The following is a 144,179-nucleotide window of genomic DNA, read 5'->3' as shown; positions in this document are numbered from 1 at the left end:
TAGCCCCTATACTTGATATTTTTAAATTTGGTGTATGGTTTGAAATTTTTTGGTTTTGCAGATGATTTATGATCTTGAAAACTACATTTTAAATCATATAAATTGTCAAATGTATAAATCAGATCTCCTGGATGGTTTCTGTAGCTCTTTCATTTTGTTACTTTCCTAGATTCTGTAGAGTGTTTATACTTTGTCCTCTGAGGCTACCATGAATGTCTGCTTACATACAATAACTTAGAAGAGTGGGTAGAACTAATAGATTGGATCGAATCAGTAGCTATAATAAATAACTTAGTAGATTGGATAGAATTTTCCTTAAATTTCTACTACTAATTTAACTGCTAAAACAGTCATAAATTAATTAAATCAGAAGAAATTAAATAATAAATAGGTGAGATGTAGATAGCAAATGACAACATAAATTTAAAACAACGCAAAAATCCTCTTCTTTTTTTGAAAATGATTTTTTCACACAGCGCATTAATCAGTTTTCCTTCTCTGATCTCCTCCTAGGTCCTCCTCTCCTCCCTCCCCATCTTTCCAGCTCTATGTCTTCTTTCTCACAATCAGGCAGATAAAACATGAATAAAATAAAACAAACAACAAAGAAAAAGCAAGATAAATACATATATATTCAAGCTCTCTCTCTGTCTCTCTGTCTCTGTCTCTGTCTCTGTCTCTGTCTCTCTCTCTCTCTCTCTCTCTCTCTCTCTCTCTCTCTCTCTCTCTCTCTCTCTCTCTCTCTCTCTCTCTCTCTCTCTCTCTCACACACACACACACACACACACACACACACACACACACACCATAAAGGCACAAAACTGGGAGACATCATATACGAACAAAAGACCAGTGAGGAAAAAAATACCCAAACAAAGCAATACGACACAAAAAAATTCAAATTACCATTTAGTTCATTTTATTTCAGGCATCTAGTGCTGGGCCTGGGGCCTCCTGTGAGTATCCTTTGTACACCCAGTAAGACTCCACTGGAGAAACTAATTTTTCCTTGGTGAGCAGATTTCAGTTGGAGATAGATTCTTGGTTAAGGATGGGAGACAGTGTCCACTTCCCCATCTCAGCACTGGGTGGGCCCCAGTCTGGCTTGAACTTGTGTAGACCCTGTACATGCTGCCACAGTCTCTGTGGGTGCATATGTGTGTCAGACCAGTAGTGTCTAGAAGATACTGCTTTCTTGGAGTCATTCAATCCATCTGGCTTTTACAATATTTATGCCTGCCCTAAGAGGAGGAGGAGTTGATGAAGACATTTAAGACTGAAAGTTCATTGATGTCTAGTTTCTATAGTTCGTTTTATATTTTGGAGATCAGCCCTCTGTCAGATATGGGGTTGGTGAAGATCTTTTTCCATTCTGGAGGCTGCTGTTTTGTCTTATTGACAGTGTCTTTTGACTTACAGAAACTTCGGTTTCATGAGGTCCCATTTATTAATTTTTTATCTCAGTGTCTGTGCTACTGGTGTTCTATTCAAAAAGTTGTCTCCTGTGCCTGTACATTCAAGGCTACTCCGATTTTCCATTCCATCAGGTTTTCTGTAGAGGTCTTTGATCCATTTGTGAAGAATGATAAATATGGATCTAGTCCCATTTTTCTGCATGTTGCAATCCAGTTAGAAAAATAACATTTGTTGAAGATGCTTTCATTTTCTATTGTATAATATTGGATTCATTGTCAAAAATCAAGTGTCCATGTGTATGTAGTTTTACAAAATATTCAAATTTAAAATGACTTACACAAAGAATTCTCAACAAAAGAATCTCAAATGACAGAGAAACACTTAAAATTGTTCAACATGTCCTACGCTGGTCTGACCCCTACCATTGTGAGTGTACCCTCTGCTCCTGTCCTATTCCTACCCAACTTCCCATTCACCCCGGATCTCTCTGGGCCTGTGCCTGCTTAGAGTGAACCCCCCAGACAGGGAGGAGCTCCCTGCGTCTGGAAACACCTCACTCTTCCTTCCCCTTTCTGCCAGCCCCACCCTTACTGAGTGAGGAAACTACCAGGAGAGGCAAGACCATCCAGAGTTGCAGACATTGAAGTCTTGGCCCACACACACCACTGGGTAACAAGAGGAGATAGAGAGACCCCCCACCTGCACCCACTGGAAGAAGACATGGGAAGAAGACTGAATAAGATCTCCCATGCTCTTATATAGTTAGAATCAACATAGTAAAATTGGCAATCTTGCCAAAAGTAATCTACAGATTCAACGCAATCCCCATCAAAATCCCAACACAGTTCTTCACAGACCTTGAAAGAACAATACTCAACTTTTTATGGAAAAACAAAAAACCGAGGATAGCCAAACAACTCTGTACAATAAAGGGTCTTCTGGAAGCATCACCATCCCTGACTTCATGCTCTATTGTAGAGTCATAGTTCTGAAAACAGCTTGGTATTGGCACAAAGATAGACAGATAGACCAATGGAATCGAATTGTAAACCCTGATATTAACCCACACACCTACAAACACCTTATTTTTGACAAAGATGCTAAATCTATACAATGGAAAAAAGATAGCATCTTCAACAAATGGTGTTGGCACAACTGGATTTGGACATGCAGAAGATTGTAGATAGATCCATATCTGCAAAGATCGCAACATAAATCCAGCCACAATGAATCTTCTAGAAGAGAAAGTGGGAGATACCCTTGAACGAATTGGCACAGGGGACCGCTTCCTGATCATTACACCAGTAGCACAGGCATTGAGATCTGCAATTAATAAATGGGACCTCCTGAAACTGAGAAGCTTCTGTAAGGCAAAGGACACAGTCAGTAAGACAAATCAACAGCCCACAGAATGGGAAAAGATCTTCACCAACCCTACATCTGACAGAGGGCTGATTTCCAAGATATACAATGAACTCAAGAAGCTACCCACCAAAACACGGAACAGTGAAATTAAAAAGTGGGGTGCAGAATGAAATAGAGAATTCTCAACAGAGGAATTTGAAATGGCTGAAAGACACTTAAGTCCTTAAATCGTTGTCCATCAGAGAAATGCAACTCAAAACAACTCTGAAATACCATCTTACACCGGCCAGAATGGCTAAAATCAACACCAATGACAATCTATGCTGGAGAGGATGTGGAGAAAAAGGAACACTCTTCCATTGCTGGTGGTAGTGCAAACTTGTAAGACCGCTTTGGAAATCAATATGATGGTTGCTCAGTAAAATGGGAGTCAGTCTACCTCAAGATCCAGCAATTCCTCTCTTGGGCATATACCCAAATAATGCACGTTCATACAACAAGGACATATGTACATAAGTCAACCATGTACATAGCAGCATTGTAATAGCCAGAATCTGGAAGCAACCTAGATGCCCCTCAACTGAAGAATGGATAGAGAAAATGTGGTACATTTATATAATGGAGTACTACTCAGCAGAAAAAAGCAATGGAATCTTGAAGTTTGCAGGCAAGTGGATGGAACTAGAAGAAACCATCCTGAGTGAGGTAACCCAGTCACAAAAAGACAAACATGGTATGTACTCACTCATATGTGAACTTTAGACATAGAGCAAAGGATTACCAGCCTACAGTCCTCTTCACCAAAGAAACTAGGAAACAAAAAGGACCCTAAGGGAAAAATGCATGTACCCCTGAGAATGGGAAGGGACAGGATCTCCTGAGCTATTTGGGAGCATGAGTGTAGGGGAGATGGAGCTGCCAGAATGAGAGGTGGAGAAGAGGAGGGGAGAGGAGGAAATGGAGGAGCAGAAATGTTGAGTTGGGGGAAGAATAGAGGAGAGCAGGATGAGAGATACCATATCAGAGGGAGCCATTATAGGTCTGAGGAGAGATCTGGCACTAGGGAGATTTCCAGAGATCTACAAGGATGACTGACACAAACTGACAATCCAGGCAATGGTGGAGAGGATAGCCTAAATGCCCTTCCCTTATGATGAGACTGATGAGACTTTTTATGCCATGCTAGAGCCGTCATCCAGTGGTTGATGGAAGCAGAGGCAGACACCACAAATACACACTGAACTGAATTCTGGAACCTTGTTGCAGAGAGGGAGAAATGAAGATCAAAGGGGTCGGTACCAGGCTGGCCTGAACAAGGAGGAACACATCAACCCCAAACTGCTGCCTGGGAGGCCAGCACGGGACTGATGCAGTCCCCTGAACATGGAAGTCAATGAGGAGGCCTCTGCACTCTAGGAGGCCCCTGCTAGTGGATTAGTATTTTTCCCTGGTGTAAGAAAGGACTTCGAGAGCCCTTCCCATGTGAAGGGATGCACGTGAAGGCCTGGACACTTTGGGGAACCCCCGTTGAGGGCCCCACCCAGCCTGGGGAGTGGAAGTGGATGGGTTGGGGAGCAGGTGGGAGGTCGAGTGGGAGAGCTGTGGGGGAGAGGAGGGAGAGGGAGGAGGGATTGACATGTGAAGCAAGTTTGTTCCTAATTTGAACTAATAAAAAATTGTAAAAAAAAATTTCAACATCCTTAGCCATCAGGGAAATGCAATCAAAACAACTCCAAGAAACCATCTTACATAAGTTAGGATGACTAAGAAAAAAACATACATGACAGCTCATGCAGGGCAGGATGTGGAGCAAGGGGAACACTCCTCCACTGCTGGTGGGAGTACAGACATGTACAGCCACTTTGGAAATCAATATGTGTTGCTTCATCTATTTGCAGGGCTCATAACAATGGGAGCAGCGGCTTTCCCTAATGCTTTGGAGTGCTTTGGGGAACTTATTCCTCATACTGGATTGCCTTGCCCAGCCTAAATACAAGATTCCATTGGTTTTTTTTCCCGCTGAGTAGTACTCAATTGTGTAAATGCACCACATTTTTTCCTGTCCATTCTTCAGTTGAGGGGTGTCTAGGTTGTTTCCAGGTTCTGGCTGCTACAAATAATGCTGCTATGAACATAATTGAACAGACGTCCTTGTTGGAAGAATGTATTTCTTTTGGGTATATACCTAAGGGTAGAATTGCTGGATCTTGTGGTAGACTGATTCCCATTTTCCTGAGGAATCACCATACAGATTCCCAAAGTTGCTGTACAAGTTGGCACTCCCACCAGCAGTGAAGGAGTGTTCCCCTCCTGAAACTGAGAAGCTTCTGTAAGGCAAAGGACACAGTCAGCAAGACAAAACGACAGCCCACAGATTGGGAAAAGATCTTCATCAACCCCACATCTGACAGAGGGATGATTTCCAAATATATACAAAGAACTCAAGAAGCTAGTCTCCAAAACACCAAACAATCCAAGTAAAAGTGGGTACAGAACTAAATAGACAATTCTCAATAGAGGAATCTAAAATGGCTGAAAGACACATAAAGAAGTGCTCAACATCCTTAGCCATCAGGGAAATGCAAATCAAAACAACTCTGAGATACCCTCATACACCTGTCAGAATGGTTAAAATCAAAAACATCAATGACAGTTTATGCTGGAGAGGTTGTAGAGAAACGAGCCATTTTCTAGTTTCTTACTTTTGACTCACATTTACTTCCACCAGCTACATATATTTGCCAATTACAATCTAGGATCTGCATATGAGAGGGAACAATGCCATTTGTCTGTATGAGGATAAGTTATAGCATTCTCCATTTGCAATCATTTTCTTTAATATTTTTCCTTATGGTTAAAAGAAGTCCCATGTACAACATATTCTTTCATTTTTAATTTAAAATAGATTTTCCCATTCAATATCTCTTTAATTGCAGATTGGCATCTTGTAGGATTCTATTCCCTTGCTGCTGGGAAGCCATTCGTAAACAGCATGAATGTGCAAGCATCTCCATATTAGGATGCAGAGGACTATGGAGCTTTATTTTTAAAAGCCTGAAATCCAAAAGTCCATCATTTGATGCAATACAAAAATAAGTTTGAAATTAATGATAAAATGGTATCTAAAACAGGAGTTCCCCAGACATATGGAATTTAAATAAGAAACTTTGATTCTGAAGATTTCAAGTTCATTTTAAACAAATCATAGAATTTTTTAGATAACATAATCCAAGTATAACAGTTCTGCAAACACATGTACGGTATAGCCCAAGGTTAAAGTACTTGCAAATTGTATTCAGATGTGTGTAATCTAAGAGAGGTATAATCCAGAAACATCTCAGTGTCTGAGGAATGAAGGGATGCTGAATCCCACATGTTGTGTATCTAACATGAGTTTTGGGTGGATTGCTATATGTTCTTTTCATGTTTCCACAAAACTTGAATACTTTGAAAAATTAAGGCATGTTTGGTACCCCTGAGCTGATAAAAATCAGAAATGATAGTGAACTAAACAGTTTTTAGGTACATACCTAAAACAGTACTATCATTTATGGCCTGGGAAACAGATGAAAACAAAGTTATAATATTTATGTCTCAGAGCTACTAGGTAATATGGCACATACCATTCTGCTTACTCAGCCATCTTATCTTGCTTTCCTAGTGAAACATGCCAGGCCTGGACTGCATAGATGAAGTCCATGTTTATCTACATGTGGAAAAGATAAAAATTTATTCACAGTCCACCAGTCAAAGGAAATAGGATAAAGCCTCTCAAATAGTTTCAAGCCCAATTGTTCATTTAAACCTGGATCTGAATAAGTCATAATTCAGAGTCTTTATAAAGAACAACTGTCGGTACAGTAAGATTTTAACAGGCCACAAAAAACAGTTCCTCTAACCATACTTTCCATATCATATGTAATGTTCACTCTAGTTCACTGCTGACCAGGGAAAGGACAAGCAGTGTGACATTTCTTTTTTCTTTTCTTTCTTTTCCTTTTTTTTTGGGGGGGGGATTAAAAGCAGGTTTTCTCCTCAACACAATTCCTCTAAAATCAGGAAGAAGACAAGGCTGTCCACTCTCTCAATACTTCTTCAATATTGCACTTGAAGTTCTAGCTGGAGCAATAAGACAGCAAAAGGAGATCAGGGGATACAAATTGGAAAGTAAGAAGTCAAACTTTCACTATTTGCAGATCATATGGCAGTTTACATAAGTGACCCAAAAAACTCTATCAGGGAACTCCTACAGCTGATAAACACCTTCAGTAAAGTAGCAGGATACAAGATTAACTCAAAAAAATCAGTAGCCCTAATATATGATAAACGATGATAAACGATCTGAAAAGAAACCGGAGAAACATCACCCTTTACAATAGCCACAAACAACATAAAATACCTTGAGGTAATGCTAACCAAACAAGTGAAAGACCTGTATTACAAGAATTGTGAGTCTTTAAAGAAAGAAATTAAAGAAGATACGAGAAAATGGAAAGATCTCCCAAGCTCTTGTGTAGGTAGGATCAACATAGTAAAAATGGCAATCTTGCCAAAAGTAATCTACAGATTCAGTGCAATCCCCATCAAAATCCCAGAAAAATTCTTCACAGATTTGAAAGAACAATACTCAACTTTATGGGAAAACAAAAGTCACAGGATAGCCAAAACAACCCTGTACAAAAAAGGAACTTCTGAAGGCATCACCATCCCTGACTTCAAGCTCTATTATAGAGCTATAGTCTTGAAAACAGCTTGGTATTGGCACAAAAATAGGCAGGTAGACCAATGGAATCGAATTGAAAACCCTGATATTGACCCACACATCTATGAACATGTGGGTTTTTTTTTTTTACAAAGAAGCTAAAATTATACAATGGAAAAAAAGCATCTTCAACAAATGGTGCTGGCATAACTGGATGGTGGCATGTATAAGACTACAGATAAATCCATATCTATCACCATGCACAAAACTAAGTCCAAATGGATCAAAGACCTCAACATAAATCCAGCCACACTGAACATCTTAGAAGACAAAGAAGGAAATTCTGTTGAACAAATTGGTACAGGAGACCGCTTCCTGAACATTACACCAGTAGCACAGACACTGAGATCAACAAATGATAAATGGGACCTCCTCAAACTGAGAAGCTTCTGTAGGGCAAAAGGCACAGTTAACAAGACAAAACGGCAGCCCACAGAATGGCAAAAGGTATTCACCAACCCCACATCTGACAGAGAGCTGATTACCAAAATATACAAAGAACTCAAGAAGTTAGTCTGCAAAACACCAAACAATCCAATTAAAAATGGTATACAGAATTAAATAGACAATTCTCAATAGAGGAATCTAAAATGGATGAAAGACACATAAAAAAGTGTTCAAAATCCTTAGCCATCAGGAAAATGCAACTCAAAACAACTCTGAGATACCATCTTACTCCTGTCAGAATGGTTAAAATCAAAAACACCAATGACAATTAATGCTGGAAAGGGTGTAGAGAAAGGAGATCACTCCTCCTCCCACTGCTGGTGGGAGTGCCACCTCATACAACAACTTTAGAAATCAGTATGGCGGTTCCTCAGGAAAATGGTAATCAATCTAGCACAAGATCCAGCAATTCCACTCTTAGGCATATACCCAAAAGATGCACATTCATACAATAAGGACATCTGTTCATCCATGTTCATAGGAGCATTATTTGTAGTAGCCAGAACCTTGAAGCAACCTAGATGCCCTCAACTGAAGAATGGATGGAGAAAATGTGGTACATTTACATACTTAGTGGAAAAAAATGGAATCTTGAAATCTGAAGGCAAATAGATGCAACTAGAAGAAACCATCCTGAGTGAGGTAACCCAGTCACAAAAAGACAAAAAATGATATGTACTCACTCATATATGTATTTTATATCTAGAGCAAAGATGTAGCAGCCTACAATCCACAATACCAGAGAAGCTAGAAAACAAGGAGGACACTAAAAGAGAAGGGGAAAGGGAAAAGATCTCCCAAGCTAATTGTGAGCATGGGATGAAGGGAGATGGAGTTAGAAGAAAGAGAAGGGTAGTAGAGGAGGGGAGAGGACATGAGGGAGCAGGAATATTGAGTTGGGGGAAGAACAGTGGCGAGCAAGATAAGAGATACCATAATAGAGGGAGCTATTATAGGTTTACAGAGAATTTTCACACTAGAGACATGACCAGAGATCTACAAGATTGACCCCAACTGACAATCTAAGCAATCGTCCTGGAACTCACTCTGTAGACCAGGCTGGCCTCGCTCTCACAGAGATCCACCTACCTCTGCCTCCCAAAAACTGGGAGTAAAGTGGTGTGCCACCACTGCCCATAATCTTCACATACTCTCTTCCACTGCAAATCCCTCCTTCCCCCAAGTCTTCTGCTCTATACTGTTGAGAAAACAAAAGGCCTCTTATGAATAAGTACAGCATGACGAAGAGAAAATCCTCTTCAGTGAAGCCTGGTTTCCAGAGGACAAATGGCTCCTCCAACTATAGCCCTAAGAGCAAGTGTACCAGGAAATCTTCTGACAAACATTCTCTCTTGGAATGGACTTCATAACATGAACAATAGCAAGTGGCATACTAACGTGGATGGGAATAATTTCACGGCATCTCACCCCTCAATAAAGAACTATAGGCAACTGATGACGATGGGAATGTGGAAAATTAGCCTTTCTCAGATATGATTCCCACTATTGGTTATCCAGTACAAAGTGGTCAGCCCTTAAACCATATACGCGTGTAAACAACAAAGAAATAGGTTCAGTAGGTTTTATTTATATGTTTGTGTATGTATATATAAATATATATGTTTTTGTGTGTGTGCGTGCGTGCATGCAACAAAATAAGCAAAGAAAAAGAGACTATGAATTTGAGATTGGGTGGCACGGGAAGGATTGGTGAAGTGTACCTGGGATGGGATAAAGGAAGGAAATGGAAGGAGCAAAGTGATGTGTCCAGACCTGCAGGACATCAGCCTGGGGCAAGAGAGTCAGGGATAGGGAATGGGGACAAGAGACGCAGAAAGAACGACCACAAGACAGGATTCTGATCAAGTGGCAAACTTTACCTTTTTCTCAGGTTAGCTTATATACTCAGGATATGGGGAGGGACAAAATGGGTTGTTCATGAGTAAGAGGTCCAGGGAGGGTTGCCTAGGTGACCAAGCCTGTGGGGGAAGGACTGGGTCAGGTTGTTTCTTTTCTTGAGCTGAGGTTCTAAGGAGCTGCTATGTAAAGGTTAACTATGTGGCCTGCCAAGCATGGCCTAGGATCTCATGCCAAGCACTGAGATTTGGCTCCCAACATATTCCCCCTTCCTTGTATAAAAAGAAGTGGCCAAATTTTTCAGCAGAGTGGGATAGATGCCTGGCCCCCAGTTGGAGAATCTATGTAGATTTTATAAAGGCATTTTTCTCTGACCTCTGGGATGGCTTCTCAGAGCCATCTGAAAGGCAGGACCGTCCGGATGCTTTTTATGGGGGTGGGGAAGCTTTAGGACATCGACCCCATTATGCACAGGCATATTCCTCAGAAGACAAGGTCTCCTTGCAGTACCGTCCAGGTCTGCATCTCTGAAGCTGGCCATGGGGAAGTGGCTTAGTATTGGACCAGGGCAGGCTGAGTGGCAGAGTCCACTTGTTGCTTGACAAAGGCCACAAGTTGATTAAAAACTCAAGGGCCGAAGGAAAATAATAATTGGAGCCCTATCAGGGGTCCAAGGAGGGGAGAAGGGTGGCTAACCATGGGGAAGTCGTGGGAATGGGTAGAAGGAAGCAAAAGGAGTAACAAGAGGTTATTTTCCCATAGGAGGGAAGCCAGCCAAGCCAGTTGTTGAGTTGGTGTCATCGAGGTCATTTTCAGGGGATGTGCAGAATGGGTTGATCGGGACATTGGACAGCAGTGTCGGAGACACAGGACTGTCAGCATGTGTTCAGACATACAGCCATCTTCTCCTGACATTGAAGTTATATCACAATATAACGATATTGAAAACACTGTACTTGCTGTAGAGCCAGAAACTGCAACTTCAGCAGCAGAAATAATTACTGAAGCGGAAATTCCAGCACTTAATAAATGTCCCACAAAGTACCCCCAAACAAAGAAGCACTTGGTCAACGAATGGTTAAAGTGAGAAGAATGAGAAGACAGGACAGCTTTCAGACAGCTTTCAGAAAGGCCTCTGCGCATAACTACAGATCCAGAGGTGTTAACTACACTGCTCAGTTCTTTGTCAGGTCTCACTTACAGCCCCCATGTATATACTCTATTCCTAAGCATTATATTAGATTTACATCACCATTCCTTTTGGGAAAAAAGAGAAGAAAAGATATTACTGAAAACATTTCTGGCTTGTGCAAAAGCGAAAGTGGAAACGCCAAGAGCTGCAATTTGGACAGGGATTTTTTCAGGACCCAAAGTCTCATAATAGGAATCCCTCTGAGATCCACATCTCCTTCCCCTCCTGCATTGCAGAGCCAGCTTCGTGTCACTGTCAATCTTAACCTCTCTAACTCCATGACCTCACTTGCAACTTCCCAGAATTCCCCAGGAATTCACAAGAATGTTGAACTCTCCCCCACCATTGGCCATTGTAATAGTGGACAAACTCACAAGCCAGGTGCAGAAGCAAAGAAGCGCTGGCATCTTCAAACATAATAGCATTAAAAAGATTGTGTGAAGCTTTCTTTTACTTTTTAAACCAACCTGCCATGGGCTTCTCACTAGGGACCCTTCCCTAACCTGGCTCCATCCCACACTGTACTGCTGCACTTCATGTCTTACAAACCCATCTGCTCTGCCATGTTGTCAGACGATCAACTCTTGGAGGCAGCTGCCAACTCTAGCCCATTTCTTTTCTTTAATGGTTCCTTCCTGGGGGAACCATGGACAAAGATCCCCGATAAAGAGGAAGAACTTTTTTGTTTGTTTCTTTTTTTGTAACCTGAGTTTTTCGAGCCTTGAGGGATTCTTTGATCCCAGAAAGATGTAAATCTTCCTTGTTAATTTTATCAATTGTTTTTCTTAACCCAACTTCCCTGCATCTTGAGGGATTCTGTGATCCCAGAAAGAAATAAATCTTCCTTGCTAAATGCTTGTCCCATTACTCACCTTTTCCACGTAGGTGGTGCTCATGAACCGAAAGTCCCAAGTGCTGGGCAGGCTGCTGGGTTTTCCTCCAACCGAGGCTCACAATCGACCTTGTCGTGGATGCCTCCCTGCATGGACAGGCCCGTCCCTCTAATGAGCATTGAAGTTCCCAGATCCCCAACTCTATCCAGCCCCATATTAGGCGCCAGTTGTCCCAACCTACAGGACGTCAACCTGGGGCAAGAGAGTCAGGGATAGGGAATGGGGACAAGAGACGCAGAAAGAACGACCACAAGACAGGATTCTGATCAAGTGGCAAACTTTACCTTTTTCTCAGGCTAGCTTATATACTCAGGATATGGGGAGGGGCAAAATGGATTGTTTGTGCACCAGGTGTTGGTATAGGCAGGATATTAGGAAGCCACAAAGAGGATGTTTGGCAGGGTAAAGAGTTCATGAGTAAGAGGTCCAGGGAGGGTTGCCTAGGTGACTGAGCCTGTGGGTGGAGGACTGGGTCAGGTTGTTTCTTTTCTTGAGCTGAGGTTCTAAGGAGCTGCTATGTAAAGGTTAACTATGTGGCCTGCCAAGCATGGCCTAGGATCTCATGCCAAGCCCTGAGATTCGGCTCCCAACAGTGATGTAACACTGGTTTAATTATAAATGTATTGAAATATAAATAAATTTTCTAAACAACAAAAAGCGCTCTTTTTGTCACATTAGTGTGTAATTACTTATCACCATATTTTGCATAAAGTTTGCAGGTGGTTGCATACATACTTATCCTCCGTTCTTCATTTTTCAAGTCATAACACAGTATTAGAGACCATGCTTCCCACATCAAAAGCTCACGAGTCTAAGTCCTACTGTCTTTTTGTTCAGCCTCAGACACCTCCACACTGTTAATACAGTTTCCGTAGTATTTAATCAACTGGTTCTGGAGCTGAAATACTAAATGCTTCCCTTTCCATGACTCGGGTTCATGAATTCAGCCTTCATTTATATGTTTGTAAACCCAAAATCGTGAGCCAAAATATTTGCACCATGTGGCAAGCATGTATCCCACCTACTATTGGATATGTTCAGCTGGAAGAACTTCAAAATTCTCTTATAAATCCTTAGAAGTAACTATTGATTGTCAGTCCAACACACTAAATAATTTCACTGTTTCAGACTGCATGCTTACATTTGCAAATGCTGTCAATCTGGAAGGAAGCTCCAACTCGATGGCTATCTACTCCTCATCAAGTTCTGTTTTTATTATCCCTTACAGCAAACATGAATTAAATGAGAACAATATTTAGTGTATCGTCAGTATTTTGTGCCCAATGCTTCAAAATAACATGCTTCATTTGTAAAACAGCCCTGTAAGATAGATACTATTTTTATCATTATTGTCTAGATGGAGAAATTATGACTAAGTAAGGATAAGTATTTTTTATCGCATAGCAAGTAAAAACAGGGACAAGAATCCAAAGTAGCAAAGCAGAGTGCAGGATTCCAAAGCAAGAGCACTTAATCTCAATACTACACTGTCTCTCCTTTACAGAATCTATTTTATATGCTGGATACAGTCTCATGGGCCTATACTGTAGTCCAGCTACCCAGGACAGAAAGGCTGAAGAACATGCATTCAGGGTGTGGATAGCAACCAGTACCACAAAATTACACACACACACACACACACACACACACACACACACACACACACACACACGCAACCACATAATTCATTTTCTGTAGATGCTGCCATACTTGTTGCCAGATAATCTCTGAGCAGTTTGAAAGAAAACACGATGCTCATCTTTATCCTCTATAAATGAACAATTCCTACAATACAGGAAACATTCTATAAATATGCTTTGAGTGTGTGAACATGAGGTTAGATCAGTGTGTTTCTGAGCAATCCTGCCCAACCCAGCATATAATTATTTAGAGGTATAAGAAACAAATTGCAGCAACAATTAAGAGAACAGTTTGATTATACTTTTGAAACACCTTCTTCGGATTGTTGCCAGTTTACATAACAAACTATATATATTTGATTATATATTTCACAATATTTTGATGATTATGGTGCATTCTTACCTAGAGAATAAAATGGTTAGTTAGAGATAGCTAAAGATTGGATTACTAATAAAAAATTTCCCCAAATATCTGGTTAAATATTAGCAAAATGCAGGTCAGGGAACTGCCATTCAACTGTGCATGGTGACCAGGGGTTAAAAGGCATACATTGCTGACACCCAGTGGAAAACAGGTATAAAACATGTCATTCCAAACCTCAGAGAGCTTTTTACTATCTTTAGTTTCATTTGGTGTCTTCCTATATTTTCTAATTTTATATCTTATATCCAATAGTCATCTAAAGAAATTTATGAAAGTCTAGAAATTTCTAAGAAAATATTGCTCACTAGCTTTTTATCAAAAAAAGAACAGGGTTTGACTCCAAACACTGGAGGTGGTGGTGGTGGGAGGCTAACAAATTTTAGTGCAATTTAAAGCATAACTGAGATCATAATAATAGTGCTTTGGAAGTAATATCACACATATGGCAGGGTCGTTTTTCTCCCACATGTAAAGTTATATCCATGTAATTATTGAAAGAATGAAAGAAGCCAAAAACAGTGGGGGTGAGTAATTTTCCCATGGAACCCAGTATTTTGTGTTTTTGTGGCACATTAATCTTCACAGGCATTTTAATACCTTAGGAAACTTGAATGCAGAACAAGTTCTTGCCGAGAACTTTTTTTACTGCTAAGATTAGCTTCCAAGAGTGTAAGACGAGATCAATATCCTTTTGCCTTAATTGTCTAACAACTAAAAAGCGCAGTAAGTCGTAAAAACTCCCAAGGTGACAACTGGAGGTCACTGACACCATCACCATGAATCTTCTTGTCAAAGTGGCAGCTGCTCTGGGAAATTTGTCAACTGAAAACCAAAACCATGCCACAGGACAGCTGGAGGAGATATGTATTTTTGCTGGTAGTGAGCCAGCAGAAACAAGAAGTGTGGCTTTGATGTTTCAGTTTTAAGGGACTGGCAGAGTGATCACAGCCCTTAGCATGGTAGTTCTTTAAATCTTTGATTTTCACAAGGCAGTAAGATTTTTAAGAACAGCCAGGCTTCTTGAATAGGTGTGGCACAGTATTTTTTCAAGTACAAATTGGTCCAGAATCTTATGACTTGTTATGATGCTTCAATCAAAATGTAATATTCAAGTAATTAATGGAGATAATCAACATTTTATTAGGAAATAGGATTCTTGCAGCTAACTGTAGCCTATGAAGTTATTCTGAGAACATTAAGGTAGGGTAGGTGATGCTATAGTACTTACTAAGATAAGCGTACTGGCATGAAATGTTTCTTTTAGGGTTTATTAGGTGTACCCTCTATCCCTTTTTGTAAATAGAGGAGCACCTGCATGAAAAAGTCCAAAGTCACACAACAAAGCATTATGCAATATCCTTCCATTCTGTTTTGGTTTTATATTTTGTTGTTCTTCACAGGTCTCTAACATGTGTTCCTCTTGCCTATATACTTGTCTAGTGCTGGGATTACAGGCGTGTGCCACTGTCTCATTAGTTATTCCTGAAAAGAGTAATTTTAATCCAAAAATGTAGAAAGGAACTGGGTAAAGTGAATTCTGTTATAAAAAATGAGAATCATCACATCTTATTTTTTTTCCACTTGACACAGCCTAGGGAAAAACACAATCAAGTACCGGTAACTAGAGACTTACCTTCTAGAACATATTGTTAAATCTTGCCATCTCTAACTATGTGGGGAATGTGGTTTCTATTTGAGAGGTTGATTAATTTACCAACTGTATATTTCAATGAATAGGAACAGAAGTCTATGGAAATTGGGATATATTTATATAGAAAATTCTTTGTTAATTATAATGACATGTGTAATTGAACAGTACATCTTGTTTGTCAAAAGCCAAGAATATCATATTCATCAGTTCTTAAAACTGTATGAAATAGAAACTAATGTTAATACCCCTATTATATTTGGAAAAAAATGAGACACACAATGGTTGAGCAAATTCTCTAAAGTTAGATAGTCAGCAAGGAGCCGTGAAAATATATGAATATAATGAACATGAGCTCATAACACACAATGTTAAGCAAAATACAATAACCTTGATTTTGAGTAGTTCTTTTTCCCTTTCTTTAACAGATAAAAGGTACAAAAAAAGAGGAAACAGATAAGCAGCTGTGGGACTGTATTACTAATCCATGTGGGTTACTCTGGGATTCTGTCATTATCAAAGAGCATACACTGTATATTTATAGCATAGGGCACTGGGCAGTCTCCAACTCCCCAGGAAAACTATTGGAATTGATTCTCAATGGAGGATCACCTGCCTACCATGCAAGATACCCTGGACTCAGGCTACAGCACAGCAAATCAAACAGCATATACATCTAATAACTTCACAAGCTTTTCCAAAGGATTCGGGAACAGAATATCCTATTGCCTTGCTTCTTGTTAGTATGATATAAGAACACATCATACTAACATTATAGGAGAGGGTGAGGGAGAGAGAGAGAGGAAGAAGAAAGAAAGAAAGAAAGAAAGAAAGAAAGAAAGAAAGAAAGGAAAAGGAAACTTTTACATTTTTTTTGTGCCACAGCTCAGATTTTCTCTAATAAAAAACACCAAGGATATTTGTATTTAGCAACTTCCTGGTGTTTTAGGGTATCCAGGGCTGTAGAGCACTGACCTTCTTGGTAGCACCAAACAGAGTTTTGTCTGTCACTTACAACTCTCCTCATTTCCAGATACTGTGAACTCCTACTAACCTTTTTTTCAAACATAATCTCCCCTATCACAGAAAAATTGGGAAATATAAAGGCAAGATGGAATGAACCATGTAAAACCTTGCTTAGGTACAGGAATATTTGTTTTCTAAGTGAGCCATTATGTCTGAGGCCATAGCTCAATCATAAAGGACTTAATAGTATGTGCAAGACCATACTAGTTTGATCCCTACAACCACAGAAGCAAAATAAGTGCTTCCCAATTTTAACTATGGATTGCTTTTACTAAAAAGGAATTTTCAAAACCAAGTTCTAAAGTGTGCTGAATCGGTATCTCTAGGAACAGAGCATGTATCCATCTATCTATCTATCTATCTATCTATCTATCTATCTATGATACTGGGTCTTGTTATATTCACCAGGCTTGCCTGAAACTCTATATATCTGCCACAGCGTCTCGAAAAATAGAATTGTGAGTAGTAAAATAAAATAAAATAAAATAAAAATTGTCAGCAATTTTATTTATCTGATTTTTATAATATCTACATAGGTTCTGAAAAAATCATCCACAGAACACAACTAGGGACCCACTGCATCCTAAGATTTGGTGGATATGCTCCACCAATAAATTGCAGACTTGGTCACAATTCAACCTTAATGGCTCTGCCCTGGGTTATAACAAGACAATGATGATAATTTAATAATAACAAGGGCAGGCTCAAATTGAGCACTATGAGTAAAGTACCATACAAAGTAATTTACATTCACATTTGCAACAAATCAGTGAAATGGATACTATATTTAGGTTCATGACATTGAGATGGAGAGAGGTTAACTAATTTTATCATGTTAGTAGAATTCAGAAGGGGAAGACTTAGAATTTAACTCCAAGCTTAATATAGTAAAAAGAAAATCAATCCTTTGTTTCTACTAGTTTGCCATCTATTAGAAATTCATGGGGACTTCGGGAAATAGTGCGTTTTGCCTTCTTACCATGGATTACACAATCAAAAGGGAAATTTGCTGAAGATATAGGAACAAGTAGAATAGTCCTGTTAGCAAGAGGAAGCAGATTGTTTGTGCCTGGAAGTTTCAGAGATTGGCTGAACGAAATGAAGTAAGGATGAGGGAAAGATAAACATTCGACATCAATCAGCTATCCAGGTAACCATGGTTAGCAGTGAGAGAATAAGGAAGACGAGGACTAAAACACCTCTTACAGTTCACACTGAGAAAGAGAACACCCTACAGTAGACAAATTCACTTGAAATTTGAACACCTTTTAAATCCTTAAATGAGAATTTACTTTCTCTCATTACTCAGTCTATTTTTTGTTGTGCTGTATAATAGCATAAGCGGGGCAATTGGCTATCAACAAAAATCTGGCATCTGGCAACAGTCTTTTTTAGGTGCCGTCATGTGACAGAAGGTGAATAAAGAAAAGGCTGAGACTACCACTTTATACAGACCCAGTCCCACATGCAAGTATGGAGTTCTTGTTTCTTAATCAGCTCTTAAGGGTCCTAGTTTTCACATGGTTACACAGGTGTTAAAAATTCAACATGACTTTTTTGAGAATACAAACATTCAAACCTAAGCACCCTTCAAAGAATGCTATTCTCCCCTAAATAGCACATATGAGAAAATTTCAGTTTGTGCGCCATAGTAGTAGAGAAAGGCAGAAGTCTGATAACAGAATTCTTGGGTTCTCATTTACATAATAACCATATGACATTGTTTTAGTCTTTGTGTTCCTTGGTATTCTTATTTTTAAATATATATAATATAAAATATATATATTATATATATATATATATATATATAGAGAGAGAGAGAGAGAGAGAGAGTTAGGCTGGGGAAATGGCTCAAAGGGTAAAGTGCTTGCACACCAGTGTAAGGGTCTGAGTTTGAATCCTCCAAGCCCGCATAAAAGCACAATGCAGTCAGACGTGTCTGTAGGCGAAGTGAGGTTGTGGTAAGATGGAAGGTGGAGACAGGATTGAAGGAATCTGTGGAGCACATACCCTAGCACGTAACAGGGAACATTAAAGAAATCTTCATCAAACACGAGCAAAGTCTTAGGCTGACAACTGCAGCTGCCCTTTCACATCCGCATGTGTCCAGTGGTTCCCATGTGCCAATAATCACACATGAGCATACATGGGGCAAAAGCAGAAGAAGAAAGAAAATGAAATAAAAAGAGTTAATACTTACTTCTCTTTTAATAACAAGGATTAAATAAAGTATTGCAAATAAACTTATTAGAAAACTTGCTGACGAACAGTAGATGCTGTATGTGAAACACTACCAATTTTGTCTATCTTTTTAACTTCTACATCACTATTATTTATATTTGGGAAGAAAGCTTCACAGTCATAGTAAAGGACAATAAACTTATAACTAATACCTTGTAGTCACCATATAAAAATGATTTAATTAAGACCATCAATGAAATAATTCCCTAGTGAAGTCTTTATACATTGATGCACTATAATTGATATTAATTTCAGGTATGGTGTTATTGTTACTGTATTTTCATCCAGTTTGAATTTGCATGGCCTTAAATGGTACTTCATGTCATTTATACATTTGTTATATCTTTTTTATGAATTTTATTTAAATTAGAAACAATCTTATTTTACATATCAATCCCAGTTCCCTCTCCCTCTCATCCTCCCATGCTCCCCACGGATTCCCTTATCCCATCCCCCATCCACTCCCCAGGGAGGATGAGGCCTTTCATGAGGGATCATCAAAATCTGTCAAGTCATTTGGGGCAGGGCCTCGGTCCTTCCCTGTGTATCTAGGCTAAGAGAGTATCCCTCTATGGGAAGTGGGCTCCCTAGGTCTGTCCGTACACTAGAGATGCATCCTGGTTCCACTGCCAAAGGCCCCACAAACTGCCCTGTGCTCCTAGCTGACACCCACATTCAGGGGGCCTGGTTTGGTCTTAAGTTGGTTCCTCAGCTATCGGACTGGGGTCCATGAGTTCCCACTTGCTCAGGTCAGCTGTTTCTGTGGTTTTTCCCAGCATGGTCTTGACCCCTTTGTACGTCACTCCTCCCTCCCTTCTTCTCCCTCCCTCCCTCCCTTCCTCTTTATCCCTCCCTTACCGCCCCCTTTCTTTCTGAAACTGGATTCCAGGAGTTGGGCTCAGTGCTTGGCTGTGGATCTTTGCTTCTGCTTTCATCAGCTGCTGGATGAAGGCTCTAGGATACCATATAAGGTAGTCATCAATCTGATTATAGGGAAAGGGCATTTAAGGTAGCCTCTCCACTATTGCTTAGATTCCTAGTTGGGGTCATACTTGTGGATCTCTGTACAATTCCCTAGTGGCAGATTTCTCTTTAAACCTATAGTGGCTCCCTCTATTATGGTTTCTCTTTTCTTGCTCTCCTCCATTCCTCTCCCCACTCAATCTTCCTGATCCCTCATGTTCTCCTCCCCCTCCTCTTCTCCCCTCCATTTTCTCCTGCCTCCTCCCTCTACCCCCATGCTCCCAATTTTTTCAGGGGCTCTTGTCCCTTTCCCCTTCACTGGGGGACCATGTATGTCTCTCTTAGTGTCCTTATTGTTTCCTAGCTTCTCTGGTGGTGTGTATTGTAGGCTGGTAATCCTTTGTTCTATGTCTAATATCCATATATGCATGAGTACATACCATGTTTGTCTTTCTGTGACTGGATTATCTCACTTAGGATGGTTTCTTCTAGTTCTATCCATTTGCCTGAGAATTTCAAGATTCCATTGTTGTTGTTTTTTTCCACTGAGTAATACTCCATTGTGTAAATGTACCATATTTTCTCTATCTACTCTTCAGTTGAGGGACATCTAGGTTTCTTCCAGGTTCTGGCTATTACAAATGATACTGCTGTAAACATAGTTCAACAGATGTCCTTCTTTATGAATGTGCATCTTTTGGGGATATGTCTAAGAGTGGAATTGTTGGATCTTGTGGTAGAGTGAGTCCCATTTTCCTGAGGAACCGCCATACTGATTTCCAAAGTAGCTGTATGAGTTTGCACTCCCACCAACAGTGGAGAAGTGTTCCTCTTTATCCACATCCTCTCCAGCATAAAATGTCATTGGTGATTTTGATTTTAGCCATTCTGACAGGAGCAAGATCTCAGAGTTTTTTTGATTATAGGTATGCAACATCACATCAAACATTCCATAAGATGTTCAACACGAGAAACATTAAGAATAAGATGATTTTCCATGAAGAAGGTCCACTTAAATTTGTCTCCTCAGAGTTTCTTTTTCTTTTTTCATTTTATTTAAATTATTTAATTACTACTCATATTTACATATCCATCCCCCCATTCCCTCACCCTCCCATCCTCCCATGTTCCCCACCAACCCCCAAACCCATCCCCCAACTCCTCCCCAGGGATAGTGAGGCCCTCCACAGGGGAATTTCAAAGTCCATCATATCATTTGGGGGAGGGACTAGGTCCTCCTTGATGTAATTGGGCTGCATTAGTATCCCTTCATAGGGAATGGGCTCCCAAAGTCCATTTGTGCTCTAAGGATAAACACTGGCTCCACTGTTAGACTTTCTTGGTCTCCTAGTTGGCACCCACATTCAGAGGGCTTGGTTCAGTCCAATGCTATTTCCCCCACCTTTACGACTAGGGTCTCCATGCTCTCACTAGGGCAGGTCAACTGTTTCTTCGGGTTTCTCCAGCACCATCTTGGCTCCTTTGCTCATCCCTCCTCCTTCTCCACAACCGGATTCTAAGAGTATGGTTCAGTGCTTAGCTGTGGGTGCCTGTTTCTGCTTCAAACAGCTACTGGATGAAGGCTCTAGGAATGGTAACCAAGGTAGACATCAATCTCATTATAGGGGAAGGGCATCAATGGCATTCTCTCCACCACTGCATAGATAGAGACATAGTTAGAGACATCCCTGTGGATCCCCTAACCATTTACTATGTGCCAGAACTCTCTTCAAACCTGTACTGTCTCCCCCTTATCAAGGCATCTCCATTATTGCCCTCCTCTTTTTCTCCTGTCTCAGTTCTCTTCTTCTCCTCCCCCTTCTTCCCTTTCCACTCTTTCCCCTTGCCCCCACTTTTCTCAGGGGTTCTTGTCCTCCTCCCCTTCTTCAAGGGACTATGCAATCTTATCTTGGTATCCTCCTTGTTTCCTAGCTCCTCTTGTAGTGTGAATTGTAGACTGGTAATCCTTTGTTCTATGTCTAAAAATCATATATGAGTGAGAGTACATACCATGTTTGTCTTTTTGTGACTGGGTTACCTCACTGAGGATGGTTTCTTCTATTTCCATCCATTTGCCTGCGAATTTCAAGATTCCATTTTTTTCCACTGAGTAGTACTCCATTGTGTAAATGTACCTTATTTTCTCTATCTATTCTTAAGTTGAGGGGCATCTAGGTTGCTTTCAGGTTCTGGGTATTACAAATAATGCTGCGATGAACATAGTTGAATATGTCCTTATTGTATGAATGTGCATTCTTTGGGTATATGCCCAAGAGAGGAATTGCTGGATCTTGAGGTAGACTGATTCCCATGTTCCTGAGAAACTGCCATACTGATTTCCAAAGGGGTTGTACAAGTTTGCACTCCCTCCAGCAATGGAGGAGTGTTCCTCTTTCTCCATGTTCTCTCCAGCATAGACTGTCATTGGTGTTTTTGATTTTAGTCATTCTGACAGGAGTAAGACAGTATCTCGGAGTTGTTTTGAGTTGCATTTCTCTGATGGCTAAGGATGTTGAGCACGTTCCTAAGTGTCTTTCAGCCATTTTAGATTCCTCTGTTGAAAATTCTCTATTTAGTTCTGCATTCCACTTTGTAATTGCATTGTTTGGTGTTTGAGTAGCTAGTTTAAGTTCGTTGTATGTTTTGTTGATCAGCCCTCTGTCAGATGTGGGGTTGGTGAATATGTTTTCCCTTTCTGTGGGCTGGCGCTTTGTCTTGTTGACTATGTCCTTTGCCTTACAGAAGATTCTCAGTTTCAGGAGGTCCCATTTATTAATTGTCAATCTCAATGTTTGTTCTACTGGTGTTTTATTCAGGAAGCATTCTCCTGTACCAATTTGTTCGAGGGTACCACCTACCTTCTCTTCTAGGAGGTTCAGTGTGGTTGAATTTATGTTGAGATCTTTGATCCATTTGGAGTTAAGTTTTGTGCATGGTGATAGATATTGATCTATCTGCCATCTTCTTCATGTCCAAATCCAGGTATGCCAGCACCATTTGTTGAAGATGCTTTCTTTTTTCCATTGTATAACTTTAGCTTCTTTGTCAAAAATCAGGTGTTCATAGGTGTGTGGGTTAATATCAGGGCTTTCAATTCAATTCCATTGGTCAACCTGTCTATTTTTGTGCCAATACCAAGCTGTTTTCAGGACTATGGCTCTATAATAGAGCTTGAAGTCAGGGATGGTGGTGCCTCCGGAAGTTCCTATATTATACAGGATTGCTTTGGCTATCCTGGGTTTTTTGTTTTTCCATATGAAGTTGAGTACTGTTTTTCAAGATCTGTGAAGCATTGTGTTGGGATTTTTATGGGAATTGCATTGAATCTCTACATTGCTTTTGGCAAGATTGCCACTTTTACTATGTTGATCCTACATATCCAAGCACATTAGATATATTCTTTAATTTCTTTCTTTAGACTCAAAGTTCTTACTATACAGGTCTTTCATGTTTTTGGTTAGCATTACACCAAGATATTTTATGTTTTAGCTGCAATTGTAAAGGGTGATGTTTCTCTGACATCTTGGGATAAAGCCTCTTAATCATAGTGGATTATTTTCCTGATGTGTTCTTGGATTCGATTTGCCAGTATTTTGTTGAATATTTTTTATCGATGTTCATGAGGGATATTGGTGTGTAATTCTCTTTTTCAGTTGTGTCTTTGTGTGGATTGGGTACTAAGGTAATTGTAGCCTCATAAAAAGAGCTTGGCAATGTCCCTTCTGCTGCTATTGTGTGGATCAATTTGAGGAGTCCTGGTATTATCTCTTCTTTGAATTTCTGGTAGAATTCTGCAATGAAACCATCTGGCCATGGGCTTTTTTGTTTGGTAGACTTTTGATGACTGCTTCGATTTCATTAGAGGTTATAGATCTGTTTAAATTGCTTATGTGTTCTTGATTTAATTTTGGTAAGTGATATCTATCCAGAATATTGTACATTTACTATAGATTTTCGAATTTTGTGGAGTACAGGGTTTCAAAGTATGACCTGATGATTCTCTAGATTTCCTCACTGTCTATTGTTATGTCCCCCTTTTCATTTCTGATTTTTTAAGTAGCATGCTCTCTCTCTGCCTTTTGGTTAGTTTGGATAAAGGTTTGTCTCTCTTGTTTACTTTCTCAAAGAACTAAATCTTTTTGTCATTGATTCTTTGTAATGTTTTCCTAGTTTCTAATTTATTGATTTCAGCACTCAGTTTTATTATTTCCTGGCATCTACTCCTCCAGGGCAAGTTTGTTTCCTTTTGTTTTAGAGCTTTCAGTTGTGCTGTTAATTCTCTAGTGTGACTCTTGTCCAGTTTCTTCATGTGGGCACTTAGTGCTATGAACTTTCCTCTTAGTACTGCTTTCAATGTGTCCCATAAATTTGGATATATTGTGTCTTCATTCTCATTAAACTGTAGGAAGTCTTTAATTTCTTTTTTTCTTTCTTCCTTGACCCAGGAGTAGTGCAATTACACATTATTCAATTCCCATGAGTCTATAGGGTTTCTGTAATTTGTGTTGTTGTTGAATTCTAACTTTAAAGCATGGTGGTCTGATAAGATACAGGGGGTTATTCCATTTTTTTGTATCTGTGTACATTTTCTACGTTGCCATGTGTTTGGTCAATTTTAGAGAAGGTTCCATGTGGTGTGAAAAGAAGGTATATTCTCTTGTGTTTGGATGGAATGTTCTATAGATGTCTGTTAATCCCAATTGGGTAATAACTTCTGTTAATTCCTTTGTTTCTTTGTTAAGTTTCTGTCTGATGGTCCTATCTAGTGGTGAGAGCAGGGTGTTGAAGTCTACTACTATAAGTATGTGAAGTTTTATGTGTGATTTGAGCTTTAGTAATGTTTTGTTTATGAATATGGGTGCCTTTGTATTTGGGGCATAGATGTTCAGGATTGAGACTTTATCTTGATGGACTTTTCCTGTGATGAGTATAAAATGCCCTTCTTCATCTCTTTTGATTGATTTTAGTTTGAAGTCTATTTTTTTTTTTAGAAATTAGGATTCCTACACCAGATTGTTTCTTGGGTCCATTTGATTAGAAAGTCTTTTCCCAACCCTTTATTCTGAGGGGACGTCTGTCTTTGAAGTTGAGATGTGTTTCTTGTATGCAGCAGAAGGATGGATTCTGTCTTCGTATCTATTCTGTTAGCTTGTATCTTCTTATAGGCAAGTTAAGACCATTGATATTGAGGGATATTAATGACCATTGATTGTTGATTCTTGTTTGTTTTGGATTTATTGTTCGTGTTATTATGTGTGGATTCCTCCTCCCCCCCCTTTTTTGGTGTTTGGTAAAGTGGGATTATCTATTGCCTATGGTTTTTTTTAGCATATTTATCTTCGTTGCTTTGGAATTTTTCTTCCAGTAATTTCTGTAGGGCTGGATTTGTGGATATTTATTGCTTAAATCTGGTTTTGTCATGGAATATCTTGTTTTCTCCATCTATAGTGATTGAAAGCTTTGCTGGATACACTAGTCTGGGCTGGCAATCCATGTTCCCTTAGAGTTTATAAAACATCTATCCAGGATCTTCTGGCTGTCAAAGTTTCCATTGAGAAGTTGGGTGTAATTCGGGTAGGTCTGCCTTTATATGTTACTTGGCCTATTTATTTTGCTACTCTTAATATTTTTCTTTATTCTGTAAGTTTGGTGTTCTGATTATTATGTGGCGAGGGGAACTTCTTATTGTGTTCCAATCTATTTCGTTTTCGGCAAGCTTCTTGTACTTTCATAGGCATATCCTTCTGTAGGTTGGGGAATTTTCTTCTATGATTTTGTTGAATATGTTTTCTGTACCTTTGAGCTGTATTTCTTCACCTTCTTCAATACCTATTATTCTTAGGTTTGGTTTTTTCACGGTATCCTATATATCCTGGATATTTTGTGTTAGAGATTTGTTGGACTTGAGATTTTCTTTGTTCGATGACTGTGTATCCTCTAACGAGTCTTCAACAACTGAGATTCTCTTCCATCTCCTGTATTCTATTGATTATACTTACATCGGTGGTTAATGATCATCTACCCAGCTTTTCTATTTCCAGCATCCCATTATTCTGTGTTTTCTTTATTGTTTCTAATTTGGCTTTCAAACCATGAACTGTTTGAATTGTTTCCTTCACCTGTTTTGGTTGTTTTTTCTTGGCTTTCTTTAGATTCTTTAAGAGATTTGTTTATTTCTTGAATTTTTTGGTTCGTCCTTTCCTCTATTTAATGTAATTTTTTACTTTTTTTCTTCTATTTCATTAAGGGATTTTCTTCTTTCCTCTTTAATGGTCTCTATCATCTTCATGAGATAATTTTTAAGGTCCATCTCTTCTTTATCCTCTGCGTTCAGCTTTTCAGTTCTTGCTGGTGTGGAGTCCCTAGATTCTGGTGGTGTCATATTGGTCTTTCTGTTATTAAATGTGTTCTTATTCTGTTGTCTTCTCATCCCTTCTTCCAGTGGGTGCAGGTTGGGTCTCTCCCTCTCTTCTAATCTCCTCAACCAAAGGGTGGAGGGCAGAGGGGGAACCAAGAGTGAGGTGTGTTGGGATTCAGGGTGGGTCTTCCGGTCTGGGCAGGCCCACTTTCCTCGAGGGGTAGTTTCGGGAAAAGGAGAGTGTAATGGGGGGAGTTGGGGACAGAGCAGAGCCCAGACTCACCTCAGGCAGTAGGTGGAGGGCAGAGAGTGGAGGAGGGACAAGGGTGAGGTGTGGCCAAACTCAGGGTGGGCCTTCTTGTCTGGGCTGATCAACTCTTGTTGAGGGGCAGGCTCAAGAAGAGGCTAGACGGGGGTGATGGAGGAAGTTGGGGGCAGAGTAGCACCCAGACTCACCCCAGGTGGCAGGTGGAGGGCAGAGGGGAGACCAGGGTCCTTGGAGGTTCTTTTAAAATAATTTTTTCACAAAAGTGGTGTAACAAGCCCCCCACCCCCACCATCAAAATGAGCCTATCCATGAGAAATCTAAAATCATCATGGGGGTTAGAAAAAAGTTTTAGAATGAGTTGCTTAAATAAATTATATTTTAGATTTTCAGGAGAAGCACTTGTGTTTAACAGGAACATATTCCTTGGGGTTATTTTTGACATCTTTAAAATTCAAGAATTTACAGTCTAAAATGAAACACTATCACCTAATAATTTGTGTGAAGTTTTCCAATATTTGGGCTGCTTATACATAAAAGTCTAAAAATAAAAGTACATTTATTACTAGGGTGTGGTAAACATTAAATAATTTAGCTACTTTGTACATATCAGTCATTTGTGAAATGCTAAATATAGCATAGCTACAGTTCGCCTTAATAGAAACAGTAAGATCTCAAGGGCCATAATCAGGGAATCATGGTAGGAGAAAAGAGCAGGCTCAACATGGTTTCAAAGCAAAGAAACACTATATTTTACAGTACACACCTTTAGAACACATGCTGCAGTTTCAGATATGCTATTGTTCAATATGTGATTGAAACTGAGCTTTTTAGATTTTCTCTTAGAGCCTATAAACTAAAAACACAATAAAGTAATTTTGTTGAGAACTACAAAATCTTTTGTTATTAAGCAGCCTGAACACTCAGTCATAGTCCAATCTTGGCCACACATTCTTTCTGGAAGTTTCCCCAACTTGGAGGGCAATATTTTCTCACCTGGAGATTATTAAAATTTTGCATGACTCTAAGCAAACTGCCACTCCTCTTTACTTCATTTCTCTGCCAAATTTCAAGGCCTTGTTAGGTGACTTTCTTTTCAAAGAAGAGGCACAATTCAGTCTGACGTGATTTTAAGGATAAATAATTTGGTGGATGAAAACAAAAGATTACATGATGTGATCTGCCTTGGAGCCAGAATATCTTGCACATCCCTAAGGATAGTTGTTATTGTGCTAATGCAAAAGATACAGTTTAATATCTGATGCTTTTGTGACCGAGAATGGAAATTCCCAAAACAAAATACCAAGAAGGAAATAAGGCATGTATAGAGAATGGTGGTTGATTAACTTTGAAGCAAATATCTTTTCTGGACATGGCAGGGAATAAATAGGGAGACAAGCCAATCTCTTATTGTGGAAGGCTTTAATGGAAGATCAAGAAATATGGTACCCACTAAGCATTTTAAGTAGATAAATAATGTTATTTAATGCAGCTTTGGGAAATTGAGCCTAGGAATGTGCTTTGGCGGGAAAGGATACAGAGGACAGAAGCTATGGCTCCATGCATGCTATGCATACACTTTACCACTGAAACATGTCCCTAGACCCAGAATCATATCATTTGGTACACAAGAAAGGAAAAAAGACCATTTGGAGGAAGTCTAGTTCAAAGTCTGCTAAAATTCTTCAGGAGAAGAATGTCAATATTTTGTCTTGATAATAGAAAGGAGAAATAAAGATAGAATCTAGAGGGAACACAAGAGGTCTTATAATTTATTAGGGATTTGGCTCAAGAAAGAGGAAAGTGTTAAAGTTAAGATCTGTAGGCACTAGGGAATTGTACAGAGATCCACAAGTATGACCCCCAACTAGGAACCTAAGCAATAGTGGAGAGGCTACCTTAAATGCCTTTCCCCTATAATGAGAATAATGACTACCTTAATTGCCATCCAAGAGCCTTCATCCAGTAGCTGATGGAAGCAGAAGCAGAAATCCACAGCTAAACACTGAGCCCAACTCCTGGAATCCAGTTTCATAGAGGGAGGAGTGACCAACAAAGGGGTCAAGACCATGCTGGGAAAACCTGCAGAAACAGCTGTCCTGAGAAAGTGGGAACTCATAGACCCCAGTCTGACAGGTAGGGAACTAACATAGGACCAAACCAGGCCCCCTGAACAGCCTTCATCCAGTAGCTGACGGCAGTAGAAGCAGGCACCCACAGCTAAGCACTGAACCATACTCCTGGAACCCAGTTGTAGAGAGGGAGGAGGGATGAGCAAAGCATCAAGACCATGCTAGAGAAACCTACAAAACCAGCTGACCTGACCTAGTGAGAGCACACAGACCCAAGTCATATAGCTTGGGAATCAGCATGAGACTGAACCAAGCCCTCTGAATGTGGGTGCCAGTTAGGAGGCCTGGGCAGGCTATGGGACCTCTAACAGTGGAACCAGTATTTATCCCTAGTGCACAAATGGACTTTGAGAGCTCATTCCCTATGGAGGGATACTATTTCAGCCCAGATACATGGAGGAGGGTCAAGGCCCTCCCCCAAATGATGTGACAGACTTTGATGATCCTCCATGGAGGGCCTCACCATCCTTGGAAGTAGGTCGGAGGTGGGTTGGGGAGGGTAGGGGGCATGGGAGGATGGAATGGAGAGAGAACAGGGGGATTGATATATAAAATGGTTGTTTCTAAATAAAAAAGGGGGGAAAAGTTAAGAACTGTAGATATGAGTATGTATGATGGTACCATGTCAAGTGAAACTGAAATCAGAGGACAGACCTACAAAATGCCAGAAAAAAAAAGACTTGTTTTACGGCAGATAGTGGTGTTTGTAGCTATTACTGTTTGAACCTGAAATGACCTTCCTTTGGGGCTTTTATTTTGAATGCTCAGTCTATACATTTTTTGTGCTATTTTCAAGACTGTGAAGCTTTTTGAAGGTGGGTGCTGGCTGCCAAATGTAGATCACAGTAGGGCAGACATTAAAGGTTATATCTGTCCTTGATGCCAGGCTCAAGTTACATCTCCTGGTCCATGGTAGCTGAAAAATATCTTTTCATGTGACCTGGTGCTGTGGATGTGGCTACTACTGCTTCTATGCATTCCCTGCCACAGTGAATTTAAGTTCTTTTTTCTGGGGCAAGAGAGATGTCTCAGTGGTTAAGAGTACTGAGTGCTCTTACAGAGGACCAGAGTTCAATTCCCAGTACCTATGTTGGGTGGCTCACAAGTACCTGTCACTCCAGCTCCAAGGAATTTGATACCTCTGGTACTCACATGCACATATTCATACACATATTCATAACTAAGAATAATAAAAATAAACTACTAAATAGCTTTTGCTACTATGGGCTCAAATATACCTTAGATTGTCTCTGTAAACTGTTTTGGTTACAGCAACACAAAATTAATAGATTTAGAAAGTCAAGACCCGGGGACATTGCTGTGACTAGCATGATCATGTGTGCTTGGAACTGATCAGCAGAAGGAGTTAGGAAGTGTTTGAACCTGTGGGCTAGGGGAGATCTAGAAAGTTGTAATCTCTATTGAATGGGCATTGTGGTGACAGTTCAAACCAAAATGTTGGTAGATGTGCAGATGAAAAGGACTGTGCTTGTGAGGTTTAAGATAGGAATAAAGACTATATTGGGTATTGGGTATTGGATATTGGGTCAAAGGCCGTACTTATTACTTCTAGCAAAGACCACATTGACATTTTATCTGTGGCCTGAAAATCTGAGTAAAGCAGAATACAAAGTAAGGGTGGATTTATTTTGTGAAGGGAAATTTGTGACAGCATAACAAATAGACTATGACGTGGTTATTGCTCACTCCTTTTACCCAAGTATACACAGAAAATTGGGAGGAAAAGGTGACATGCAAAGATGTGGGGAAATAAAATTTGGCAAGGGAATAACTATGACTGTAACTGTAGATAAATCAAGTATAGGTAAAGAATTGTTAAAGAAATTGACTTCATCTCCTGAGCTAATTGAGAGCATGAGGGTAGGGGAGTGGGTGCTGCCACAATAAGAGCATAAGAGGAAGAGGAGAGGAGAAGAAATGGAGGAGCAGATATATTGAGTTGGGGGAAGAATAGAGGAGAGAGAGCAGGATGAGAGATACCATATCAGAGGGAGCCACTATAGGTCCGAGAAGAGATCTGGAACTAGGAAGATCTCCAGAGACCTACAAGGATGACACGATCTGACAGTCCGGGCAGTGGAGGAGAGGATGGCCTAGAAGCCCTTCCCCTAGAATGAGATTGATGACTACTCTCTATGCTATCCTAGAGTCCTCATCCAGTGGCTGATGGAAGCAGAGACAGACATCCACAGAAATACACTGAGCTGAAATCTGGAACCTAGTTGAAGAGAGGGAGGAATGAAGAACGAAGGGGTCTGTACCAGGTTGGAGAAACCCACAGAAACAGTTGGCCTGAAAAAGGGAAAGCATATCGACCCCAGACGCTCTTTAGGGGAATTACATGTGAAACAAGCCTGTTCCCTACCTTGAATTAATAATAATAATAATAATAATAATAATAATAATAATAATAATAATGGAAAAAAAGAAAAAAAAGAAATTGACTTCATTTAAAAAAAACAATACATATCCTATTGGTACAATAAAAAGGTACCTTGATGGAAAGACTCCACTACCCAAAGTTTCAAAGACAAACTCATTGCAATTTTTTTTTCATCTAAAAGGATAGCGCCTGAAAACATAGAGCAACAAGTATGACATGACAAAAAATGTTCATGTATGGAAGTATATTTCTGGGTCCAAATATTCAGGCACTTGAAGGCCACTGTACATATGTTCCAAGAGGACCTGGTTATTTCTTAGATGACGACAGAATGCAGCATCAACAATATGGTGCTAGTTTTGCACACATACAAAATGAAAAACTCATGGTTTGTGATAGATTTCACCAAAAAATCTGAAAAGAATTCTCTGAGACTAAACAATGTATAGCAGGGTTAGATTCCATGCAGACAGCCTTGGAGTGGGTTACACATAAAACTTTGAGGATGAAGCCTAAGTTGCAATGGATATGAGATTCTACGAGCATGGCATGCCTGTCAGGACAAGTTGTTGATGCTAAGTGGAATTGGCCAAAGAGAAAGCACATATGTTTTACAGGAGACAGAACCATTAGGGCAGGGCTACACAAGTCCCTTGAATCTGTGTTGTTGTATCTTGAAACTTTGTAATTTTATTCTTTAAAAACACAAGAGCTAGAAGCTAAGAGTTTGCCATAAATTCCAGAAAAAACTTTAGATTTGTAAAAGGTGCTGGAACTGTTAAGGTTATTGTGATCCTTGAGGATAGACTAAAAGAGCCTATGAGGCCCAGAGACAGAAAGTTACTGTTTGAATCTAATTTGCCTCCATAGCCTCAAATTCTAAATGCATATTCCCCAGATTGTGATGATATTTTAAATATTATGTAGTCTTCAAGGGGTAGAATCCAATGGGCAAAAGATGGTTTCTAAGGAGAAGCCTTTAAAGAGTGATCTTCCCTTCCTCCAAAAGGGAGAGTATCATTCTCATCACCACACCTTCTTAACTACAATTAGCTGAAATCTCTATGAAAATCTGAGTCCAGGTAAAATAGCCTCATTTCAGATATTTCCTTTAGAGATAATATAATAGAGGGAGACATTATAGGTTTAAAGAGTAATCAGGCACTAGAGAAATGTTCAGAGATCTACAAAGATGACACCAACTAACAATCTAAGCAACAGAGGAGAGGCTACCTTTAATGCCCTACCCTGATAATGAGATTGATGACTGACTTATATGTCACCCGATAGCCCTCATCCACCAGCTAATCACTGAACTGAACTGGAATCCAGTTGCAGAGAAGGACGAGTGATGAACAAAAGGGTCCAGACCAGGCTGGTGAAACCCACAGAAACAGCTTACTTGAACAACAGGGAGCTCTTGGTTCCCAGACTGATAGCTGGGAAACCAGCACAGGACTGATCCAGACCCCAGGAACGTGAGTGTCAGTGAGGAGACCTCGGAAATCTATGGGGCCTCCTGTAGTAGATCAGTACTTATCCTTAGCATAGGTGTGGACTTTGGGAGCCCATTCCACATAGAGGGATACTCCCTGAGCCAAAACACACGGGGGTGGGCCTAGGCCCTATCCCAAAGGATATGACAGACTCAAAAGACCCCCCTATGGAAGGCCTCACCCTCCCTGAGGAGCAGAAAGGGTATGTGATAGGGAGGGTTTTAGTTGGGGGGGGTGGTAGTGGAGGAGAGGAGGGAGAGGGAACCGGAATTGACATGTAAAACAATCTTGTTTCTAATTCAAAGAAAAAAAGGTATTTCCCTTACTTATTTTGGTCATAAGAACACAAAAATAACTTACGCAGTAGCCATGGGCTCCATACAATAGGAACCTGCTCCATCAAATTGATTCATCCAGAGTGTTTTTTTCTAGGCTGTTAACAGTTGATAAGGTCTCTGGGTCGACCTCAAGCAAGAGACAGAGCTGTAAGATCCATACGCTTTAGGTACTCACTTCATGGATGCAAAACAGCATATTAGCAGAGGATTTGTGACAAATATTTGGTTTAGATTGTTCTCCGGTGCTGAGATAATGACACGGGAGCAGGAATAGACTCCTGGTAAACTTGGACTTAGGTCCTCATCTAATACTGAAACAGTAGAAGTGATGACAGACTGCTATCATTAAGATCAATGGTAACCTTCTTTCACTTCCAAATAGTTTGTCAACAGTCAACATATTTTTTTCCCAGGGCCAGTAAGTTGGTTCAGGAGGAAGAGGCACTTGCATGCAGATGTGATGGCTTGAGGTCAATCCCTAGATCCCACAAGGTCCAAGGAGAGAACTGACTCCCCAAAAATGGTGTCTGATTTCTATATTGAACCATGCAATATGCACCTGCACTCATACCCATCTGTGCAAACACACATACGCTCCCTCCAACAAAACAAAACCAACATTTTCAATTGATGGTTTTTTCTAAATCATATAAGAAACACAAAGCAAAAGTCAACAAATGCAGCAAAAATGATGCAGCAGAACACACAACACAGAGGAAGTCTATTGTAAGAGTGGCAAAAAACTGAGCTCTAGTAAAGCTAGAAAATAAGGCCATCAAAGTCACAACACAGGGATGAGGAGATGGCTCAGTTGGTAAAGTACTTGCAATGCAAGTCTGAGGACCTGTTTTCCATCACCAGCCCCCCACACAAAATAGTTGGACATAGCAGTATGGGCCCACAATCTTAGAGCCAGGTAGATAGACGTAGGAGGATCTCTGGGGCTGGCTAGCTGAGCCATCTAGCTTCATCAGCAAGTTTCAATTTCAGGAGCAGAGCCTGTCTTTCAAAATAAGGTGGAAAGGAAATTAGGAAGGCACTCAACACTGACCTCTGGTCCCTACATACACTGGAACCCCATGCATGCTTGTGTTTGTGTGCATTTGTGTACATGTACACACAGACATATACACACTGAGAGAAACAGAAACATGCAAGTCAAGGGGGAAACAATTGGCTTTACTAGAGACACAAGGCAATTCTAGGTATACTGTAGGTCTAAATATAAAAGCATAAAAAGTATAGCGGAAGTAACATTCAATAAATCTGCATGACATGGAATGAGAAAAGCTATCTTGTTACTCATTTTTGCATCGTATTACAAATAAAACAAAATACCCAAGAAAATCAACTTAAAGGATGATTAGAATTATTTTAGCACAAGGCTTGCAGGTTTATTGCCATGGTTATTTTGTTTCATTGTTTCTGGTCCTGAGGTGAGGCAGAAGTCCATAGTGAAGAACATTTGTGGACGGAAGTTTCTAACCTCATAGTAACCAGAAGGCAGAGAAAGAGGGGAACAGAGGAGCCCCTAATCACATCCCTCAAGCCAGGAGTCCAACCTACCAAGATTTCCACCATCATCCAATAGTACATTAAGCTGTGATTTCATCAATGGATTAGTCCATTGACGAGGTCAACACCTTCATGAACTCCCAATGTCTTCAACTCTGAATATTACTAGAATGGTGTCTTAGTTACTACTTCTATTGATGAAGAAACACCATGACCAAGACCACTCTTATAAAAGAAAGCTTTCAGTTAGGGGTTTGTTTACAGTTTTAGAGAGTTAGTCCATGATCATAATATAGAGAAACAGACAGAGATGGTGCTGAAGCATGGCTGAGGGCCTTCCATTCTGATCTGAAGCTAGCAGGCAGGGAATGTAAGAGACACCATGCTTGGCCCACGCTTTTGAAACCTCAAAGCCCACCCCCATGGGCACCTCCTCCAACAAGAATGTACCTCCTCCAACAAGGCCACACCTCCTAATCCTTCTCAAAAAGTCAAAATTATAAAAAATTATTAGAAAGAGAAAAGCTGAAAAGAGTAATAATACCAAATGCAAGTATCCAAATAGAGTAACTAGAACTCTTACAATGCGCTGGTAGAAATGTCAAACATTACAAATTCTTTGGAAAAATCCTGAGATGTTTACACAAAGTTAAATATACATTTACATTGTGTCTCTAAAATCTGCTCCAAGGTATTTACTTGAAAAACAAAAAGATGGTTGCATTAAAATATTTGCATATGAATGCTTATTGCTGTTCTGTTTTTAACAGCCAAACGCATTATTAACCAAAAAAAAAAAAAAGGCCTCTAGGCAATGCATGAATGAACAATTTATTGTGTGTCTGCTATAGTTTCAATCTGGAATGTTTCTCAGTTTAAAAACTTGCTTCCCAGCTTGGCACTATTAAAAGTGGTAGAAACTTTAGGAGGTGAAGTTTAGGAGAGATGTTTGCTTGTGGGAGAGGAGACATGCTGTTAAAAAGAGTTATGGGACTCAGTTTCTTAATTCTTTGCCTTTATTTTATACCCTGCCATTAGGAGAATGAATTTTTTTCTCCCATATGTTACTGTCATGGGATGCCACCACAGGTCTAAAGCAAGGTGCTAGTCCTGGATAGAAACTCTCAAAATAATGAGCCCAAATCAACCTTTGTAAGTAGAACATCTCTGGTATTTTCTTACAACAAAGAAAAACTGACTAACACAGCTTACGAATAATGGAAGACTAATCAAAAGGAAAACTAAATCTCTCAGTCACTAAGAAAACTTATGGTAACCAAATCTAAAAGGCTGTGTAGTCAAACAGTCAACTGTAACAACATTTTGGAAAAGGAAGAAATAAAAGGACTGGAATATAGATTCAAGAATGTCATTGGTTAGTGAGGGTGTAAGAGTTGGAGTGCAAACAAGCATAAGGAAACCTTGGAGGACAATGAAAATAAATGTATACTAATTGTGATGGTATTTATACCACTTTAAAAAAATTAAAGAGAGGGATTTAAGAATATGGATCCAAGGTTGCCGGCCACATACTCATGGCCTATCCTTCTGCCTCAGTCTCCCAAGTGCCAAGATTACAAGAATGTTCTACTTTGCCTGGCAATATTTTAAGCCTTATCTGAATGTATTCTGTTTGCAAAGGGATGAGAATTAAACTTTATGAAGCTGATTTTTAAAGGCAAATGACAAAGTGTTAAAGAAGATTAAAATCACTATTGAAAAGTTGATATTAAATGTTCTTTAATTAACAGTAAAATATTCAGTGCATGAGAACAAAATATATTTCAGTAATAAAAATATAATTATGACTGTTCCTCAAATATATTGCTAAGTATAAAATGGTACGCACCCACCCCACAGCTGCTCAGAAGCCAAGTGCCCAGCCTCTGAAATATTGCAAACCTCAGTCCTTTAAATAGTCATAATTAAGGAACTAAAAAGGTCAAAGACACGTTGTAGAAAAAAATAATTATAAAACATAACTAGATGGGAACAGCATGAAAAATTATCTTCTCTGTAAAGCAATAAGGAAACTGTCAAACATAAGAATCAGCATTGTCCGAACTCTTGCAAAATAACAGACTTGCAGCCATCCGGGGGAGATTTTTTAAGTTGGTTCTTTTGAAAAGTACTTTAGAAAGATTTTAGTTTGCTGAGAGAAAAAATTTTGAAAGATTTTAGTTCACAGAGAGAAAAAGTTTCCCACAGGCCTTGGCCTAGGACAAGGAAATTGGCCCCAACTCGAGGGCAGACAAACAATCCTTTTGGGGTCATACCTGGCCAACAGACAATCGAGGACTTTTCAGGGTACATTCTGTGGCTTTTCCTTTGTAGAAAAGCAGGTCACAACTGGGTGACCACTTTAACATGAGATCATACTTTGTAATCAATCACTTTGTGCCCCTTGCCTGTATGCTGATCTGCGTTTTTTTCCTATATAAGGAGCTTGCACCTCATGCTGGGGTGTGCAGCTTCCCCGATATTGCTGACACCCGAATGCACATTCGTTTAATAAGCCCTCTTGCTTTTGCAGCTCTTGGTCTGGTTTCTGAGTCTCGGGGACTCCTTGGGACCCTGTGCCCCTTAGAGGACTGGGGGTCTTTCACTTTCACTTACACTGTTCCTATCCCTGTCTTTCTAGTTCTAACACACGTGAAGATGAATAGTCAGCTGTCATGTGGACAAGCAGCAAATGGGCAAGCACTAGAAAGACAACACAGGACTCACAGTCCTTCACAGCCTTGTTCCCAGAGAAATGCCATGGCTCTACAGGACTGCTAGTTCTCCAGAACACTCAATTGACAACTAGATTGATTGGACAAGATTCAGGGCTTGCTCAAAGCTAAAAAAGATGTTCGCCCAAGGAAGTCTGATGAAAGAAAGCATCAGGAGCAGTTTGAATTTTAGGGTGTCTGAAGAGGCCGAGAAGTGTTGACACAAACATTAAGCTGAAAAATCCAAAACTAAAAAGGATAATCTGAGGAATGAGTTACCCATAAGGGATTTGAGAAGCTCTAGCAAATATTTGGATGTTGAGAAAGCCACAAGCAAAACGTGAAGAATCAAGCAATGTTGTCAGTTGTCTGAGTATTGTAACTATTCCACCAAAATGCACACAGAGGTTCTCAGTAACCACTGGCAGAATAATTGATTCCAGGAACTTAAGGAAATGTCTGTCAGTCTGTCAGTTTATGGCTAAGTGAGAGGAGACGTCAGAGCACATAGCAAATAATACACACTCTGGAGAAATAATCATCAACAACAGTAAAAATAACAAATTGGTGCATTGGTGGCACATGCCTTTAATCCTAGCACTCAGGAGGCAAAGACAGGTGGATCTCTGTGAGTTCGAGGCCAGCCTGGTCTCCAGAGCGAGTGCCAGGATAGGCTCCAAAGCTACACAGAGAAACCCTGTCTCGAAAAAACAAAAACAAAAAATAACAACAAATGCTAGGGCTGGACAACCATCTAATTTCTGGTGCTGACATATTAATTAATAATATTTAAAATGTCCAGTTTGGGATGAAAAATATATGAGATACACAAAGAAACAACAATAAAATGTACGCAGCTCATATAAAAATTATGGAAACCATTCCGAGAGACATACTGGATAAAAGTTTTGCAATAAGCCATTTCAAATATGGTCAAAAAATTCAAGGATGTTGTGGCCTAAAAAATTAGATATAAATTATCTTAAAGAAATTAAACAACAGGAAAATCTAATACTCCAAATGAAAAAGCTACAAAAGTTAGCAACACCACAGATATGAGCTACCAAGGACTAAACAAAAATATAAAATAACATGGGAAGACACATATTTCTGGTTTCAAAACTTGCTACAAATCTACACAGACTAACACAACGTGGTACTAGTATAGCCTGTTGTGCCATTGAGATATGGTTGACAAAAAAGTCTTACTTTTCAGATCCACTGATTTTCCACAAAAATTTCAAGATAATTCATTGGGGGAAAGAATAGTCTTATCAATAAATGATGCTGTGAAGGAAAAGAATAAAGTACTACCTTCATACACAAAAAACTAAGTCAAATTCAGTTAATGATCTCACACCAGAGCTAAAACTAAAGTCTCCTAAATGAAAGTATTAAATTCAAACTCAGTGACCTTAAATATGACAGTAAATTCTCAAGTAATACTTGACTCATGATGAATTGATTTTTATCAGCATTGAAGATGGTTCTGCTCCAAAAGACATGACTGAGGAAGTGAAATGAAAACCCATGGAGAAAAGTTTTTATCAGTATTATGTATTTAGTTTGAACATCTCTTTTCAGTTCCCATGGGTATATAATTAGGTGTATATATTGGCACATGTAAACAATGCTTACTGCTCTATAGCAAAATGAAAATTCTCTTAATTTAAAAATGGGTTAAGAACTAAAGTAGATATTTTACAAAGAAGACACATCATAGTCTAACAAGAACCTGAGGAAATGTGCAACATTATTAGGCATTGGAAAATGTAAAGTAAAACACAAATAATTCCATACTCACTAAGACTATCTCCATTCAAAAGGCAACATGTAGCAATTGCTAGTAAGGGTTGGATACAGTAAAAACTTTGGGGAGATTTCATAGATGAGCACAATTTTTACATCATTTTCACTCAACTCTCTCTTGTCCTGTCCCCAACTCTATACACATCATCAGTGAGAATATAAAAGAATTCAGTGGTTTCTCAGAAAAAATAGTTATCACATGACTTAAAATTGTACCTATGCAAAAATATAGATATTTTATATATGTACCTATGCAAAAAATTCAAGTGAAAACTTGTTTATAGAAAGCATAGATATTTCTAATAAACAATGACTGGAAATGACTCAAATGTCCATCAATTGATGAGTAGATAAACAGGATGTAGTAAAGACATACAATAGAATATTAATCCCTTATAAAACGAATGAAGTACTGATAAATGCCACAACTCAGGTCAATCTTAATTTTTTTTTTTTTTTGGTTTTTCGAGACAGGTTTGGTTTCTCTGTGTAGCTTTTGGAACCTATCCTGGCACTCGCTCTGGAAACCAGGCTGGCCTTGAACTCACAGACATCTGCCTGCCTCTGCCACTGCATCCCGAGTGATGGGATTAAAGGTGTGTGCCACCAACGCCTGGCAAATCTTAAAATTTTTATTGTAAATGAAAGATGTCAGGCCCGAAAGGCCACATGCTAAATGATAGCATTTACATGAAATCTCTGTAATAGAGAAATCACAGGGATACAGTGTAGATTAATAGGTGTGTTGGATGGAAAAATAGGAATGCCTACTAATTTACAATGCTTGTCTGTTCATCATGTACATGCAGTACCCATCAAATCCAGAAGAAAGCACCAGAACTCAGGGCACTGAAGTTAAAGATGGTTGTGAACTACCATGTAGGTTCTTGGAAATGAACCCAAGTCCTCTGTAAAAGCAGCCAGTACTCTTAACATCTGAACCATCTCTCCAGACCTCTATGAAAACTTTATTAGTACAATGTCAGTGCTTAATGATACTTAGTTTGCTTTAAAATAAAGAAACTTTAAAAATAGTAGGCTATTATCTAAATGTACTACATTTTTTATCCATTCTTCACTTGAGGGGCATCTAGGCTGCTTCCAGTTTCTGGCTATTACAAATAATACTGCTATGAACATAGTTGAATAGATGTCCTTGTTGTATGAATGTGCATCTTTTGGGTATATGCCTCAGAGTGGAATTGCTGGATCTTGAGGTAGACTCATTCCTATTTTCCTGAGGAATCGCCATACTGATTTCCAAAGCAGCTGTATGAGTTTGCACTCCCACCAGCAGTTGAGGAGTGTTCCCCTTTCTCCAAATCCTCTCCAGCATAAACTGTCATTAATGTTTTTGATTTTAGCCATTCTGACAGGAGCAAGATGGTATATCAGAGTTGTTTTGCTTTGCATTCCCCTGATGGCTAAGGATGTTGAGCACTTTCTTACGTGTCTATCAGTCATTTTAGATCCTCTATTGAGAATTCTCTATTTAGTTCTATAACACACTTTTTAATTGGATTATTTGGTGTTTTGGTGACTAGCTTCTTGAGTTCTTTGTATATTTTGGAAATCAACCCTCTGTCACATGTGGGGTTGATGAATATCTTTCCCCATTCTGTGGGTGGCTGTTTTATCATGTTGACTGTGTCCTTTGGCTTACAGAAGCTTCTCAGTTTCAGGGGGTCCCATTTATTAATTGCAGATCTCAATGTCTGTACTACTGGTGATATGTTCAGGAAGCAGTCTCCTGTACCTCCTACTTTGTCTTCTAAGAGGTTTGGTGTGGCTGGATTTATGTTGAATTCTTTCATCATTTTGGACTTAGTTTTGTGCATAGCAATAGATATGGATCTATCTGCTGTCTTCTACATGCCAGCATCCAGTTATGCCAGCAACGTTTCTTGAAGATACTTTCTGTTTCCCATTGTATAATTTTAGCTTCTTTGTCAAAAGTCAGGTGTTCGTAAGTGTGTGGGTCCATATCTGGACTTTCAATTTAATTCCGTTGGTCAACCTGTCTATTTTTGTGCCAATACCAAGTTGTTTTCAGAACTATAGCTCTATAATAGAGCTGGAAGTCAGGGATTGTGATGCTTCACAAGTTCCTTTATTATACAGGGTTGTTTTAGCTATCCTGGATCTTCTGTTTTTCCATATGAAGTTGAGAATTGTTCTTTTTATGTTTTCTTTTTATTTTAATTAGAAAGAAAATTATTTTATATGTCAACACAGGTCCCTTTGCTGCCCTCCTCACCTGCCCGCCCCACGACCTAACACCCTAATTATCCCATACCATTTCTGCTCCCAAGGGAGGGTGAGCCCTTTCATGAGGGGGTCTTCAAAGTCTGTCTTATTCTTTGGGATAGGGCCTAGGCCAACCCCCTTATGTCTAGGATCAGGGAGTATCTCTACATGTGGGATGGGCTCCCAAAGTCCATTCCAATGCTAGGGATAAGTACTGATCCACTACAAGAGGTCCCATAGATTTCCAAGGCCTTCTCACTGACACCCACATTCAGGGGGTCTGGATTACTCCAATACTGGTTTCCCAGCTATCAGTCTGGGGACCAAGAACTCTTCTTTGTTCAGGTCAGCTGTTTCTATGGGTTTCACCAGCCTGGTCTGGACCCTTTTGCTCATCAGTCCTCCTTTTCTGCAACTGAATTTCAGTTCAGTTCAAGGTTTAGCTGTGGGTGTCTGGTTCTGCTTCCACCAGCTGTTGGATGAAGGCTAAACAATGTCATATGAATTAGTCATCAATCTCATTATCAGGAGAGGGCATTTAAGGTAGCTTCTCCTCTGTTGCTTAGATTGTTAGTTGGTGTCATCTTTGTAGCTCTCCAGACATTTCCCTAGTGCCTGCTTTCTCTTTAAACCTATAATGTCTCCCTCTATTATGTTATCTCTTATCTTACTCTCTTCAGTTCTTCCCCCAACTCAACCTCCCTGTCCCATCATGTCTTCCTCACCCCTCCTCTTCTCCCCTTCTCATTCTCTTAGTTCCCTGTCCCCTCCCCCATGCTCCCAATTTGCTCAGCAGATCTTGTCCCTTTCCCCTTCTCCAGGGGGCCAGGTATGTCACTCTTAGGGTCCTCCTTGTTTACTAGCTTCTCTGGCAGAGTGGACTGTAGGCTGACAATCCTATACTCTATGTCTAAAATCCACATGTGAGTGAGTACATACCATGTTTGTCTTTTTGTGACTTGGTTACCTCACTCAGAATGGTTTCTTCTAGTTCTATCCATTGGCCTCTGAATTTCAAGATTCCATTTTTTTCCTGCTGAGTAGTACTCCATTGTATAAATGTACAGAATTTTCTCTATCCATTCTTCAGATGAGGGACATCTAGGTTGTTTCCAGGTTCTGGCTATTACAAATAATGCTGCGATGAACATCATTGAACAGATGTCTTTGTTGTATGAATGTGCTTCTTTTGGGTTTATGCCTAAGAGTGGAATTGCTGGATCTTGTTGCAGACTGATTCCAATCTTCCTGCGAAACTGCCATACTGATTTCCAAAGTGGTTGTACAAGTTTGCACTCCCTCCAGCAATGGAGGAGTGTTCCTCTTTCTCCACGTTCTCCCCAGCATAGACTATCATTGGTGTTTCTGATTTTAGTCATTCTGGCAGGAGTAAGATGATATCTCAGAGTTGTTTTGATTTGCATTTCCCTGATGGCTAAGGATGTTGAACACTTTCTTATGTGTCTTTCAGCCATTTGAGATTCCTCTGTTGAGAATTCTGTACCCCACGTTTTAATTGGATTATTTAGTGTTTGCAGACTACCTTCTTGAGTTCTGTGTAAATTTTGGAAATCTGCCCTCTGACAGATTTAGGGTTGGTGAAGATCTTTTCCCATTCTGTGGGCTGTTGATTTGTCTTACTGACTGTGTCCTTTGCCTTACAGAAGCTTCTCAGTTTCAGGAGGTCCCATTTATTAATTGCAGATCTCAATGCCTGTGCTACTGGTGTAATGATCAGGAAGCAGTCTCCTGTGCCTATTTGTTCAAGGGTATCTCCCACTTTCTCTTCTAGAAGATTCATTGTGGCTGGATTTATGTTGAGATCTTTGTAGATATGGATCTATCAGCAATCTTCTGCATGTCCGAATCCAGTTGTGCCAGCACCATTTGTTGAAGATGCTATCTTTTTTCCATTGTATAGATTTAGCATCTTTGTCAAAAATAAGGTGTTCATAGGTGTGTGGGTTAATATTAGGGTTTTCAACTCAATTCCATTGGTCTTCCTGTCTATTTTTCTGCCAATACCAAGCTGTTTCAAGAACTATAGTTCTATAATAGAGCTTGATGTCAGGCATGGTGATGCCTCCGGAAGTTCCTTTATTGTACAGGGTGTTTTGGCTATCCTGGATCTTTTGTTTTCCCATACAAAGTTGAGAATTGTTCTTTCAAGGTCTGTGAATAATTGTGCAGGGATTTTGATGGGAATTGCATTGAATCTGTAGATTGCTTTTTGGCGAGATTGCCATTTTTACTATGTTAATCCTACCTATACAAGAGCATGGGAGATCTTTCCATTTTCTGGTATCTTCTTAATTTCTTTCTTTAAAGACTCAAAGTTGTTGTTATACAGGTTTTTCACCTGTTTGGTTAGTGTTACCCCAAGATATTTTATGTTGTTTGTAGCAATTGTAAAGGGTGATGTTTCTCTGATTTCTTTTTCAGCACATTTATCATCTGTATATAGTAAGGCTACTGTTTTTTTTTTTTTTTAGTTAATTTTGTAGGTTATCAGCTGTAGGAGTTCCCTGGTAGAGTTTTTTTGGGTCACTTATGTAACTATTATATCATCTGCAAATAGTGAAAGTTTGACTTCTTCTTTTCCAATTTCTATCCGCTTGATCTCCTTTTGTTGTCTTATTGCTCTAGCAAGAATTTCAAGGACAATATAGAAGAGATATGGAGAGAGTGAGCAGCCTCATCTCGTTCCTGGTTTTAGAGGAATAGCATAGATTTTCTCTTCATTTAGTTTGACGTTGACTGTTGGTTTGCTGTATATTGCTTTTATAATGCTTAGGTATATTCCTGTTATTCCTGGTCTCTCCAAGACCTTTATCATGAAGGGGTGTTGGATTTCGTCAAAGGCTTTTTCAGCATCAAGTGAGATGATCATGTGTTTTTTCTTTTTCAGTTTGTTTATATGGTGGATTACATTGATGGATTTTTGTATGTTGAACCATCACTGGTATGAAGCCTACTTGATCATGGTGGATGATTTTTCTGATGTGTTTTTTTGTATTCTATTTGCCAGTATTTTATTGAGTATTTTTGCATCAATATTCATGAGGGATATTGGTCTGCAGTTCTCTTCCTTAGTTGTATCTTTGAGTGGCTTAGGTACCAAGGCAATTGTAGTCTCGTAAAAAGAGTTTGGCATTGACCCTTCTGTTTCTATTGTGTGGAATACTTTGAGGAGAATTGGAATCTTGAAATTGGCAGGCAAATGGATGGAACTAGAAGAAACCATCCTGAGTGAGGTAACCCAGTCACAAAAAGACAAACATGGTTTGTACTCACTCATATATGGATTTTAGACATAGAGCAAAGGATTATCAGCCAACAATCGACACTGCCAGAGAAGCTAGTAAACAAGGAGGACCCTAAGAGAGACATACATGGCACCCTGGAGAAGGGGAAAGGGACAAGATCTCCTGAGCTAATTGGGAGCATAGGGAAGGGGAGAGGGAGTTACTTGAAAGAGAAGAGGAGGAGAGGAGGGGAGAGAAGGACATCAAGGAGCAGGATGATCTAGTCAGGGGAAGAATAGAGGAGAGCAAGAAAAGAGATGATATAATAGAGGAAGCCATTATAGGTTTAAAGAGAAATCTGGCACTTGGGAAATGTCCAGAGATCTACAAGGATAACACCAATTAACAATCTAAGCAATAGTTGAGAGGCTATCTTAAATGCTCTTCTCTGATAATGAGATTGATGACTACCTTATATGCCATCCTAGAGCCTTCATCCAGTAGCTGATGGAAGCAGAAGCAGACATCCACAGCTAAACAGTGAGTCAAACTCCTGGAATCCCACTGCAGAGAGGGAGGAGTGATGAGCAAAGTGGTCAATACCAGGCTGGAGAAGCCCATAGAAACAGCTGACCTGAATGAGAGGGAGCTCATGGACCCCAGACTAATAGCTGGGAAACCAGTATAGAACTGTTCCAGACCCCCTGAACTTGGGTGTCAGTTAGAAGGCCTGACAACCTATAGGCCCTCTGGTAGTAGATCGGTATTTATCCTTAGTGTATGAATGAACTTTGGGAGCCCATTTCACATAAAGGGATACTCTCTCAGCCTAGACAAACGGGGATGGCCTAGGCCCTGCTCCAAATGATATGACAGACTTTGAAGATCCCCCATGGAATGCCTCACCTGCCCTGGGGAGCAGTAAGGGGATGGGGATAGTAGGTTGCTGAGGGTCAGGGGAGGAGGGGAGGGAGAGGGAACTGGGACTGACATGTGAAACTAGCTTTTTTTCTAGTTTAAATAAAAAATAATCATATAAAAAATAAAAACATAATGGCTCTTGAAAAGAGTCTTGGAAAATAAATAAATAAATAAATACATAAATAATAAATAAATAATAGACTAAATCATCTTATGCCAGTAATGTTCAGGACTGAGTTGCTAATTACATTACATCAAAACTATGACTTACCAAACCAATTAAATATGATACTGAAAGTCTGAATAGTCTTATAATTTTCCAAAATATGGACACTATTTTAAATTCCTCATAGAAAGTAAATACTGGATTTAGAGTAATTTTGATGTCTAATGTCCTGCTAACCAGCAAAAGATTACTAAAATATTATTTGATATTTCCAGAGACCAGAGAGAACAAATGATTAATTTATTTATCATCTTAAAATAAGACAACTTGACTGAGACACTTTCCAGACAAGTGTCACGAATGAATGTAGATAAAGTAGCAAACAGCAGGTTTGAGAGATAACTCAGGACTTAGAAGCTCTCGCTGCTCTTCTAGAGGACCAGGCTTTGACTCACAGCATCAACATGGAGGTTCATAGTCATCAATATCTCCAATCCCAGGGATCTAACACTGTCTTCTGCCCTCCAACGACACAAGAAACCCACTTTGTGCATATATACATATGCAGACAAAATACCTCTCCACATGATACAAATAAATACATAAAATTTGAAAAAAAAGCAAACAGAAACTAGTGACATATAAAAATACATTAGTAGAGGCATATTTATCTTAGCAAAGAAAGGCTGACTTAATATGAGCCAATCCATAAATATAATTCACTCTTTTGATACATTAAAGAAAAAATACATATCACAATCATTTAATCAGATATGTCTTCTTTAAAATCTTATGGAAGAGATGCCTCTTCTCACACTCAGGATGCCTCCACCCTGCACAAATTCTACCAGCAACAAAGCAATGGTGAAAGTAGAAGAAATAGTCTCCCCCATGGAAAATCACACCAATTGTCTACCAATACCAAATGGCCAGCCCTGAAAACATACACACTAGTAACATTATACAGACTGAGTTGGTTGTATTTAGAAATATATATGTATAGGCATGTATGAATACAGATATGTATGTAACAACAATTATTGTAAAAGAGGCCATGAACTTGAAAGAGAGCGAGGAAGGGCATATGGGGATTTGAAAGAATGATGGGAAGAAGAAACTATGGAATTATATTTAAATATCTAAAAATAAGAAATAATTTTTAAAATCTTACCAAATGAGAGAATTTTCCTAACATGATAAAATTATATAGCAAACCCTATAAGAAATGCCATTCTAAATATTTTAAACTTTGAAATGTTTCTTGAGAAATTAGGAAGAATACAATGATCCTGTTTCTGCTGCTTTCATTCAAACATACAGTGAGCAAGTCACAGAAATAAAACAAAAACAGAAGTCATCATGTTAAAAAGGAAAAACAAAGAAAGAAAAGAAAAATGATACTGCTAGTACTCACAGTAACATACAGTTGGCTGCTTTGCTGTTGAGAAAGACCTATGCAGTTTCACAGTAACTTCACAATTGGGTAAAATCATGAAACTATGTCTCTGTAAGAAAATGTGAGTGTTAGTGATATCTATTAATTTTAGTCACAATAATTTAGGTGAGTGTGCTTACACACTCATTTAGCTGAAAGCCTAGCCCCGGGACATGGTTGGACTTTAAGGAGAAAAGTTCCCTGTGTCCTCAGCTCACCACGTCAAAGGCTAGTCCCTCTCAATATGTACATTGCTCTTTCCATTTAATGACAAACTACTATTGAGTTAAGACACTCAAATGTACTTGGTATTTCTATCAGAAAACCAACTCTTGATTAATATATTTTAAAAGATATAATTACCAATAAAGAAAATGCAAAGAAGAGGCCAGAGAAACGGCTCAGTGGTTAAGAGCACTTATTTACTCTTGCAAAGAACCACAGTTCTATTCTCAGAACTTACATGAAGGCTCACAATGTTCTGCAATTTAAATTGCAAAAGATCTGACACCTCTTCTGATCTCTGTGGGCATGAAATGCATGTGGTGTGCACTCACATGCAGGAAAACAAATACCTTATGACCAGCCTATACAGCTATCCAGAAATGGACAGTTTTCTGGATAGGTACCACATACCAAAATTAAATCAAGACCAGATTGTTACAATAAATCTTTCCACCAAAAGCCGACTGAGCCCCACTGCCACATGTGAGCTTTAAGCCAGCCACCCGCCTGAGTTAGGCCCAAATGAATACACAGAAACTTGTATTAGGTTTAAAGTTGCTTAGCCAATGACTAGGACTTCTCATCTGTTAGTGCAGTCTTAATTATCATAAATCTATATATTTTATAAGACTTATCTTATCGGACGCCTTATTGGCGTCCCTCCTTGCTGGTGGCTCACATCCTGCCACTGGAGGAGGAAGATGAAAAGAGGGCCCTTCCTGTTTCTCCTTCGCTTAAATATGAGTCTCCTTGCTATGTCACTTCCTGCCTGGATCAGCACTTCTCTACTACATTTCCCAGTATCCTCTTTGACTCCTAGTCCTGCCTAACTTGCCGTTTCATTGGCCAAACAGTATTTTATTTATCAATAAGATAAACATACACAGTACATTCCCCATCATCAGATAAACAATTTTAATAGGCCTATAACCCCCAAGGAAATAGAAGCAGTCATCAAAAGTCTCCCAACCAAAATAAAGCCAGGGCCAGATGATTGCAATGCAGAAGTCTACCAGAATTTCAAAGAAGAGCTAATCCAATTAAAAAATGGGGTACAGATCTAAACAGAGAATTCTCAACAGAAGAAACTGAAGTGACCAAAAGATATTTAAGGAATTGTTCAGCATCCTTACCCATTAGGGAAATGCAAATCAAAATGCCTCTGAGAGACCATCTTACATCTGTCAGAATGGTTAAGAACAAAAACACTGATAACAGCTTATGCTGGAAAGGATATGGAGAAAGGGAAATGCTCTTCCATTGCTGGTGGGAGTGCAAACTTGTAGAGACACTTAGGATAACTGTATGGCAGTTTCTCAGAATATTGGGAATAGATCTACCTCAAGACTCAGTAACACCACTCTTGGGCATATACCCAAAGTATGCACAATCATACCACAAGGACATTTGCTCAACTATGTTCATAGCACCATTATTTGTAATAGCCAGAATCTGGAAACAACCTAGATGTCCATCAACCGAAGAATGGACAAGGAAAATGTGGTACCTTTACACAATGGAGTATTATTCAGCAGTAAAAAATAAACAATGACATCTTGAAATTTGCACGCAAATGGATGGAACTAGAAAAAATCATCCTGAGTGAGGTAACCCAGACCCAGAAAAACAAACACCCATATATATTCATTCAGAAGTATAATAGTGGATGTCCTTCTGTATGCTGTGAATATATGTTTCTCTTATTGGTTAATGGATAAAGCTGTTTCGGCTGATGGATAGGTAGGATGTATCCAGGCAGGAAGTATAGGTGGGGCTACCCAACTAGGAGAATTCTGGAAAGAGGAACTCAGAGAGTGACTTGCCAGGGAGATGTCATGTAGCTGCCGAGATAGCAAGAAGCTATCACCAGTAGGCCAAGACCATTTAGAGATAGAGTAATAGAAATGGGTTAATAATTAAGAGAGAGTTAGCCAATAAGAATCCCAAGCCATCAGCCAAACAGTTTATAATTAATATAAGTCTCTGTGTGTTTATTTGGGACTAAATGGCTGCAGAACCAGGTGGGACAGAAATATCAGTTAGGAAAGGCTAACCAGACTATAATCCATAACCTCAGAGAAGCTAGGTAACAAAGAAAACCCTAAGTGGGACACACATGGAAGGCCCCAGGAAGGGAAAATAGTTAAGATCTCCTGGGTGAACTGGAAAGGGTGGGGGATGGGAACATGAGGGATCAAGAAGACCAAGTTGGGGAAGGGAAAGGAGGAGAGTGATGAAAGACATTATGTTTTTTTTTTTATTTAAGAAGCACTCTTATTTACATATCAATTCCCCATTCTCTCGTCCTCCCATCCTCCCATGCCTCCCCACCGACCCCCCAACCCACCTCCCACCCACTCCCCAGGAATAGTGAAGCCCTCCATGGGAGACCATCAAAGTCTGTCTTGATGGGGGAGCCATTATGAGGTTAGGGAGAAACCTGGTGCTAGAGAAATTCTCAGGAATCCTTAAGGATGACCCCAGCTAAGACTCCTAGCAATAGTGAATAGGGTGTCTGAACAGGCCTTCCCCTGTAATCAGATTAGTGACTACCCTAGTAGTCATCATAGAACCTACATCCAGTAACTGATGGAAGCAGATGCAGTGACCCAAATCCAAGCACTGGGCTGAGCTCCTGGAGTTCAGTTGAAGAGAGGGAGGAGGGAATCATATGAACAAGTGGTGTCAAGAGCATGATGGGGAAAACCACAGAGACAGCCCATACTGTCAACTGACAGCTGGGGAACCTGCATAGGACTGAAATATACCCCCTGAATGTGGGTGACAGTTACATGGCTTGATCTGTTGGGGGGTGGCTGGCAGTGGGACTAGGACCTATGCCAGGTGCATGAACTAGGTTTTTGGAGCCCATTCCCTATGGAGGGATACCTTGTTCAGCCTTGATATAGCGGGGAGGGCCTTGGTCCTGCCTCAAGTTGATATGCCAGATTTTGTTGACTTACTCCCTCTGAGGAGGTGATGGGAGGGTGGGAAGGCAGAAGGGAAAAGAGGCCGGGTGGGGAAACTGGGGTTGACATGTAAAATGAAAAATAAATTTTTAAAGAAAAAACTAGTAGATAAACAAAGGAAAATTGATGAGGCACTTTCCCCGGTGTTGTTAGATTATTTTTTTTTTCAACTAGACCTGTAGGTAATTACAGTTCAGACCAAACTTCATCACTACAGGCTTTTCTTAGATCTCCACTCCCTCCACCCCCACCCAGGTAATCCAGTCTGTTATCACACTCTTTTGAAGTTTACTAGGCCTCCTCAGCTGTTAGCCTTTAAGCCCAGCACTTCTGGTGATAAGGTACTTGGTGTTTCAGAAGAAAGCCTGCTGTTTGTTTTTCTGTGCCTAATCTTTCTAAATCTAGGAGAGGGAACATAAGCCTTCAGGCATCGGAGTTCATGTGCATTGTCAAAATTTCCATATTTCTGTAGGTGATTTCCCAGAGTATTTTCTCCAGAAAGGTTTTCAACATGACCTCCTAGATTGCATAACCAATTACAAACACAGAAACAACTAGTCAAAGCTAGTCACTCTCCTCCAAATGCTGCATTCCAAAACTATCCAGTCACTTGGAAAGATACAAAGAGTTTAATTGTGAAGATCATATACCAACAGCTTTATAGGGTGTGTCGATAACATAATCATCTATGAATCTGGGATAAATGCTCAGGGCTGCTTTAGAAAAGTGTCAAAACAATGCATAGGGACAGAATATCACCAATTTCATGAAAATGTGTTAGAACTGGAAAGCGATCCCACATTTAACTGAGTTCAGCTATATTAAAAGGACAAATAAAACTCAGGGTGGAGCTCAGTGTCAGACCATGTGCCGAGCATAAAAAGGGCCTTGGGCTTAATCCCCAAAACCAAAACAACCAGACAAACAAACAAAAGACTACAAGAAACTTTAACCAGAGGGTTGTCCAGACTATTACAAGTTAAAGAAAAACATACTAAATTCCCTGCTAGAGCACACTTCATGCCATTTGAATATTGCCTGATGAGTGAAAGAATCCTGTTGAATAATGCATCCCGAGTACATCTAGCCAAGGTCCATACTTTCATAGAAACATGTGGCCAATATTAGTGTACTTCAAACATACTTCAAGAAATAGGAGACTAGTTGAATTTTTGCATGTTAATAATGAGTAGGAAAAACTAATAATCATGTATGAAATGCCCCATATTAACAGAAGTAGGACTTTGGCATTTCAAATGTGACACCAGTTTGTTAGTTTCTCTGAATCCCTGGGGAGAAAAGTCGTTACAAACATAACAACAAAACAGTTTCCTAGCATTCTTGCTCACTCCTTCTTTAATGAAAATTTACCTTCCTAGAACAGTGACAAGTGTGATGGCAAGGAACATCTTTGGGAATGGATGACGATGGGATCTGAAGGGTGAGCAGGGAATGGTTTTTGAAACACATAATATGTTACACTACAATTGGAAAGCCAAGGGTTTTAAATTGCAGAGAAAATGGCACTGTTCACCTAAAAGACATATTGACTTTAAAAGTTTAGACACACCACTAACAATAAAAACATGTACAAAGGGAAAATAACTTAGCCTTCCATAAGGCTGTCTGAAATAAATTACATTTTATTCTACAAAGAACAGATGATAGCCAGCCAAGGCACAAGAGTAGTTGAAAGATGTTCCAGGAATAGGTAATAGTGAAATTTAAGGACCATAAGCATGAGAGGCCATATCATCACTAAGGAACTACAGCTAGTTCTGTGTGATAGAAGGATGGGGGAAGGATAAAGAAGAGAGATAGGGAGGAAGAAAGTGAAATCAAACAGACAAGAAGAGGGAGTGGAGTAGAAGCATAGGCATGCAGCATAGTGAAAACTTACAGAGAGACCAAATCAACATTCTATACAACAAAATTGAACATTGCTATAATAACAGTAATAATGCACTAAAAATTAAATCTTTGGATTTATAAAATATCATTGCAGAAAACATTTCCAGGGCAAGAAATCCACACTTCTTTGCAGACCAAAGTTTTTCTTATGCCCAAAGTTTTCTATTACTTGATTTCTGCTGTCCTAACGATCGTGATCTATTTTGATTGCGGAATAATTAATCTACAGGGTCTTAGGAGAGCTGCTGGCAATCTAAATCACTCAGGAATTAAGATACAAGAGTCAATAAGCCAGACTGAGACAATGATTCATAAGAGTCACATAAATTCCTGTTGTCAGCTGTGTCAATTGAGAGCACAGTTCACAAAGAAACTTCAAGTTGTTATTTCTGTAAGGAAATCACGTCCTTGGGAGTACTTTATTTTTAAACCATCTTGAAGTTAGTAATTCTTCAATTAAAGTAGAGTTGGGTTTTCGTTATTCAACTTTATTCAATTTGTCTTAATTCATTGCTGTTCTGGAATTATTTATCAAGAAATTGAAGAAGTCCCCCTCTTACTGTAAGGTACATATGAAAGAAATTCATAGTTAACAACATTTTAGAAGATCTGCAAACAACTACAATGTAGCAACTTCAGTGACTCTCATGCCTAATCCACCAGGATATTATTTACTATATAAGAAATTATTTAAAAAAAACAAAGAAATTATTTTAGTGAAAGCACCATATAATATTAGAGCCCTGCTCCAATTAATTACCCTGGGACCTACATTAATTCAATACCCTATAGCAATTTTTGGTGCCACAAATTATTATAAAGTCTATATAAAAATATAACTAGTAATCATAATAAGGAAAATGCAAATAGTTCAATACCCTCTATGTGGTAGACCCAATATGCATTACATCATAAGTGTATAAAATTCTTCAAAATTCTATTAGCAGACTGGAAATTTCCTCCAGGCTATCTAGCTTTCATATTGCTAGAAGGTGGCATGCAGGCTGCTGGAGGAGAAAAGGCATTCTGAATTACAATACCTACATGCTAGTCGAGATGAAAGTTATGGGGGTAAACAGGTCTTCTTTACAGGAAGGAATTCATTTATAGTACTCTAAAGCCAGGGGAAAAAATACATTCAAAGAAGTCTTAGGCGTAAAACAACTGTTTTGTAGCTAAATTTGACATGACACTAAACTGCTTTCTAAATATCTGTTTATATTCATACACTAGTGCTACTCTCAGCCTTGACCAAGAAGCTTTGGTTTGCACTGGAAACCATTAAGCTAGAGATTTATAGCCCATATTACTGATAGCTGAATTCTTAGCTCTAAACAGAACATTCATGTTACCCATCTAAGGCTCAGAGAACATCACAAAAAGAGGGGATGTAAAGAATGGAAGAGATGTAAAAATGGGTGCAAAAGCTTAAAATACACTCTTCTGGGCATGATATAGACATTGCAACCATGAACTCACTGCAGTTAGGACTTCTTATACTGGTTTTATACAAGACTAGAGATTCCAGTAGTAAATCCTGGATATGGAAGGGATTCATAGGGTACTACTCTGTCCTACTAAACTCGGAGCTAATGATGGGCTCTGGAGGAGGGGCAATCATTGTTTTTAGTTGTATACCCACTGATAAGGTCGCTGGCCTCCAATGTGTTTTACCAAGTCCATGGTCACACAGACAGCCTTGGTGAAAGTCAGTGAGTCAGAAAAAAAAAAAACAACATGAATGTGGAAAAGGGACTTGAAGTGAGGGAGTAAGATGGAATGATGAGGTAGAAGTAAGAAAAGAAGTCAAGGGTTGACAGTAATCAGAACTCATAATATACAAATAGGAAATTGTCAAAGAATAAGTTTGATAAAAGTTATTTTATGTGGGAGGGAAAGGGAAGAGGAGAATGAGAGAGGGAATACAGGAAGGTACAGCTAAAATTAAGGAGCTATTTGGAAGACCATATGGAACTCTGATATAGTAGAAGCTTCCTCAAATAGATACATATCTAAAGGAGAGCAAAATAAAATCCCCCAAACGATGGGGGAGGTAGAGCCTCAACTGGGTATTTCACATCATCCAAATGAAGCCTTCAGCTCTCGAACGCATTATATCTAATGGGGCTGTTGGCTAAAGAGGCCATATGGGAACCACCAAACAATCCAGGCTATTGCCAAGACTGTTGATTGCTCTCTACAAACTGGTGGTGAGGCCCTATTGTGAAAACAACACCCACAGAACTCACAGAACATGGCGAAATTGAACTGGTGCCTACCTAGAACCTTCACCACTACGGAGTAGTGCTAATGGTACTGGAAAGTACATTGCACACTACAGGTAAACACTAACCCAGCTACAAAACCTTCAATACACCATGTTGATACGCCTGCAAGATGTGCCAATGCAATAGTGGCACAAAACTTGTGAGAGTAACCGACCAATAACTGACTGGATTTAAGGCCCACTCCATGAGATGGGACCCATCCCAGACACTGGTTGGCCCAGTAAGATCCTGAGACTAGAAAAGCTGGGAAGTTCCGGGCATTGGTGGCACATGCCTTTAATCCCAGCAGGATTTAATCGGGAGGCAGAGGCAGGCGGATCTCTGAGAGTTCGAGGCCAGCCTGGTCTCCAGAGTGAGTGCCAGGATAGGCTCCAAAGCTACACAGAGAAATCTTGTCTTGAAAAACCAAAAAGAAAGAAAGAAAGAAAGAAAGAAAGAAAGAAAGAAAGAAAGAAAGAAAGAAAGAAAGAAAGAAAGAAAGAGAAAGAAAGGCTGGGAACTTATCAGAAGACCAAATACTACTGATCTGCTAAAGGAATGTAGCAAAAATAACTGTGGTGACATATTTATGATTTAATAAAACTTGCCTGAGGTTTCAGAAAGAAAAGCCAGCCACAGGCTATAGAAGTTAGCCAGTGGTGATACACACCTTTAATCCCAGCAGCCATGTTAGCTATCTAGGCAGTGGTGGCACACACCTTTAATCCCAGGACTCAGGGGACAGGCAGATGGATTGCTCTAAGTTCAAGGCCACACAAGAGTGGAGAGTAACAGAGCCCACACCTTTGGGTCAGCACTTGGATTACACACCTTTAATCCCAGCACTAGGGAGATGGAAACAGGAGTGATATGGTTTGTAGAGAGAAGAATATAAGGAGGAGACAGGAACTCAGAGCTTTTTGTCTCTGAGGATTCATGGAGACAGGATTGCCATTTCAGTTTTGATAGAGGTGAGATCTATTGGCTTGGCCGCTTTGCTTCTCTGATCTTCAGCTTGAGGTTTGAACTCCAATATCTGTCTCTGGGTTTTTTATTGATTGTGTTACATAACTCCTAATGACATTTTCTTATATCCATAGATCATTGTCTCGGTCAGCCAACCTCTGAGAAGCTGCCTCTGCAGTATATGAAAATAAATACCAAAAGTCACAGCTGCACAACATGCAGAAAGTGAAAACGTCTTGGGACACTCAGTCCTAAATGGGATGTCACTGTCAAATCACTCCTCCCCCCAGGTCAGGGTGCAAGAGGAATTGGAAAGATTGTAAGAGCCAGAGGAAATGGAGGACACAAAGGAAACAAGGCTTCTAAACTCAGCAGAAATGACTCACATGTGAACTCAGATAGTGAGGCAGCATGCACATGGCCTGCACAAGTTTGTGCCTGATGGAGTCCAGATGCTGAGAGGGGACATGGACATGAGCTCCCATCCCTAACTCACCAGTTATCTTCAATTGGTAGAAGCTTGGAAAGGAAAAATTGTTTTTCTCTATCAGAGTCTCACTGAGTATAAAAGCCAGTCTTAAGGGCAGGGCCATAGCAAGCAGTAGATGGCAACACAAAACAAACTGAATGGCATTTTTGAAGGTTCATTGTCCCATTGTCAGGAAATTTTTTAAAGCTTGCAAGTACTTTGTGTATATGTTATGGTTTCTGGTTTTGTATTTTCATGGGATTTCTGTGTATGCAAACACGTGTGTCTCTGTATCTTTTTTCGTGTGCTTTTACTTTGGTTCTTTTTCTTTTGTTTGTTCATTTTCTCCTAATCTGGTCTGTTGGTTTTATATCTTATTTTATTTTCAATTTTCAGATGTCTCTTTGTTTTCCTTCCTTCCTTCATTCATTCATTCTTTCTTTTTTTCCTATCTTCCTTTCCTTCCTTTTCTTTTGTTTTTTTGAGACAGAGTTTCTCGGTCTAACAGCTCTACCTGTCCTGGAACTCACTTCACAGAACAAGCTGACCTTGAACTCACAGAGATCAGCCTGCCTCTGTCTCCTGAGTGATGGGATTAAAGGCATGTGGCACTACTGCTCAGATGTCTGTTTACTAAGAAGAGTCAGAAGGGGTGTTGATATGGATGGGAGCAGAGTTGGGAGGAGCTGTGGAAGAGGAAGCCACAATGAGAATATATTGTATAAAAAATCATTTTCGATAAAAGAAAAATTCCTTAAGTCCCATACTGATAATTTCTCATCTTGATAGCAGAGAAGACTTAGCCTTTTAGACATTAAGTGAATTGTTTAAAGTCATACAGCCATCACAACCACTGACTATGTGGTGTGAAGTGAGCCCTATGCCATTTGAATATCAAACCTGCTCAACAAAAGACATTATTGTGAATGTTTTGCAGATGATAAAAATGAAGCTCAAAAAATTTACAGTTTCCCAATAGCTAGACACTAGAGAGAAGCAGAAGTGATCTGGGCATATCTCTATAGGCACAATGCTTGTCTGGCATTCCTAAAAACCTGGGGTCTATCTTCTCCAGCATTACATAAAACAAACCTTCACAGTACAAGCCTGAAATTGCAAACTTTGGGAGGAAGATGGAAGAGGAACAGAAGTTTCTGAGGACACAAATTAAAAAGAAGCATCCTAAAGCTCACAGCTAAAATATAACTTTCCTGCCTCCTAATGATACCAAGCAAAAGTCAAAACGAGTCCTCCAGCTTACTATCCTAACATGTTTGGTAAGTATACCATCAGTCTACTGGCTGCTTTTGTGTAGACAAAGTCTCTGATGTAAACAACCTAGGAAGTTCAAAATTATTCTCTAGCAACATTTTCTCCCTCAATCCTCTGAGGTGAAGTTGCATTTCTCTATCTTCCATGTTCCTTGGGGAAACCAGAATTTTGCAAATTTTCCCCTGTTCTCTAAGAAAAATGCCTTCTGTTTTCTAGCAACTATCTGTAGATGTAGCCATCCCTTGAAAAAGAGAACTAAAAAGACATGGATAGTAAAACGGTCTAATCAGTAACTTGTCTTTAGATTTACAGAAACTACAACATTCCTTGACCTAAAGATATCGGGAGTCTATACATCAGCAAAGCAAGCTACCTAATATCTGTAGCTATCTTGGAATTTATGACTACCGTGGTGCCTGCTATCTGATTTGCCTTCCTATGACTCCCTTTATGATCCTTTTGGCTACAACCCCAAACCAAGATTGTCTCTTGTCAGTAATAAACACAATATCTTTCATTTTCTGGTTTCCCAAGTAAATCTTTCTGTAACAATATCTCTTTCTGCCAGCCGCCTGAGTTCTGCCTTCGAGTTAAGGTCCCCAAATAACACACAGAGATTATATTAGTTACAATGTTGCTGGCCAATGACTAGGATTTCTTATTTGGTAGCTTTGTCTTAAGTACCAACCATAATCATTAATCTATATATTTTATAAATCCTTATCTTATCAAGGATGCAAGCAGCATGCATCCTCTCTTCATGGGATCACATGGTGACTGTCTCTCTTTCCTACATTTCCCAGAATCCTCTTTCTCTCCTAGTCCTGCCTAACTTGCTTCCCTATTGGCCAATAACACTTTATTTATCAACCAATAAGACAAACATATACACAGAAGGACTTCCCCCATCATCTCCTCTTTTCTGTCTAAATAAAAAGATTTCACTTACCAAAATTAAATCAAGTAACCTCTAATGAATTAATGTCTTCTCAAAATGTAGCCATAAAATTTAAACAAAGTATTACTACATGCTTTCAAAGAATTGGTTTCTGTTTGCTTGTTAGCTGGTTTTGAGAAAAAAACTTAAAGTTGGGTAGGTAGAGAATGGTAGAAGACCTGTATGTAAATGTGGGTTGGGAAAAATATGGTCAAAACATAATTAAGTTTGAATGATGTCTTAATAAAAATATAAAAGAAAAAGAATTGCCAAATGCAGAGCCTGGAGATTAGTGGTAAAATTGTTCCCTAGTGTGGTAGGTTGTTTCTCTAGTGCTGTGAGAAAACACAGACCAAAACAATTCTGGGAAAGATTTTATTTGGCTTACAGGTTACAGTTCATGGTGGAGGGAAGCCAAGGCAGCAATTTCAAGCCATAAATCTGGAGGCAGGATCAGAAGCAGAGATCATGAATGAACAGTGCTTTCTGCTCTGCCTTAATCTGCTACATTTATCGTATCTTCTATGCCCACCTACATAGGGATGGTACCACACACAGTGGGCTAGATCTTTCCTACATCAATCAGCGGTCAAGAAAATGTTTCACACACCCGCTCAAAGGTCATCGAACAGAGGCAGTTCTTGAACTAATGTTCTTTCTTCCCAGGTCTCTAGTTTGTGTCAGCTTGACAAAAACGACAAAAATTAGGCAGTATTTCTAGCATATACAACAGTGTGGTGTTGAATTCTAGTACTAGAAGTCAAACATGAAAAGAAATGATCAACTTTTTAAAATTAGTATCAGTTGCTTGTGAAGATGCATAGCAATGGGGACACGCATCTATTTCTAATAGAAAGGCAAAATAAGAAAGCCACTTTAGGAATGGTTTGATACTTCCTTACAATGCCAAACATTGACATACCATTCTCCTAAATACTGGCACACACACACACACACACACACACACACCACTACAAGGATGGAGGTATGACAACAAAAAGAAAAGTCTCTAATTATCAAATTGCAGCATATGAACAATGAAATAAATGTAGAAGTATTGGATTATAACACAAAGTATATCATAAATATGCATTCATCCACAGTGATTAAAAATGAATGTAAATGTCATAACTTGGATGTGAAATTGCTCCCCACAGGCTCATATGTTTGGGAACCTGGTTGTCAGATGGTATAGCTGTTTTGAAAGGTTGTGGAACCTTTGGGAGATAAGGTCTCCTAGCTGGTGGATATAGGTCACTAGGGGTGGATATAGCCTAGCCAGTTTCAGGTCCCCTTTATGCTTTCACGTATTGCTAAGACATGAACACATCTCAGTCACATCTTCTCCCACCATAACATTCTACCTAGTCTTTTCAGTCATGACCTGACTGCTGTCTCTGAAACTAGAAGCCACAAATTAAAATTCAATCAAATGTTTTCAATGACAGGGATGATCTTTGAGGTTTTCTCCCACCATCAATCGGGGTTTTCTTAGCTGCTTGATGTTCTTGTTTGTAAAGAGGAACTGCCCGTCTGTTCTCATGTGTCACCAGCACTATCGTGGCTGTTCTCTTGGTTGCTTGCCACCAAGATCTGCATTTTAATAGGATCCTGATATTTGCATTTTCCTATTCTTCCTTCAAAGAAAAGTAAGTCCCTTTAGGAAGCATTATAGAACTCTCTGTTCTAATAGCCAACTCTTACCATTGGCAGGCTATTGCTCTATGGATGGAGGCACAAGTCTGTATTATTCTTGCACCCGTAGCTTTTAATGGCAGGAAAACTTCATCCACAGACTCCCTGGCTCCTCTCAGTATAAAGTCTCTTCCTTATAAGCCAGGTGAGGTAAGGTGTAGTGGGACCAGCATTCTTGGCCAGCAATGTGTGGAGTCAAGTTTCCATCCTCCCTATTGTACCTATGTAGATAAGCAAGTGTCAGATGTCACTTCTTATAATACATCATCTGTTATATAGAGTGAGTGAATATGAGAAATATAGATCACCATGCCTCAAAGGAGAGAAACCTTAGTCTTCTACTGGTAGCTGGGATAAAGTGAAGCCCTGTGTTATAGGCTACACTTGCCCAGAAAGAGTTTCTATTTTCCTGTGCTAAAGCTGGATAAAGAAGGCTCAAGTGCTACAAACTCTCCATGTTCTGAGATACAGTTGGAATTTTGGGAGTAAATATATGTCGGCTTCTTGTAAGCTTTTAGTAAAGTTACATTGGATCTAAATTCATTTTTTTAAAATATGCCGCAACTGTTTTTGTTGTTGTTGTTGTTGTTGTTGCTTTCTTTTTGGCAGAGTAGGTCAACAGAGATAATCCTGCCACGAATCTGGAAGTGTTTTTCAAATGATAGGGAACCTCCTCGCCACAGATTAAGATTTTAAATTAATCTATCTTATTTCCCCTTCTCAGGGAGATAGAAGCAGCTGGGGATAGGAACAAGGGGGACCAGGAGAGATGGAGGGAGAGAATACTGGGAGAGACAACTGGAATGGGGGCGCATTTAGGGGACAATGTGAAAAGCTAGTATAGTGGAAAATTCTTGGAACCTATGATGATGACCCTAGCAAAGACTCCTAGGAAAGGAGGATACAGAGCCTGAACTGGCCACCTTCTGTAAACAGACAAGGTTTACAGTGGTATGACGGGGACACCAACCCAGCCACAAAACCTTTGACTTGTCCTGCCTGCAAGATATGCTGGGAAAATGGTGACTCGGAGCTTGTGGAAGTGAGCAACCAATGACTGGTCTAACTTGAGGCCCACAAGAGGAGAGGAATTCATGTCTGACACTGCCTGGATGGCCAGCATCCAGAAGTTGCGGGGCCCAGAGATGTAAGAGTAGAAAGAAACATGACTGGCAAAAAAAAAAGAAAGAAAAAAATGTCAACAAAATGTTTCCTAATGATACTCTGCTATAGTTATAGATAGATCAGTGACTAGCCCAATCATCATCAAAGAGACTTCCTCTGGCACCTGATGTGAGCAGAGGCAGTGATGCAAATCTACACATTGGGTGGAGCTTAGAGAATCCCGTGGAAGATGAGGAGAAAGGGTTGTATGAATCGGAGACCTTAAGGACTCCAGAAGAACACGGCCCACAGAATCAACTAAGCAAGACACATAGAGGCTCACAGAGACAGAAGCAGCAATCACAGAGCCTACATGGTCCTGCACAAAGTCCTCTGCAAGTATGCTTTGGTTGTTTAGCTTGGGCTTCCTGTGGAATTCCTAACAGTGGGAGTCTAGGTATCTCTGACTCTTTTGCCTGCTTTTTGGACCCTTTTCCTCCTTCTGGGTTGCCTCGTCCAGTCCTAATATGAGAGGATAGGCTTTTTTTTTTTTTTTTTTTTTTTTTTTTTTTTTTTTTTTTTTTTTACATTTCTGGAGATTTTTTTCTCCATTTTTTAAAATTTGAATTAGAAATAACAGGATTGTTTTACATGTTAATCCCAGTTCCCTCTCCCTCCCATCCTCCCCTGCCCCGCCCCAACTAGCATCCTTTCTACTCCCCAGGGAGGGTGTGGCCTTCCATAGGGGGTCTTCAGAGTCTGTCATATCCTTTGGAATAGGACCTAGGCCCACCCCTGTGTGTCTTGGCTCAAGGAGTATCCCTCTATGTGGAATGAGCTCCCAAAGTCTACATCTATACTAGGGATAAGTACTGATCCACTACAGAAGGCCCCACAGATTTCTGTGGTCCCCTCACTGTCACCCACATTCATCGTTCACTCTGTCTGGATCAGTCCCATGCTGGTTTCCCAGCTATCAGTCTGGGGACCAAGAGCTCCCCGTTGTTCAGGTCAGCTGTTTCTGTGGGTTTCACCAGCCTGGTCTGGACCCCTTTGCTCATCACTCCTCCTTCTCTGCAACTAGATTCCAGTTCAGTTCCGTGTTTAGCTATGGGTGTCTGCTTCTACTTCCACCAGCTGCTGGAGGAAGACGTGTTTGTCTTTTTGTGACTGGGTTACCTCACTCAGGATTGTTTCTTCTAGTTTCATCCATTTGCCTTCGGATTTCAAGATTTCACTGTTTTTTTTTTCCACTGAGTAGTACTGTATTGTGTAAATGTACCACATTTTCTCTATCCATTCTTCAGTTGAGGGCCTTCTAGGTTGCTTCCAGGTTCTGGCTATTACAAATAATGCTGCGATGAGCATCATTGAACAAATGGCCTATTTTTATTGGAACTTGAGGTGCCATGTTTGGTTGATTTCCCTGAGAGGCCTGAACTTTTATGAATGGAAAATGAGGAGCACTGAACTGGAGGAAAGGGGAGTTGGATTTAGGGAAGGCACTGGATGCATGGAAGTAGAGGGAGGGAGAACTGTGGTAGGGATGTATGAGAGAAGAAGGAATAAAAAGAGAAATGAATCTAAATTAACAGACTGGAGCTTGGAGCCTTGTATCAACAGCAAACATTGTCAGGCGTTTCCCTAGTGCAGAGTAGCCTCCATTAATTAGTGACTATTCGAATGAAGAAAAATTAACATTTACTTTGGAAGTTTTGAAAGTCAATAAGTGTTTCAGATAAATGAACTGTTTATTAACTAATTGCCTGAACTCACTGAAGCAAAATATCTAGTCTGTAGGCTCATTACGCCCTTAACTTCACAAAACTAACTCTCATTCTGTAATCCAATTTGGATATCTGAGTTTGCGTTTTTAGTTTCTATACCATAACATTAACTTTAATAATCTCTGATTATATAAATGTGCCTCCAATTTGGCACAAGGAAGCCATCAACTACCTGCACCTACAAAGCCCAGTAAGTTTGTCTCTGGATTATAGAACTATATAGAAGAGTTATTCAACTGAAAACTTTCTCACAAAAGTACCTTTTCTCTCTCTTTGGGAATCAGTACAACTAGTTTTACCTGAAATTTTTATCACATAGTTTTAATGAAGAAAATTTATATAATCCTCATGATACCAATTTTCAACGAGGGCGTACACTTTATGGAGAAAGTTGTCCAGTTGCAATAGGCCAAGCGTCCCAACCACAAGCTCCCTTTGGCACCACATTCATTTTCTTCCTGCTCTCTGCAGTTCCTAGAGTGCACCCCACCACACACAAACTCATACCCACTCAAGTGCCGCCACCAGCCCTAGGCACTGTCTGATGTTCTTTACAGAGGGATTCTTCCACACACTTCCCATCACCCCCACAGGGATCCTAAGAAGAGCTAATGATCAATTTACACTTAAAATGTGAACTTTTTATGGTTAACGATCTTGATCTTTGTATAAATATTTTTTATAAAAACAAAAACGAAAAAAACTTATATGACATTTTGGTGCCTTCTATCACTCATGACCATTATTATTAATGATGGTATTTGGAATTACAACTCTGGTTTAGCAGTTTTTCTCCTCTAAGAGATGATCAGCAGCAATGAAAGTTAGTTATGGTAAATCTCCTCTCCATTAAATGATCTCAGAAACTCTCATTCTATAACACTTAGACATCAGTACCTTTAATATTGAGTGTGTAAATGAATCCCTAAAGAATGCTGTTCAAATGGAAACTGAAGGATAGGTATTGAGTAGAGAACTCTAATATGCTCAAAGGGAATCCTTCACTTAGAATAATATTGCATGAGCTGTTTATTGTCGCTGCTCAGAGTCATCTGACACAAGCGACCTGCGTGCCGGACCAAGTTCGGTGCCGGGATCCGACACACCAAAGCCCGGGGAAAGCTCTGCCTCCAACTGCTGGCCCAGCGGGACCCAGCATGCCCGAACACTGCCAACACCAGGGTAACAGTGACACCTCCATCCATGAGAAGAGCACAGACATCAGAGTATTGGATCCGTTTGCATCTACCAGAAGAGAACTTTGATCCCACACCCGCCAGGAGAGCAAGAAACTCTTGCTACACCCACCAGAAGAAAGGATGAGAAGAGAACAAGGTAAAAGCACATCCAACAACAGAAAACCCAATATGACACCACTGGAGATTAGGAACCATACACCAGCAAGACCTGAACATCACGATGCAGATGAACCAGAAGAGAATGACCTTAAAAGCATCTTCATGAAAATGATAGAGGACCTCAAAGAGGACATGAGAAAATCCTTTAATGAAATGGAAGAAAAGAAACAAAAAAAAAAACACAAGATATCAACAAATCTCTCAAAGAAACAGTTCAAGCCTAAAAACTGAAATAGAGACAATAAAGAAAGCACAATCTGAGGCAATGCTGGAAATAGAAAAGCTGGTTAAATGATCAGGAACTACAGATGTAAGCATAACCAACAGAATACAAGAGATGGAAGAGAGAATCTCAGGAGTTGAAGACACACTAGCAGAAATAGATTAATCAACCAAAGAAAATCTTAAGTCCAACAAATCCCTATCACAAAATATCCAGGAAATATTGGATATTGTGAAAAGACCAAACCTAAGAATAATAGGTATAGAAGAATGTGAAGAAATCCAACTCAAAGGCGCAGAAAACATATTCAACAAAATCATAGAAGAAAACTTTCCCAACCTAAAGAAAGACATGCCAATGAAAATACAAGAAGCCTACAGAACACCAAATAGACTGAACCAAAAATAAGGTCTCCTCGACACATAATAATCAAAACAACAAACATACACAACAAAGAGAAAATATTAAGAGCAGCAAAGGAAAAAGGCCAAGTAACCTATAAAGGCAAACCTATCAGAATCACACGTGACTTTTCCATGGAAACTCTGAAAGCCAGGAGATCCTGGATAGATATTCTACCTACACTAAGAGACCATGGATGCCAGCCCAGAGTACTATACCCAGCAAAGCTTTCAATCATTATAGATGGAGAAAAGAAGATATTCCATGACAAAACCAGATTTAAACAATACATATCCACCAATCCAACCCTACAGAAAGTACTGGAAGGAAAACTGCAACCCAAGGAAGTTAACTACAACCAGAAAAACTTAGGCAATAGATAATCCCAACTTACCAACAGCTAAAAGGAAAAAGGGGCAGAATCCCACACATAATCTCACCACCATCACCAAATCAAAAACAAACAAGAATGAACAATAATCAATGGTCATTAATATCCATCTACATTAATGGTCTTAACTCCCCTATAAAAAGACACAGATTAGCAGAATGGATAAGAAGACAGAATCCTTCCTTCTGCTGCATACAAGCAACTCACCTCAACTTCAAAGAAAGACGGTACCTAAGAATTGAAGGTTGGGGAAAGATCTTCCAACCAAATGGACCCAAGAAACAAGCAGGAGTAGCAATCCTAATATCCAACAAATTGGACTTTAAACTAAAATCAGTCAAAAGAGATGAAGAAGGTCACTTACTACTCATCACAGGAGAAATCCATTAGGATGAAGTCTCAATTCTGAACATTTATGCTCCAAATACAAAGGCATCCACGTTTGTAAAAGAAACATTACTAAAACTCAAATCACACACAAAACTGCACACACTTATAGTGGGAGATTTCAACACCCCACTCTCACCACTGGACAGGAACACCAGACAGAAACTTAACAAAGGAACAAAAGAACTAATAGAAGTTATGGCGCAATTGGACTTAACAGATACCTATAGAACATTCCACCCAAATACAAAACAATTTACCTTCTTCTCAGCACCACATGGAACCTTCTCTAAAATCAACAACATATTTGGCAACATAGCAAACCTCAACAGGTACAAAAAATTAAAATAACCCCCTGTGTCTTATCAGAACACTATGCTTTAAAATTATAATTCAACAACAACACGAACTACAGAAAACCTACAAACTCATAGAAATTAAGTAACACCCAATTGCACAATTCATGGATCCAGGAAGAAATAAAAAAAGGAATTAAAAATTTCCTAGAATTCAATGAGAATGCAGACACAACATATCCAAACCTGTGGGATACTCTGAAAGCAGTGCTAATAAGAAAGCTCATAGCACAAAATGCCCACATGAAGAAACAGGAGAATAATCACACTAGAGAATTAACAGCACAACTGAAATCTTTAGAAAACAAAGAAGCCAATACACCATGGAGGAGCAGATGCCAGGAAATAATCAAATTGAGGGCTGAAATCAATAAAATGGAAACTAGGAGAACAATACAAAGAATCAATATAACAAAAAGTTGGTTCTTCGAGAAAATCAACAAGACAGACAAACCTTTATCTAAACTTACCAAACAACAAAGAGTGAACAAGCAAATTAATAAAATCAGGAATGAAAAGGGGGACATAACAACAGATAAAGAGGAAATCCAGAGAATCATCAGGTCATGCTTTGAAAACCTATATTCCTCAAAATTTGAAAATCTAAAGGAAATGGACAATTTTCAGGACAGATTTCACTTATCAAAATTAAATCAAGAACAGATAAGCAACTTAAATAGACCTATAACCCCTAATGAAATTGAAGCAGTCATTAGAAGTCTCCCAACCAAAAAAAGCCCAGGACCAAATGGCTTCAGTGCAGAATTCTACCAGAAATTCAAAGTACAGCTAATACCAATTCTCCTCAAAGTATTCCACACAATAGAAGCAGAAGGGTCATTAGCAAACTCTTTTTATGAGGCTTCAATAACCTTGATACCAAAGCCACACAAAGACACAAATAAGAAAGAGAACTACAACCAATATCACTCAAGAACATTGATGCAAATATTCTCAATAAAATATTGGCAAATCAAATCCAAGAACACATGAGAGAAATCATCCATCCTGATCAAGTAGGCTTCATCCCAGGGATGCAAGGATGGTTTAACATATGAAAATCCATTAATGTAATTCACCATATAAACAGACTGAGGAAAAAATCACATGATCATCTCACTAGATGCCAAAAAAGCCTTTGACAAAATCCAACACCCCTTCATGATAAAGGAGAAATCAAGGATAATAGGAACATACCTCAACATAATAAAAGCAATATACAGCAAGCAGACAGCCAACATCAAATTAAATGGAGAGAAACTCCATCCAATTCCTCTAAAATCAGGGACAAGACAAGGCTGTTCACTTTTTCCATACCTCTTCAATATTGTCCTTGAAGTCCTAGCTAGAGCAATAAGACAACAAAAGGAGATCAAGGGAATACAAATCAGAAAGGAAGAAGTCAAACTCTCACTATTTGCAGATGATATGATAGTCTACATAAGTGACGGGAAAAACTCTACCAGGGAACTCCTACAGCTTATAAACACCTTCAGCAAAGTAGGAGCATAAAAGATTAACTCAAAAAAAATCTGTAGCCCTACTATATACGGATGACACATTGGTGGAGAAAGAAATAAGAGGAGCATCACCCTTTACAATTGCCACAAACAACATAACATACCTTGGAGTAACACTAACCAAAAAAGTGAAAGACCTGTACTGTAAGAATTTTGAGTCTCTAAAGAAAGAAATTAAAGAAGATACCAGAAAATGGAAAGATCTCCCATGCTCTTGGATAGGCAGGATCAACATAGTAAAAATGGCAATCTTGCCAAAAGCAATCTACAGATTCAATGCAATCCCCATCAAAATCCCAACACAATTCTTCACAGACCTTGAAAGAACAATTCTCAACTTTATATGGAGAAACAAAAGACTCAGGATAGCCAAAACAACCCTGTACAAAAAAAAAAAAAAAACTGTACAATAGAGGAACTTCTGGAGGCATCACCATCCCTGACTTCAAGCTCTATTACAGAGCTTTAGTCCTGAAAACAGCTTGGTATTGGCACAAAAAAATAGACAGGTAGACCAATGGAATAGAGTTGAAAACCATGATATTAACCCACACACCTACAAACACCTGATTTTTGACAAACAATCCAAATATATACGCTGGAACAAAGAGAACATCTTCAACAAATGGTGCTGGCATAACTGGATGCAAACATGTAGAAGACAAAGATTGACCCAAGCCTTTCGCCCTGCACAAATCTTAAGTCAAAATGGATCAAAGATCTCAACATAAATCCAGCCACACTGAACCTATTAGAACACAAAGTGGGAAATACCCTTGAATTAATTGGAACAGGAGACCAATTCCTGAACATTACACAAGTAGCACAGACACTGAGGTCAACAATTGATAAATGGGACCTCCTGAAACTGAGAAGCTTCTGTAAGGCAAAGGAAACAGTCAGCAAGACAAAACTGCAGCCCACAGATGGGGAAAAGACATTCATATCTGACACATCTGACAGAGGGCTGATCTCCAAAATATACAAAGAACTCAAGAAGCTAGTCTCCAAAACACCAAACAACCCAATTAAAAAGTGGGGTACAGAACTAAATAGACAATTCTCAATAGAGGAATCTAAAATGGCTGAAAGACATATAAGAAAGTGTTCAACATCCTTAGCCATCAGGGAAATGCAAATCAAAACAACTCTGAGATACCATCTTACTCCTGTCAGAATGGCCCAAATCAAAAACACCAATGACAGTTCATGTTGGAGAGGATGTGGAGAAAGAGGAACACTCCTCCACTGCTGGTGGGAGTGCCAACTTGTACAGCCACTTTGGAAATCAGTATGGTGACTCCTCAAGAAAATGGGAATGAGTCTACCACAAGATCCAGCAATTCCACTCCTAGGCATATACCCAAAAGAAGCACATTCATACAACAAGGACATATGTTCAACGATGTTCTTAGCAGCATTGTTTGTAATAGCCAGAAACTGGAAGCATCCTAGATGCCCCTCAACCAAAAAATGGATAGAGAAAATGTGGTACATTTACACAATGGAATACTACTCAGCAGAAAAGAAAACAATGGAATCTTGAAATTTGCAGGAAAATGGATGGAACTTGAAGAAACCATTCTGAGCAAGGTAACCCAATCACAAAAAGACAAACATGATATGTATTCACTCATATGTGGATTTTAGACATAGAGTAAGGGATTACCAGCCTACAATCCACACTGCAGAGAAACTAGTAAACAAGGAAGACCCTAAAAGAGACAAACTTTGTCCCTGGAGAAGGGGAAAGAGTCACCATTCCCTGACCAAATTGAGAACATGGCGGGGAGGAAGCTACGAGAGTGAGAAGGGAAGAAAAGGAAGGATGCAGAGATCACAAGGAAGCAGAAATTTTGAGTCAGGTGTAGATTAGAAGAAAAGACATATGATAGGTAGGATTTTAGTTGGGGGGATGGTAGAGGAGGAAGGGAGGGAGAAGGGAACTGGGACGTCATGTAATTCAATCTTGTTTGTAATTCAAATATATAAAAAATAAAAAACAAACAAAAAGAATAATATTGCATGAAAATTAATCTAAACTAGACTTGGTTCTTGATTGAGATTTGTTGTCTGTTATTCCATCCATGTTTTACAAATTGTCTATTACACCCAGGCAGCTAAATTACTTAACTCTGGGATGTTCTTTTAAAGTCTTCTTACTAATTAAAGATGTGTTCTTTGACCTGTCTGTCCCTTCTTGCCCTCTGCCCCCCACAAGCCATCACACTGACAAAAATTAAGAAAGGCAAGGCAGCAAAAAGCTTAGCAGGTAAAGGAGTTTGCTATGCAAGCCCCACGACCTGAGTGTGAGTTCAAAGTCCCAGGGTGGAATGAGAGAACTAACATTTGAAAGATGTCCTTGGACTTCCACATGAGGTCCTTGACACATGTGTACACACACACACACACACACACACACACACACACACACACACACACACACACACATTTTTAAAAGAAAGTTTACCTATAAATTGACATAGAATTCCCACATTTTTATTGTGGTGTGTATGAGTTCTGAACTTTTCAAGTATAGTCCCTGGTCAGTTCATAATTTTCAACGTGATAGCATCTTTTTCTTTTGTGAAATGGGATACTCACAGAACTGGGGATGTATTTAAAGCTTCCTTCATTCTTATATGTGGTGAATATTTTCACCGAGAATTCAATTTAAAACAACAATCCACATAATCATTAAGTCTCATTTTCCGAGATTGTGAGGTATCTCCATAGTTTTAAGATCCTGTTATTTTATCAATGCAACATTGAATAAAATCTGACCCATCTCTTGATTTCTCTACATATTGGACTTTCACCATATGTTTATATGAAAACAAAACGATTACTAGAATATAATAAGTTTACTATTTGCTAACAGTTTGTGTACCATAAAGTGTACCTAAATGTAATAATGAAGGTGAGCATTGCGTCACACATGTGTAATGCCAATACTTGAAAGGACTATCACATGCTAAGCCAAATTGAGATACAGCAGCCCTTGAGTCAAAAACCCAACAATATCAGGCCAAACACTGTGTTGCAATAAATTTCAATATATTTGGAATTTGAAGAGAAAATGAGTTTAATATGATTCATGCTGTTTGGCTCTACACCTGGAAAAGGGTAGCTTAACAGAGGGTCTCTTCATAAGAATAAACTTCCTTGTTCAGATCCATATGAAAGTTCTGAAATACAAAAAGAGCTCTGTCACTAACAAATCATTGATAACCCGATTTCACCAGTATTAACAACTCAGACTATAACGGGCAGAGAAGTAAAACATTTCCTGCATATCCCCAATCTTACCAGTATAAAACACAGAGTTAGGAATCTTTTTTTTCCTCACGCACACTTGTCCTTAAAGTCTACTTCATAGTTAGTTTTAAGTTCAACTGGATATGATTTTGAATCATCTAGGAAGGGGATCTCAATGAGCTAGTTTTCCAGGTCAGGTTGACTTGTGGTCATATTTGTGAGCAATTATCTTAATTACATGAAGTGACATGGGAAGACCTATCCCATTGTGAGTAGCAGGGTTACTTTGGCTTGTGTCATGAACTGTGTAGAAATGGAGAAGGAAAGCTGACTGGCAAGCACACAAGCATTTACTTCTCTCCGATTCACTGTAAGTGTGTGTGACCAGCTGTTTGAACTTCCTGCCACCTATGTCTCCTACTCCCCTCCCAATCCTGTTTTTCTCCTGGAGTTCAAGTCCTGTAATGTTTTCTAATCTAAAGATCTCTGAAATTTCATATCTAACATATTTTTCTTCCATTTTTGACAAAATTAACTGCCACCCCCAAAAATGTGGCTTTTCAATATCAATTTTGAATGACTATTTTCTGATAATATCATCATAATGAATATAGTCTCAGTCATACCTCATAGTGAGCAGGCAAAGGTACAAAATGCAGTCTATGAGCCATGAATGCATTACTTTTTCTATGTCTACTGTTTAAGACAAAATATAACCTTAAACAACTTACCAATGTTGGTTTGGGTTTGTTCTCCACAATCAGGCAAAGAATTAACAAAAGGAATACAAAGAAAATATAAACTGGTACTATGAAAATAATGCATGTCTATGAATTCTAAATGCATTACTTTTGTGGGTCTATTGTTTAAGCCATAATATAACCTCGAACAACTTACCAGTCTTGGTTCAGGTTCTTCTTTCTCCACAATGAGGCAGAGAAGTAATAAAAGGAATACAAAGAAAAGACAAATTGGTACTAAGAAAATGACCTTTGAGTCTGGCCCCGTGTAACCTAGGATTTAAAAAAATAATAATAATAAAAGGGAAATGTTAAAGTTTTATAAAGACCTTTAAAATTGAGTTATTTACTAAATAAACGGTCAGTATTGCAGAAATGGAGTTACGCTGATATACTTCAATGCACAAACACCACAGATGGGTCTGAGTTGGGGAACATTTCCTACAGAACTACTTTGCTGAGCTGTGACATCTATCCCATTTCAATTAGAAAACTAAGTCCCAAAGCATGTACCATTTTGCTTCCAATTTGATATTATGACATTTTTCATTAAAAGCACAGTATACAAGAGTCAAGTAATTAAACAAATAAGTCCCATGTATCTCCTAATTCTCACGAACAAAGTCTGGTCTTGAATAAAGACACACATGAGGGTAATGATGCTAACATTGCAAGGTCACCCTTTAAAATGTGTCTCATACTTTAGAGACTGAACTAAAGAACAAGAGATGACTTTGATGTTTGGCATTTAGATGTGACACTTTTTCTTTCTCTCTCTCTCTCTGTCTCTCTCTTTCTCTGTCTCTCTCTCTCTCTGTCTCTCTCTCTCTCTCTCTCTCTCTCTCTCTCTCTCTCTCTCTCTCCCTCTCTCTCTCCCTCCGTCCCTCTCTCGTAGTTTTTCTTTTGTTTCAGCAGAGGTAGTTGCTCTAACCACAGGCCTTAAGCATGCTAGGCAAGCACCCTAGCACCAAGAGTTCAGCAGATCCAGGAGTGAAGAGTTAATGCTGCCTCTGCGTAGCAAGAACTGTCAGTGGCAGTACTTAAACTCTAAACAAATCTGTCCTTCCAAGCCTAGTATCTCTGAAATGTTATTGGAATAACATACAGCATGTCAACTTTTAGAACCAGACCTATAAATCTACCCCCCACCTCAAGTTGTATTCATCTTATTCCCTTCAGATCTTAATCACTTCTAGAAAACTTTAGCCAAATTGTAATGCTTAGCATAGTAAAGATTTACAGGGGTAATTTCCAGAGAAGTAACCGACATGGAAAATTAACATGTCTCCTGACATGGAAAATTAACAAGGTCAGGGCAGAAAGTTCCTTTCATGAGGCTGTTTGTGTTCTCTAGTCAAGACAATTCCTAAGAAGTTATTTTATTGCCAAAATATTGTTGTACCACTCCCCCCCACCATAAAGTCCAGTGTGTGTTGCCAAAGTGCTGGTGGGAATGGGCCCTGACCTAGAGTGTAGTCAAATGATCAGGGCTCCTATTATTAAAGAAAGCTGACTCTCACTCTCCCAGCAGTTATGAAATGCCAACTCAAAGTTGGGAGGGTAGAAACGTGAGGGTGGATATGGAGGAGCTGTGGGGTTTAATATGATCAAAATGTATCACATAACATTCTCAAAAATAACAAAAATAGTATTAAAAATTTAATTGTCCTAAAAAGACACTTTGGAGAGCAGAGCCTGAGTGTGGTCAGTAACCTGAGCTCAGGTTTTCACTTTCCAGAACTGTAGGAGAATAAATATATGCTTGTAAACTAAATATATGTATTATGTATAATATATACAAATATGCATACTTGAAACTGGCCTGTTTTGCTATAATGTGAAGTGGTCAACAAAAAAAAAATGTAGCCTAAAACCTAAAACTACAAGCAACTCAAAAAATTGTTTGTTCCTAACTTGTAAGTCTATATTAGGACCCTCCCAAGAGATACCTGTCAGGACAAAATAAATCTAAGGGATTCCAGAGGTAAGCTGATTCGGCCCCTAACTTGGGCCCAACTTTCGCCTGTGCACCCTGGCAAATACCACCCCAGGATCTGCAGGCAGACTGAATCGGTCCCTGAGGACCCTGGGATCCTGTCTCTGCAGAGATCAATGGGCCATTCCAGGCCCCCACAGAGTGCAGAGAGTGCAGAGGTGAGCTGATTCGGCCCCTAACTTGGGCCCAACTTCCATCTGCCCACCCTGACAAACCCTGCCCAGGAATATTCGACAGGATGACTCGAGCCCTGAGGACCAAGTAACCCAGAGTCAGCTGACATCTCTGAGCCAGTGCTGCTCTCACCCACCTGGAAAGCAAGTGCCTCAGACCTACCTGCACCCAACTTGAAACCCATCAGAGTATCAAAGTCAATTGCACACACTTGAAGAGAACACCGGACCCATACACACCAGGAAAGGAAGTGGCACCAACTGTACCCACTGGAACAAGAGATGGGAAGACGACAATATATGAACACATCCAACAACAGGAAAACCAATATGACACCACCAGAGCCTAGGGACTCTACACCAGCAAGACATGAACATCCCAACACAGAAGAAGCAGAAGAGAGCAACCTTAAAAACAACTTCATGGAAATGATAGAGAATCTAAGAAAGGAAATCAGAAAATCCTTCAGAGAAATGGAAGAAAAGACAAACCAAAAGATGCAAGAAATCAAGGAAAGCCAAAAAAGCCAAGAAAATACAATTAAACAGCTGAAAGAAACAGTTCAGGACCTGAAACCTGAATTAGAGACAATAAAGAAAACACAAACTGAGGGAATGCTGGAAGTAGAAAAGCTTAGTAAACAATCAGGAACCACAGATGCAAGCATAACCAAAAGAATACAAGAGTTGGAAGACAGAATCTCAGACGCTGAAGACAAACTAGAGGAAATAAACTCTTCAAGCAAAGAAAATCTGAAGTCTAACAAATCCATAACACAAAATATTCAGGAAATTTGGGACACCATGAAAAGACCAAACCTAAGGATAATAGGTATAGAAGAAGGTGAAGGAACCCAACTCAAAGATGCAGAAAACATATTCAACAAAATCATAGAAGAAAACTTTCCCAACCTAAAGAAAGACATGCCAATGAAAGTACAAGAAGCCTACAGAACACCAAATAGAGTGCATCACAAAAGAAAGTCCCCTTGTCACATAATAATTAAAACACCAAATGTACAGAATAAAGAAAAATATTAAGAGCAGCAAGGGAAAGATATATATAACATATAAAGTAACATATAAAGGCAAACCTATCAGAATTACACCAGACTTCTCCATGATAACTCTGAAAGCTAGAAGGACCTGGATAGATATTCTACCAACTTTGAGAGAACATGGATGCCAGCCCAGGCTACTATACCCAACAAAGCTTTCAATCACTATAAATGGAGAAAACAAGATATTCCACGACAAAATCAGATTTAAATAATATGCAACCACTAATCCAGACCTACAGAAAGTACTGGAAGGAAAACTTCAACCTAAGGAAATTAACTACACTCGAATAAACATAAGCAATAGATAATCCCACTCTACAAAAACACAAAATAAAAGGCAGGGTAAATCCACATACAATACTAGTACCAACAACAAACCAAAAACAAACAAGAGTAAACACTCAATGGTCCTTAATTTCCCTCAATATTAATGGTCTTAACTCGCCTATAAAAAGACACAGGCTAACAGATTGGATATGAAGACAGAATCCATCCTTCTGCTGCATACAAGAAACACACCTCAAATTCAAAGACAGACAATACCTCAGAGTAAACGGTTGGGATAAGATACTCCAATCAAATGGACCCAAGAAATGAGCTGGGGTAGCTATCCTAGTATCTAACAAAATAAACTTCAAACTAAAATCAATCAAAAGAGATGAAGAAGGTCATTTCATATTCATCACAGGAAAAATCCATCAGGAAGAAGTCTCAATTCTAAACATCTATGCCCCAAATACAAAGGCACCAACATTCGTAAAAGAAACATTATTAAAACTCAAATCACAAATAAGGCCTCACACAGTTATAGTGGGAGACTTCAACACCCCACTCTCACCACTGGACAGGACCACAAGACAGAAACTTAACAAAGAGACAAAGGAACTAACAGAAGTTATGACCCAATTGGGATTAACAGACATTTATAGAACTTTCTATCCAAACACAAAAGAATATACCTTCTTTTCAGCATCACATGGAACCTTCTCAAAAATGGACCACATTCTCGGCAACATAGCAAATCTCAACAGGTACAAAAAATTGGAATAATCCCCTGTGTCTTATCAGACCACCATACTTTAAAGATAGAAATCAAAAACAAATCAAAGTGCAAAAATCCTACCAACTCATGGAAATTGAACAACATGCATTTGCAACATTCCTGGGTCAAGGAAGAAATAAAGAAAGAAATTAAAGACTTCCTAGAATTCAATGAAAACGTTGACACAACATACCCAAACTTATGGGACACTTTGAAAGCAGTACTAAGAGGAAAGTTCATAGCTCTAAGTACTCACATGATGAAACTAGAGAATAGCCACACAAGAGATCTGACATCACAGCTGAAAGCCTAGAAAAAATGGAAGCAAATTCACCCAGGAGGAGCAGACCCCAAGAAATAATCAAACTGAGGGCAGCAATCAATAGAGTCGAAACAAAGAAAACAATTCAAAGGATCAATATAACAAAGAGTTGGTTCTTTGAGAAAATCAACAAAATAGACAAACTGTTATCCAAATTAACCAAAAGGCAGAGAGAGATCATGCAAATTAACAAAATCAGAAATGAAAAGGAAGACATAACAACAGACACTGAAGAAATCCAGAGAATCTTCAGGTCATACTTTGAAAACCTGTACTCCACAAAATTGGAAAATTTAAAGGAAATGGACAATTTTCTGGATAGTTATCACTTACCAAAATTGAATCAAGAACAGATAAGCAACTTAAACAGACCTATAACCTCTAAGGAAATAGAAGCAGTCATCAAAAGTCTCCCAACCAAAAAAAGCCCGGGGCCAGATGGATTCACTGCAGAATTCTACCAGAAATTCAAGAAAGTGCTGATACCAATACTCCTCAAATTGTTCCACAAAATAGAAGCAGAAGGGACATTGCCAAACTCTTTTTAGGAGGCTACAATAACCTTGATACACAAGCCACACAAAGGCAAAATTAAGAAAGAGAACTACAGACCAATATCCCTCATGAACATTGATGCAAAAATTCTCAATAAAATCCTAGCAAATCGAATACAAGATCATATCAGAGAAATCATCCACCATGATCAAGTAGGCTTCATCCCAGGGATGCAAGGATGGTTTAACATGAAAATACATCAATATAATCCACCATATAAACAGACTGAGAAAAAAACCCCACATGATCATCTCACTAGATTCGGAAAAAGCCTTTGACAAAATCCAACATGCCTTCATGCATGATAAAGGTCTTGGAGAAATCAGGGATAACAGGAACATACCTCAACATAATAAATGCAATATACAGCAAGCAGACAGCCAACATCAAATTAAATGGAGAGAAACTCCATCCAATTCCTCTAAAATCAGGGACAAGACAAGGCTGTTCACTTTTTCCATACCTCTTCAATATTGTCCTTGAAGTCCTAGCTAGAGCAATAAGACAACAAAAGGAGATCAAGGGAATACAAATCAGAAAGGAAGAAGTCAAACTCTCACTATTTGCAGATGATATGATAGTCTACATAAGTGACGGGAAAAACTCTACCAGGGAACTCCTACAGCTTATAAACACCTTCAGCAAAGTGGCAGCATACAAGATTAATTCAAAAAAATCCATAGCCCTACTATACACCAATGACACATTGGTGGAGAAAGAAATCAGAGAAAAATAACCCTTTACAATTGCCACAAACAACATAACATACCTTGGGGTAACACTAACCAAAAAGTGAAAGACCTGTATCATAAGAATTTTGAGTCTCTAAAGAAAGAAATTGAAGAAGATGCCAGAAAATGGAAAGATCGCCCATGCTCTTGGATAAGTAGGATCAACATAATAAAAATAGCAATCTTGCCAAAAGCAATCTACAGATTCAATGCAATCCCCATCAAAATCCCAACACAATTCTTCACAGACCTTGAAAGAACAATTCTCAACTTTATATGGAGAAACAAAAGACCCAGAATAGCCAAAACATCCCTGTACAATAGAGGAACTTCTGGAGGCATCACCATCCCTGACTTCAAGCTCTATTATAGAGCTATAGTCCTGAAAACAGCTTGGTATTGGCACAAAAATATACTGGTAGACCAATAGAACAGAATTGAAAACCGTGATATTACCCCACACACCTATGAAACCTGATTTTTGACAAACAATCCAAATTTATACGATGGAACAAAGAGAACATCTTCAACAAATGGTGCTGGCATAACTAGTTGCAGACATGTAGAAGACTGCAGTTAGACCCAAGCCTATCTCCTTGCACAAATCTTAAGTCAAAATGGATCAAAGATTTCAACATAAATCCAGCTACACTGAACCTATTAGAAGACAAAGTGGGAAATACCCTTGAATTAATTGGTACAGGAGAAAGCTTCCTGAACATTACACCAGTAACACAGACACTGAGGTCAACAATTAATAAATGGGACCTCCTGAAACTGAGAGGCTTCTATAAGGCAAAGGAGACAGTCAGCAAGACAAAACTGCAGCCCACAGACTGGCAAAAGATATTCACCAATCCCACATCTAACAGAGGGCTGATCTCCAAAATATAGAAAGAACTCAAGAAGCTAGTCTCCAAAACACCAAACAACCCAATTAAAAAGTGGGGTACAGAACTAAATAGACAATTCTCAATAGAGCAATCTAAAATGGCTGAAAGACACATAAAGTGTTTAACATCCTTAGCCATTAGGGAAATGCAAATCAAAACAACTCTGAGATACCATCTTACTCCTGTCAGAATGGCCAAAATCAAAAACACCAATGACAGTTCATGTTGGAGAGGAGGTGGAGAAAGGGGAACACTTCTCCACTGTTGGTGGGAGTGCCAACTTGTACAGCCACTTTGGAAATAAGTATGGCGACTCCTCAAAAAAATAGGAATCAGTCTACCACAAGATCCAGCAATTCCACTCCTAGGCATATACCCAAAAGAAGCACATTCATACAACAAGGACGATGTTCATAGCAGCACTATTTGTAATAGCTTGACGCTGGAAGCAGCCTAGATGCCCCTCAACCTAAGAATGGATAGAGAAAATGTGGTACATTTACACAATGGAGTACTACTCAGCAGAAAAAAACAATGGAATCTTGAAATTTGCAGGAAAATGGATGGATCTAGAAGAAACCATTCTGAGCGATGTAACCCAATCGCAAAAAGACAGCATGGTATGTACTCACTCATAAGCAGATTTTAGACATAGAGTAAGGGTTACCAGCCTACAATCCACACTGCCAAAGAAGCTAATAAACATGGAGGTCCCTAAGAGAGACATACATGGTCCCCTGGAGAAGGGGAGAGGTTCAAGATCTGCTGAGCAAATTGGGAGCACAGGAAGAGGGGGGAGGGAGCTAGGAGAATGAGAAGGGGAGAGGAAGAGGGATGCCGAGGACATGAGTGATCAGAAAATATGAGTCAGGTGAAGAATACACGATAACAAGAATGGAGATATCATAATAGAGGGAGACATTTTTGGTTTACAGAGAAATCAGGCACTAGGGAAATGTCTGGAGATCTACAAAGATGACACCAACTAACTATCTAAGCAACAGAGGAGAGGCTACCTTAAATGCCCTCCCCTGATAATGAGATTGATGACTGACTTTATGCCTTCATCCAGCAGCTGGTGGAAGTAGAAGCAGACACCCATAACTAATCACCGATCTGAACTGGAACCCAGATGCAGAGAAGGACCAGTGAAGAACACAGAGGTCCAGACCACGATGGTGAAACACACAGAAACAGCTGACCTGAACATCCGGGAACTCTTGCTCCCCAGTCTGATAGCTGAAATTACAGCATGGGACTGATCCAGAAACATGGGTTTCTGTGAGGAAACCTCAGAAATCTATGGGACCTCCTGTAGAAGCCCAGTATTTATTCCTAGCATAGGTGTGGACTTTGGGAGCCCAGTCCAGATAGAGGAATACTCCCTGAGCCAAGACACACAGGGGTGGGCCTAGGCCCTATCCCAAAGGAAACAAAAGGCTCTGATGACACCCTATGGAAGGCCTCACCATTCAGGGAGAGCAGAAAAGATATGTGACAGATAAGGTTTTTGTTGGGGGGGCCGGGTAGGGCAGGACGGGTGGGAGAAGGGAAATGGGATTGTCAAGTAAAACAATCCTGTTTCTAATTCAAATTTAAAAAGTTGGAAAAAAAAATCTCAGGTATCAACATTACATGTACTGCAAAAATATATACATTTTGATAATGTGGTAAAGAAAACTCACCAAATGTGCTTTATACAATTTGTGGATGAATGACATAATATAACTCAAGATATCACACACACACACACACACACACACACACACACACACACACACACACACACACACACACACACACACGAACGCACGCACGCACGCATGCACGCATGCACGCACGCACACATATACTTCAGCTATTTGATAGTGGAAACAAAAATAAAAACTGTAGAAACAGTAACAGTATTCTCTCTGATTATACACATCTCTTGCTTGAATTCCTCTTTACCCTATTTTCCTCCACAATCCCTAGTTGTTTTATAATACATTTTTCTTGCTTATGATTTATTTCTTCCCAATTTGGGAATACATGGACTTGATGAGAATAATAATTACTGTTGTATATCTAATCCCTGGAATCTGATACATGGATACAGAATAATTAGTCTCCTGTATTTGCAGGGAGGTAGAGTCAAAGATTCCAGTCTAGTTGAATCATGTGAAAGAGTAACAATTGATAATAGGTTATTGTTTATATTTACACCTTTATTACAAATACATCCATATATAAATATCTAAATATGCAATGCTGAAGTGATTTTCTTCAATTTTGAATAATTATCAGTAGTTTGGATTTTTTGTTTGTTTGGTTGGTTGGTTTTTTTTGATTGTTGCTGTTGTTTTCTTTTTTGGTTTGATAACACCTCTGGCTGTCCTGTAACTCACTCTGTGGACCAAGCTAGCCTCAAACTCAGAGATCTGCCTGCCTCTGCCCCTCAAGTGCTGGGCTTAAAGGCATGTGCCACCATGGTCTGGCCTCAGTTATTTGTAATATGCTAATATATTCTGAAACAAATCATATTATATGTTATCTTCTGAGCTTTTAAGTTTATATCATTATGAAATTTGAATATCTTTTTATCATAAATCATGTTCCATTAGCAAGGGAAGTGATCATTTTCCCTAATTATAGATTGTGTGTTGGTGGGTTGTAACTGTCAGGTTGCTGTACTGTAATATCACCTGGGAAGACAGTCTCAATGAGTTGTTTGGAGTAGGTTGGCCTATGGGCATGCCTGTGATGCATTCTATTTGTGGTAACTGAGGTGGGAATAACCACCCTGGACATGGCAGCATTATTTCATGGGACAGGCAGTGGACTGAATGAAAAGGAGTTGCCTGAGCAGTGGTTAGATTCATGAAGGTATTGCTTACTTCTCTTTACTGCTGGTGTGAGGAGCTGTTTTAAATTTCTGCCAACTTGACTTCCCTGCTATGGTGGACTGTAACCAGGAGCCATGAGGTAAATAAGCCCTTTCTTCCCTGAGTTGCTGTTGGGCAGGGTATTTTTTATCACAGCAACAGACATGAAACCAGAAAATCTCAATGAGAAAAATACCAGTAGCTAGCATTAGACACTGGGAGTCAGTTGCATCCCTTACTGTTAAAGTTCTGTTCTGGTGAAAATGGAAAGCACAAAAATATTGATTAAAATGGACTCTCTACCTTCCCGCAAGAAGGACCATGAAATGTTCACAGCAGACAAACAAACATTCCTAGTAAAGTAAAACAGGACTTCTACTTCCAAATGAACACTAATTTTTAGTAAGCCTGTCATCTACTGAGGTACTTGCTTTCCCCCCAATTGTCGATGATGCACAAGACTCTTAGATCTCAAGTTTACTAGCACAATGAGAGCAAACAGCCCCAAGTGACTCAGTTCCTATCCTTTCAGTGCATACCTTCCCAGCATTCCTCTTCACTCCATTCACTCCAAATTCCATCATCTGCGCAATATATATTGACTTTGCTTCTTACAAAAAAGCACAGTTCTTCACTCTCGTTTGTTCTCTTTTTCAACTTCATGTCGTTTTTTTCTGTGGCAGACTGAAAGCCAAGAGAAAATATGGTGTGTTCATTTGACCTAAATGCAACTGCAGTGGTTTCCTCTCTCAGCTTCAAAATGTTCTGGGACATAAAACACCTGCATTGAGATACTAGAATGGTATAATACTAGCATTGATCATCTCTGTACACTGGTTTTTGAAGGCGTTTTTTTGTTCCACTTTGTATTTGTATTTAATTTTATCTTTTATCCTATCAAGATCATTGGTTACTTGCAATAAGGAACAGTATGTGGAGTGTGTCACAACTCTACATAATTTGATGTACATAGTGTCCAGATTAGTGTCTGAGATTCCAGGTTCTATAAGTGGGAAAAGGAAGGCTACATAAGATAAGTTACTGAAATAAAAATCATCGTGTGAATGCAGACTTTCTGCAAACTGGAGAGTTCATACTCAAAATGCATCCCCTCCTCTTTTAGCTCTGATTAACCTTTGAAGGCCCAAGTAATAGTCCTTGGTAATTGGCACAAAATTCCCACTTCAGATATGAGATTATCACAAAATATGTGGAAGCACTCACAAGGATAACAGTGGGAAAAAGTAAAGAAATTACTTCAGGTTTCCACTTTAAAGTTCTACAAGAGTTCTTCTCATACACTATGGTTGCTTTCCATTTATTTATCCTCTCTTCAGAGCCTAGAGAATATGTAATATAGACTTAAGTGGACTGGGACTCGGGTTTTGAATATACTTTGGTTTGACAGTGAAGTCAACTCAACTTCCTGGAACAAGGATATTAACTCAGTTACCATTTTTCTCTTTGTATATGAATTGAATCATTGAGGACAAGTAGTTCACCTTGTCTCTACCAGTCTCGAAATTTGAAACACATAAATCAAAGCAATATACACCAAAGTGGGGTTAAAGAAATCACCAAATCCCTGACACTTGGAAGTAATTGGTCTCACAACAATCATCCCTCTTACAAGCCTCTCTTGTCTAGAAAATCTGTTGTATCCCTAAGGACTCTTAATTTTGACCTTATGGTTGTACCTCAGGAAAATGGGAATCAGTCTATCTCAAGATCCAGCAATTCCACTCTTAGGCATATACCCAAAAGATGCACATTCTTACAACAAGGACATCTGTTCAACTATGTTCATAGCAGTATTATTTGTAATAACCAGAACCTAGAAGTAACCTAGATGCCCCTCAGCTAAGAATAGATAAAGAAAATGTGGTACATTTACACAATAGAGTACTACTCAGCAGAAAAACAATGGAATTTTGAAATTTGCAGGCAAATGGATGGAAGTAAAAGAAACCATCCTAAGTGAGGTAACCCAGTCACAGAAAGACAAACATGGTATGTACTCACTCATATATGGATTTTAGACATAGAGCAAAGGTTTACCAGCCTACAATCCACACCATCAGAAAATCTAGGAAATAAGGAGGAGAAGGGGAAAGGGACGGATCTCAAGAGCTAATTGGGAGCACGGAGGGAGGGTAGGGGGAGTTAGGAGATAGAGAAAGGGAGAAGAAGAGGGTTAGGAGGACATGAGAGAGCTGGAAGATTGAGTAGGGGGAAGAAGAGAAGGGGAGCAGGAAAAGAAATACCTTAATAAAGGGAGCCTTTATAGGTTTAAAGAGAAATCTGGCACTAGGGAAATGTGCAGAGATATACAAGGATGAACCCAACTAAGAATCTAAGCAATAGTGGAGAGGCTACCTTAAATGCCCTTCCCCTATAATGAGATTGATGACTAACATAAGTGAGCCTTCATCCAGCAGCTGATGGAAGCAGAAGCAGACACCCACAGCTAAACACTGAGCCGAACTCCTGGAATTCAGTTACAGAGAGGGAGAAGTGATGAGCAAAGGGGTCAAGACCAGACTGGAGAAACCCACAGAAACAGCTGACCTGAACAAGGGGTTGCTCATGGACCCCAGATTGATAGCTGGGAAACCAGCATAGGACTGTTCCAGACCTCCTGAACGTGGGTGTCAGTGGGGAGGCCTGGGAAATCTATGGGGCCTCTGGTAGTAGATTAGTAACTATCCCTAGTATACGAATGGACTTTGGGAGCCCATTCCCCAAAGAGGGATACTCTCTCAGTGTAGACTCAAGGGAGTAGGGCTAGGGCCCTGCTCCAAATGATATGAAAAACTTTGAAGATCCCCATGGAAGGCCTCACCCTCCCTGGGGAGCAGAAAGGGGATGAGATGGGCGATCAGTAGGGGGCATGGGAGGATGGGAGGGAGAGGGAGAGGGAACTGGAATTGACATCTAAAATAAGATTGTTTCTAATTTAAATTTATAAAATGAAAAAATATTTTCAGACAAAGAAAGAAATGATCTCTCTCTCTCTCTCTCTCTCTCTCTCTCTCTCTCTCTCTCCCTCTCCCTTTCCCTCTCTCTGTCTCTCTGTGTGTGTGTGTGCGCGCGCGCGTGCATGGTTTTGTAACTTAATTTACTAAGACATAATTAGAAACAAGTAACTAGATTGTATCCAGGGTCTTTTGCAACTTTAAAATTGGAATGATTTAGTTATACTTTTTTTAAATATTTCCTTTGTCCACTGGATATGGCCTTCTGGAAAGTAAACAGAAATACTTGTCATGGTCCATTCCTCTTTTGAACCGCAACAGATTTTGATTCTCTAGTAGCCTGTTATTTTTACATACTACACTTAAGATTTTAGCAAATAATTACAACATACCTCCCAGGAAAAATCGTCTTCTCGGACCACAACTTCATAAGTATAACATCTTGGTGGAATGGGCCCTCCAGGTGTGCTCCATTTTACTCTAATCTCAATGGAATTCTCCACAGTAATATGAAGGAATTCTGGTGTCAATGGTTTAACTGAAAGGCAGAAGGAAACCGTTTCAACATGTAAGTTGCTAAATTAGCAGCAGCCCTCATCCAAAGCTAGGGACACTCTGTAATAGAAATTTTCAGGGACAAAATAAATGGCTCAAGATTATTCTCAGGATGTGACTGAAAACCAAAGTTGCTTGCCAATCAAGATGAACTTCTTGAGAAATTTGGTTATTTGGAAAACTCATTTTTGTTCATTTGTTTTTGATAAATTCCACATTGATAACTATTTAAGCCCAAGAAGAAAAAACACAAGTCATTGCAACCATGTCCTTATTTTGCAACTTTAGAAACAACAACCAAACCATTACTACTACTACTGTGAATGCTTTCTAACTAATCCTTGCTCTGTGGTTACCATACATGTGAAATTGCAACAAGGTGTTTCATGGTCTTCCCCATCTTCATTTATATGATAAGGACATTGAAAAGAGACCTTAAGCCAATCACCCAAACTCATACAATAGAAAATTGTAGACTCCTGGGCGTGATGGCACATGCCTTTAGTCCCAGCACTTGGGAGACAGAGGCAGGCGAATCTCTGAGTTTGAGGCCAGCAGGGTCTACAGAGTGAGTTCCAGGAAAGCTAGGACTACACAATGAGACCCTGTCTTTAAAAATGGAAAGTAAGGAAGGAGAAAAGAAAGAAAGAAAGAAAGAAAGAAAGAAAGAAAGAAAGAAAGAAAGAAAGAAAGAAAGAAAGAAAGAAGAGGGATGGAAAAAGAAAGAAAGAAAGAAAGAAAGAAAGAAAGAAAGAAAGAAAGAAAGAAAGAAAAGACAAAATGGGAAACTCAAGGTTCAAAGCTAGATCTGCCTAATTCTAGAACCACTCAATCTTACAACTGTTAGAATGAAGATTACAAATTCAGAAGACATAAGAATATTTTGGTTTTCAATCGTTTGCCATCTGAAGCCAAGATTAGTAGATTCTATAATTAGTAATCTGCATACACTAAACTACAGTACTAAATAGCAGAGACTCCTTCAAGCTGGAAAGTGAATTATGACCTCTAAAATCAAGGGTATTTTATATTTAACTCAATATCTTCTCTCCTTCCTCATATATTCTGCTGCCTTTATGATTGTGGCTTTGCAATTCCATTGCTTTCATTAATCTCACTCTCTCCTCTTACCTCTCCTGCTCCCTGAGAAAGAGTCAAAATTAGAATGAATAGATTTGAAGTTGACATTGTTTATTCATATCACCTATATTTTGAAGTTGAAAAATGGTATAGCTGGCTTGGATAGGTTCCATTTTTGATGATCCATTAACACAGATAAAGAAGTCTTTATAATCTGATGATTCTAAGTTGGAAAGTTTGCATCCAACATTTTTTTCATTATCCTGAAGGTAATTGGTACACTGCAAGGCATGATCCAAGCCCTCATACCTATAACAAAAGAAATATTTCAGGAATTGTTTAGTAGCATCTTTTTATCTCAATGATCAGTTTTAAATCATCATATGGTATTATATGAAATATACATATGAGCACAATATATAGATTTAGTAGATTATATATATTTGTATATAGATACAAAACCACACATATATACATATGTAACAATACTAATTTTTAAAAGAGGACATGAATTTGAAAGAGCAGTTGAAGGGAGGAGGGGGGGCAGAAATAATGTCAATATGGTACACATGTACAACATTCTAAAAAAAGTTAAGTTATAAAAAGGATACAATATGAAGAAAAAATCAATTTAACAGCATACTATGCTTTTTAGTACCTGCCATTTGCTACATGCACCAGAAGGAAAACAGACATAGCTGATTTCATGGAGATTCAGTTCAATATGAATCTTCATAAAGTCTCAAAGAAACTCAAGTATTATTATTCATGAATTTAGATTTTGTTGACTCATCAAAGTTTGTGAGTCAAACATTTGGAATAGTAAGGTAGCATTGATAATATGTGAGAAAATTATTTGAAGAGAAAGCATATTTAAACGCAGATATAAAATATTCCTAAGTTTAATAAAATAAAAAGATGCCTTCTGATGTTATAACAAACTATGATGTAAGTATGAGAAAAACCAACTAGAGAAGGGAGTGAATTTTTTGATTTTTTTATTATTAGTTCAAATTAGGAACAAGCTTGTTTCACATGAGAGAGCTTCTCCCTCTCCCTCCCCTCACTCCCATCCCTCCTCCCCCACCCCCAACCTACCCCTTACTCCATCCACCCTCTACTCCCCAGGCAGGGTAGGGCCTTCAACCAGGGCTCTGCAAAGTCCACCACATCATCCTGGGCTGGGGCTGGGCCCTTCCCCATGTGTCCAGGGCAAGAGTGCATCCCTTCACGTGGGATGGGCTCTCAAAGTCGAAGGGGGTGAATTGAACAAGGTAGTTTGTCAAGCACAGTGTAATTTTACCTTCGCCTTAAGCAAGGAATTTTACCATGTCATTTAAAGTTAATTTTGCTTCAGCAATACAGCTGATGGAAATAGAAGGGGTTGTTAACAACTGATTTATAAAGCAACAATTCTTGATACAGTTTTCTTAAAGACTACCTTGTAGTGCAAATTGTGACTTTGACTTTAAAAACAGCCAAAAATCCCTTCTGAAATCAGACCAGTATAGCAGCTGATAAGAAGCTACTAAACAATCACTAGACCCTATGAAATGAACTTTATACTAAGCACTCTACTTTAGGAAAGTTTAGATTGTAGTCTCTTGGTAACGTTGTCTGCTTACAGCCTGGGAGACTTCATATCTATGCCCATTTATTATGCTTTGACACAGGACTTCACTATACACTATTCTGTAACATATTATGTAGCCCAGGGACCTAGTGTCAAACTCATGATTGTTATACATTACCCTTCAAGATTCTGGGATAACAAGAATACATCACTATGTCCAATTGATGCTCAAGTTTACAAAGACTGTCTGTGTGACTTAGTGTCAGTGAAAAAAATGATTCACAATCTGTAAAATGTTAATCTGTATTCCTCCCCATTCCACTAAGCAAGGATAAGGTTACGTTAAACATGAAGGAAAACATGAAGCCTGTCTTCCTCTTTTGTGTGTTATGTTTTTCTAAATCAAGAGCAGTGCCTTTCATTCAATAAATGTTGAATATTTATTGACTTAATGACCAAAAACTTAGAAATATATCCATCCAATTCAAGATATGGAAAGCCAAACATCCCCCCCCAAAGGAATTGTCTGCCCCAATCTACCCAGATACATGATACCAGAGCACTGTTTACAGCCCAATTCTCAAAAGCACTTTATACCCACTCATTTATATTTCTTTTAAAAGATACAATCACAGTTTGAACTTAAAGATCACAAATACTACAATTTTGTCTTCTCTTTCTTTATAAATGCAAATTTCTGATGTTCTCCCATTTATCAATGCTAAAATTGTTCTTTTCATTCATTTAGTCAGCATTTAGATTTAAACTGTTGTGAGTGTGGCCTTCTGTGGGTAGGTAAGAGAAATGGAAGAATTGGTTCACACCCACCAATCTTTAAAGAAATTGAGGAGACAAACTATATGTATATGTGAACTGAAGCTGGCATGATCAGCAAAGAGTCAATGAATTTAGCCATTTACATAGGCCTGGAAGGATGAAAAAGAATTGATAAAAGGGTGAGCCAGAGGCCATTCTAGGTCACAGAATGCATCGAAAGTCATGACATGATAAGGAAAAGAACGTAGAGATGGATCAACACAGAATAGAGTACTGATATTGGCCATAGCAACTATAGTTTTGGAAAGGTAGTGATGCCATGAGACAAAGAAACAGGAAAGGCAACCTTGATTTGATTCTGGATAGCCACTGGGTGTATATGGTCTCGGGCAAGGAAGAAAAATGTAGCTACAGTGTGCAGAATGAGCAGGAAGGAAAAATGCTACAATCAGAGCAACCACCATTTGGGCAGTCATCCAGGTGAGGAATGAGAGGGATCTAAAGGAAGGTTCTAACAGTAGAGCTGGGAAATGAAAACAGATGTGAAACTTAGCAAAAGAATGTCAGAATGTGGTGATTGTCTTACCACAAAGCAATTAAGGAACTGGCTGCTGGCAGACTGGGACTGTCTTTTCACGGATCAGTCATTCGTGCTCCCCACTCATACCCACACAGATGGCTCTAGTTAAACTCAGCTGACCACAAATGAGAATTAAAACAAAACAAAAAGACACGATAGTAGGAGGGGGCTCCTTGAGAGGGAGGGAAGGAAATAAAGGAGGGGGAGTGTGACCAGAATGAATCAAATATACATAGGAAATAAAATCTTTTAAAGGTTCTGTGTTTAAAAGCTTAAGGACCAGGTAAGAAAGAAACAGCAAGAAGATCCAGTTCAACAGATAACTGCTTTTAAAAAGCTAAGTGTGTGAAATATGTGCAAACTTTTCAAGTTATAAACCCAGCTATCTATAGGATATAACATTTCATCCTGTATAGAAATAGTCACAGGATGCCTTGCAAAGCCTTCAGCCTGAAATTCTCACATAATTATGAATAATTATCTTCATGAATATAACTCTGTTGAAGATAGTTGTTGTAATTCAGTTGAAATATAGTTGCTTGCACCATGGGCTAATCTTGACAGCTGTTTGCCCAACGTGGGACGCTAACTATAAAAATACTTACCAGAAAAACATAGTATAGTTGGTATCAGAATGTACTACCTTGCCAGGCTTCCAAGAGCAAACCAAATACTGCCAGTTATAATATACACACTTCATATCCTGAATTCTAGTTTCCAGGCTTCCTAGGAAATGAACAAACTATGAATACTTGAGAGACTTGGTGACAAATCTTCTATGTAATCACTATGCAATTTTATTTCCTTAGGCCTTGCTACTTCATTTAGCAATCAGGATAATGAGAAACATTGGAATAGGAAGTTATCAGAAATCACTTCACTGGAAAGAGGATATCACAAACCTGAAAACATTTGAGGGCTTATTTACTGACACTAGTGTATGCCAAAGTATTAAATTAATTATTCCAAGGTGTTCTCAGCAATTGAGCAAATGTTCATTCATGTTTACTAATATGACTCCATGCTGAGGTGTCTACTAATAAGATGCAGATTTAGTAAAAAAAAAAAAAATGTTTGTTGGTTTAATGAGTTCAGAAAGCCAAGACACTTGTACTAAGAAAGATTCTATTTTGTGTTTAATCATCACATGATTTACTGTGTATATAATCAATTATATAAGGGTTAGGAAATTTACTCTTTACATGGATTTTTTCTGGTAGTATCATATGTAAAAATGAAACTTTGTTTTAACCTGCATCTGATATCCGATAAGAAGCTTCCATCCATGAACTATGAACTTCTGATCCATTTGTACATTGCTCTGACAAATGTGTACGTATCTTTCCTTCGACGCCTTTGTTAAGATCAAACCCATCCTTGTAAATTAGATTCCTAGTAATGATGGTCTGTTTGACAAAAAGATGAAATACAGTCTATTTTAGAAATTCATGGAATGGTGATCCACACTAGTAAAACTAAACAATTATTAAAAATCTAAGATAAATATTCACTATAGTACCCCAGATATACTTCTGGCAGAGATCACCTCTGTAGATGATATTTTATAAGGTCATTTGAGACAAACAAAACAGAAAATATTTAGTGAGGGAGAAGGCTCTGTGACAGGAACATAAGCTGTTAACAAGTTGGAGTTAAATAAATAAATTTCAACAATATGTATTTTGCATGTCACTTTCAGATATACTATGAAACTTTCAGGAGTCCCATAAAATAAAAAAAAATGTCAAAGTTACCTGAAGAAAACTGAAAAAAATTGTAAGCTTTTAAAGGATGAAATCATATGTGATAAAGTCTTATGTTTCTGGAATTTACTTGAGTATTTAGTCTAAATCATCGTTAAATAAATATTGAACTTGAATTGCTCGTTGAATCTACCTAGCTGAATTACAGAGTTAATGGAATACCTTCTGCAACAGAGCTCTGAATAACACAATAGTTACTGTATAAATAGCTGACAATTCAATAAGAATCCATTGAAAATTTGCTACACAAGTAAAGAACAAAGCTGTTTTCTGTGATGTGTATGAAAGATTTTCAACATCAGGCATTTTTTTAGAGTTGTAGAAAATTAATTGATATAACAAGAAACTGTAATTATACAGCCAAATGCATAAATGTTCTTCAAGTTCACATTCTATGAGACATGGTTTCCTATCTTGTACTTCCAAGGGTAATCTTAATACTGGAAAAGGTGAACATATATTTATGAAGATGCATGGAAGTTCACATGACAGCTTTCCATATACTAATTAGAGCAGTTAGGGCACACAAAGTAGTGGATACTAGAGTCAGGTTTATGAGCAATCATCAGCTTGCTCTGATGTAACAAACCATGCTTTACTTACCTTCCAAATGTCACTATCAACATTCCGGTATTTTAACTCATATTCTAGTGTGCATTCCTTAAATTTTTCAATAACCACGGGAGGTTTCCATTGCAAGTAGAGATAACCTAGTAATCCAGGATCCATTATTTCAAAATCCTGAGGAGGATTAACTGAAATGAAATTAAGAAAATATTTATAGTTGTCCTGTATTTTATGAGGAATATTGTTGAATGTAATTTTCAGATGCCCATCACCTGGTTACTGGTTATAAATTCTAGCACATATATATGGTGGGATGTTATTTAACTAGAAAAAGGAATAAAACACTGATAAAAGGCTATAATTGGAAAAGCCTTGAAAAATTATGCTAAGTGAAGGGAACCAGGGAACCCGTCTCATAGAACCATATATCCACTGATTTCATTTTTACCAAATACCATAGACAGACAGTAGATTAATGATCACCAGAGTCATGGGGTTTCTCGGGAAGAGAATGAAGGAATTCTGGAATTTGATGGCAGTAGCACTTTCATAACTTTAGGGATATACTAAAATAATCTCCAAGCACTACATTGGAAAAGTGAGACATTTCTGCTGTATAAATAAATCTGTTGAAGCCCATAATTTTTCTGTGTAGCTGTCATTTAAAAAAAAAACACATAAGCAAAATATGGGTTTTTTGCCTCTCTAGGAACTATGGCTACACAGAAATACACTTGCCATGGAATCTTCTTGGTGGACATATACACCAGAATTTGTATAATATTATATAAATGATAGTTATAAAATGTCTTTAGTAGCAAGAACCAATCAATACTAATTCAGTAAGTTGTTATGATTGGCATAAACCATTGTGATAGACACAAGACTAGAAAAGGTGAAAAAACATATTTACTATGCCTAAGCAACTTAAGAATTTGGAGAATAGGCATGTATTGTGAGTAGTCCATGAAGTTAATTGAATATGTAGTTCCCCAAAGTTCAGAACTATCTCTGGAGTTTGGCAAAACAAGTCTTTCCTATAAACTTTCTAAGTAAAAAGTCAAGTAGAACTATAGTACTGCCTTCGTGTTTGCATTTGGCTAATTCTCTCTGTTGAATGTTGTTCATTTCAATACTTCATCTTCACTAGGGACTCCCCTCATGTACCTATAAAGAAGCTCTCTACTGAGAATGATACAACATCCTTGTTTTTATTCTTAGGGCTAGAAATTTGTGTTGAATTCAATGTTCATTGGACACTGAAAAACTCAGATTATTCATATACTTTAAACATCCATTTTCTATTTTGTCTAATTGTCATAAGATTCAAGTTGTGCTATAAGAATATAATTTTCAAACACTTAAAGGTATTTCATCAAAAAAATCCTATACAAGAGATCTTGAAATTATTTTATGATTTGTATTTTACCTAAGAAAATGTGATTGTTAGTTACCTTATACATATGAGTAACTACCAAGAACGCATTTTTTATATAGTGGAAATATTACTAATAATGCCATCTACTAGTTTTACACGTTCATGAAACAGTCAGAAAATGCCATTCATACATTCATATACTTTAAGACTACTCTATTAAAATAAACTTAATTCATTAATTTACCTTTTATCTCCAAAGAATATCCAATTATTGAGCAAAGAAGAAAGAGACCCAGGAATCTGGTATCCACTTCCATAAAAGCCATGCCTCCAGGATTTAGTGTGCTGAAATCCCTACTCTAAGAAGGGAGAAGATAACAGTGGGACTTTGTCATATTTAAATAATCATGCGGGTAAATGTAACTAATAATATTTCTAGGAGTTCTCTGTGTACCTTCTAGTGAGACAAGAAACTGTGCCCCTTGAACCGTGGAAATGGAAATCAACTTTGGAGTCAATGCAGTTGCAACAAGAGGACTCTGGTCCCTTAAGAATCAAAACTAACCCAAATAAATAAAACTGTAAAAGTTCAACCATACACTTATTGAGTAACTTCCAGAAGGCTTCATCCTGAAATCAAGCACAGCAGAATGTCCCTACGAGTGCTTAGGAGAAACTTGGACACCACTGTATTCATAGTAACCATTCATTTTAGATGCAATCAAAACATACTGAGGTATGTCATTTTCTAAGGGAAAAGGCAGTATTTGAAAGTAATCTATCTCCTAAACAAATTCAATAATCTACATGAACACCTCATAGAACTAAGACCTTCATTCTAGTTTTTCATAACTATCAAATCATCACTGGCTGCTCTAACTGGCTGCCCATTTTTCCTATCAGTAAATATGATCGACACCTCCCAGCCTTTAATTCCCCACCTCTTCCCTCTTCCATCCTATCTCCTCATTACAACTCTTAACTCTAATTGATCTTGTCATCAAGGATCTTATCCAGCCTTTCCTGTCTCCAACACATTGTCCGCATCAGTCACAAGAGGAGTGATACATCTAAAGGGCTTCTTCCTTCTCTTCAAAACTGTAACAGAATTTCATTGCCACAGGACACAGTGAACTTTTCTAGATTTGAAGAACATTTTTATGACCAAAATTTAGAGGATTAACACCTACAAATAGCTATTTCATTTTAAAAACACTTTTTCATTTTAAATGATTGGAGTGTTCAATACGCATGCATGATAAATTTTAGTCATTATGTGTCTCCATTGCCCTCTCCTAACCTCCCTTCCTCCTGCTGAAATACTTTTTTCTCAACAGCTCCTCCTACATTCATGTCTTCTTTCTGCTTATGACAAGCTGAGGTTCATTAGTGCTGTATACGTGAGCATAGATAGGAGATTATTCACTGGAGAAGGGGCAACTTATCAGTTACATTACCAGAGAAAATGATACACTCTTCCCCAGCCATCATTAACTATTGGGAGTTGCTCATGCAAAGCCGATTTCCCCATCTGTGTGGCTCTTATTCAAATAGCCACATCATCAGTGAGTCCAATGTCTATGTCATATCCAGAAGTCATTTTACTGAATGCCTCCATGTCTTGCCATATTCATGCTCATACTTCCTTTTCACTGTGTTTTCTGAGCTTTGGAAAGAGCTGTACATATATGTATGTAATAACAATTAATGAACAAAGAAGATATGAAGTGAAATAACAAAGGGGAGTTCATGGGAGATTTTGTATGTAAGGAAGATAAGGGGGAAAGATGGAATTATTATAATCTCAAAAATAGAAAAAGAAAATTGAATTAGACTTTAAGAGAAAATTGCTATGATTAATTTTGCACATTCTCTTTAAATCTGTATTCCTGGGGCCAATTTTCATGGAAAGTTGAGAATTAAAGCTTATGCATCTTAAGATTTGTGGACCTCCTTTCTGTCCTTCACAGTTTAACTGGAAGGTATAGCTCTTCTCTTATTCCACTTTCTTCAACCAGCTCTCCTAAAACATTCTAATACTGGTAAACTTCAACAGCAACCTATTAGAGTCTTGCTATCAAATTACTGGATCTTAGTAGAAAGTTTTAAAACCATCTGTCTCATTTATACCTGTAGGCTACTGAAATTGGGCTCCAGCCAGCCATTAAATACCATTTCCTTGATCACTCCAAAACACTTAAGCATAGAAAATAGGATAGATGGCTCTTACAGCCATTTGTGGATAAGTTCCCAACCTAAGTTACTGAGTTACACCTTGGAGCCAACCCAGACCTTCCCAAAAGAACACAAAGATAGTTCTGTCATTGGCTTCCTGGTTTCAGGACTAGAGCACCGAGACTGGCATTAGTGCACTGGTTCCAGGAAGTTTTCACAAGGTATATGAAAACCTGAAGACAAAAGGAAGGAGAAGTAGTGAATACATCCATACACCATTTGAAAAGTCTCTAACATAGTGGACACATATAAAACAACTTGTCTGGAAAGAAATCCAATTGTTTTAAATGAGGAACTCACGGCCAATAAGGAAGACTAGTTGTCCAAATTTTCACAACTTATCAGTGTCAGAGGTAGGACTGAAGACCAGGGCTTTGGACATTTTCTCAAACACTAGCCACTTCAGTTTCTTGTCCCAAGAAGTCAGTCTGTACCTACTGTATCAAAAACCTCCCCACATTCAATTTCCTGCAACCTACTGTCCCTACGAAAGCCACATAGCATACAATTTACTTTTTCTATTATATTTCTCAGAGGAGAAAAATTCTGCAAATATGCATTGAGTACAGGAGATTCTGTTTGTATTGTTTTTCTGGTAATACCTAAATAAATCTTTTTATCTTGCATAAGAACAAAACAGTGCCGGGCGTTGGTGGCACACACCTTTAATCCCAGCACTCGGGAGGCAGAGACAGGAGGATCTCTGTGAGTTCGAGGCCAGCCTGGTTTCCAGAGCAAGTGCCAGGATAGGCTCCAAAGCTACACAGAGAAACACTGTCTCGAAAAACCAAACAAAAGAACAAAACAGCTAGTCACAATATCTGTAGTGATAATAATATCTCCTACAGTACATCCTGAGCACTATTGATATTATAGATATTGCTTCACACAATTCTTAAAATAATGTTTGTCCATGTGTGCTATTTTTATGACATCTTAGAAACCAGATGCTGAGACACACGGAAGTTAAACAACATGCCTCAGGTCACACAGACTTTAAATGCTGGAGCAGGGATTTAAATCTAAATAACATAGAACCAGAGCCATGGATAGCAATCACTACTTGGTATTTTCCATGCCCAAGAGCAATAAGAATGGCAACTTCCTGTTTCTACCCACTTGGTTTTATGTAACACTATTGCTGACACAGTTTCCCATTGGCAGTCTTCTTTGGAATGGCAAACATACAAAGACTTCCTCTTTTCACCCTTCCTTCCCCACTTCTTCAGAATAATACAACAAAACTTTGCTCTAAGGTTTGACTGAGGCTGAGGCTCAAGATTGAACTCAGTGGTAGAATGTCTCCCTGGCTTGAGTAAGGCTCTGGGTTCCATCACCAGTAAAACACACACACACACACACACACACACACACACACACACACACACACACACAGAGAGAGAGAGAGAGAGAGAGAGAGAGAGAGAGAGAGAGAGAGAGAGAGAGAGAGTCACTCATGCATTCACATGTACACACACAAAGAATTGGCTGGATAATCCTTGCATTACTGGAAAAGCTCCAGGTACTTACCAATAATATGGTTTCTCAAGAAATGTATTATCATAGGCAGTTATCACAAGCCCTCTTTGTCCTCTCCTCTCCACATTAGACACTAAATTGCATCTCTCCTGTTTTCCTTCCTGCCAGATAATGAAGAACACTAAAAGACTTAAGATAGGTGTTCCTGAAATAGCCAGAGGGCCAGGACAAGGATTCTGCAAATCACAAGTAAGAAAATCTTATGGGTGGTGCTAAATGTCATCTAAGGCAAATTTCTAATTATGACAAAGTCTTTTAAAGGCTGGCAACTATTATTTGGGGGAAAGTAATAAGTTTATAGCCCAGAAGTTTGCAAGCATAAATAACCATCTATGTTTTATTGGTGCTTAAACTATTGGGCTTAGAAGCAAATTATATCTTCCATCTATAAAATAGCCTGGCTGGGCTTTCTCAATGATCAAATCATATTATGTATATGCAAGTACTCTGAAAATAATAAATTCCTCTATAAACATGAAAGAGGCTTACTTGCAAGGATCTTGTGACTACATACACACACACACACACACACACACACACACACACACATATATATATATATATATATAAAGAGAGAGAGACAAATAACTTGAAAATAGCTTGCTTCTATCTATATATCTGCCCCATGCTAATTGAGATTTTTATATCCCAGTGTTGATAATTAGGCACTTATATAATTAATCTCCAGTTTCAAGTACCCTTGCTGATGCATTATTCTGCCTTTATTGATATTTATTTACAATAATTCTTAGTATTTGTTGAGATTCCAGTAGTTTATGAGTAGTTTATTGAATTAGTTTAGCTGATATGTTTGGATAATTAGTGTCACAAAAGAGTCAGAGAGTGAGAGAGATGTGATGTAACCATCACAAGGACACAGAGTTGACAAAAGCCATAGAAAAGGATCGGGAGAAAGGGACAGGATATATTCTAAGGCAGCAATTCTCAACCTTCCTAGTGTTGCAATCCTTTAATAGAGTTCCTCATCTTGTGGTGACCCACAACCACAGAATTATTTTTGTTGTTACTTCATAATTGTAATTTTGATACTGTTATGAATTATAAGTATTTGTGTTTTCCAAATGGTCTTAGGGGACCCCTGTGAAAGGGTCTTTTGACCCCTCCAGGGGTGACTCACAAATTGAGAACCATTGTTCTTATCCAATAATATATAATATGGTATTTTTCTTGGTAAAAGAAAATAACCCGGGCGTTGGTGGCACAAGCCTTTAATCCCAGTACTCGGGAGGCAGAGGCAGGCGGATCTCTGTGAGTTCGAGACCAGCCTGGTCTACAAGAGCTAGTTCCAGGACAGGCTCCGAAGCCACAGAGAAACCCTGTCTCGAAAAACCAAAAAAAAAAAAAAAAAGTAAAAGGGCTGGAGAGATGGCTCAGAGGTTAAGGGCACTGGCTGTTCTTCCAGAGGTTCTGAGTTCAATTCCCAGCAACCACATGGTGGCTTACAATTATCTGTAATGAGATATGGTGCCTTCTGGCCTCCAGGGATACATGCAAGCAGAACACTGTATACAAAAGAAAGAAAGAAAGAAAGAAAGAAAGAAAGAAAGAAAGAAAGAAAGAAAGAAAGAAAGAAAATAACCCTTTTCTATGTTGGCAAAAATAAATAAGTACCTTTTTCTAAACTACCTAAAATCACCATAGGTTTTTTTTCATTGTAGTTGTTTACAAAGGAAGTGACTAAGTTACAGAGACAAATAATTATTTATTATAAGAAAACTAATGGAATTTTATGATGTCAATAAGTAGCTTTTTGTTTCTTTTTGGGGGGGGGTTCAAGACAGAGTTTCTCTGTGTAGCTTTGGATCCTATCCTGGCACTCGCTCTGGAGACCAGGCAGGCCTCGAACTCCCAGAGATCCACCTGTCTCTGCCTCCTGAGTGCTGGGATTAAAGGTGTGTGCCACCAACGCCCGGCTGTCAACAAGCAGCTTTTTAAAGAATATTTTAGGGTTAAATAGGATTAGTGTTACAAAATTTGATATTTTCTATTCACATTTCAAGGTATCTAAAAATATAAGCCAAGCAATTTAGAACAGCACTTGGGAAGAAGGAAAATGTTAATATAAGAAAAAAGGCAGAGGGGGGAAGGGAAGACTTTGATTCCTTGATTAATTGTGAGCTGAAGGCGAAATGAGAAGCAATTTGAGGCTCTAAATGCCAACTTTGTTGTATGACCTTAGAAAATCATCATAGGTTCTGTAGTTTATTTAGCCCTCACCAAGGGTCAATCTCTTTACCTGATTGATGCCCTACATAAAAATGTAAAGCTATGATCTTTAGTGGGTTACTACCAAAAGTTCTTTGCTGTTTTGTTGGGTGGGATTATAAAATGATACAGATTTCATACAGATTGCCACACTTAAATTTCTCAAGTGTTGTTAGCTGATTTTATTACCTCAGTATTACAAAGGAGGCATTTGAAGTTTAGAAAGCATACATTTCTGAAGGTCATACAAGCTAAACAAGCAAAGATATTTATCTTTTTCTAAAACCCATGCACCTTTTAACCATAGAACACAGTCTTCCAACCAGTCTTAGAGATGGTCCATTTTCCTTCTTACAAGTTATCCCTGGGATGTTGTTTTCAAATGCATCAGTTAGTCTGCAGTGCTTAAAGTGCTTTTAGTCATGGTTTTAGGATGTGACTCAAGAGTACTACATTGCTGGATAACTAATCTTCTTTCAAGGACAGCATCCAACAAGTGTAAACTATTCGTAGCGTCTGGAATATGACCATGACTCAGCACCAGCATCAGAATGTCTGAAGTTGCCAGGGTTTGAGACCTAATAGCGTGCTGAAATTGATTCATGCCTCACTAATACCACAATAAGCCTATGACTTAGAGGTGAGTCAAATGTAATTTTGATAATAACATGTAAATAACATGCCCCGCAGCAGATAAGCAGTTAAGGAATTCTGATTACGATTTCATATACATAAAAACAAATAATTTTGAACCACACAAATTTATCATGGCTGTCACCAATCAGTCAAGTACATAATTTCACACAAAAATAAGACATAGGGATAGAGAAACATGCTTAATGATTAAGGTAATTGCATGAAAATGAAATATAGGCAGGAACTCTATTTTAACATATAATTGAAGCACTCAGTTAGATATAAATTATATTAATATCCCTGCTAAGATTTTATGCTCATACCAATGTTTACTGATATTTACAAAATATGTTCAATAAATCTTATCAAAACATAAGGAGTCATCCTATTCTTATTCCCCCTTTAGATGGTTTCTGATATGGTATTTGCGGAGTTCATCTGGCAAGCAAGTCTCCTAAAGTGCTATCCAAGCTACAGAATTCGCCTTTGAGCTTCCATAGTAACATCTAGGTTCAATACATACATCCAAAGATCACCTCACACATTTCAGTATCTATGCATGGTTTACACAATTCAAAATTTGTCTCTAATTTGAGCAGATCAGAACTTTATCATTTTATAATCCCACCCAACAAAACAGCAAAGAACTTTTGGTAGTAACCCACTAAAGATCATAGCTTTACATTTTTATGTAGGGCATCAATCAGAAAAAATTCTTAAAATCATTAAATTGTTATTTTTTAAATATACCTTAGAGCTGATGAGCAAAGCACTGTCCTGAGGGAGATCCCTGTTCAGGATGTAACAAGCAATCTTCCTCTCCCCTTCCCTCTCTTTCTATCTTTCTGTTCTCCTCCCCTCCTCCTCCTCCTCCTCCACACTCCTCTGATGCTTTCAAAGACTGGTTTGTAAATAGTGTGTCCTGTACTCAAAACATTCACATCATGTAACTACTTCAAAGGCAAGGAATAGGCTGTCATCCAGCACCTCAATACTCATTACAAACATAATGCACAATGTGTAACAGTAGATTTTAGAATCCTTGCTGACTATTCTGCCAGTCTGTTCTTTCATGTATATAAGATACAGGCTGAAAGAGCATGGGACTGGTATTTACTAGATCATAATATATTGCATTGTATTATGCCTTCAGTTATAGAAACAAACGTTTGAAAATATAATTAAGTATTTATATCACATATTTATTATACAGAAATTAATTTTAGGAGCCCATTATCTACCACATACTGTTATAAGTACTGGAGATACAGCATTGAACATTAAAAACAATAAAAAAACTTACCACCTTAATTTCTAGTGTTAATTTCTAGTGGATTCATCAAATAATTACAAATTATGCAAAAGAAAGCAAAGCAGGATATCCAGAATGAGAGTGATGGTGGTTCATTTTTAAAGAATGATGAGGGAATTAGCCAGGGCAAGATACACAGAATTTTCCAGGGAGAAGAAATTGCACAATCTAAAGCCCTATAGCAGTAATAAGCTTAGTAGTTCCAGGAATAGCAAGACCAGTGAGGCAGAATAGGTTTGGTATTGTAGTTTGATATGAGGGGTGTGTGTGTGTGTGTGTGTGTGTGTGTGTGTGTGTGTGTGTGTGTGTGTGTGTGCATGCGCGCGCACGCAAGCACTTAATGCTGTTTTGCTTTTGGAAATAAGGTTCCATGTAGCTGGAACTGGTATTACAGTTGTTATATAGTAGAAGCTAGCTTTGAACTCCTGATACTCTTATTTCCACCTCCCAAATACTAGAATTAGAGGAGTTTGCCACACACCAGGCTTGAGAATAGGAAATGTTGGAAGATAATTTCATCTATTCAGGCATGGCAAAAGGTATCACAGTAGTGAATATATCATTTATTTATAGTGAAATATGAAGCCACTGGACAATTGTGAGCATATTGATAGTATACAACTATATTTTGCTTTAATTATTCATGTGCTAGTGTATGCATGCATATGTACAAGCTATACATGCATGTGTGGAGGCCAGAAGTTGACATCAGTTATCATCTTCAATGACTCTCCACTGTACTTTTTAAGACAGGGTCTCCAAGTTGATCTGGATCTTGCCAATTTGTCTAGTCTGGCTGGCCAGCAAAACCCGGAGTCCTCTTCTATCTGCTTTCCCAGTACTAGGATTAGAAACCCATACCCATGTACCAACATTTTACTTAGGTGCTGGGTTGTGTACAGCAAGCATTTCAATGATGGAACCACCTCCACAGCTTCATAAATTGTATTTTAAAAGACTATCACATGAAAGGAAATGGAAGAAGCAATGACTCAGAGTAAAGCAGATAGTGAATTGGAACAGGTTGACAGCAATAGTGATGCAGGAATAATTTACTGGTGGATTGGGTGTGGACTATCAAAGGAAAATGCATCTATTTTGGCATAGGTAATTGACAATTATTTCTGGGGCCTGCAGATGATAACTAAGAGTTCATTTACAATAGTTACATTTAAACTGCTAGAATCATAGAGGTAGAAGTAGCTGGATATATTACAGAGTAAGGGAGGATCATTGTTGTAAGTACAAGTTTGAGAGCCATGAAAACACTGGAATTTACTTATATGATGGTGTAGAAGAGATAGTGTTGACATGTGTTGTATAGGAGGCATATAGCCTAGTGCCTTCAAATATAGAAAAGGTCAGTATATAGGGAGGAAGGTATAAAGGAGACAAAGCAGGGGTCAGCGTTGTAACATGAATAATGAAAACCCAGAGACAGATATTGGGGTTCAAGCTGAAAATCAGAGAAACAAAATGGCCAGACCACCAGAGAGCTCTTACCTCAACCAAGGCTGGGGTGATCCTGACCTCAGTGTGTCTGGAGACTAATTGCCTAAGACTAAATAATGCATGTCCTGCTTCTATCTTATATACCTCTTTAGTTCTGGGATTAGAGGCATGAGCTGTTTCTCTTTTAGACTGATTCACTCTCATGTACCCTTGGGTGGCCTTGAATTCACAGAGATTCATCTACCTCTGTCTCCTGAGTCCTGAGATTAAAGGTGTGTGCCAGCACTGTACAGCTTCTATGGCTGTGGCTAACTTTTCATCCTGAACTGCAGTGGCTTTATCAGATCATAAACAATATATCACCACACAGCATGTCAGAGGTGGTGGTGTCCCACTTTTTCCCAAGTGGAGAAACTGTTTCCAGGACCAGCACAATGACAGACAGTGTGAGAAGCTCTTGTTAGACAAAGTAAGGTGAAGCTTGAGAATAGTCTATTAGACTTAGCCAAGAGAAGGTAAATGAATGGTGCTATCTATAAGTGAACTCATCCAGTAGAACATCTGAATTACAGAGAGCTCAAAATAGAATTGTGAAGCAAAATTACAGAGAGTTCAAAATAGAACTGTGAAGCAAAATTTGAAGACCACAAGTACGCATAACTAACTATTAAGAATCGAGGCCAGGCATCCTTTTAATCCCAGCACTCGGGAGGCAGAGGCAGGCAGATTTCTGTGAGTTCAAGGCCAGCCTGGTCTCCAGAGGGAGTGCCAGGATAGGCTACAAAGCTACACAGAGAGAATCTTGCCTCGAAAAAAAAAAAGAACAGAAATGAAGGGATGGGGAGATTCGTGGTATCAGGATACATGATGGGAAATCCACACAGAATCAATAAACATTAGGAAAAAAAATAGAAAACACAAACAAAGGATTTTCCACACAATTGGCACCATATGAATTATTTCATCTCTGGGCATCCAAATATGTAAGCATTTCTCTCTATCAGTAACCAACTAATTCCTGAACAGACAGCATCTGGGTGTCCTCTAATTTATTTCAAAAAGCACGGCAGGTTGAGAGCTGATACAAGCTTAGCTACAAATGTGGTCTCTGATACCCTCCTTCTTGAATTACATTCATTTTCTATGAGAGCTCACAAAACTCAAGAAACATTGTTTGAGTGTCTCTATTAATTATAAATAATATTACAGACTATGCAAATGAATAATTCAGTGATTGGAATGGTTAGTGAGACAGGTCACAGAGCTCCTGTGCCTTCTCCGGGCACCTCCACATATTCAGCTACCCAGAATCACCCTGAACCCAAATCTTTGAGCCTTTTGAAGGTTTTAGTGCAGAGGCATGATTGATTAAATCATTGGCCATTGATGATCAACTTAACCTTTAAATTCATCTCCTTTCCCTGAACATAAAACAATAGCATCTGTGTGGAGGAGGCAAGACTTACCTTTTAGGAGAGCCTAAGAGTTGTGCTCCAGGAAATTAAGTCCTGAAACAAAGATCCTTTACATCAAAATGACCAGGTATGTCAGAAAAGCAAGCTTTCTCTCACATGTGAAATCTAGAACAGAAAAAAATTTCATCAAAGAGGAAAGGTGATTATTAGGTGAGTAGAAGGGAAAAGGAGAAGAAGGAGGGTAAGAAAGGGTTAATGGAGGGTAAGTAAGATCAAAGTATGCTATACACATGTATGAAAACAGCACAATGAATCCCACAATTACATACAACTTTTATATGCTAAAATTTTTTAAAGATAAACACAAAGTGTCATATTATGACAGTACCATTCAGTCACTAGTAATGAGAACAATTCATCTTCATATCATAACAAAAGACTAGGGCAAGGTCACACAAATTTGCAGATTTTCAAACCACACAATGTCCTCTTTGACAAGTTTTCTGAGTATTACAGACTTTGCTTATGGGAGGAGATCTCTTTAAAATATGGACAGAGAACATCTCATGTAAAGGCTCGCTCCCATCCTGCCCTTCCTTAGATTGTTGCCACGCACATTTAATAGCAGAGCAGCATTATTTGAGAGATACATGTCAGGGTAATTTAGGATTATTTATCAAAAAGTATCATGAGTATTTGAGGAAATTAGAATCTTCCATACTTTGAGTTGCATGGCTGGCTCGGTGTGTAAGTGCTTGCCACACAAGTGTAAAGACCAGAATTCAAAACTGTAAAAGTTGGCTTTGCAGTTCTCTAATACCAATGCTATTACAGAAAGATAGTAAATGGAAACAAGAGAATCTTTGAATGCTCCAGGGCTAGCTAGCCTGGTGGCTGTAGTACCAAATGACAAAAGAGAGACTCAGATCTCAAACAAGGTGGATGGCAAAAGTTGAAACCCAAGGCTGTCCTCTGACCTCCACATGTGTACCCTGGCAAATAAGCATCCACAATCACAAACATGAATGCACACATCTATCATACATATTAACATATCACACACTCATGTACATACATATAATGAACATATGTAGACATCTAGACACACACAGAAAAACTACCAAAGTTTAGTTTCGCCAATGATTACTGTTTCCCATTTGTTCAAATTGTCTTTTTAAGCTTTGTTCCAACTTATTAAATTTTTAATAAATACTGTTATTTTTGAAAACCTGGGACCAACATGATAGCTCAGTGAGTAAAGGTGCTCACTGCCAAACCTGATGACCAGAGTTCAGGTCCCAGAACTCATATAGAGGAACAAGAGAAATGATTACAGCAAGTTGTCCTCTGATCCCTGTAGGAGTACTGTGGTACATATGACACTCAAAACACCTATACACATACAAAATACAGATTCATGAAAGAGAGAAAGAAAGAAGGGAAGGAAGGAAGGAAGGAAGGAAGGAAGGAAGGAAGGAAGGAAGGAAGGAAGGAAGGAAGGAAGTTTCGAAGGAAGGAAGAAGATGAGACTGAAGGGATGGCTCAACACTTAAGAGTGCTTGATGTACAGTCATAAGGATTGGAGTTTGGCTCTCACCACCCATGTTACAAGGTAAGCATCCTTCAATAGACGGTAACAATAACTCGGAATCACCAAGGTATATATTCACACAGGCACAGAAAGACAAATAACAAAGGGATAAATAAATAAATAAATAAACATACCATTTCTCCACAATATTGAACATCTCTATTTTCTGGATATAGTCTGAAATTTCATTAGTTTTCTTCTATGTATGTCTTCTGTAGGAAGCCATGAGAAATAATTTTAACTATATTTTTACACAAATGCTTTAAAAATGTTAGGTGGCTGAAACAGAATTGAAGGTCTGAACCAGTGGAGCACCAAAAAGAAATTTTGAATTTAAACAAAGAACAAGAACAATGAGAACCTGTGTCCTACTAGCATTCCCCCCCTTTTTCTTTTCTTTTTGGTGTCTTGAAAATGCTCAGGGATAAAACAATGTAGTGGAACACAGTCCAAAAGAGTTCTAGTAAATACATTCCTCTAAGCGGGATTGTGTTGCTGAGCCTTAGCCTGGAATGCAAAACATGGAGAATCACACCACTTCAGTTCCTTGCCTTTGGCTTCTTCCTTGGGCCCTGTGATCTTCAGGCTGACTCCTCTTGCCTTCTCCTTTCTGACTTTTTTTTTACCACTTTTCTCCCTCTTTCCCTCACTTTTCACTGAGTGTATAAAGTAGACACTTGTTCTGAATCACTCAATTTTCAGTGTCCTGCCCTGAGTTATGCCATTTAGAGCATCAATGTCAATGTTTGCACAATTTTGATGCTATGGATACCAGACCCACCTTCACTTATCAAGATACGTAACAGGGTGAGATACAGTCAGAAGATAACACCCAGATGTTGGACACACCAAATGTATGGGACCTCCCAGTGCAGACAAAAGACACACAGGCCAAGTCAAGAAAAAGCACTATAGACCGAAACAGCACACCAACCCATCCCTTTGCTGTGAGTCACTCAATGTGCTTGGAACATCCTCTGGCTAGGAGATTGCCAAGAGATGAATTCTAAACTATCAGATTCAGCCTGCCATCAGTGCTGCCTACTTCCACACTATCTGGACTTTCATCTAACTTCTATGATCTGTTCATTAACCCAGTAGCTAACTACCTGCATTGACTCTTAACAATGATATTCTAATCTGCTTTTTGATTCCTATAGTTTCTTGAAACATTTTAAAGCTTTCTACAATGTATAGATATGTGATTTGAGTGTTTTGTATACTAACAATTAAATTGAAATGGAATGAAAAGTTTGCAATTTCTGCCGTCATGAATCCAAGTGAAACCAAGAGTATTCAGATAAGTAAAGCAGGTGGAATTGGCGTATCTTGTGAATTTATTGGCATTCAATAAATTCTGACATTGTGAAAAGACACTGGCCTGTGTTATTGGTAGAATTTACTTACAAATCTCATGTTTTTCTTTTCCACCAGTGGAAACTATATATTTGAGTAAGTTGTTATCCTTACTTTTCAAAAGCTAGGGATGTCTTTATTTTATTTTTCAAACTTTGGTCTGACAAGGTTTCACTAAAGCCAGGCATTAAATCCTCAAACTTTCTAGACAGCCCATCGCAGCCTCCAATTTGCTACATACTCCAGCCTGGCTTCAGCCTCATGATCCTCCTGCCTCTGGTGGCAGAGTTCTGAGATTACAGAAATAAATAGACCTCCATGCCTGATGCAATGTTTCTTTCAATGTTTTTATTAGTACTTTGGCTTCAAAAGAATCATTTCCCTATTTAACTTGCAAATTAAAGTCTATTTCAACCAGAAGTTTTCTCTTTTAAAATTATTTTTATTCATTTGGAGGCAGGGCTTTCTCATTTCTCAGCAAACTGAACAACTTCATTGTAATGAATTCCATGACTTAAAGTACTGGTACTTTGCATCCCTACCCCAAATTTAAGGGCTCTAAATGAACATCTTAATCTTAAGCGATAGATCTACTTACTTCATGTATTGTTTTTGACAGCTGTGTTGAGCCTAGGCCTGACACTTTCCTACGTGACATTAGAGATTTCTAATCAATGCAAACCCCAGGGTTCCTATTTGTATAATCTGTCTCTAAATCCACCTTTGTTTACTATATTAGTGCTGACATGGGCATGGGCATCTATCCAAATCATTTCCCAGGCGTTTCCTGAGTTTCCATTTTGCACTCAATGCTGAAAACAGACAAGGCACAATATTTCCTGCCATTGGTTCTATTGATGGAGAAGAGGAAAAGAAGTAATTATTATAAAGTACAGTTTTCACTTGTTACCAGTGGAAGGGTAAATTGGTACAATCATCTTTGGAGGTGTCAGCTTCCACACAGTTTCAGCTTCAGACACTGTGGAAACCAAGTTTTATCTGGGCACATAGCCATGCAAAATGAAGACCCATATTTGAAGATGGTGTTTCAGAGTGTCCGTTCAGCTCCATGAAGCATGTTATTAAAGCTCTGGACTAGGAGATACAAATGGCTGGGTTATCTCTTATCTTTGAATCTAGCCTTTAAAGAGGCTAGACCTTTCCTGACCTTCTCATCTTTTTTCATCCTACATATTAGAGTATGGTCTTGGTACAGAGCTTCTTTTGATCAAGCAGACGAGTGGAACACCTCATGCATGATAGAACAACTAGTACACTAAGGCCCAGGGCCACTGTTGACCTATGGCAATGAGGCTGTGACCTCTTCATGCAGCACTGGACTCAGTAGCCCCAGGTAGTCATATGAAATCAAGGCAAGATTTCTTATTTCAGCAGAACCTATAACTTAAAATTCAAATTATTTGGCAATGTGTATGAGGATGTTTTGAATTTTGTATCAATTTATCCTCAGATATCCAAGAAATCATATACAAAATGCCACCATTCCTTTTCTATATAGCCTTAGTGTCTGAAGCTGGCATGGCATTCTTTGGAAGAGCCTTATCTAGTTATTTCTGTTTGAAGGTATCATACACACTCATTCCATAGATAAACCATATGGAACCATCAACCTACTTTCAAGCATTACAGCCAGAGCATTTGGAAGTGACAAAATACATTATGACAACATTCCAATGTTCCAGTGTTCCTGTTTGAGGGTTTCAAGAGTCTTTAAAAGTCCTTGAGGTTGTTAAACAAGAGGTAATATCTACTGAAGGAGCTTCCTGGCTTGCTGGTGGTGCTACTATTATGATGGCACTCATGTAGCTTTATTCCTCTGTGGCATTCACAACACCCAGTGATTCCAGTTTATCCAATATGCTTTGTGTATTACCACAATGTCCTGGAGATCATTTACTCTTGGTGAAACAATGATCCTTCTATCAACACTATGCACTTCCTGCAAAATTGCTAGATAAGGAAAAGTAGCTTGTTCCATAACTGCAGTTTAATCACTGCTGGGTAACTAAAGCCAAGCCAACCTTGGGGGATAACAGGAATTACGTGTTGTAAGGCTGAGCCTTACCATCTTCAGGACATCATGTGTACTAGTTGCAGAATTCCATCACAATTGGGTCTGTGGGTTGGCTATGTTCCCTTTTAGAAAGAGGATCATTGAAGGGTCATTGGATACTTACCTGAGTATCTTGCTATGTTCTAGGCACTTTTTAAATTTAAATTCTTTAATTACTACTCATATTTACATATCCATCCCCCCATTCCCTCGCCCTCCCATCCTCTCATGTTCCCCACCAACCCCCCAAACCCATACCCCTACTCCTCCCCAGGGATAGTGAGGCATTCCACCAGGGACCTTCAAAGTCTGTCATATCATTTGGGGGAGGGACTAGACCCTCCTTGCTGTATCTGGGCTGCAATAGTATCCCTCCATAGGGAATGTGCTCCCAAAGTCCATTTGTGCTCTAGGGATAAACACTGGCTCCACTGTCTTGGCCTCCTAGCTGGCACCCACATTCAGAGGGCTTGATTCGCTCCAATGTTGTTTCCCCCGTTTTATGACTAGGGTCTCCATGCTCTCACTAGGGCAGGTCAACTGTTTCTGCGGGTTTCTGCAGCACCATCTTGGCTCCTTTGCTCATCCCTCCTCCCTCTCCACAACTGGATTCCAGTAGCATGGTTCAGTGCTTAGCTGTGGGTGCCTGCTTCTGCTTCGAACAGCTACTGGATGAAGGCTCTAGGAATGGTAACCAAAGTAGACACCAATCTCATTATAGGGGAAGGGAATCAATGGCGTTTTCTCCATTGGATTCTTGGATTCTTGTAAATCCACTGCTTGGATTCTTAGTTGGGGTCATCCCTGTGGATCCCCTAACATTTCCCTGTGCCAGACCTTTCTCCATATGTGTACTGTCTCCCTCTATCAAGGCATCTCCTTTCTAGCCCTGCTCTATTTCTCCCCTGTCCCAGTCCTCTTGATCTCTCTCTCTCTCTCTCTCTCTCTCTCTCTCTCTCTCTCTCTCTCTCTCTCTCTCTCTCTCTCTTCTGGGTTTTTTTGAGACAGGGTTTCTCTGTGTAGCTTTGGAGCCTATCCTGGCACTCACTCTGGAGACCAGGCTGGCCTTGAACTCACAGAGTTCAGAGCCTGCCTCTGCCTCCCGAGTGCTGGGATTAAAGGCGTGCACCACCAACGCCCTGCAACCCTCTTGTTCTCTTCCCCCTCTCCTTTTCCCCTCCCACCTCCTTCCTCTCCGCCCCTGCCCCATGCTCCCACTTTTCTCAGGGGTTCTTGCCCCCTCCCCTTCTTCAAGGGACTATGTAATCTTCTCTTGGGGTCCTCCTTGTTTCCTAGCTCTCTGAGGAGGCAGTGTGGATTGTAGACTAGTAATCCTTTGTTCTATATCTAAAAATCAAAAATGAGTGAGTACATACCATGTTTATCTTTTTGTGATTGAGTTACCTGTTGTAGCCACTTTTATGTGATATTGTTCTAATTGAAGAGGTATTGGGAAGAATCTAGAGTTTGTAGTCTGGAGAAGACTACATGATTGGGGTTCTATGTATCTATAGGGAAGTGATCATTCACGCTGTCTGAAGACTTTTCAGTGTGGCAGTTTTGGGGTTAACATTAATCCTGTCAATAAACTCTCATCTGTAATAAGGTGGATGAAATCAATGGTTCCCCAGAACAAACTTTGGTGAACTCATACTTTGGTGTGCCATTGGAACTTTAGGAGAGGTATAGACATTGTTCACAACACTTTTAGTTGAATGACCCCCCTCCCAGAGGTTATGGCCACACCTTCCTTTGACTGAGTATTCAATGAGTTAGTTAGAATGGCTGATACCTCCTATCCCCCCAAAACCACTTCACACCTTGAAAGAAAGTGGGATAAGCACACTCTTCAGGATCTCCTTAGCCCTCCTCATTTGCTTGAAATTTACTATATGAAAACAGTGAGACAAATACAGAAAATTATAAATATTACAATTATAATATGGATATAGTTATGTAAATGTAATTATTGCTTCCTACCAATCTACTTTCATCCTACCTTGTGTTTTTAAGCATTGCCAGTTATTGTTTTTCTGCTTTGGAAAACTTTCAGTTCGAAGACCTCTCCCATGGGCCAGATTTAGCCCTTTTTTTATCTTTATTCCATTCACACCACCTAACATTCCCCCAAACCCAGGTGCTCCCTGTCTGCTTGATCATAACTTTTAAAAATATGGAGATCTATTCTTTTCTAAAGTGGAAACAGAGGGTGTGGATCTGAGAGAGAGGGAAGTTTGGGGGCATCTGTGGGTAGAGGGAGGGAAATTGTGGAGAGGATTATTTTATGAAAAAGAATCTATTTTCAATAAAAATAAAAGATGTCACATCTCATTATAAATCCACCTCTCATGTTCTCTCTGTGCCTGTACTTGAGCGGGTAGTTGTTGATGGAAGGGGTCTCTCTGTGCCTGAGTTCCAGGATACAGCATTCATGGCTAAATTAGCTCACACTAGTACTACATGTTTCTGTCCAAATTCGTTTAATTTTTCTAAGTACAAAATTTTTCTACTCTCTTCAGTCCTCTTATTCCTCTTCACCCCCTTGATTTTACATTAAGTCACATGCCCTTGATTTTACATTAAATCACATGTCCTTGATTTTATATTAAAAGCAGAATTGAGGGTGAAGGCAATGTTCAGTCAGTGAAGTGCCTGCTGGGAAGCCATGTGGACCTGAGTCTGGAGCTCCATCACCCCTGCCAAAGCAGGGCAAAGTTATGCATGTCTATAACCTTAGTGCATGAGATGGGGAGCAGAGACAGGCAGATTTCTGAAGCTCATTGTATAGCCATTCTTGCCTAACTGGTGAGCTCTGGATTCAGTGAAAGATCATGTTTCAAAAGATAAGGTAGAAAGCAACAGTGAAAGACGCCTGTCATCAACCTCTGGCCAACACATACAGATACACAGCACACATGCCCATACAACTATATGAACACATACACTACACACAACAAAAAAACTGAAATTATCAAGATAGGTAACTCTTGCATTTTTTCCAATTTACTATATGAACCTTCCTTTGTTTTCCCAGTTTCTGTTGTTATTATAAAGGAGACATATTTGCAACTTCCAATGTAAAAGTGCTCATATGTGCCCACATGTGTTGACATTGCCTGGAATATTACAATAGTTTCTTTCATTCTTTCTGGAGGTGACGCTGGAGGTGGAAGCTTAATAGCCTCTTAATGTCTCTCTGAATTTGCTCTGTGAGTCATGCCATCTCTTTCTACATTGTAAGCAAAGTGTATGTAGTTGGTTTGAAAATGTGAGCCTAGTTATGTAACTTCCAAGAATTATCCATATTTCCTTCTTATTTTAGCATTTATGAATAAGGTCGGAATCCTTGGTTTTGTCCTCAAGGCTCTAAACATTTTATCTCTGGCTAATTCTTCAGCTACTTTTTTTTAGGAACTGGGTGTACTTGTATTCTACACTCAGAATACAAAGACTGTACATTTTTTCTCAAGGATTCTTTGGCAAGTTGTCAAACTGCCAATATAAGGAAAAGTTGCCAATGAACTATTATAATATCTTGTTACTTCCACAATATCAGTTGCTAAAGGATTTATCTCAGTAAGATTCTTTATGTTGTACAAACACTAGACTTATCAAGAAAGAGAAACGAAAGCACATATTTCCTGCAGCAGGGCTGAACTCTTCTTATGGAAATATTTTAAAATGCACAGATCATCCATATGTTTAAAAATACATATGTTTTTAAAAACACATATGGATGATATCTTTCAGTTTTCTCTGAAGATTATGAATACTCAAAACATGAGAACAATTCACCTTCTTTTCCCCTGCTTAATCGATGATACTATAACTTCTCAATTCATAATTCTACAAGTTAGCCTACATTCCTTCAACTTCCTTACCCACACCACCACAATTTCATCAGCATGTATGACAGACTAAAGATTTTCTTCTTAAATATTTTTGTGCTTCATCTGTATCACCATATATTCCCTGCAATTCTCAGTGTCAGCATTCAGAGTCTCTTGACTGATCAACTACCACAGCCGCCAGATACACTTTCCAACTCATGATACATCAAATTTAGATCATTCTCCCAACTGAAGTTGCTGTGATCTTTGAAAAGTTCCGATATGTACAAACACTTCCAATGACTTGCCACTGCTTTATTGAATGATTTATAATGATAACTCTCCCTTGGATGCACTTCTCTAAGCATCTCACTTCAGGGACTCTCTTAATCTACAGCACAGTATTGTGGGATATATGTTGATGTAATCACATTGGAATAATTAAGTAACTTGTTGCATACACATGCTACATGACCATCTTAGAGTCTCTTGATGAAGCTAAGATGGAAAGTCCTAGGGACTCTTTAAGTTCTGTGTTGCTATTGTCTCATAAAATAATATACAATGTACAAATGTATATGTACGTAACAATAGTGATTAAAGAAGAAGGGGCTTTGATTTGGAGAGGGAATGATTGGAGCATGGGAGAAGTTTGAGGGGGAGAAAGAGATTTCTAAATGATGTTAAATCAGTGTCTGTGTATACAATTCTCAAAAAAAAAAAAAAACACCCACAAGTTAAGAAAGAACGTACAAAACCTTCAAAATGCAAATCAGTGCTTTCCATTCTCTGGGCCCTACTAAGAAGATTGGTCTTATCTCCTGTATTGATATTTTGAAGAGTAGGAACTTATTTTGTCCCCAAGCCTTTTCCCAAACAGTATCATTAAGATCAATTATGGTTTATAAAACTTCATCATGAATAAATTACTAATGAAGTTTAGCTGAGGTAGTAGACAGAGCCTTCTCTATGACTCTGTGCTGGTGTCAATTATTCTGTGGTAATAATGATATTCTAAACAGACCCTAGTACACTCCTTTTGGGTATCAGACTATTGAAACAATGGTCTCAATGACACTGGAATTTCCCCAGAAATCTCATGTTAGGAAAAGGAAAAGGCTGAACCCTAATGCCAGCCACAGGAGGAACTAATCTCCCAGAAAGATGTTTTACATCTGAAGACCTGTCAGATCATCCTGCAGGAGACCCTGGAGCCCAGATAACAATGGGTCAATAATTTGTAAAAACCCCAGCTTATCCAGGACTGCTTAGTTATGCATACCTTTTCCTTTCTCTTGAAAACAATTTCCTGTCAGGAGGACCCTAAAGATAAACTTGAAGGAAGAAGGGGGCTGGAAATTTTGGTTCCACTTGCAAATGTAGCCACCACTAAAAAACATTCTTGTCTTCTTAAGTATAACTTGTCTCTTTAATTGGCCTATTGAGGGCAAGTGGCCAAGCCTAGCTTGTAGTGCTGCCAGGGCCCAGGCTGTGAACTTAACACTGCAAGACTTGCTCTTCTAGACTAAAGTGTGTACATCTCCTCGGTACTCTGTACTGAACCATAGGGAAATTAAATTCTATAATATTGGTGAAGGCACTCTTCATTTAGTAAAGTAAACAAACCTTCTCAAATGCTAAGTATGTGGGGATTGCAGAGGTGGTTCAGCAGTTGAGAGTGCTGATTGCTCTTAAAGAGAACTTGGCTTTGATTCCCAGTACCTACATGGTGGCTAATGTTCTGTAACTCTAGTTCTTGGGAAATGAACTGTCTCTTCTGACTCCATGAGCAAGGCATGGGGGAAAGATACCCATACACATAAAATAAAAAATAAATGCATCTAAAATACAGCTAAGTATGTCGACTATTATAAGAGTTCTTTTGTTTATTTAATTATCATTCTCCTCTATTTCAAGAAGATAACTGGGGACATCATTCCTTACCTAACAGTATACCCCCCTCCATTGCCAGAGCCCATAATGGCAATGCAAAAGCCCAAGAGCACAAGAAAAATAGCATGTGTGGTAATGGCAGCAAGGGTCTTAAGGAAAGGAACAAAATTCTTTTTAGAATACTAAGAGGAAAGAAAGTGACATATACTTAATTTAAAAAGAATTCAGAAATCTGATAAGAGTAAAAGGTGACGGAGGAAACAAGGAACCACTCAGTATTAGATGGCAACAGGCAAGTAGGCTATGTAAAATCAGATGTATTTGCTTGTGTGTACTTGATCCTAGACACAAGGGACACAATCTCAGTAATGACCCAATCTCCTAAGCATAAAATAGGATTGGTAGCCTAAAGTGTAAAACAGACAATTCCAGTATGAGATAAAATGGTGGATTAGAGAGTATATCAAGAAAATAATGGAAGTTTAATGCTCAATAATCAAAAGGGAATTACCAGAACTTGAAGACTATCTAGGCTTTAAATATTTGTATAAACCAGCAGTCAGTCCAACTATTAACTAAAATTGTATATTTTACTTTCGTGGGAGACTGTTGAATATAAGATGGCTTGATAAACGTTTTAAAGTGGATGTTTCTTACATACCCACATTTGCTTGTGCCCTAGATTCACACCATGACTAATTACCAAATAATATGGTAAATTCCAGGAAAGAAGTAAGCACTTAGAAGCCCAGAGGACAGGTAGGTACTCAACCTGATCTTGGGAGTGGTGGTCCAGTGAGAGGCATTTAAGTAACCGAGATGCAAGCTGTGTCACAGATGAGAAAGAAGTATTTGCCAAAGAGATGATGACAAATTAGGGGGAATAGTGTGTCCTCAATGTGAACTGATTATGCAAATGCAAAAAAATAGATAAAACTTAACCAAGACTTGGATTTAATCCTGAGGATTATAAGGAAGAACTGAAAGGAGTTTATACCTGAAGGTTGTGTAATGTGTGGGATCTAAAGCAAAAGTGGAAAGTTTAAATCTGAAAACCTAAAAGGACTACTTTTTCCCTTTAAGACAGGACAAAATAAAAAGCATGAGTGAAGATGAAAATGAATGGTTCTATAAAAACAAAAAAGAGATAAGCAAATTAAAAAAAAATGCAGCCACGCCTGATAACTTTTAGTTTCTAGGTGAAAGAGGAGGCAGGATCAACTCTTGAAAATAATGTGTATCAGATTAATTAAGGTTTTAAATGAGAGAGAGAGGCTGGTGATGGGGCTCAGTGGTATAGCCCTTGTCTAACATGAGGCACAAAGATGGGGGGGTGGGGGGGAGAGTGGAAGGGAAAGAGATCATGAGGAGAAAGTGAGGGGGAAGGAGAGAAAGAGAGACAAAGAGGATGGATGGAGGGACAGAAGGAAAGAGGGAGACACAGAGAGAGGGAGGGAGGGACAGACGGACAGACAGATGGAGGGGGGAGTTTGTTATAGCCATCAAAGAGGATGTAAAGGAGCTGAAGAAAAATCCAATGGATCACTGATGGATGTGTCCTGGTTAGTACCAATTCACTCATCAGGTTTCATCGGAGGTGTCACAGTGAGCTACAGTGAGGCTCCTCTATTTCACACCTTTGAAATAAGACTATCTTTCCTGTAGAGGTTTATCATAATGTTAATCTTATATTAATATTTGAGATTATATGATTAGGATCTACTCCATACCTTCTTACTCTCCACTGTATAGATTAACCTTTTTTTCTCCCCTCTAAAATATGAAGACTAATAATCTCTGCCTCTATTGCCATTTGTCCCGCATCTTATGGCTATAATACTAAGTAACTATACACATGTTTTACTCAAGAAGAAAAGTAAACTCTAAGAGATCAATCATTGTGTACAAGTTTAAGAGCTAGTACAATCAGAATTCCATCCAGGCCTGCATCAATCCAAAAGCCAAACTGCCTCTTCTTGTTTACACTGCTTGCTTAGGCACTAGGAGACTAAAGAGTTCCTACATGAACCCTCCTAGGGTGTTTTTAATATGTTTTTCAAAGTTCCTGTCTTAACTTCCCTGCTTATAAGGAAACTAAAATGAACAAATGTCTTCCATCCAAATGAATGATTTTAGAAATAAACCTCTTTGGCAAGTTATAATTACAATCCAATAAAGTTAATAGTCACAGCAATCACTTGCCATTTTCTGTCTCCCAAATAATAGTGTCTAGTCATCTACAAGCCAGTTCTATATAATACTGTACATTTCCATCTCTCCTGCATAGGTTTAATCTCACTGACAAGATGTATAGTGTGAGCCCAAAGAACTTCTCTTGTCAGCAGTGCCATTAGAACGGCCATGGAAGCAGTGTGCAATAATGGAAAGAGCCACACAAATCTGAGCAAAGTCTTTCAGCTCTCTGCATCTCCATTTTCTTATGAAGACAGTAAAAATAATGGCACTCACTACCATACCACTTATGAAATGATTAATGAGATAACGCATACAAAACATCTTTGGCACAGTAAATATAGTAACTAAATTTCTTTTCCTTCTGCTTCTTCTATGTCCAGAGGCAACTTCCTATGAATTCCTTGAAAAGTACCCCAGAGGCAACCAATTCTACTTCAACTCCTCCCAAGTTATGGAACGAGACATCCTGAAAGCAGTTTTCATTTACTGGTAGAGTATTGCATTATAAGAATTTCTGTCTCCACTTTGATTTCTCCCAATGTTTAAGCAATCAAATGTAACCATTATATCATCAGGCAGAGTTGGGTTGAATATCTTAGTTACTTTACAGATGAAGAAATTAAGAAAAGGAAAGCTAGGTAGCAGGCATACACAGGGAAAATCAAACAAAATCCTGCACTGTTGGTTGTTTAGTTTAGTGCTATCTCAAATAGAAACATCAGCAATAGCAATACTAATGCATTGATATGATTCTTGAGTTGGAAACTCACTAAAATATTCTATAATCACAGTATGTTGTTTACATGTATAAAATACCATAACGAAACCCACTATTTTGTACAATTAATAGATGATAATAAAATGGGGAGAAAATAGCAGATAAGCTCTTGGTATTGATGTGCTGTCTTTTACAAAAAAATTAATCTGGAAAATAAATCTCATTGGAAGCACTTGCACTGTATAAAGTGACTGGCATATTTCAGTGTTGACTATTAATATTTTTCTTTCAGGGGAAAAATAGAAGATGCTAGTACAGTTTTAGAGCAAAGGTGGTAAAACTGGAACTTATCTTTTCATAACTGTATTATACATGTAATCAGAATATATAAATAAATGAAGCCACACATACAAATGGCATGCATGTTCTCTGAAATTAATCAAAACATCAAAAATAAATGAAATTATTTCTCATAGAGAGTCTGTATGGTTGTCTCTGGGCTAAAGAGGGAAAAATTTCTGCCAAGTGGAATCTTCTTCTTTATAGTGAAGTAATCACAAAAAAAGTTGTCTCAGAGAACTCTAAAAACCAAGTCTTTCTAAAGGATTACTGTTTCTTGAAATAGGCAAGATTTTATAGGAAATACAGGCTAATAAAAATTAAGCAATAGTATTATCCATGCCATACTAACACTACAGCATATACTAATTAGCTTCATTCAAAGCTTGCAGTATTTTCCCCAACTATTTCCACTAAATCAAACTTTAGACACACACACACACACACACACACACACACACACACACACACACACACCACTTATGTGCCCTTTAAGCAAAGATGATTAAAGCAAAATAAGCAATTACTCCAAACAAGTTACTTCTCATTACCTAATTTCATACCCAAAGGAAAGTTCCAGACTTACTCTATGTGAATAATGTGCCCAGTTGTAAATCAAATTCTTCTGAAATACCACTGAAATCTGCCTCAAGGAACAGCTTTGAAGCTTAATGGGTTTTAAATGATCTTACAACTAAAGCTTCTATTTAAGTAGGAGGAGCTCCAACTTTAGCTGCAAAAAGTACCAACTATCATGAGAAAATTTGCATTCAAAGCAAATCAGCACTCAAAGTTATATTTGCTTTAAAAAATTCAGAGGAAACTATATCTGAGTGATTTTCCTTTTTAATGACTTCCTGATATAGCCTCTTCATATTGCCACTGTTAGCCTACTACGTGACTCACCACACTGCAAATCAAATGATAATCTAAAGGCAAGCATATGATTAATAGGTCTCTGTTTTATCAGCATATACTGTGCAAAGGCATCCTGGTTTTGAGTGCTAAATACCTTTAAGTAGAAAAAGAGGACTCCTCAAACCTGGATTCTATTCTAGGACCTGGTTTCATAGTCAGCTCTGGAATCTTGTGTGCTTTCCTTAGCTCTCTTGGCACTATTTTGGAAAAAAAAAATATTCCAGGGTCTGATGATGTAGGTCAGGGTCTAATCAGTGTGTGCAAGATAGCAGGTTCATTTTTAAGCACTAAGAAAAAGAATGGAAAAAAATTACTGAATGGGACCACAGGTGTCATCCATTCATTTTATGGTTGCCTGAGACGGATAGCGACATTTTTAGTGGTGTGATCACCACCAAAGTTTCAATACTGCAGTAAGTAACCACTCATCCATGATCCTGTAAGCAACCAAAACGAAAAACTCAGTAGAATCAGAGATAAGGAGAACAAGGAGGGGAGGGAGGGGAGGAGAGGAGGGGGGGAGAAAAAGGAGAGAATGAAAGAGGAGGAAGGAGGGAGGGAAGAAGGAAGAAATGAAGGGAGGAAGGGAAAGAAGGAAAGAAAAGCTAGGAGGGAAGGATCGAGAGGGAGGGAAGGAGGAAGGGAGGGAGAGAGGAAAGGAGAGAGGGAGGGAGCGAGAAAGGAAAGAAGGAAGAGAAGGAAGGTGAATGAGGGAAGAACAGAAGGGGAAGAAAAAAGGGAGGAAGAAAGGTGGAAGGGAAGGAGGAAGGAAAAAGGAAGGAAGGAGAGAAGGAGTGAGGGAGAAAAGAAGGAAGGGAGGGAGGGACAGAGAAAGGGAGGAAGGCAAAAAGAAAGGAGAAGGAGGAAAGGACAGAAGGAGGAAAGAATGGAGGAAGGAGACAGGGAAGGAGAGATGGTGGGGAGGAGGCAGGAAGGCAAGGGGAGGATGGAGAGTGAAGGAAGGAACCAAAAGGAATAGGCAGGAGGGAAAAGAAGATAGGACAAGGGCGGGGCACCGCATAGGAAGGGGATGGGAAGTAGAAAGACAAGAAAGGGTCACGGAAGAAAGTGTGCTCAAAATACATACATGCATGAAAGTGTCCTAACGAAACATACTATTGCATATAATTAATATATAATAGCAAATACATTATAATGTTAACTCATTTTAGCCTTCTATTTCCACAAAAATGCCTCTGCACTTTGCCTAAGAAGTGGGCCTTTATGAGCTGAGGGTGGAGCTCTCATTCATGGCTACGAAAGACTTGAAACCCAGCTTCACAAAACAAACAAAGGGAAAAAATCCTCTATCTTATGTAATTCAAATTGATAGACAATAATTAGAGGATGTCTAAAATCCCTCCGGTTCCTAAAAGCCCTGATGTGATCCTTGGTATTATAGTAAAAATCCACTAAGCTTCATGCACCTCTTTTTCCATTGCAAAGATCAACTCTTTCTTCACACAAGGAAATGAGATTTTATTTCAGTCCAGATAAAATGAAGAAACTTGGGCTAACACTCAATTCTTCTTCACCTTATAACTCTCTGTAGAGACTTTCTCTGGCCCTCATTTCATCACCATGTTCATGCAAAGTTTCATTTGAATCATACAAAGCCCCCAAAAGCCAGAATACTTTTGCTACTTTGCTAGGTAGAGGAGATCTCCTCAATGGTGAATTCCAAATGACAATTACCTGAATTTGGACTGTGTCTCCAAACCGCTAACATGCAAATGGATGAAAATCACACTCTTTAATTTGGAATGCATGTTTAGAATTTAAAGATAAGCTACACTTTGTATTAAAGAGGTAATTAAACAAAGGCGCCTAAACAGAGGGCCGTGTATACTCTTCTCTCCATTACAAAGTTTATGTTTTTCCCGAGATGGCTTTCTGCCCCCAAATGTCTTTGTATTTGTATTCATTCCCATAGTTAATGTTTTTCTGTAAAGTTTTCTGAGACAAGATCCCAGCATATAGGCCCGAGAGGCCTCAAACATGCAAACCCCAATCATGTCTTGTATTTCAGAGTGCTGAGATTACAAGCATGTGCCACCATGTGGATCTAGCGTAATATTTTTCCAACTTTGAAGTTAGAAAGGCAGAAAGAAACTCCAAAGCAGTTAAAGAGTATGGCGTTGGCTGATTTGGCTGTTTTGCAAACATTTTGGCCAGAAATTACTTATCAGACCTCTGGGTGAGAGTTTAGTGTCAGAATTTGCTGACACGAAAAATAAAGAGGAAATCTAGATTCAAACTTTCCTTTCTTTTTCCTGAGATTGCAATTTCTGTTAGCTCCAGAAAGTTTTCCTCAGGTTCCTGCTTCCTGTAAATCTTTTGGCAGCTGCAGACACATCACTGAACTATGTAACTCATGTTCAATACCATAGAACCAGCTTTGTGGTGTTCGGTATCTTGCAATAAATAATACAGTACCTGTAATAACAGATATGTAAAGGATAAATTTGATTTGGTTAACGAGCTTCTGTTTTAAATAATAGTAATGCATGATGCATCTGTTGCTGAAGTTTTACTATATAGTTCCTTCTATCTTGATTACACACCTCAATTGTCAAAAGCATAGACTAAACTTTGCTGCTTCACATGAAGAGAAGTTCGCACAAAAGACAACTCATTTCATTTTCCTAAAAGTTCTATTTCAACCTTCTCTAGTGACAGGGATGCATGTATAAAGCAACCATAGCAGTTATGACTCTACTTCAGATTTAAAAATTACAGAAATAGAAGACTGAGGCATAATAAGTGAGAGATCATGTTTTGTTTTGTTTTGTTTTTATTTTTTAAGGTGGAGAGAAATAGAGTAAAGATACTTGGCACCAACCTCTGGCCTCCACACATGCAATCAAAGCAGACGCTGCTGCATAGACATATAAGCATTGTACATGTGCACACACAAGTGCAAACATGCATACACACACATACACACACACACACAAACTTTACAATATCAGGATAATTAAAATCTAAGTTTCTTATACTTGACAGTTATATTTATGCTCTTTCTATACTTACTGAACTGCTACAGATTTTATATTAAATGTTTGTCTGGCAGGAATTAAGATATCTCTTTTTGTGTATGATGTTCTATGTCTTCAACTACTCTGTTGACCACCAAAACAGGAAATGGTTACTTTCAACTGCTGTTCCAATGGGGTCGTGAGGAAAAGTTGCATAGTTGTTACTTTGTGTCCATTGCCACTTGATTCTAGATTCTCTAAGGATATTAAAGTCAGCAGATGTCCTCATCTTTACAAAAAAAATGGTGAGATGTTTGCAGAGACTCTATGTACATCATCCAAAATCCTTTCAGGAATTTCTAGATTAGTTTTATTATCTAATATAAAGTATGTGCATGTGCTATGTACATAGCTGCCATACTGTACCATTTAAGGGTAAATCACAAGAAAAATACTTCTGTATTTGTTTAGTTTGGATTCAATTTCAGTGTTTGGTTAAATGAAAAGACATGGAGCCTCTAGAAAAAAGGCTTCACTGCATCTAATGCTTCAAAGTGTTATTTTGCATTAAAGGTTAAGAGGTATTAAATAGAAAAAGAGAGAGGGAAGAAAGAAGGGAACATGATTATATATACACTCAAGGTTTATCACAAAATTCTAAATTTAATACCAATGTCTAAATATTCACATAAGCATACTCCATGAGACAGTGTGTCATGGCTGCTTACCTTTCCCACAAATCTAGCTTTATTTTGCTGAAATCAATCTGCGATCTCCACTACCAAGATTCAATAGCAGGAATCCAGAGCTGAGATTGACAGGAAACCCACTTGAACTAGAAAATACAGCTGGCAACAAAAGAGGCCTATCCCTAGGTGGTTTTCAGAAGCTGGAATTAGCACCAACCAGGTGTGAATGCACACAACAGAGGCTAGCGGTGCCAGATTGCTTCTCTTCTCTCCCACTCATTGCACAGTTACTGGGCATTCAAGTTCTCAGCACCCATACAGAGATGTTAGGTAGCTAGTTAAATATTGCCAGGCCTGGAAGATACTGGGGCTGAGCTATTGTCAGAACCAACAGCCTGTAAAACCAAGAACTGGCACTGCAGGACTAATCACAGGTTTGCCCTGTGTGAAGATGTGACATCCTAAACTGCTCTGAAGGTCGTTAACAGATTGCCATCTAAACCTGATTCCAGGAGCCCCAAAACTTGTAAGATTATTATATAGCAGGTGGCTTTCTGATAAAGAACAAAGTCGCACCATCAGCCCCTCCTCCTGTAACAGTAGATGCAAATGTGCCTGTCAGTCATCCAGAGAGGAAAATATCCCTCAGGACATAAAGTTTCTTCTTCTAGAGACTTTATAATAATTAAAAAGTCTTCCTAAATGGGGCTGGAGAAAAGGCTCAGAGTTGAAAAGCACTAGAAGCTCTAGAGAGCTCAGGTTTGATTGCCAGTACCCACATGGCAGCAATCAACTATCTGTGGCTCCAGTCCCAGGGTATCTGATGCCTTCTTCTGGTCACCTCAAGCATGAGGCACTCTTAGTATTCAGACATAAAAATGTACATGCATACAAAATGCCTGTACACATAAAAATAGGGCGTTTTAAGTCTACCTAAAATGTAGAGCCAAAGAATAATCTCATTGACCGTTGTCTACTCCCTCGCCATCAGTGTGCTTTCCTTGACTCTTTGACACTAAGCTGTGTGTGTTTCTTATGAATATTTTTCAGGACACAATGAGTATCAGAAGGCCTAAGTGACATCCTGGGTGACAAGAACAACAAACTCTAATAAAGAGGATCATTAGCATTTAAAAATTTTTAAGAGAACAATTTACTCTGTGTCATGAGGATGAGCATCTTCAGGCAGAGATGGTTTAGAGGACCATCCTGCTTTTGTCAATATCAAGTTGCAAAATAGTTTAAAATACATTGATATTTTAGCCCTCTTCTCTGCCAAAATCCCTTGGAATTTCATAAGACATAGAAGTGAGTTTTGCTACCTTTTGGAAATGTTCTGAGTCTAAAGCTGACTTTAAAACTGTGACAAAAGCCAGGCATGGATGGTACATGTCTTTAATCCCAGCACATGGAAGACCCGTGGAGCACTGTGAGTTCAAGGCCAGCGTTGCCTACCTCAAAAAGTGAAGCAAAACAAAACACCAGCAGCAGAGCCTACTTATTTCCCAGGTTCCATATCTCCTTTCAGCCATACAAACTGTGTTAGAACTGTATACACAGCTTCCCAACTCAAGGCCACATTTTCAAACTCCTTCACAACTTGACATGAATATATGGCAATAAATTCAATAATAGTACCCAGAAAGCTAAATGTGTAATCTTTGGACCAGATTTTAACAAGAAATTCACATTTTATCTTCCCCCTTTCCACCTAATCAGCAAGCTATGGACTGGATGTAATGGTGGCAGCAATTTTTGACTACATAAACAATATCAGTATACTACAAGATGGCAAAGTGACAACATAAAATTATCCTGGGCATTTGATGACCTCAAGTAGTGTTGTCTATCCACATTTTGGTCTTATTTTGATGTCTCTGGATTATAGCAGTTTACTGTCCCTTAACTGATACTGAAATAAGCCTTTGTTAGAACCATATTACCATTAAGGGACTGCTCTTCACAAGGATATCTGCAAACGAAATCCAGAAATGAAAGAGTGCACAAGATGTAAAAGAAGAATATATGGGGATGACGTTTGAAATCTAGTAAGTCAAAGGCTTTTTTGGTTTTGCTTCTTGTCTTGACCTCCCATAAATCCTAGCAGAGCAGTGATTGCCCACTGTGTTATTTCTTTAGAGTAGACATTGGCTGAGCTTCCATGGACCTCTTACCTCAGTATGTAATTTCCTTATGGGCAGAAATAGTGTGTCTCTAGCTTCTATAATTCAAATTCCTTAACTAGTGCAGATACTTAGTATGTGTTTAATGAATGCACCCATATTCCCACCTTCATTTTTTAAGTTCTTAGACACATAGCCTTTATTCTGATGGTGCCAATAGTCCCAAATCAAAACTAATAATGACAGAGTTCGAGGAACTATTGGTTTAAACAAGCATTCCCGTTTAACAAACTAAGAGAAACTAAACACTTCTTCAAAGTTCTCATGTAGGAAGTGGAACTCAAATTCAATGATTAGTCACTATTTTTGCTCCTCACAACACACTCTTGGTACAAACATTACTACAGTAGACCCCTCTTAGCAGTACAGGGATACTTCCTGTGAGTTGTAGTGGATACATGGATAGTATCAACACCCTACGGAAACTATGGGTTTTTTCCTATATATACATACCCACAATAAATTTAATTTACAAATTAGGTACAGTGAAGGAATAATAACACGAATGTTAAATAGAATGATTTAACAATATGCAAAGTGAATTTCTATGAATGTGGTCTTTCCCTCTTAAGGACCTTGTATTAAACTTTAATGACTTTTCTTCTTATCAGTAGCTGATAATAGATTAATGAATTTATAGGAAGTCACATCTCAGATAAGAGAAGAGTACTATCTTGGCATTCCCATTGTACAGAAGAGAAATTTAGGCCACCAAAAGTTCAACATTTAGCAAATGGAACTCAAAATCATTTATCATCAAAAGGTACTTTCCTTGGTCCAACAAAGTCAGCCACACTATCTTCCAGCAACAGCCTGACAATAAGCTGGGTGGCAATGGATAGATAGCATCTGTGTCTTTAAAACAAATTAATTCGTTACAAATAATCAAGCCAACATAATTTATATGTTCAGACTTGCTAGGGAAACACAAGCTATATCATGTTTACAAATACTTTTTCTACTTTTTGTGGAGATTTTCTTGTAGCCACATCTGGCCTTGAACTCGGTGTGTTGCTGATGATGACCTTGAAATTACTATCCCTCCTGCTTCTACATTTCAACTGCTGCAATTACAAGCATGCACCACCAAACTCAGTTTGTACAGTTCTGGGAGTCGAACCCAGGTCTTTGCGTATGTTAGACAAAATTCTACAAACTGAGATACAACCCCCATCACTTTATGCTGTTTGCTTGATCAGTGAATACTTTCACTTTAAAACTATTAACACAAGGACGTTTTAAAATCTGGTCTGTGTTTGCCACAGTTACTACAAAGTGGCCTGGAATGAACATGTGAAACTGCTAAGGAATATAAATATTTCACAGCACAACATAAATATTGTAACCTTGAAAGAGCTTTCATAAGATCAATTACTATCTAGCAAATCATCTGTAAAACACTTTATTGATTATATTTGTAGACTTCTTGTTACAATAATATCCAAACATACATAAAAGTACATTTCTAAAACCACATTGCCCAAGTCTGGGGACATATAGAGCTCAATTGGTAGAGTCTTGGGTTCTGTTTTGCACATCCAAACACCAAAAAAGAAAATATATTTCCACCATAAAATAAAATCCTAAATGTTCATTACCTAGATTGAAAGTGAGATAACAAAATATTTATTAATATTCCATAATGTGAAATCTGACCCACCTATTCTCAAAAATCAAGAAGGAGCAATTCATAGAATCTGATCTGGACAAGACTGAACCATGCCTAAACCTAGGCTACTTAATTTTTAACAGACAAAAAAAATCACTGTTCAGAAAGGAGAAATCAAATGGAGTTAGAGACAAAGTCTTATAAGGATAATAATTCATTATTCATTTGCACCATATCATACTGCCTCCTAGCATTAAATACTCTTCAGAAAATAATGCATGTAATATGGCACACCCATTTGCTCTATAAATCCACTGAAAAAAATCTGGGGCGTTTTTAAGCATTACCAGATACAAATCTTTTCTACATGAAAATGTTCAAATGGTAGAAATTGCAAAATAATTCATTTTCAACTATTTATATCAAATATATAAACTGTATTATAAAATAAAGTTTATTAATAAAAAACTTAGAGAAATAATCATACAGAACTTTACCATAACATCATGGCCATTCCTGGTTTCTCCTTGATAATGTAGAGTCAGAAGTGAGTACATAATCAAACTTTTAATGAGAGATTAACTGGACACCCAAGTGTACACATGTGTGTTCTTGGATTGAGACTTAAGAAAATTAGGAAGTGAAGTCCCAGCTGGACACTGAACAACCAACAGAAAATTCCTAACAGCCAGGGCATACCATCATTTCGAAGAAAAATAAAGATCAAAAATGAGCATTAATCTTCTCAAGTTGTCATTTTACTAGTGCCCTGTGGGTTTTAAAAATGTTTAACTTTTAAAAAGTTACTAAGTAGGGTTTTGAAACAGATTCATTTATGAATCCTTTCATTTAACTTGAAGAGAATTGCGGAGATTGTGGACCATATTCACCGCATATTAACACTGACTTAGAAGGTGTGAGATTGCCAGAAAATACAACAGCTGAATTATTTGATCATTTACAGTAACATTGGGATGACCGTGTGAACAATTTTAGATTGGCCATTTATCTCTCTTTGTCTTTCTCTCTGACTACTTGCCTGATTTTTCTCTATTTTTTCTTCTGTTTTTTTAAGGCAAGCATTTGCTCTGTGGCTTTGGAATTCTCAATCCTCTTGCCCTCCCCTCCCAAGTTGCTGGGACTACAAGCATGCCTCACCACACCCAGCCATATTTTGGCAGTGTATCTTTTAAAACATGTTTTGTGCTTTATTCATCTAAGACTTACTTTCTACATTGGCTATCACTACTTAGCGGTTCATTCATTCTGTCAGTCATTTATCCAATCAATAGTTATTAAATGCTGACTAGGCAACTAGAACCCAGTGAAGGACAATTCCTGCACTCAATGAACTCATACCTGTGAAAAGGATAGATTGTAAACAAATAAAAACAATCAAGGATATAGACTGTGATAATGATCCCATTTATTCCACATCCAGGTAAAGTCTGGATATACTCTTCAGTGACAGAATGCCTGATTAACATACTCAAATCCCTGGGTTCCATTCCCAGCTTGGAGGGAGGAAGGAAAAGGTAAAGGAGCATGGGCAATTGCAGACCAGCTTTGGCTCTCTTATAAAGAAACTACCTCAAAAGTAAAGCAACAAAATAAAATTTAAAAAGAGCAACTAAACAGGATTACGTCAAGGTTTTAGTAGGAAATAAATCAATTGGCACAACCCGTTTATCATGTTCCTGGACTATAATAAGCCAAGTTGTGAATTGTTTGATGGACAGTTTTTATTAGAAGGTGGATAGCCTGAAGATGAAAGAAAATTTACCTAACAATTTGTCAGGACTTAGTCCTTGCCATCTCCTCGAGCTATAATTCCCAATACTGCCATACTTAGCTGTCAAAACAGGAATTATTTGTTCTAATAAATCCCAACTGACCAGGTTGGGGTTGGGGCATGGTTCATAGAGTGCTTACCTAGCATGTATGAAGCCCCAGGTTCAATTCCAAGCACCATGTGTACTTGGCATGATGTAATCCCAGCACTTCAGAGGACCAGCAGGAAGATCAGAAGTTCACAAGCAGTACTCATGAAGAACTGCTACATGGAGAAGGAGTAGTTATGTTGAAGTATTTCAATTTGAATGTTTATATAGTGTGACAAGTTTTTAAGTGTGTATAATGTATGGCAACACTGACAGCTAAATTTTTATGATGTATGAGGAGCAATGTCTGAATACAACAGTGAAGGAACAATTCTCAGAAGAGAGAATAAACTAATTCTGAACTATTAAACGGCCAAAGACCTTACTGCCACAATTGACTGTGCTGAAGCTTCCTCAATTGTTTTCGTAAATAAAGGAACCAATTTCTGTAAATAGTTACCAGAAACTCTTCCAGTTTCATTGCCAAAGCATGAGGTTCCTCTTCTGGATAAAACAAAATCAGAAAGTATCCCAGGATAGATATCCACAGATCATTGCAACTCCTAAAACTCCAGATAATAAATAGCAAGTGATCTTTTCTCTGGAATATCAGGTCTATAAGCCAGAGTGGATTGTAGAATCACAGATATCCATAAAATAGAATAAGATAGAAGAATCCAGCATTTTCACTTATTTCTAAAAGTTTGATAAGCTAAACTAGGACAACAGCGCAATACAGGAAAGACTAACAATTTTTAGTACAGTACTCTCGTTTATGCTTCGTGTTAAAATATTTATAATGACTTCAGTATCCTTCCCACATATGAGTATAAAATTGTCTTTTCTTATGATGAATTACATTGAATTAGACTATTCCTAAAAATGTAGGAAGACAAGCAAGCAAACAATAAGTCTATAGTTAATACTTAAAACCACCAAAGCAGGAGATATAACAGGATCTTCTATTTATCACAGAGACATCATTCCCTTCACGAGGTCCATAGCTTAGATATCCACAGATGAATTTTCAAAATTTTTTTCAGGAAAAAAATGTTGTCCTATATCCAAATAGATTGCATCATAATGTGTACTTACTGTTCTACCTCCTGAACTGAGCTACAAGACTTATATTTTTATTTATCTTCGTGCTCTTGTAGTGCATATCTGCTGGAGATAAAGGATGTACCAGAGGAGGGAAAACTTACTTGTTTGACTTAACTGGCTTTTTTTCACATTTAGTTATCAGTGATGTTGACCTTTTACAATATCATGGGTCTTTCAGACTGCCACACTGCCTGACAATTCTCACTAGCTATGTTATTAAGATACCTGATGACAAAGACACGGTGACACAGATGTTGCTTATTATGGTCATTTTGGAGAACTCAATGACTATAAAACCTTTTTTAGTAAGATTGAATGGGATTTTCTTACAGCCAGCCAATAATTACCCTACTTAATTCCTCTCCCTCTCTCTCTCTCTCTCTCTCTCTCTCTCTCTCTCTCTCTCTCTCTCTCTGTACCTTTGGAGCCTATCCTGGAACTCACTCTGTAGAGTAGGCTGGCCTTGAACTCACAGAGATTCACCTGTCTATGTCTCCTGAGTGCTGGGATTAAAGGCATGCACCACCAACGCCCGGCCCTAATAAATTTCTTAACTATGGTCAATGACATTTAAGGAAATTTCTCACTATAGCAATCAATTGTTTATATTCTCATGCATGGTAAATCAACACCCACCCAAAATGCTAGAGTTTCAGGATGGAAAGGTTGTCTTTAAAGTGATATGAAATATTAAGATACCATAATTAATAAGAAATATTAAGATATATCACATGGTGTCTTTCCTGCATCTTTCACTTAAAAATGTTAATTATGTCTCATTTCATCATGAGTAATACAAATTAATAGACCAATAGATTCTTAGGCTTAGCAGACATGCACAAACTTCTGATTAATAACAAAACAAAGCAAGACACATTGGTGAATGTTGTGGGGTATGGGACCTGAATTTTGGCCCAAGTGCTACCACCACTCTAAGTTGAACACACCTTTCTTTTCTTCAGCACATCTGTCGTCTAACTCCTGAAGGAACAGTGCTGAACATCATAGTCAATGCCAATTACTCCAGAAATTCCCTTTAAATAATCTTTTTGTTACAAGGGTAGCTATCCTACACATTCTTTTACAGTTTTAAAAAAAATGTAAACCTACCTTTCAAAATGTGCGAGGGATCCAGAAACTTCTTGGAAAATGTCTCTAGAAGCCCTGTGTAAAGCTATCAGTATTAATAAAACTAAGAACAGAATTTTTAATCTGCTAACTTACTGATATCTGTAAAAGGGTAATTACTCAAATGTTGATTTCTTTTACCAAAAAATGTTTAAGATAACAAAATGTGTTAACTGGCATAGCTCATATTTTATTCTCTTCTTCCAAAACAGAATGGCTATACTAATACTATTCATCACATGAAATTAAAGAAACACATGAAACATATTAGTACTAACTGTGATACTATTTTTTTACAGAAAATACATTTAAAGGAATATATACATTATACAACCAGCCAATGAAATAGAAATCATGCCAGTACAATGTAACATTATATGAAAACAATACAATTCCCAAAGAGCTAGTGTACAAAATCCAGTCCTACAGAAAGAAAACAAAACTTTAGGGTCACTAGGTCTTGCTGCTATTCTCATACCATCAGCAGTAAGACTCTCCTATTTATAATCCCGCCTTGTGAAAAGATTCCGCAACTTTCCTCGGGAACCATTTCCAATGTTTCACAATAAAGATTCCTGCTTAAGTCTGCCTCAAATCTCTCAAGGTTCTTCTTGAGTCCATTGCATCATCCAAGAGTAAAGAGAGGACTGATTGACTGTCTTCTGCATCTGAGTCATCAGCACATTTGAAGGCAGTGATTAGGTTAGCTATAAGGCTTCTCTTTTTCTGTGTCAATGAATAGACGCCTTCAGCAATCCGCTTTGAAGATCCACATTGTATTCTGTAACTGACCTATGTGTGTATAGCTGTCTTACTTCAAGGACTCTAGTAAGATCTGCTGCGATTTGATTTAAGCATCTGGAGAAACACTGGTGACTTTAGACTCAGCATTTAGAACTTTGATGTAATCTACAGAACTGCTCTTTCCCTAGGAGTTTTCTCTGTCGGGATAATATTAAGCACTGTTGCTGAAATGATCTGAATTGTAATTGCATTACCAGAGTGTAAGAAATGCACATTAAAACATTAAAAATTCCTGGCTCCGGCTTACAAACAAAAACAAGAGCACTTCGATTTTAGCCTTGTGGTATCCTGTCCAGAGGCCAAGAAATTATTCAAGTGGTATTTCTCAGGAAACAAATGTTTAGACTCCTGGGAAGAAGCCAGAAAGCTGGAGTGGTGATGTGCTTCTTGGCTCCCCAATTATTATGTCACCAGAAAAATATTTTGGCCGAGAATTTGATCCTCGTCCTCATTTCCAGTCCACTGCTGCTCATAAAGTTCTAGTCTTTAGAGAATTCCACGGGGCACTCCCATGTGCATTTGCATGGTTAGCTTGTCATGTGTTATACATTTGAAATTTGACCTTTTGGAATTTAGAAGGTATTGCCAACATAAAAGCTGTCTTCTTACATATTACTGAATAAAAGAGAATGAGTGCCTCTCTAAGGCTTCTGTTTTCCATTGCTAAATCAGACTCAGTAAGAGAGGGGAATGGTGTTTGCTATACTTAATTTTGACATGGCTTAAAAGTGAAGAATAAACCCTAAACACAAGCTGGCCACCAACCCCAGTACAACTACAATTTCTCCTTATTAGACTTAATTTAAAAATTGGATTACATGTTATTTGTATGTGTGCATGTATGTGTTATGTGAATAAAGCCAGCTGACAATTTGTGGAAGATGATTCTTTCCTTCTAGGGGGTGCTTAGGAATCAAACTTATTATCAGGATTAATGACGATGACTTTATCCACTGAGCCATCTTGACAAACCAGATTTAATTTTTAATTGACAAATGAAAAATGTACTTATTGACTGTACACATTAAGTTCATTTCAAATACATATATACTATTAATGGTTAAATGAAACTAGGTAACATAATGCATTACATCACATACTTACAATTTTATATTAAGAACACTGAAAATGTACTCTCTTCATAATTTTTCAAGAAAACATCATTAACTATAGTCATTATGTTACATGATAGATCTTAGAAGTTCATTGCTACTGTTTAACTGAATTTTTGGAACCTTTGACCAACATCTCACTGTTCCCTAGAATCTACCATTCTACTTTCTATTCTTAAACCTTTTTAGATTTCAAATACAAGTGAGGACATGAAATATTTATTCTTCTATGTCTGGCTTATTTCATTTAAAATAATATCCTCTAGCACTGCCCATGTTATCATAAATGACATTAATTCATTCTTCATTTTAGGACTGAATAGTATCCCGTGGTGAAAATATGCCACATTTTTGTTATATATCCATTAGTTGATGGACACTTATATTATTTACATTTCTTGGTAATTATGAATAGTGTCACAATAAATATTGGTATGCATATGCCTCTTTAGCATATTGAACGATTTTTATTTGAATAAATATCCAGTCAGGATGTGGTTGTATTCCATGGTAGTCCTATCTGCAAATTTTGAGACATTTTTTACACTGTTTTCTACAATGGCTGTACTCGTTTATATTCTCACCAAGAGAGTAAAAGAGTTCCATTTCCTCCAACATCTGCATAGCAGTCATTATCTTTTCTATTTCTGTTAACAGCTGTTCTAACAAATTCCTTCTATTTATGCTTTTTAGAAAAAAATATTCTTCTTAATATCTGATATTTAGCTACTTATTGTTTGTTTGTAATTTGTTAACTGTATCCCTCTTCAATATTCCCATCTGTATGAAGCAGATAGTTGTACTTTCTAGATAAATCTCAAATGCCTAAAATAAATCAACTGCTTTGTAAATATGTTCTAAGTGAATTAATGAATCAAAAAGCCACTACAGAGGATACCAAGAATATTTGCTTGACCATGTAACATGTTTCATTTCTCTAAGCTAGTGAATCCAAGCTTCACCACTAAAGTTAGTAAGCTAATAATGCATTCACAATTCATTCAGTTACATGTTATACTACAGGGTAGCGTTTTCATTCATGTATTCATTTAAAAATAATAATTCACTGTTTACAAGCTGCACGTTACCATCATCTATATAGACATGCTTGTTCATATACATGACCACACATGGATCATTTACAAGCAGGACACGCATACCAGAAGCAAAGTTATAAAGGGAAGAGGAAAACCACAGAAGGAAAATGGGAATAAAATGAAAAAGCTGTGAGCTGTTTTGTGGAGTGTTAGGAGTACAAGTGGCTGATGAACTGATGAGAATATAAAGCAATCCAGGAAAAGAAGTGAAAGTTGACATAAAAGGCTATGGGGAAGCATCTCACCTGGATCTCTCTATTGTGCCTTAACTTTGACCTGGTACAGTAGCTCAGCCTCACTTAAGTCACTCCTCATTCCTTGGATTCCCATTCCTCAGATCACCATCCACTAACAAGCACATGTCTCCCAAGGCTCCACGTGCCCTGGGTTTTATACAACTGTTAGCGCACATTTCCGGAAACTTAAAGGGGGAAAAGGTGTTCAGATACTTTACTTAAAATAGAAATGGAGCAGGAGACTCAAGCTTTTCTGGGTATCAGCTTTGACTTCTTGGGAAATAAGCCACACAGAGACAAGGGAGCTGCCCCATTGCGTTCCCTGAAAATGCTTTCCTCTCTCAGGTCTTATCATTGAGTGAGTTCCTTTTAAGTACAATTGACTGAAAGAACAAAGAGAATGCTGACACTTGGACTCTAAGAAACATTTGGAAATGTCTACAACTCACTCTGCCCTCTTTCAAAAAACCATGTAACGCAGCACATTCATGGAAACAATTTATGTTTTTGAACAATTGGAGGAAAGTGTCAGCAATCTACAGGCCAAACTTGCGGAAAGTCACTTATCTTAAAATCTAGGGCACACCTACCACTTTCTCCCCTGTCATTTTCTTTTCTTGTTTTTTTTTTAATGATACCATGCTTCCAAAATAATTTATACTGGGAAAATAGTAAAGTGTTAATGTGTCATAAATATGCACGACACAAAGACAAATCTTAAGTTTTGTATTTGCATTTGCACTTGTGAGTTTCAAAGAAATCACTGGACAAGCTCAAACTGCCCCAATATGATAAGGAAAATAAAGTACATTTTTCTAAAGCACATAACCAAGCTGGGGAGGGTGTAATGAAACATTCCTCCAAATTGTTGTTTGTCCAAAATAATTCTGGATATCCTACTCCTTAGTATATTTTTAATATTGCCTATGAATTTATACATCTATCTCCTATATATACACAAGAAGCAATTACTTCGCACAAATCAAGAGCTACACTCTCTAGAAACAAAGACAGTTTCTCTCACCTGGTGTGTGTGTGTGTGTGTTTGTGTGTGTGTGTGTGTGTGTGTGTGTGTGTGTGTGTGTGTGTGTGAACACAGAAGAGAAATGTAAATATATATTACATCACTTCAAAGGGCTCTATTTAGACAGTGGTATCCAAAGTTTTCAATAGTTTATCACACCATGTTTGTCATTTTAAACATATTCTTGCAGGAGATTCATGTTAGTTTATAAGTTATATACATGGGTTTTCTTCGTAATGAAAGAATACCTTTAGCCATAAAAAAAGCTTATGGTAGCTGGGCAGTGGTGGTTCATACCTTTAATCCCAACACTCTCAAGGCAGAGGGAGGCAGATGTCTGTGAGTTCATGGCCAGCCTGATCTACACAGCTAGTTCCAGTAAGGCTGTTGAGATGTTACACAGAGAAATCCTTGTCTCAAAACACTGAAATAAAAAACTTACAGTAAAGCTACAATTATTATACAGAGTGTGATGGGTAGATTTACATTAAATTTACACAAGCTTTAGTCATCAAAGAGACTTTAGTCATCGAAGAGATGGGAACCTCAATTAAGAAAATACCTCCATAAGATCAGGTTGTATGTAGATCTGTAAGGTATTTTCCTAATTAATTATTTCTAAGAGAGGTCCCAGCACATAGTGGGTGGTGCCATCACTGGACTGCTGGTCCTACAAGAAAGCAAGCTGAGGAAGCCATGGGAAACAAATCAGTAAGTAGCACCCCTCCATGACGTTTGCGTCAGTTCCTGCCTCCAGCAGAGGGCCCTCTTTGAGTTCCTGTCTTGACTTCCTTGATGATGAACAGCTATATGGAAGTGAAAGCCAAATAAACTCTTTCTTCCCTAAGTTTTGGTTATAGTTTCATCACAGCAATAAAAATAAGACACGAGGTATAAACATTAAACAATTCTTGGAAGCCTTTTAATTTGTAGGAAAGTTTAGCAGGTATGACTGAATCATTGTGGTTTGGGGATATGGTTTGAATTGATTCTAATAATGTAGCTGACAAAAAATGCTGTCAATTGGTTGTTCATTTGTGCTTACCTTATTGATAACACTGTCAGTATTCTTTGTCGGTACTTCTTGAAGCAATTGTCTGAGGTTTTGTTTCAAACCAAATAATGACACCAAGAAATATAATGTGTAGATCTAATATGTAAACCACAGTATACTTTAATGTGTTGAAACCAAATTAACAAATATGTTTGTGTCCACATCTCCACGCATTTGTATCAAGGTACTCCTTTACTCTTGTTTATTGATATTCCATGTGATCTTCTGGCAACTACCAGATCACATGCTGGTAACTTTGTATTTAGATATGTATATGTACACAGTTATTATGCACATTTAATTATATGTATAAACCCTGGGTTTATTGTTTTAATAAAAATAATACAAACAAAACTTCTTTTATTCTACTTACAATGTCCATGTCCGTCTACAAAAACCCATAGAGCATAAATGTCTAAGTTTGGACATCATTTCATAAGTCTGCCCAATGGTCAGAATATAATTTTATGATTTTTTAGATTTTTCTAAAAAAAAGTAATAACTGAGTTAAGAGTGGAGTAGTTATAAATTCCTTGCTTAGCATATATCAAAACCTGGGATCCACCTCCAACACTGAAGTGACCAACATAACATGAGATCATAAGCTGAAATCCCCAGAAAACATGTAAGAAACAGGGTGGGGACACGTAATTGTAACCTGAGCAATAGAGAAACAGACAGAGGCAAATCCCTGACAATGAATAGCCAGAAAGCTTAATCAAATCAGTATGATCCAGATTCACCAAAAGATCCCATTTCAGAAAATAAGATAGAGAGCAATAAAAGAACTTTAATGTTGTTCACTTATATACACACAAAATAAATGAATAAATTAATGAATGGATAAATAAATAAAATTACATTAGTTTATATTACTTTCTGGTCCTTGATTGGGAACTTAGGTAGCCATGGCATCTCAAATTCAATCTCCAAACTGTCTAGTTGAGTTTTACTGTGTTTCCTCTATATTTTTAAAGATCTCATTGAAAGAATATAAAGTGAATTCATATGTTGAGGCCAGACTAATAACATGGTTCCAAGTTGACTAAGATTACATAGCTCCTGTGTAACTTTACTGAGAAATTTACTCAGTTTCAAGTGACTGCACTTTGCTCTGATTCATAACCTCAAGCTTATAAATCTGAACAACAAACATTACATATCAAAGGAAACAATTTAATTTAATTTTTGTGAAAATATCATACATGAGTAATTTATTTACCTAAGTTCACCAATGTCTGTCCTATTCATCTCCTCCCTTGCCCTCTATGCCCTCTCAAATTCACGACTTCTTCAAATACACACACACACACACACACACACACACACACACACACACAGGGGAGCTCTACATAAATACATGCTGTTAAGTCCAGTTAGTGCTGTTTGTATGTATATATGTTCAGGGCTGACCACTTGATTCTAGGTAATATATTAGGGGGCTCTTCCTTAAAGAAAGCTAAGTATACCCCTCTTAGTGCCTAGAGCACTTCATGTTGGAGATCTGTGAGATTTCCCCAACCACAATGGTAGATCAATTGTCATCATTCAGGTCTTGCTTAGGCAATAATATTGCTGAGATTTCATGGGTGGAGTTCCCTTTCATTCATAGGATAAACTATTTCACAACATATGATATGGTCTTCTTGCTCTTAAAATCATTATGCCCCAAGAGCCTTAGGAATAGGGCTTGTGATGTAGTTGTGTCAATTGGGACTGGGCACGCCAGGATCAGTTCTCTACATTTTGACAAGTTGTGTCTCTCTGTGATGATCTCTGAACGCAGCAAAAACATGTTTCTTTGATGAGGGGTAGAGCTACACTGATCTATGAGTAGAGGATAAGAACTTAAAATACACTTTCTAATCATACTGATTTATAAAAGTGGCAGTAATACATTCTCCTCTAGGACCCAGGGCCTCAATAGCCACAGGTAGTTATGTTTACAGTACCAGAAATGAATGTTCTCCTATTGAATGAGCCTTAAGTACAATTAGGTGGCTGGTGGTTGCCCCACAAAATATAAGTGCCACTGTTGTACCCTTGGGAACACCTTGCCAAGGGGTCACTGTTGTAGTTGATAAGCTTAATAGATGGGACCAACTGTTGATTGCTTTTCTCCATTGACAACTTGCATAGCATCTTAATACTGTGTGAGCCAGGTTTTGTGGAAGACTCTTCCAGATCCAACAGAATGGTGTCAGTGAGCGGAATAACCCATGCCCCAAGGTTCCCAAAGAGGGAAACCTGCCGCCACAGCCTGCCCTGTTGGGCCGCTGAGAGGCATCGGAGCAGCTTCCATATGCTCACGCCGTCCCAGCGCCTCTGGGGTTTAAACTCGGCATTTTTGAGATGATAAAAACAGATCCAGATAAAGAAAAACCTCTAAAGGTTTACACTGCATTTAAAAATATATATAGGCTTGTGAGAGAAGTAAGCAGAGGCAGGCAGATTTCCACAGAGAAACCCTGTCTCGGGGGAAAAAAGGAACAAAAGAAAGTAAAAATAAAGTAATAAAAAGCCACATAAAGATGGAAAATACACAAAGAATCTGGATACTATGTGCCATATTGTTGTCTATAAAGTGTTTGATTGCCGAGGAAAGACTTACTGCTGCTAAAATATATTTGATTATAAATGCTGCTAAATTAATCCAACTTATACATTTCAAAAATGCTTTGACTTCAAAATTTAAGTTTAAGGACAGGCTACTTAGAAATAAAGGTTTTGCTTGTATTCCCACAGAAAATCAAAAGCTATGGATTCCTTCTAGACTAATATGATTTGATCAAGCAAGACACCCTGAAGCTGAGAAAATACAGCCTTACAGACTACAAAAACAAGGACTTGGTCAGATTTCTGTGTTTTATAATGATTCCAATGGTATGAACATCGCCCCAATTAGCAGGAAGCAGTTTAGAAAGAACGACGCCCATATTCCCAAATATTGTTTATAAATGTTTGTTTTCATTTAAATGGGGTTGGTCAATTTTTTTTTAAAAAAAGGGGGGGAATAGGATATAGGATTGAATACTTTGCATTGTATAGATTTTCATTTATTGATACAACTTTAAGGTCAATTTTGTGATATGTATACGTCTCCTCTTGTTTAGGTATTGTTTTTATACAGATCTTTTAAAATGATATACATAATTAAATAAGGTTATATAATCGCCTATGATAGTCAGAACTTATAATTAGGTTAGTTAGATTTTCTAGATTTACAGAGATGTATTTGAGATGGTTAGGTATTCTTCAAAACTTTCAAAGACCTACAGAAATATGGCATTTAAATGGTTTAGGGTTTTTCTTGGCAGTGAGACACAACTGCTCCTGGCACACCAATTATGCCAGAAAGGAGGATGGGCATAGAAGAAACTTGTTATGGAGTTTGCTTTCAACATGGCAAGATTAGCCATTTGAGCAAGAAACTGCTCTTGCTGGATTGTTTGTTGCTGTATAAACTGGACATGCAGGACCCACAAGAAAGTGACTGCTGAACTTACAAAACAAGACAGTACTGAAGGGTTCCTGTTGAAATGGAGAAGTGTGCTAGACACACTGTGGCCTATAGGCTGAAGATGGATGCCCCAACGTTACAGAGGAACTTTGGGTGACTGTCCAGGTAGCGAGATGTCTCTGTCAATTCCAGAGTTTATATATTATCCTTCTGTGGTCTTTGACAGATATGGTTATAGTTTTCTTCAGTTATTATAAAAGATAAGTTAACCTTTTTTATTTAGACGGAAAAGAGGAGATGATGGGGAATGTACTTCTTTGTATGTTTATCTTGTTTGTTGAATAAAATACTGTTTGGCCAATGAGACAGCAAGTTAGACGGGACTAGGAGTCGAAGAGGATTCTGGGAAATGTAGTAGAGAAGTGGTGATCCAGGCAGGAAGTGACATAGCAAGGAGACTCATATTTAAGGGAAGGAGAAACAGGAAGGGTCCCTTTTTCCCCTTCCTCCTCGAGCAGCAAGATGTGATCCACTGGCAAGGAGGGACGCCAATAAGGCATCCGATAAGATAAGTCTTATAAAATATATAGATGTATGATAATTGAGACTGAGCTAACAGATGAGAATCCTAGTCATTGGCCAAGCAGCATTGTACCGAATGCAAGTCTCTCTGTGTATTCATTTGGGCCCTAACTCAGGCGGGCGGCTGGTGGAGAGCACCCACATGGCAGTGGGGCTTGGGGAGCCTTTGGCCGAAAGATTTATTGTAACACCAACTTGTTTCTTAGAAGTTTTGTGCCAAAGTGTGCAATGGCTTCAGCAATAGGGTATTACCTTCAAGTCCTGATAGCTCAACATCCTATAATAGCCTATATTATTTTGAAAGCCTCTTGTATTTCTCTAACCAACAACCAAAATGGAGGTTTCTCATGCCTCGCTTTGGCATCTTTATTAACTAGTCTATGACCTTTGGGGAGAGCATACAATGGCAAATGCATAACTTGATTTAATATGTATATAATATTTTAAGTAAACATAGTATGCTTCTCTAAGAATTTCACAAGCATCCTTACTGTTATTTTTCTCTCCTCCCTCCCCATCCCATATTGGTCTTTCTCTTTCCCAGTTAAATACACACACACAGTTTTTCCTGGTTCCCTGCATAAATCATCATGGTAAAAAGGTACCATGGTGGTAGTGAGAAAAGGAGCCTTAGCCAGGTGGCTAGTAGAGCACAGGTGTTGGGAACAAAACATGTATGGCAGGAAACTGGATTAGAAAGTTTTAAAGTCAAGCGGGCTTCACTTTGAATCCTGACCTAGTTACTTAGAAACTAGGAAGGTGGCTTTACCCTCACAGTCTCCATTTCTATTTTATGTTAATTGGAGACAATATCATATACTTTGTTGGATTTTTCATATAAAAAGTATGTAATAGTCTAGGTGTTTCAGCAGTGAATGACAATTATCATTTACAGGAGTGAAGTTTTCTGGGGACTTTGCTCACTTGGCAGAGTTTCTACCTATCATGTTTGAGGTCTTAGGCTTAATAAACAGACCTCATAAACAGACTTCGATGAGGTACACAGTCTGTAATCACAGCACCTAAGAGGACTATCAGTTAAAGGGGCATTCATGGCTACAAAGAGTACTTGAAGTGAGCTTGGTCTAATGACAGCCCCATCTCAAAAAAGTACAAGCAAATACAATTGTGTAGAAATGGAGAAATGTTGAGCTGGGCAGGGGTGGCACACACCTTTAATCCCAGCACTGGGGAAGAAGAGGCAGGCAGACCACTGTGAGTTCCAGGCCAGCCTGGTCTACAAAGTTACACAGAGAAACCCTGTCTCAAAAAACCAAAAAGAAAGAAAGAAAGAAAGAAAGAAAGAAAGAAAGAAAGAAAGAAAGAAAGAAAGAAAGAAAGAAAGAAAGAAGGAAGGAAGGAAGGAAGGAAGGAAGGAAGGAAGGAAGGAAGGAAGGAAATGTCTTGTTGACTGTGTCCTTTGCCTTACAGAAGCTTCTCAGTTTCAGGAGGTTCTATTTATTAATTGTCAATCTCAGTGTCTGTGCTACTGGTGTTATATTCAGGAAGCAGTCTCCTGTACCAATTCATTCAAGGGTACTTCCCACTTTCTCTTCTAAGAGTTTCAGTGTGGTGGGATTTATGTTGACGTCTTTGATTTGAACTTAGGTTTTGTGCATGGTGATAGACATGGATCTATCTTCAGTCTTCTACATGCCAACGTCCAGTTATGCCATCGCCATTTGTTGAAGATGCTGTCTTTATTCCATTGTATAATTTTAACTTCTTTGTCAAAAATCAGGTTTTCCTAGGTGTGTGACTTAATATCAGTGTTTTCAAATAGATTCCATTGGTCTACCTGTCTATTTTTGTGCCAATACCAAGCTGTTTTCAGGACTGTAGCTCTATAATAGAGCCTGAAGTCAGGGATGGTGATGCCTCCGGAAGTTCCTATATTGTATAGAGTTGTTTTGGCTATCCTATGTCTTTTGTTTTTCCATATAAAGTTGACTATTATTCTTTCAAGGTCTGTGAAGAATTGTCCCTGTATTCTGACTGGGATTGCATTGAATCTGTAGATTGCTTCTGGTAAGATTGCCATTTTTACTGTGTTGATCCTACCCATCCAAGAGCATGGGAGATCTTTCCATTTTCTGGTATATTCTTTAATTTCTTTCTTTAAAGATTCAAAGTTCTTACTATACAGGTCTTTCCCTTGTTTGGTTATCTTTACCCCAAGGTATTTTATGTTGTTTGTGGCATTTGTAAAGGGTGATGTTTCTCTGATCTCTTTCTCAGCCCATTTATCGATAGTATGTATGCAGTAGGACTACTGATTTTTTAATTAATCTTGTATCCTGCCACATTGCTGAAGGTGTTTATCAGCTGTAGGAGTTCCCTGGTAGAGTTTTGGGGGTCACTTATGTAAACTATCATATCATCTGCAAATAGTGAGAGTTTGACTTCTTCCTTTCCAATTGTATCACCTTGATGCACTTTTGTTGTCTTATTCCTCTGGCTATAACTTCAAGTGCAATATTGAAGAGATATGGAGAGAGTAGACAGCATTTTCTTGTTACTGATTTTAGAGAAATCGCTTTGAGTTTCTGTCCATTTAGTTTGATGTTGGCTGTTGGTTTACTGCATATTGCTTTTATTTTGTTTAGGTTATCCTGTTATCCTTGATCTCGCCAAGACCTTTATAATGAAGGGGTGCTGGATTTTGTCAAAGGCTTTTTCAGCACCTAGTGAGATGATCATGTGGTTTTTCTTTTTCACTTCGTAAATATGATGGATTACATTGATAGATTTTTGTATGTTGAACCATCCTTGCATCCCTGGGATGAGCCCTACTTAATCATGATGGAAGAGTCCTCTGATGTGTTCTTGGATTTGATTTGCCAGTATTTAATTGAGTAATTTGCATCAATGTTAATGAGGGATGGTGGTCTATAGTTCTCTTTCTTAGTTGTGTCATTGTGTGCCTTGGGAACCAAGATAATTGTAGCCTCATAAAAAGAATGAACCTTCTCATTCTATTGTGTGGAACACTTTGAGGAATATTGGTATTAGCTCTTCTTTGAATTTCTGGTAGAATTCTGCACTGAAACCATCTGGCCCTGGGCTTTTTGGGGGGCTCAGAGACTTTTGGTAACTGCTTCTATTTCATTAGGGGTAATAGGTCTATTTAAGTTGCTTATCTGTTCTTGATTCAATTTTGGTAAGTGATATGTATCCAAAAAATTGTTCATTTTTTTAAGTTTTCGAATTTTGTGGAGTACAGGTTTTCAAAGTATGACCTGAAGATTCTCTGGATTTCCTCAGTGTCCATTGTTATGTCCCCCTTTTCATTTCTGATTTTGTTAATTTGCTTGTTCTCTCTCTGCCTTTTGGCTAGTTTGGATAAAGATTTGTCTAACTTGTTGATTTTCTCAAAGAACCAACTCTTTGTTACATTGATTCTTTGCATTGATTTCTTTGTTTATACTTTATTGATTTCTGCCCTCAGTTTGATTATTTCCTGGCATCTACTCCTCACAGGTGAATTTGCTTCTATTTGTTCTAGAGCTATCAGTTGTGCTGTCAATTCTCTGGTGTGACTATTCTCTAATTTCTTCATGTGAGCCCTTAGAACTATGAACTTTCCTCTTAATATTTCTTTCAAAGTGTCCCATAAGTTTGGGTATATTGTGTCTTCATTTTCATTGAATTCTAGGAAGTCTTTAATTTCTTTCTTTCTTTCTTGACCCAGGAATGGTGTAATTGTGTATTGTTCAATTTCTATGAGTCTGTATGTTTTCTGCAATTGTGTTATTGTTGAATTCTAAATTTAAAGCATGGTGGTGTGATAAGATATAGGGGTTTTTTTCCAATTATTTTGTGCCTGTCGAGGTTTGCTTTCTTGCCAAGTATGTGTCAATTTTAGAGAGGGCTCCATGTGGTGCTGAAAGTTCTATAGATGTCTGTTAAACCCAATTGGGTCATAACTTCTCTTAATTCCTTTGTCTCTTTGTTAAGTTTTGTGGTCCTGTCCAGTGGTGAGAGTGGGATGTTGAAGTCTCCCATTATAACTGTGTGAGGTCTTATTGTGATTTCAGTTGTAGTAATGTTTCTTTTACCAATGTGGGTGCCTTTGCATTTGGGGCATAGATGTTCAGAATTGAGACTTCTTCCTGATGGATTTTTTTCTGTGCTTAATATGAAATGACCTTCATCTCTTTTTATTGATTTTAGTTTGAAGTCTAATTTGTTAGATACTAGGATAGCTACACCAGCTTGTTTATTGTGTCCATTTGATTGGAAAATCTTTTCCCAACACTTTGAGGTAATGTCTGTCTTTGAGGTGTGGTTCTTGTATGCAGCAGAAGGATGGATTGTGTCTTCTTATCCATTCTGTCAGCCTGTGTCTTTTTATAGGCAAGTTAAGACCAATAATATTGAGGGAAATTAAGGACCATTGAGTGAAAATTCTTGTTTGTGTTGGATTTCTTTGTGGCGGTATTAGGTGTGAATTTACCCCACTTTTTCTTTTGGCCTTTGGTAAAGTGAGATTATCTAGATTATCTAGTGCCTATGATTTTGGGAGTTAGGTTGGAGTTTTCTTCCAGTACTTTCTGTAGGGCTGGATTAGTGAATATGTATTGTTTAAATCTGGTTTTATTGTGGAATATCTTGTTTTCTCCATCTTTAGTGATTGAAAGCTTTGCTGGGTATAGTAGTTTCGACTGGCATCTGTGGTCTCTTAATGTTGGTAGAATATCTATCCAGGACCTTCTGGCTTTCAGAATTTCCATGTAGAAGTCAGGTGTAATTCTGATAGGTTTGCCTTTATATGTTACTTGGCCTTTTTCCTTTGCTGCTCTTAATATTCTTTCTTTATTCTGTATGTTTGGTGTTTTGATTATTATGTGGCAAAGGGACTTCTTTTTGTGGTCCACTCTATTTGGTGTTCTGTAAGCTTCTTGCATTTTCATTGGCATATCTTTCTTTAGGTTGGGAAAGTCTTTTTCTATGATTTTGTTGAATATGTTTTCTGCACCTCTGAGTTGGGTTTCTTCACCTTCTTCTATACCTATTATTCTTAGGTTTGGCCTTTTCACGGTGTCCCATATTTGCTGTATATTTTGTATTAGGGATTTGTTGGACTTTGGTCAATGAATCTGTTTCTCCTAGTGTATCTTCAACGCCTGAGATTCTCTTTTCCATCTCTTGTATTCTGTTGGTTATGCTTGCATCTGTAGTTCTTGATCATTTACCCATCTTTTCTCATTCCAGCATTCCCACAGACTGTATGTTTTTTATTATTGTCTCTATTTCAGCTTTCAACCCTTGCACTGTTTGAATTGTTTCTTGTAATTTTTTGTTTGTCTTTTCTTCCATTTCTTTAAAGGATTTTCTCACTTCCTTTTTTAGGGACTCTATCATCTTCATGAAGTTGTTTTTAAGGTCATTCTCTTCTGCTTCATCTGTGTTGGGATGTTCAGGTCTTGCTGGTGTAGAGTCCCTAGACTCTGGTGGCATCATATTGG

General features: G+C 38.5%; 1 protein-coding gene across 7 annotated transcripts; it reads right to left on the bottom strand.

Moving 5' to 3' along the window:
* Positions 1-70,194: 70,194 nt before the first annotated feature.
* On the bottom strand, positions 70,195-129,974 carry Il13ra2 (interleukin 13 receptor subunit alpha 2). 7 transcript variants are annotated; one of them, XM_035450223.1, is made up of 13 exons: positions 129,821-129,974; positions 129,325-129,378; positions 127,163-127,286; positions 102,908-103,021; positions 92,286-92,400; positions 90,700-90,851; positions 89,586-89,739; positions 88,939-89,059; positions 85,528-85,712; positions 84,161-84,306; positions 81,333-81,477; positions 71,314-71,429; positions 70,195-70,346 (listed from the first exon to the last, which is right to left on the bottom strand). In XM_035450223.1, the coding sequence occupies exons 5-13, from the start codon at positions 92,365-92,367 to the stop codon at positions 70,290-70,292; spliced, it is 1,158 nt and encodes a 385-aa protein (XP_035306114.1). In that variant the 5' UTR covers positions 92,368-92,400; positions 102,908-103,021; positions 127,163-127,286; positions 129,325-129,378; positions 129,821-129,974; the 3' UTR covers positions 70,195-70,289. The 7 variants fall into 7 exon arrangements, with proteins under 7 accessions (XP_035306114.1, XP_035306115.1, XP_035306116.1 ...); XM_035450224.1 differs by lacking the exons at positions 127,163-127,286; positions 129,325-129,378; positions 129,821-129,974 and adding an exon at positions 104,582-104,636; XM_035450225.1 differs by lacking the exons at positions 102,908-103,021; positions 127,163-127,286; positions 129,325-129,378; positions 129,821-129,974 and adding exons at positions 92,496-92,671; positions 95,807-95,984.
* Positions 129,975-144,179: the final 14,205 nt, after the last annotated feature.

This window comes from Cricetulus griseus, chromosome X (assembly GCF_003668045.3).
Source record: "Cricetulus griseus strain 17A/GY chromosome X, alternate assembly CriGri-PICRH-1.0, whole genome shotgun sequence".
Lineage (NCBI taxonomy): Eukaryota > Metazoa > Chordata > Mammalia > Rodentia > Cricetidae > Cricetulus > Cricetulus griseus.
The sequence above is the reverse complement of the archived record's forward strand: the minus strand, read 5'-3'. Positions and strand labels throughout refer to the sequence as shown.

Bases quoted from the DNA above. Each gene is read 5' to 3' on its own strand.
- Il13ra2 (XM_035450223.1), bottom strand. From the start codon at position 92,367: ATGGCTTTTATGGAAGTGGATACCAGATTCCTGGGTCTCTTTCTTCTT. The intron at 89,740-90,699 runs GTAAGTAAAGCA...TTTGTCAAACAG, and splicing joins TTGATAGTGACATTTGGAAG to ACCATCATTACTAGGAATCT. The intron at 71,430-81,332 runs GTATGCACTGAA...TTTAAATCCTAG, and splicing joins TGAAGAGGAATGCTGGGAAG to GTTACACGGGGCCAGACTCA.